We start from the raw sequence: 121,896 nt of genomic DNA on the forward strand, positions 1-121,896 counted from the left end.
TGCATTCAGGCTGTCTCCATTTCTTTTCACAGGACTTGGGCCTGCTCAGTTCAACTGTGCCGCAGCCTCTGAAAGTACGCATTCTGCCGATTTCGCTTTGATTTTTTTTTTTTTGTGTACTCCCCTCCACTTTCACCACCACCAAACCCCCAACCCTGTCTTTTTTTATTTGGTCTTTCAAACACCATTTGCTGCCCTGTGCTTGGTTTCTCTAATTCAAAACGGAAAAAGAAGAGTGGAGGGGGTGCTAGGAAAGGACCAGGTGTGGGTCAGAAAAAGGAGAGGACTGTTAGGGATATTTTCTCAAAAATAATCTAACATTACGGCTACTGTTTTCTTCAATATTATCCTTGCTTTGTGCACAGTCACACTAATTGCATTGGTTTTTCAGATTATCCTCAGGTGCAATACACCCCATATCAGAGTCCTCGTGATCTCGAAGGGTCCACATGAAAGCACGACTCGAAATGTGTAGATATAACAGCCTCCAGGATTAACTATAAAAGCTTTTTATCTTAAACTGATATTCCAAAAGCTATTGTTACAGGTTCAAAATTAGCTCCAGGCTACGAAAATAATTCCTCGGCCGGTGCCCGATTAAATAAAGTAATTAGCAGAGTCGCTTTAAAAGGACGGTGCTTTAGATTACAAAAGAAAATACAACCGTCAAAAACAGCCCGTAATGCTGACTGACAGCAGAGAGAGCGGTGAGATGTCGTAAAACACCAAACTGTGTTTTTCCTCCAGGCTTTTTGAAGTCCTTTAAAGCAGGCTCCACACACACACACACACACACACATATTAAGCTACACACACAGTGCTAATTATCACGGCTGCGTTTTTACCCATTTGATGCTGAAAATGAAAATGTTCCTGAGGATTGTTACCATAGAAATCACCTCACTAAATGCCTGTCGCATCAATTGCCGCCGTATAACTGACTTTTTTGTTTTCTTGGCCGGCGAGAGGCTCAGCGCGGCGCGGCAACAAAAGGACGGCGGAGCGCGACGTCAATTTGGGTATTAAAATGAGAAAAGCCTGGAATGCAGCCGTGAGCCGTCCATCTACCGACACAGGCGGATCGTTTGCATACTTAAAGATGACAGTGAAATCTATATTTGGGATGCCGGGCTATGAAGCAGTGATCTGCCGTGTGTTTACTTTGCTCACTAGGAGTGGGACCAACAAATGAGCCGGGCATCTAAGCCAAGAATACAGTCACTTATAAATCCCTTTTACCTGCATCCATGTATTTGTAGTATGCAGAACACCTTTAATCTGTTCACTGTCTTTAATTTGACCTTAAAGGAGTGATTTGACATTTTTGGGGAATGCTCTTAGCATTGTTGCTGAGAGTTAGATGAGAAGATCAATACCAGTCTCATACCTGTGTGTTAAATATGGAGCTGGAGCTAGCAGACGGTTAGCTTAGCATAGCATAAAGACTGGAAGCAGCTATCCTGGCTCTGTCCACATATAAAGAAGATGAAGAGAGGCTGTAGGATACTGAACTACAGTGGTGCTTTGAGCTGAATGCTAACATGCTCACAATGACAATGGGGGTTATGTGCGGGACTGTGCCCAGGCAAGTGTTAGTTACGCACATGAAGGTCTTTGCACACCAAGACCATATTTTTCGTCTGAAATTGTCACACATTAAAAAATAAATACGACCTCATGTTGTGTCAATCACGTTTACACACGGGCTCAAAAACTTTCGTCCATCATTAAAGTTTTCAGAAAAGGTTTGATTTTCTGTTTTTTTGCATCCCTCAAAGGGCAAAAGAGGGTTGTTTGACCACTCAGAGCCACCCTCCATGCAAACGTCAACATCCAAAATGGCATCTTATAAACATTCACTTTGTCTCCCAGAACGAAGCACTTTACGATAAATAAATAATCAAATATAGAGATGCGGAATTAAAAGACAAATTGTGGCAGGTGATTTCAGAACAGCTTGGAATCGTGGCGCAAAAACAATGGATGTAGGAAAGATTAGACAGTAGTGATTGTGCGCTAGTTAGCTTAACGATAGCCTCTTGCTAGTGCCATTAATCATTAGCTCTGTATGGGACTAGCGCTATATATAGCACCCACGTAATGAATTCAGTTTTGTCTCATTGCGAATTTTCACAATAAATACAATAATAAAACGCATCAGACTAAGTGTGCAAGGTTTCTGTGCATAACGTTTTTTATTGGATTACAGAGTTTTTTTAAAAACGCAAAAATACGGACTTGGTAACTCCGCGCAAAACCCCAGCTTATGGTTTCTACACATTGTTTTTTGTACAAATTAAACCACATACTATAATATGTTAATTCATGAGCTTTAGAGGTGGTGGCAGGTGAATTTCTTTTATCTTTGGACAGAGCCAGCTCGCTGTTCCCCCTCTTGTTTCCAGTATTTATGCTAAGCCAAGCTAACAGTCTCCTGGCTGCATGTTCATATTCAACAGACAGACATGAGAGTAGTATCAATCTCCCCATCTAACTCTTGGCAAAAAAAAGGAAATAAATTTCCCAAAATGTCAAACTATTCCTTTAACATGAAATCTACAATCCCACAATGGGGAAATATGGAAACATGTAAAGCTAGACGCTGCCACCCTACTGTGTGATGTGGTGTTTTGTTTAGCAGAGAAACACATATGGAGTCTCTTCCAAGGCGATGTTACTTTGACTCTAATTTGTCCTCTGAGGTTGTAACACTGACATCGATCGTGCCTTTAAAGCTGAAACTGCAAAACGCTGTTGTTTTAAAGACGTCTTTCAGCAGGAAAAATAGACGTAGCCTCTGTCGAGAGGTTTGTGCCTCTGGGAACGTGAGATGGTAAACAGACGTTTGACAGGGCTGTTCACACACACCGCAATAAAGCAGTTTGTGTTCGCGTATTCTCTTTGAGATGTCTAACCAGGGCCCGACGTGGGGAGCTTTTGCATACACACAGTTTTGCCGAAAATGTGTGTTTTAGTCATAAATATTCAGTTGACAAAATGAATAATAATAGGGGTGGATACACGAAACAAGATGGGATTCTGTTTGACCCTGTGGATGACCTCTTCAAAATAAGGATTGATACTATTTAATTATTGACTATCAGTTATTGTTTTGTTTTTTATTCAGGTTTTGTTTTATTTAGCTTTTCAATTATTTCACCTATGAGTCACCTGCTCACTGGAATTCTCAAGCGTTAGACGCTGATTGTGTTTTTTCTTGCTTCACCGAGTAAAAAAGAGGTGTGTGTCTGCATAATGAGTGGTAGATGTTAAGCTGAAACACAAGGCACTTCCTCTCTGACTCCGCAATTTACTCCCTAATCATTATTCCTCTCCAAATGGCCACGATTGAATTTTGATCAGCTCTCAAAAGAAAGACAAAGAGAGGCAGAGAGAATGTTGGGTGAACTTTGGGAGTCGAGGAGCAGCGAGGGTCCATAACAACCACCAAACTCCAGTAAATAAAAAAGGCACTTTTAGCCCGAATCCAACCCTTTCCACATTCTGGTCTGCAGGGTCAGCAGAGAGGGGAACAAGAGAGGCTGTCAAATCAAATCTGGTTGTCAGAATGTTGTACCACACACACACACACATACCATCACCTTCACATAATAATGAATGTACATCTTACAATAAAAACAAGGAAAGGTTGAGTGAGAGTTGGGTTTGGTGAAGTGGGATAGAGGAGCTGGTGGTGGGGGGGGTTGACACGGGTTGAGTGAGAGCAAGTTTTGAAATGTGCATTGGTGTGTATGGGGGGGGGAGGATGGAGGTGAGCACGAGCTCACTCATATTGAATGAGCGCCTCGCTAGCTGTTTGCTGCCCGAGCCAGGTCTCAGATTGAGGGGGACCAGCTCCACCACAATCTTTTCGCCCGCGGTCATATTGACTCCAGCCAGGCTGTTGGGTCTGATATGACTGCAGGCTATGTGTGGGCCTGGCTGCCTCGCTGCTTGGCTGGTTTCTCCGTGGACAGAAAGAAGGGGGGGTGGGGGTGGGGGTGGGGGGTTAGAGAAACCCTGCGAGTGTGTTTAGTTTTCCACAGGGCAAATACTCGCGCTCCCATCTAGCAAATTAAAGAGATGAAGTCCCGACGATAACGATTCTGACAGCTTGTCTGTCTGCTATCTGCCTTGCCGAAGTGAGAAGTCTGTACGGCAGGAATTCCAATGAGCCCGAGTCCGAGGACTGTTTGCATTGGTAATTGCATTCCCAGAAGCCATTTTAATGAATCTAAATTGCTAAAACCTCTATTCCTGTTCCACTAATCATGATAAGTTGATGTGCTAGCTGGGCACTGGTTCATTTTACTCGTACATCCGTGAAACCCCGAAAAAAAAAATAAGTTTACCCATAAATCTGTTATAGTAAAAAAAAAAAAAACTTTTCACATTCCTATCCACCCTTATATCATTGTGTAGGGGGCTTTGCCACAGGTGAAGTACTCCTGTGTTAGAGCTATACTTAGAGAATGACAGGTGTCCACCCTCAGTGTTGTAAAAATTCTGCAAGAACTCACTCCAACAGTTCTTTTGATTCATGGTTCTAGCTCCGAGAACGGTGCTTTACAGCTTCCCGTCAATTCAAATTCGGAGGTGAATTATGATGACAGTTTTTTAAACACAAAGATCCTGTGTCTTCTCTCACGTTTCCGTCTTTTCTCGACAAGACAGGTCTGTTTTAAAGGCCGAGTGTTCTTGATTTTTAACCGCAAGCTTTAGTTTGACTGATTTGACTCCACAGAAAACACACAAACACACGTCTGGGTTGCAATGAGTAAATGTAAACCGAGATGTTTACAATTGCAAATGGTGCGTTAGGTATTTCAAAGGGAGCTGGTGTTTACTTGCATCACGTTCCAAACCCAGCCAGTGGCCAATCAGATAGGGGAATACCCCCACTCATTTGCTTCTTGATCTCACACACCCATATACACACCGGATTCCCCTAAAGAGGGAACATTAGCTGGCTCAAATGAGCCGCTGCTGGTGTGTATTTCCCCGGGTACCACCTGACGCTATATTCTCATACAGAAGGCGGCTTTCATCTGCTTTTGTTCCTGCTATATATGGATCCGTGGAACCTCTCAGTGTGTCCTTATGATCTTAGTTGTTCCAGAGCGGATCATCAAAGTGAGGATATGTCAACAAATGGGAACGCTCCCCCATCTCTGCTGGGGTCAAAAGTGAAAGTAGTAATAGTAGTAGTAGTAATATAATTAATTCAGTATGTGCATGCAGCCATCCTTTAAAGGAACTGTGCCCATTTTCAAAATTCATACATGTTATTCCTATGTTTAAAAAACTATTAGTAAACATAAACAACTCTCTCCCGAATCCAAAAAGTAGAGTGCTAAAACTCAAACTTGTGATGTCATCGGGTATAAAGTGTGGAATGCTCCATAGACAATGTATTGGGAAAGATGTTCTAGATGACACTGAAAGCATCCAGGGGAATGATCTGAAAATAAGGGAACATTTTCTGTTTCACAATTGACAACACTACAATAGAATAAAGCTCATTCCGGTATAAAAAAAGGAAACAAACATCTCCCATTCACTGTCTATGGAGCAGCTCCAGACTACAAATATACCCTATGACATCACAAGTTTTTGACTTACTTCTCTGTTTTTTCTTGAGAGAGAGTAGCTCATGTTCACGACCATTGATTGAACTTTCCGAGGCTATGGAAATAACATATTGGAATTCTTAATTTGGGTGGTGTTCCCCTTTAATTTCTTGTTTTGTATGTGTTCTATTTTGGTATTTTTTCAGGAATTAAGCTTATTTGGTAGTGACAGTAGAGAGATGACAGGAAATGAAGGGAGAGTTAAGAAGCATGACATGTAACAAAGGTCATAGATTTTGCCCAGTTGTCATGGAATTTTATATAAATGTTCAAATTTCCAGGACTTATCGTCAGTGTTGGCTTAAAAATTAAGATAAAAAAAAGATTCTGAGAAAGATTGTGTAATTGAAAGCTCTAGAGCAGCTACTAAATGGACCTTGTGTTGAGATTATTTTGTCAACTTTTAAGATGAATGTAAAGTCCATAAAGTGCTCAGTAAAAGGGAAATTTGAACATCTATGTACAATTCTTTGACAACTGGGCAAGCACAATCTTCTAAGAAATATCATGTGATATGATCGAAACCTTCCAGCTGGCTAATAAATGCACTTTGTGGTGAAATTGTTTTGATAAATATTTAATAAAAAAAACATCTTGCTCCATACCTACAACGAAGTATATCTTTATTCAACAAAATATCATACTCCTTAAGATAAAACGTCAATGATCTGAATGAAACAGATGAGTGAATTACCTTTGAAAACTGCTTCAGGGGATAAAATGAGTACACATTACACTAGAATACACACTCTACCTGAACTGTGCAAGAGTCAAGATATGTCACTTTTCATATGTCCAAATTTCAGGTGATGCACGAAATTCTTAAGACTGCATGTACGTCCTGAGATATGCCTGTGAAATGCAGTTATCACTCTGCCAAGCTCTGGAAGAATGACAGTTTACTCATGTCTACAACTGAAAGCATTTCTCCAGAGTCTCCATGTTGGTTGATTTAGCCAATAATGCCGGTCTGCTGATGGCCACTGAAGCCACTCCAGCATGCTTAGCTTTGGCTAAATAGTATAAAGTCTTAAAGCTAAAGTAGGCGAGATTGGAGCAAATATGATTAAAAAAAGTTATTTTTATAATATCGTGACAGTAGTACATGAAACAGGTAACCTAACAAAAATGATCTGATCTGAGGTCCGCTGTCCAGCTGTCGTCTATGAGAGCCGGTTGTCAATCACTCGCGAACTCCGACCAAACGGTCAAACTAGGCAGCGCTGATCAAATATGAATCAACATTATGTTATGTTAATGCCTACTTCTCGCCTTAAATGTTTTCAGAATCATCTTGTAGTGCACGGTTTAGCTGTAAAATGATAAAGTTTGTGAAGGAACGCCAAGTTCTGGTCACATGACCGGAGCACAGCCAATAGGAACGCTCTCGCAATGAAATGACCTGTGATTGGTCAAAGTCTCCAGTCAAGGGCTAGATTTTCTAAAGCCTGAAAATAGAGCCATGATAAAGTCTAGTTATCTCTCAGAACACTTGAATTACAATATGCTGAAAGGTTATTATGGAATTTTTGTCCAATAATGCCAAAAATATACTGCCTACTGCCACTTTAAGAGATCATCCTTGCCTGATGATCAACCTTTTCTCAAGTATCTGTCAAAGATCTGTTGAAGTCTGTGAACAGTGAAACAGACAGATGGAAGTGGAGTTCTTTCCCCTTCCAACAGGCACAAAGGCTATAAAACTGTACAACGCACCGCTGTACAGTCCAACAGAAATAAATCACACGATGAAGATTAACGTCTTTGGCGTTTATTTAAACCATGTCAGAAGAGTTGATTTAACCGGGGTTTTCAGCTCATTTTACTTGAGTTTGAGAATGCCATTTTTTTAAAGCAGCACAGAGCTCCAAGAGCCGTATAACAGAAACACAATGTGTGTTTGTTCACCAGTCAAAACCAGATTTAACTCTTGGTATGGCTTAGATTATTCATTTGGGATTTTTCTTAATTTATACAATATCATAAGCAAGTTAACAAGCTGACACAGTTAACATGTGGGTCATTCAGAACAACAGTGTGTTGCTGCAGCATTGAACTGTTAGCAAGTGAGTTTTAAAGAGGACCTATTGTGCTTTTTATCTTTCCTTTAGAGTGATATTATAGTTTTTGTGTGCATGCAAAAAGTCTGCAAAGTTACAAAGCCCACAGTCCCCGCCAAAGGGAGTTACTCTACCCCACAGAAACACTGCACCTGAACTGCCTGAAAAGCCTCACTTGAAGTCCCGCCTTTTCTTCCATAACATGGTGATGTCACCAAGTAACACATTTGCATAACACCTGCCTAGCAGCTAGTTGGTCACGCCCTCAAACAAAGCTAGTTAGAGCGGAGCTGGAACGGAGTCCAAAGAGTTTGGTTCGGTTGACCAATCACAACAGAGTGGGCCTGCTGACCAATCAGAGCAAACTGAGCTTTTTGGGAGGGAGGACGGAGCTCAAACAGAGCGTTTCAGACAGAGGGTGAAAAGAAGTGCTGCATCAAAGCCGGGAAAAGTAAAGCGTTTTTTTTTTTTACACTAAAGCATGTAAAGATGTTCTAGTAGAAACCCCAAATAAAAGTATGCACCTAAAAATAAGCATAATAGATCCTCTTTAAAAGTTCAAAGTGGTTCACACACTCGCAAAAAAAGTGTGCAGAGTACATAAAACGCACTAATAGACGAGCGCACATCATTATATTGCAGTAGGGGAGGCAAACTAGAAGAATGTTTGTCCAATTTGCATGTGAAGAGTATTATGGGGTATATGTTGATTGTGAAATGAAGCAGTTTGTACAAAGTAATCTTCTCACATCATGATGGATTCACAGAGCAGCTCTTGAAGAGACTGAAGAAACAGAATGTCTGAAGCTCCACTTACATTATTTTTAAGACATGCGTTTAACACTTTCTATTATGTGAATGTCTTTCTTTTACAGGTCATGTTTCTAAAGTGTCGACCAAGAGGCCACCAGTGTCCATTGTGTGTGAGTGAGTGAAGGTTTGCAGGGGTGGTCTCGGCCCTGAGACAACAGCTCTATACCCGGGACATTGTCGCGGTCTTTGTGAGAAGGCCTCGCTGAATTAGCCCCTGCCACCTCTCACAGCCCCCTCTGCTCCGCCGCATCACCATGAATAGATTTCCATTGTTGCGGCGTATAATGTAACAATTTCATTACTACGCGATTGCAGAAGTTTGACTCGCGACCCAGACCTCGGCAAGGCGGCAGCGGTGTTCACGCAGGGAGGAAGGAGGCGTCCAGGGGTGTGAGGATGCAGCGGTGGCCGGAGTCGGCGCAGGTTACCTCTGAAGGCTGTTCTATCAGCCTCCAATTAGACCTAATTGGATTGCTAGTCGCCCCTTAAATTAGCTCGGCTAATAGGGTTTCCTGCTGTCAGACGACTGTGTGCAAAATAATGAATAAATACTGTATTTGAGGTGTGAGGCTCTGTTGTTTCACACTCGGAAAAGCTCAACAAAAATACCAATTAAGCGGAAGCCTGGGCATCAGAGTCAACAGGAGAGAAAGAGAACAAGAGAGAAAGGAAGAAAAGAGGGAAGCAATAAGGCAAAGACACAACTAAAGGTAAAGGAATGTAATATTTGCCTTCCTGAGATTGAATATTTAACGAAGCGCATGGTTAAAAGGTAACACAATGCTCAGGCATTGACATTCCTATTAATTTTTAACCAGCTGCGCAGGGTATTCAGCGGTGTGTTCCCTGGAATCGGTTTTGCATATAGAATTAGGATGCAACATGAAAGCAAGGAATTTAAAAATGAATCACACGTCCAAATGGACACCATTCAGCTAATGTGTGCTGCAGTTACATTACAGCGTTTATTAATGAGCACAGTCAGTTGTTGTTTTGTGGGATGTCAGCTCCTGGTGTGTAGGCTATGTGTGTGACCCCAGCGACCGGTGAACCGGAACACATCCCAGTGACCTCCAGTGTGACACCGTCCCTCCCTTGGATACATGTTTTGTTTTTGCACAGGTTTGTGTTCTGACGTGGCGAAGGGAAATGCCTCAAGCAGATGCAATGAGATACCTCAGTATGCTGTTACGGGAAGCTGCAACTGACAAGCAGGTAACCCAGAGATGGTTCAAAATAGAAAGCTCCACAATGTTAGAGTTATTCCTTTTTAAAAAAATTCAATACACATTTAATTTTATAGGATATTTTTCAGGACACATCTGCGGCAATTGTATGAAACTTTCTTTCCACTTCCTCTCCGAATTCTACGCAGCAGTGATTCAGAGAAAGAGGAAATAGTCATGCATTTATCAGCTATTGTATGTGGACATGGAGGCTTAATGCATGAGGTGCAGGAGCTCCGGAGCCCGTCAGGACGGAGCATGCAGCACAGCCTTTTCAATCAAATCAAATCTCCACGCACCGTGGCAGGAAACTTTGGCCTTCGCCACCGAGGGAGAATGTCTTATCCTGATAATTACATTGGGATATAGAGATTGCGTTGCCTGCAGGGTTGAAACACTCCCATCGCTAAAACTTCTCAGCGCCGCAGCAGGCTCAATGAGCCGGGCTACAGTCAGACTGTGTTTGATCCTCGTAAAATGGGAGAAAATCAAGCACATCCATGAAGTGCTGAAATCCAATTCAAGCTTTCATCGCTTGAGAACATGTGAGCTCAGCTGGATGGAACATGTGGACATACCAATGCATAAGAAGACGCTGCTTCAATTTAGCTAAAGGCGTATGTAAAACTAGTGAGAATGAAGGAGATTGTTAGCTTCTGGAAATGTGAAGAAACTGCTGATCAACTGTTTTTTTTAAAAAAACATTTTAAAAAACTGCGAGGCTATAATAGCTGCAAATGATGTTTGTACTCTGGAATCAGGAGGTGTTGTGCAAAATGTCTCTACGTAGCTGACTAGTAATACAAATTGTGTGCCCTGTGTTAATTGAGTGTTAGACAGTTCTCTGTGTGATCTGTTCATACTGGGCAGCAACATTAGCAAGACAATGTCTGCGGTGTCAAATGAAGCACTTCGTTAACACTCCAGCTAATCATTTGTTTGCACTGGCAGTCAAACAATCAGCGAGGAATGATAAGGCAAAGGTGCTCCTCTCAGAGTAAAGACAATTATTGAAATCTACTTATCCTGATCTTGTTATTTAAAACAAAGAGGAAATCCACCCATTTTATGCATCACAGTCTGTTACTACTGTATGCTATATGTGAAACGTTGCATAAAGCCTATATGTGTGAATGTACTTTATGAGTGTAATGCTAAATCAGTGGAGTATTCTTTTAAAAAAGCATGCTCACCATCTTAGTTTAGCTTGTTAGCATCATATAAATTGTGGATGTAGTCACCGTGACGTCACCCATTGGTTTGTGGACAGCCGTTTTGAAGCCAAGAGGTCGGCATTTTGGCCGTTGCCATCTTGGTTTTTGCAACCAGAAATGACACGAGAGGATGGAGCTACAGTGGAGGAAATAAGTATTTGATCCCTTGCCGATTTTGTAAGTTTGCCCACTTACAAAGAAAAGAATGGTCTATAATTTTAATGGTAGGTTTATTTTAACAGTGAGAGACAGAATATAAAAAAAAAATCCAGAAAATCAATTCATATAAAAGTTATAAATTGATTTGCATTTGATTGTGGGAAATAAGTATTTGATCCCCTAGCAAAACATGACTCAGTACTTGGTGGAGAAACGTTGTTGGCAAGCACAGAGGTCAGACGTTTCTTGTAGTTGGTCACCAGGTTTGTGAACATCTCAGGATGGCTTTTGCTCCACTCCTCTTTGCAGATCATCTCCAAATCCTTAAGGTTTCGAGGCTGTCGCTTGGCAACTCGAAGCTTCAGCTTCCTCAACAGATTTTCTATGGAATTAAGGTCCGGAGACTGGCTAGGCCACTCCATGACCTTAATGTGCTTCTTTTTGAGCCACTCCTTTGTTGCCTTGGCCGTATGTTTTGGGTCATTCTCGTGCTGGAAGACCCATCCACGTCCCATTTTCAGTGTCCTGGCTGAGGGAAGGAGGTTGTCGTCCAACATTTCACGGTACATGGCACCGTCCATCCTCCCTTCGATGCGGTGAAGTCGTCCTGTCCCCGTAGCAGAGAAACACCTCCAAAACATAATGTTTCCACCTCCATGCTTGACAGTGGGGATGGTGTTCCTGGGGTTATAGTCAGTATTTCTCTTCCTCCAAACACGGCGAGTCGAGTTGATGCCAAAGAGCTTGATTTTGGTCTCATCTGACCACATCACCTTCTCCCAAGCCTTCTCTGAATCATTCAGGTGTTCATTGGCAAACAGACGGGCCTGTACATGTTCCTTCTTGAGCAGGGGGACATTGCGGGCGCTGCAGGATTTTAATCCATTACGGCGTAGTGTGTTACCAATGGTTTTCTTGGTGATTGTGGTCCCAGCTGTCTTGAGATCATTAAGAAGTTCCTCCCGTGTATTTCTGGGCTGATCCCTCACCTTTCTCATGATCATCGATACCCCACGAGACGAGATCTTGCGTGGAGCCCCAGACCGAGGGCGATTGATGGTCATTTTGTGTTTCTTCCATTTCTGAATAATGGCACCAACAGTTGTCTCCTTCTCACCAAGCTGCTTGCTGATGGTCTTGTAGCCCATTCCAGTCTTGTGCAGGTCTACAATCTTGTCCCTGACGTCCTTAGACAGCCCTTTAGTCTTGTCCATGGTGGAGAGGTTGGAATCTGATTGTGGACAAGTGTCTTTTATACAGGTAATGAGTTGAGACAGTTGTCTTTTATACAGGTCACGAGTTGAGATTCAGAGTAGTTTCTTAAAGCGAGAGGACTAATCTAAGCTGGTTGCTAGGGGATCAAATACTTATTTCCCACAATAAAATACAAATCAATTTATAACTTTTATATGATGTGATTTTCTGGATTTTTTTTTTATATTCTGTCTCTCACTGTTAAAATAAACCTACCATTAAAATTATAGACCGTTCTTTTCTTTGTAAGTGGGCAAACTTACAAAATCGGCAAGGGATCAAATACTTATTTCCTCCACTGTAAGTACAAATAAGACATTTTTAGGGGCCCAAAATGTTAAAATCAACTTTGATGAACTGAAAACACACTGTGAAAGGGTAAAAGTTCTAAGACGATAACACGGAAAACTCCCAGACCGGACAACGCCGTGGTAGCAACCTGTCAATCACAAGGTAGCCACGCCCTAAAGCATCCCCTGCTTTATGGTCTATTTGACTCTAAATGGGACCATAATTTACTAAATAAACATCATGCTGTATTGAAGAAGACGTGAAACTAGCGATTGAGACCATAAACTCATGTTTACAATGTTTACTGAGGTAATAAATCAAGTGAGGAGTAGGCTCATTTTCTCATAGACTTCTTCACAATCAGATTTCTTTTTGCAACCAGAGGAGTCGCCCCCTGCTGGCAACTAGAAACTAGAAAGAATGCAATTAAAGGTCCCATATCGTACACATTTTCAGGTTCATACTTGTATTTTGTGTGTGTACTAGAACATGTTTACATGATGTAATGTTTAAAAAACATTACATTTTCCTCAAACTGTCTCCCTGAATATACCTGTATTTACCCTCTGTCTGAAACACTCCGTTTTAGTGCATTTCAACGGAATTGCAACGGAATTGCGTTGCTAGTTAACAGTTTGGGTCCATGTTTACTTCCTGTCAGCTGATGTTATTTACATACACTGCAACAAGAAATGAACTGGGATACATTTAGAATGTTTATGTTTAAAACCGTGTAATGATCTATATATTTTATATTTGTGACATCACAAATGGACAGAAATCCTAACGGCTTGTTTCAAACGCACAATTTCTGAACACGGCTGTGTGTATTTCTCCGTATATTGAGAGTTTTGATAGTTTAACAGTATTTATAAAGCACTTAAACCTGCTTTATAATATAAAAGACATGAAAATCTCACTTTTTACAATATGGGACCTTTAAGGTACTTCTGCGTTGGCTTCACTTTTCATACATGGAGGATGCCCACTGGTTAGCATACTAACATTTGCTAATTAGCACTAAACACAACTACACAAGTTCAGCTGAGGCTGACAGGAATGTCATTAGTTTTAAAGGTATTTGGTCATCAACCCAAGTAATGGACAGAATACAAATTTGACCTGATTATAGTGCTAGATGGAAAACAAACCGATCATCAATTCATAATGGAGACAAGAATGTCCGAACCAAATTTCATGGCAATCAATCCAGTATAGTTTTTGAGATATTTCAGTCAGGATCAAAGTGGTGGACCAACTGACCGACCAACGTTGCCATCTCTTCAAATTAAAGTGTTTAAAAATTGAAGCTTGTTTCCTCATACTGTCCATTTTCGAGCACGTAAACCTTTAAACGTTCAATTTTAGGTTTTCCTGGTTTAATATTATCCACTATTTGACATAAATGGGATACTGAAAGCAATATATTATGATGTCCAGTTTGGTGTTTCATTAGGCCGCAGTGTAAACGCAGCATCTGTTTGCCACCCAGGCCAGTGTTCACCTGTGACGCGGCTGCCTAATGAGGCGCGGTGGCCAGGTTGTAGGTTATGGGAACCTGCGCCGTGGTCAGACCCTGGAACTGTGGACAAACAGGAGGACATTTACACCAGGTGAGATCTGATACTGGCCCCATTCACTCTGAAAGAGAAGACACCACAGAGGCATGGAAACCTGACCATCTTTGACCCTGATGTCACTTCCTCCTTACTTAACAGTTCAAATTACCCTTACATCCTATGTAAACCCTGAGTATAGCTAAACTGCTGTGGAATGATCTAACCCAAACCATTACTTCCTACTGTGTATCTTTTGGTTTCCTGAGAGGGAGACTTGCTATTTCCCTTCCTGTCATGCCTCACTTTCCCCCGTATAAACACCCGAGAGGAGGGAAAGAAAATATTACAGATTAAAAGCAGTTAATATCTCCATTCACTTAAGCAAAAACTACATCTTCTGTCAGTTTATACTCTCGGCTGCAGCTCTGCGTGCTCCGGATCCCTGCCTCGGTGTCAGATTAGAAGCGAGCTGTTCATGAATATACAGCTGGTTACCCTCATTTCGTAACATTAGTCCCTGTTTGGCTCGGAGCCAGTACAGTAGGGGTAAATAGAGTAAATACAGACAGGCCTTGCAGATGCTAATGTACTTAGCGTTAGCGGTAAACAAAATGAGATTACTGGGGAGGGAAGGCAAACTCTGAATTTGATTTACTCAGGCTTAGCGTAAACAGCTTGTCAAACTCCTGCTCTACCGCTATGAAAAGGCTGCAGAATGTGTATTTGACTAACAAGCACAGTAAGTGTTTCTCGCTATTCATAAAATTACCGAGGCAATTGTCACTGTAATTGGAAGTGGCTGTGAAAAGAGAGAAATGTAGGCGCATCTCCCCGAGATATTGTTTACTTTTTTTGCTCCTTCAAGTTGTTGTTTTTGAGTGATGGAGGATTACGAGTTAGGGATCAATCTGTTTGGTTATTATAATAATGGAATATGAATCTGCATAATGCTAAATGAAAAGAGATAAACAAGTTCAGCACATAGGGAGGTGCAGCGGGGAGAGATCACCTCAATGTTAGTTAGTGCGTCCACGTGTCTCTGCAACATTAGCATAATCCACAGTATAATCCAGAGGCGGCCTCTCCATAACGAAGCAGATAACGAGCGCGAGACACCACTTCCTTATGGGAATAAAACTCCGCTAAATGAGATGGAACCGGGCTTAGTGCTCTTATTATGTGATAAATAGGATTTTCCAAGTTCGAATTTTCTGGCATGTTTTTTTCCACACTTTTTTTTTTTTTTTTAGTTCTGATGACTACAGCAGTCATATTATTTCTTTCCTCGCCGCAGGGAGAAAGTTTTCAGTGTCTCCCCACAAAAAAAAAAAAAAAAAAGCCAGGCTAATTGCATGTCAATAATTCAATGCTTAATTTTAATGACCAGGAGAGTTCATTTATTCTCCGTCTGGGCTGCCTGACGATGTAATTAATAGGGATGAAAGATAAAGCTCGCAGAGGGGAGAGAGGAGGAGAAGGAGGAGAAAAAAAAGGCAAGGGGATAGATAATGTTAGGATCTTCTATTCTCTTCCGTCCTCCAATCCTTCCCAGATGGCAGAAAGGTCTCGCAGACTCCTGAGTCGACAGTTTGGAGGGAGGCGTGCGGGCTGCTGGGGCACATACCGAGCAGGAGGAAGGAGGAGGAGGAGGAGGAAGTGGAGGTGGAGGAGTGATGGCGGGGGAGACGGTAGGTGCACTTGACGTGTCTGAGAGCAGCCAGTCAGGATATTCTCAGAAAAAGGTGCATTTTAGCACTTTATCTGGCTCCTAACTGGCTACTTCTGATTTCGACACACCCATAAAGAGTCCAGAAGGCCCAACAAGGTGTGGGGAAAAAAATCAGTTAAAGTTTTGTTCAGCTACGGTCAGGAAATCTGTTGATCTTGCATAATCCTGAGCAGGATGCTACCTTTGTTTGTGCTAAAAGCTGAAGGTATTCCAGGCTTTATTATGAATTGAGTAGTAGAGGTTTAGAAGTGGAAGAACCCCCCCTCAGGTTTCTTCCCTACCCAGATTGGAAGAAGATGAAGGCATCACAGACCACTCCTTACAATGGAAGCACTTCCTCCAGGCCTAATGGCCTCTGAGCTGCAGCTTTTGTCCCCTGATTAGCCGGCCCATTCAGGGCTCAGCCCCCTAATTGCGTAGCCTGTTTAGCTACCCGGCATTACAGTAAGAATTAATGAGACACAATTACTGCACCCAGGAAATCTCCCGTCCCAGCGACCACTCCGATCCGCAGAAGGACCTTGCTGAATAAAACCTCCTTGAGTCTAGAATTCAACCTACTGTCAAAAAAAAAAAAAGTGGAGCAAGGTTTTTTTCCCCCTCGCAGGAGAAAAAATACATGTATTTATTCGAAGCTATCTCATAATTAGGCCCTAGAGTGAATGAGTGAGTGAGGGAGAGCAGGGGGAGGAAGAGAGGAGAGGGATGGGGGGTGGGAGAGAAAGCGGCATTCAATAGCAAAAAGGCCCACAGATACAAAAGGCAGAAGAATGACAGGCACAAGAGTGAAACCTGCTCGGAGAAATGAGGAGGAGGAGGGAGGCGGAAAAGATGGATGAGGGGGGGAGGGGAGAGAGGGAGAGTCAGATTCAAACCTACAGTTTAGCTACAGATAACATTTCATCACTGTGGATTTGTGGGAAGGCTGAAGCAGCCCGGGGTGAGCAGCAGCCCGGGGTGAGCAGCAGCCCGGTCTATGCTAATGGTCCACGGTGACACTTTAAAGAACCTTTGAGACGGGACAGTGCGGGCTCTGGAGTCCCGTCCACGTGGGAGCCAAGTGGTATTGCTCGGAGCAGAAACGGGATGTGCGAGGAAGAGAACTTTCTAGAGTCCTCTCACATTTTATACACTTCTGACACACACATGCACACACTGCAGCAATTCTGAAGCAGTCAAAGTATTTGCTTTTGCTATTTTAGTTTAACTGGATGGGTTAGGGGGTGGAAATAATCTGAATGAGTGTCACCACTAAAAAGTGTTCTCAAAACTGAAGCTGACTACTAGGAGTTTTCAGTCCTAGTAGTTTACTAGTCATTGGAGAAACACCTTGGACATGCTGCCAGTCCATCACATGGCTAACACAAACAGACAGATGCACATTTACACTCACGTTCAGTGGCAATTTAAAGAGTTTCTGATGATCTACTTGAGTATGAGAGAAAATAGAAGAAATTGGTTTTCCCAGCATAAAAGAGGACAAGAGGCCAAACAGGTAACATTCTGACATCTAAAGTGAAGGAGTGGAAGTTGGAGTTGTTGGGGATTTACATTCAGTTTAGCTTAGCTTAAAGACTGGAAACCAGGGGAAACAGTTAGCCTGGCTCTGTCCAAAGGTAACAAAAATAACCTAATAGGCCCTATGTGTCCAGAGCAAGTAATCTGCATTTAGGAGTTTATGATGCCTCAGATAATGTTGAAGATATCGTACTGCCTTGTACAATCTTGCCAAAGGTTAAAAAAAGCTACACTTTTTGAACACAGGGAAATGTGTACACGGCATCTGACCCATCCTAACTACCAGCCCATTCTCATTCCCAGGGCGTCAAATACCGGCGCTTTGTCATGTCAGCGGTCGATACTGACGCAGTGTCAGTATGAGACTCACCGGGCTTTCCATTAACTACAATGTAAATCTAGTAAATGCTCAGGGAAAGTGCTGTGGTGACGTATTATAAAGAGTGAAAGAGACACACAGGGCGGGCAGGAGGGGAGGTGGATGGGTCCAACAAACACAACCGTCTTTCAACCAGGAGACTGCTATTTGCGTCCCATGCATTCAGTGTCACTTTCCCTTCACAATCAGCTGTTTGTTCGTGTCCCTTGTTCACAACGTTCAGTGTCATTTTTACTGTACAAAGTTAGGTTTAGGAAAGAACCACATGGTTGGGCTTAAAACTAACTAAACTAAACCAGCTATAGCGGTTTTGTTGCCGAATCCTAAACAAGTGTTTTTGTTTAATTCACAACATTAAGCACGTGTTTAGTGCGACCGAAAAGTGACACCAAGAGGTCTGACAAAGCATCAGTAGATGATGACGAGTTGGGATGGGAATGCACTGTAACTACTTAAGAGGAACGGACCAACTCAAGTTCTGAGGTCTTTAATCAAGAGCACTGGCCAGTAGGGCTATCCTCAACTAAAGACATTGTTAGTTGACTAACACTCACGATTTTGTCGACTAATCGATTAGTTGAATTAATCGACAGATCTGTAAATCTGAGTTTCTCCACAAAATATACAAAAGCACCACTTTAAATCTTGTGTTTACCAGAGATGTGCTCATCATTTCTTAGAAATAAGCATGAAAAGGTGTTCAAGGCACGAGCAGCTGGGAGGAGGCCACGGGGAAGACCCAGGACTAGGTGGAGAGATTAATCTCCACATTGGCCTGGGAACGCCTCGGGATCCCCCAGTCAGAGCTGGTTAATGTGGCCCGGGAAAGGGAAGTTTGGGGTCCCCTGCTGGAGCTGTTGCCCCCCGCGACCCGACACCGGATAAGCGGTTGAGGATGAGTGAGTGAGTGAGCATGAAAAAAGCATGAAAAATGACTAATTGACTAAAGAAATCTTTAGCTGCGACCAAAACGACAGATGAGTCGGCCAATTAACTAAGAGGGGGCAGCCCTACTGGCAGGAGTTTTCCCAATACCTGACATTCATGTCTTTTGGGATGGGAGGGAACCAGAAATACCAGTAAAAAGCACAGAAATACAGGGAGAATATGCTAACGGAAGACCAAAAGGCCTCAGTTGTGAGACAGCAGTGCTAACCATTGTCATCAGCTCTGTAAATATGACTCTATCTGCTGTAGCTCTTTAGTCCCTGAACAAGAGTGGACCAGTTAGGTAGATGAGATAAGGTTGAGAGGTTGAAATTTTCCTGCTGCAATTAACATGGACGTCTCAGTCACTCATCAACATTCCGGCGTCTGCAGCACTTTGCTGAAGAGGTGCTAATCAAACACAAAGCATATTGATTCCTCGCAGAGAGCCGTGTGGTCCGCAAATGCAGTTTGGAGTGAGCGAGTGTGCCGAGAGCTTTTCAAGTCCTCTTATGTGGTTTGTAAGTTCTGAATTTGCCCAAGATTAGCCTCCATAAAGAGGATTACCACTTTTCTATGGAATATTTTCAACACTGCCGTAGTCATTTCAGGAATGTTCAGCGGGGCTTTCAGAGCATTGTGTTTACTCACCTGTCAGTCTGTTTTCTCTTTTCTTTCACTGATTGAAACAACCCACACACCTCACCCACCCTGAGCACTCACTGCGGCTGAGTGTGGTGGCGTTGACTGTGCAAACGCGAGTACATTAGCCTCAGTGTTATCTGCACTGGGAGCCTGTCTGTCTCAGGCCTGCTCAGAGCGCTTTACCTGAATGGCCTTTGTTTCCCGGTGACCCCCCTTAGAGCAGGTCGCAGCCCGAAGCCATTCCACCCTGGATCTGGCCCTCCTCGGGTTTCCCCGCTCTCAGAGAAATAGAAAAAAAAGAAGAGAAGGAGGGAGGAGAAGAGTGACAGAGAGATGTAAAAAGAGAGGTCAGAGGCTCAGGTGAGCTTAGCGTGTAGCCTGTCAATCAGACATCATACGGCATAGCTCAGGGGAGAATCTCCCTTCCACTGCACTGCCCCCTCTCCTCAACTTCTGCTGCTCCGCTCACCTTTAGACGTCTTTCACGGCACATTAAAAAGTACTCAAGATTCATCCAGAGATCCACTTTCTTACATTTTCCTTTTTGCAATTTGCAGATCATTTTGACAGAGGGAATCTATTACAGTTTTCATGCAGCTGTCATTTTGACTCCAGGGTTACGCTACGTGGCCTCAAACTACCCTTAAAGCTGCACTGGGTAGAAATGGAGCAAATATAATTGAAAAAAGTTATACGTTTTATAAAACGGTCACTATATACTGACAGTAGTGCATGAGACCGGTAATCTGAAAAAAAATCATGCGCCTCTCTGTCCTCCAGTGCTCCTAACAACATCTGCAAGATTTCAAAGACCGGAGGAAAACAACCAATCAGAGCCGCGCTGTAGTCTGCCGTCCAGCTTCCGTCTATGAGAGCCGTCTGTCAATCACTCACAAACTCTGATCAAACGGTCAAACTAGGCAGCGCTGATCAAATATCAATCAGTATTCTGTGACTGTAATGACTATTTCTCGCCTCAAATGTTCTCAGAAACATCTTGTAGTTTACTGTTTAGCTGTAAAATGAGAAAGTTTGTGACCCGTCAGCCATGTTGAGAACTCTTGAGGAAATACCAGGCACTGCACACCAGTTGGAGCACAGCCAATAGGAATGCTTTCTCTCTGAAATGACCTGTGATTGGCTCCCATCACGGGTTAGATCTTTAAAGCCTGAAAACAGAGCCATGAGGAGGTGCAGAAGTCTAGTTATCTCAGAACGCTTAATATGCTGAAAGGTTATTATGGCATTTTTTTACCAATGATGCCAAAAAATTGTTGCCTACTGAAGCTTTAAAACACATCTGAAGTGTTATACCAGACTTTCTATATGTATTACTAGTCCTATGACAATATCAGAGCATGCAGTGTTGATTTTGACTCTGGTTGTATGTCAAATATAAGACTCTACAAAATGACAGATTAAACAAAACTCATTAGCAAAAACAGCAGGAAATGCTAACAAGCAGGTCACACAGACCAAGCTGTGAGGCAATGCTATTACAAGTGTAAAAGCTCAACAAGAATGCAGTCACAACCCTCATGTTTATCCTTACTGATTGCACAATTAGTTTAGCAGCCTACTAAGCACACTTGCATTGTCTGGAGATGCCAATCTTAATGGTGTCATTGGGTGATAAAGACGCCCTCCTCAGTCTACACGAGGGGAGATAACATCAGCAGCATTATTACGCCGTGCTCTACCTGCCTGATGCAATCAGGGAAAATAAAACAAAGTGCCCTCAAAGGAGCTCAGTCAAGCCCGCTAACCTCATTCCAGCAACAAGGTGATTTCAATTGATCCAATTACTGTTTGCTGGAGTGGAGGCCGCATGATGTTAGAGGTGGAAGAGAGTGTCACAAGTGTGCTTTTATCTTGCCGTGTTGTTGCACATTGCACACTTAGATTGGGAGCGCATGGAAAGGCACGGCTGTTAAATCAGGTAGAAACAACACAGCATTAATTGTGTGGATGCGTTTCCTGTGGTGAGAGGTAATCAAAATGCCATTTCTTCTTTCTGAGGTACAGAAGGAAATGGACACAGAGAACGAAGGTTAGCATACTGTGGGATCGATACAAGTTTACATCACAAATGACTCTATATTCAACGTATCGCGTATGATTTCTTACGAAAAGTTATTACTCATATTTTGTGCATTTTCCTATAAATATACAGCAACACGTGACGCAAGTGTCAATTTCCACTCCAGGCTTTTCAAAATAAAACTACTTAGGTTTAGGAAAATATTAACTTGGTTAGGTTTAGGCCACAAAACTACTTAGTTAGGTTTAGGAAAAGGTCACGGTTTGGGTTGAAATAATTCCGAAAGTGGCGTAACTTAAGTACGGAAGTTACGTGACAAATAAATCAACGTTGACTTCTGGTTTCACACGGGACACCAACACCGGATTCCTGGGCAGAGGTCTTGTGTTTTTTGACCCCACCCTGATCTCCTCCCTACGTGGCAATTGTCGCTCTTTATACTTCCTGGTTCAGAATTACATGGATTACATACAAATTGATTTTGAGGGATATACTGTATACGAATTACAGTGCATTACTCTTTGTAGGTAAAGCTACAAACGGCGTAAAAAAAACCCTGCTATATTGCACAATTGACCATCTGTGATGGTATACAGTAGAGCAGCCTTTTAGATGGAGTACCACGGGAGTCCGGTGGCTCCAATCTACAAATAACCTAACCATCAATGCAGACATGCAGGTGTCCACATTCATTATATTTTCCTAGCTACATTTCTTCACATGGAACATAAGAAAAAGCCCAGGCACCCCCACTATTTTCTTTCCTGCCTCTAATATTCAGTGTACAGATGACATAAGGCAATGTATGAGCACATCATATGTCGGTAACGATGATGTTCATTATCCATTCCTATTAATTATTTAGCTAGAAACGACATGGCTGTAGGTGTTTCCATGAAGGGGATGAGTAAAGCTTGACGAGATATGGAGGCGTTCCAGTCCGTGGAGAGATGTGGGGGGGGGCAGAAAGCATGTAGCAGATAAGGTCATCAGTGTTCCACTATCTGGCCTTGGGGAGCCTCAGTTTTCCCTGTTACACACAAATTCACACAAACATCCCCCCACCCACGAGTCTTCTTATGCACCCACCTCATCGCAGATGTTTGCCAAAGAGGTTCAAATAATAACCTGTAGTCCTGGAACTGCTCCCCAAGACAAGTCTGTCATTGTAAAGAAGAATTCGTTCTTAATGACTTGCCTGGTTAAATAAAGGTTGAATAAAATATAAATAAGAATGTAAACAGTGTGAAGGCTAGAATAATACTGCAAATAATGCCTGTGTTTACATGAATAAACACGTCTTAATGGGACCGCTAATGAGCAGTATAGGATGCCCAGGGTAGCTCACTAGGGGCGTCGCTCAGCCTCTGATGTGCACAGTGAGAGCGATCGGGGGTTTGATCGGAGTCCGCCAAGAAACGAGACGCAAACTCCACAAGGTCGTTCGTGTTTTACACATCTGCTACCTCTCCGCTTCTCTGTCTCTCGCCCTCTGGATATGGTTTCCCACTTCCCTTCCATGTCGTTTTCTGCCTCTCGCTCTCTCCCTCCTTCTGTCTGGCGGTCATCCTTGCCCTCGCCATCTGTTTCACAGTACGCCACACACAGAGACGGTGGGAGGTAAGGAGGGAGACGGCGCTAAAGAGAGGATAAGTGAGGAAGGAAAACATGAAGGATATACAGTAGCTACATGATTCCATTGACATTTCCGAAAATCTCCGGGGTCGTGTTCTAGGGCTGCTTACAGAAATATCTATCACTTCTGATAGACATCGAAGTTCGTCTGTAGCACAAAGATGTGTAACTCTTGACCATTTTAGACTATTTTTGGACTAATTCGCCATTCATTCTGGACAAATTAAAGGAATAGTGTGACATTTTGGAAAATGTACTTTTTCTCTGTCTTGCAGAGAGTTAGATGACGAGATCAATGCTGCTCTCATATCTGTTTCTGTTAAATATGAAGCTAAAGAAGGCAGGCTGTTAGCTTAGCTTAGCATCACGACTAGAAGCAAGGGGAGAAAGCTAGCCTAGCTCTGTTCAACAGTAAAACAACAGCTGGATTTACCATGGAAACAGGAAGGCTATGAAGCAAATTTTACATAGTGGCCAAACAGTGGATATTTTTTTGTGAGGTAAATCAACCTCTGACCTTATTTAAATCATTAGGTCCTAAAAGTTGTAAAATGCACTAACAGCCAAATCCAGAGTTATTTCCCTTTCTCCGTTAATGTGAATGAGACCCAGACCGAGGCTGGAGCAAGGGCTGGAAGGCGGAGTTAAAGGAAACGCTACTGCGCCTGCTCTATGGGCCCAATGACTGCGGAAGATCCCCGGCAGATCCGGGTAGTTTTATAATCGGAAGTCAAACTTTTTTTGCCTCATGTGCTGCTGCACAACTTTCATAGGAAAAAACGTGGCCCCGCCTCCAATGCTGTATCCAGTTCTCTTTATACATCCATTGGTTTTACGCGGTAGGTACATCTTATGTCTCATTTGTTTAATCCATAAAAAATTATGTAAAAATGACCATTTGTGGTTTTATTCATCTGTTATGTGCCCTATTTAACTGCTGGATTTTTTTTTACCTTTGGACATAGGTGCAGTTAGAACTTTAAGATTGGGGGTTCACCAAAAAGATCTAGAGGGAATGTAACGTTAACGCTATAGGCCAGTGATGGCAAAAATGGGAATAATTCATTTTCACTGTAATTCCATCCATAAGTAACACAATGACTATTTTGGTGGTGGGTTTAATACACTCTCTGTAAAAGAAAATCCTATCAGATGGGGAACCCTGGGACAAAATCTTATCAGATGGGGGTCCGTGGTTTAATTTGTGTCACTTTAGGGGTCCTTGGCATGAAAAAGTTTGAGAACCACTGCTATAGACTAGTCTTACACATACAGTCTTACCTCTTGACCGCATCTCAAGATTAGCTATTCCAGCTGACTGCAAAGGGATCTACCTCCAGGGTAACATTCTCGCTAACCATACTAGCTGTTTGTTCATCTGTACACGCCGGTTTTGGAGGGTTTGCTTCCTCTTCCCTCCCTGTAGTAATGACTGCAGAGACCTTGTGACCCCTCTGCAGGCTGGTCAGAACCAGCACCAAAGCAACCAGGCCGACCCCCTCCACAATATCCCACCGCTGTGTGCTGCTACAATAACGACAGGCGGCAGAGCAAGAAAATGAAAGTACCACCTTCAGGATCCAAAGACAAGTGTTCCACCCCATGTGTTGGAACCAGATGGCAAGTCTACCTGCTTAAGCGCCGTCCATGTGTCGTTCCAGGCACGCAGGCCTCATCTCCGGTTACACGGAGGGGTTAAAAAAATCAGCTCCCGCTATTATATGGGCCAGTGTGTGACTGTGTGTGTGTGTGTGTGTGTGTGTGTGTGTGTGTGTGTGTGTGTGTGTGTGTGTGTGTGTGTGTGTGTGTGTGTGTGTGTGTGTGTGTGTGTGTGTGACTGTGTGTGTGTGTGTGTGTGCGTGTGTGTGTGTGCGTGTGTGTGTTTCCTGAGTAGGAGAAATCTCTGTGGGCTCGCTTACCTTTCTGGACGGAGAGAACAAGTCGCATGCTGTTTTACAAGAGGGGAAATAAATCTGACGGGAGTGTCAAGTAGCAGGCGTCATAGCAGCCAAAAGCAGACCTCTGCTGGCTGGCCAGATTCTTGTGGCATCGGATGGCTGAAAACTCCAAACAATCACACGATAACACGCACGCACACTTTACTCGGCTCAGGGATGGCAGCCAACAACAGTCAGTTCTTTGGCTGCAGGAGAGCGGTACAGATTCTCCTCATGGAGGCAATGTTGTTTTTTAATTAGTTCTGTGAGCGAAAAGTGAGTGGATCTGCTTTTCTCAAGATTTTAGGTGTACTAACCCATCTTACAGATGTTGGTGTCATGTAACAGGTTTGCATTGCTGCTTAGTAACTTATATTCAGTTTCACTGTTTGTATGAAAATACATTTAAACTGAATATATTCTCACAGGATTAAAACTGCACTAAGCATGGCTCTTACATAAACAATGCAGTGTTTAATCAGCACTAAATTACAAAATGTCCTCACTCACGGTTACTTATCTAGGCATGCAGATAGTTTGGATTTGTAGTAACAATTAGTGGGATCTATTGGCAGAAATGGAATACTATATTAATAATTAAGTATGTTTTCTTTAGTGTACAATCACCTGATAATAAGAATCATGTTTTCTTGACCTTAGAATGAGCCGTTTATATCTACATAGGGAGCGGGTCCTCTTCAAGGAGTCTGCCATGTTGCACCACCATGTTTCTACAGTAGCCCAGAATGGACAAACCAAACGCTGTTAACTTTTCCTGCTTGGGCCGGTGTCAATTACACTCCTGTCGCCACCGCTCTCTCTCTGTTGCTTCTCCACTCACTTCCCACGTACGCACACAATACGCACTCTACTCTTACAACAAATGGCTCTAGAGAGGGCCGTTCGCATTTTCACGTCGGCCACCGTAGCTCTCCAACACGCTTTGCACACGGGAGAGGCTTCAGTTGGTTGCAATCTCCTCACCTCAGCGCTAGATACCACCAGATCCTACACACTGGACCTGTTTTAGATTAGCCTGCCTATTTACCTATATATACCTAATCAGAATAGACTGGTGTGAACGTGATTCATCCAGCTATTAATTGTCTTCTTCTTAAAGCCTTTATCACTGCCTTCTCACCAGCACCTTTAGTAGCTTGAGCTTAAAGATACTATGTGAAATTACTTCAGTTAACAACAGCTCCCTTCTATAATAGCAACAGTTGTTATAGTTTCTGTAAACTATTTAAGCTGCAAGTATAATTTTGCTGCTATGGAAATGTCACTTTTAGAGTCTGGACCAACAACATGTTCTCGTCACATACTAAAGCCTAAACTATGTCACAGAATACAGAGAAACTGGGGCAGCAGTAAATCAGTCCGTAGGGATTTGGCTTGGGAACCGGAGGGTCGCAGGTTCAAGTCCCCGCTTGGACCAAGTACTGAGTGTGAACTGGTTGCTGGTGAGATGCCAGTTTGCCTCTTGGGCACTGCCGAGGTGCCCTTGAGCAAGGCACCAAACCCCCAACTGCTCGGGGCGCCTGTCGGGCCCTCGCTCTGACATCTCTCCATTAATGCATGTTTATAGGACCTGTTTATTCATGTGTGTGTGTATTTCGGGCCTGTGTGTACTATGTACTGTGTAGAATAACAGAATGCAAATATACAATTTCCCCTCGGGGATCAATAAAAGTGCCTTTCTTCTTCTGTAAAGGACCAGTGTGTAGGATTTAGTAGCATCTAGTGGTGAGGTTTATCCCTATTTGATTTATGGTAATATTGTTTGGGCAAATACATACCCCTCCAATCTTCATAAACTTTATTTGTTGCAAAAACGATTTGTAAGATTGGCAACTTTGTCAAACTCTAAGGAGGCTTCTGCTCCACTGTTCAGGAAACTGAACATTCTTTCAGTTTATGACATAAATATTCATCAGATATGTGTGTTTATATATATAAATATATGTTCTTGCCTTCTTCTTTACCATCATCGTTTAGCAACTTCTTTAAATCTAATTCTCAAATTCATTCACATAATACTAGACAGGTTAATCATCTTCACCTGCCTTTTTACAAAACAAAACATGGCCAGTACTCACTCAGATATCGTGGTGTACAAATATGGAACACCAAAATACATGTCATCAAGAGCTTGTTATCCTTAGAACATTTTAAAAGGAAATTATCATCACATTTAATTAATGATGTCTAATTATCTTTTGATATGTTTAGATATATTTTATTTTATTTTGTACTGTTTTTTGTATTTATTTCATTGTTTTTATTGGATTGTTTTCCACTGTTTGGTTAGGTTTTCTGCACATTTTGTGTACTTCTTGTTGCTGTTTAACTTTTGTTGTATTTTTTAAATTATGTTAATTTAGATCTTTCTTCCTTTTTTGTTATTGTTTTTTTTTTTCTCCGGGAGGTTCTTTGTATAAGCCTGTTGGCTTCTTGACCTCTCCTGACACATTTCTTGTTTGTTTTTTTCATTGACTGGATTTTGTGCAGTTTTATATATGTGCAATGTGGGTTACTTTAGTTTAATTCTGGATAACCTTACAGCGATTAAACAGTAATATTATCAATCCAATGTTATAAATGCAATCAATACAGAATTTTTCAGACAATCTCAATTCTATCCCTGTCCTGTTTTCACTATTGATGTTCTGCTCACAACCACCCTGGGTTCTGAAAAATAAAGGCTGGAAGAAAGAATGCAAAGAGTCCAAAAATCTCCAAAAATAGGCAACAGCATCTCTCTCAGAGGATTGAGAGCCAACATTCGCTGAACCCCCATCTCATTCTGTGCCAGCTGTTTCAAGCCAGAGGAGAAGGGCTCCTCAAGGCAGCGAGGCTTCGGGGTCGAGAGAGTTGTGTTGTCTTCACATGGAAAAACTCAATCTTCAGTCGGAGCGACGCAGTGTCCCCAGGCGACTGCTTACTTCTCTAAAGTCTTGGGTTTTATATATTTTTGACTATTCTTGTATGGACATCATCCGTTAGATGGTGATTTAACGGATCATCATCTAACGGCTGCAGATGATCATGCCATCTGTAGCTCCTTCTGGTCGGCCTCATGCTTACTCACCAGTAGGCATGAGGCCTACCGGAAGGAGCTACAGATGGCATGATCATCTTTGCACAAACAATTGCTGCGTTGATAAAAAAGCCCATTCTTCTTAAGGTCTATGTTTTAGGTCATACCAGGTGAACCTCGTTGAACCCATGTTTTGCTGATTTGTTAATCAAACCGTCTTTTGTAATTCAGATCCTTCCCATTTCCTCGGCCATCCGCATCCGCTCGGCCTCCTCTGTACTTTCATTTCCCTATACATTCAATACGTACACTCTTTCATAAGGTCAGAGTGATTATTAGGCATTATAATTGTTCTTAGTTAGCCATTATAATCAGTTAATTCTTATCCTTGATTATTTCTTCATAAAAATCATTAATAGTTCAACTTTATCAAACTTGGTTCTACACATTCAATTTGTTATCGTGATACAATCACAGGATACAGAACAGGATACAGAACAGCCATGTTTTCAGCTTTGGGACAATGCATTTTTCAGATGATCCAATGGGTTTTTTAATGGTTTATCAATGCCTAGTTCATACTACAAGACTTTAGCCCTGGTTTCCCACTCGCCGACAGTTTTTGGAGCTCCCCGACAAAAGCCTTATTTCAGAGGCAAAGTGACACTGGCTCGGCGCTCCAAAATCAGCGCCAACTGTTCAAAGACGTGATCCGTGAGGCTCACAGATGTATCGCAGACATATTCCAGATATCTAGCATGCTAAATATCTGGACCTGTCGGGGAGTCTGTTGGGTAGCTACAGCCAATGAGAGTGTGAAACACGGGCTGAGGGGAAACCTGGCGGAGGGGTTGCTTGGCTGTAATAATGGGAACTCTACTGTATGTGTTGCATTTGTAACACGGACCAAAGTTGCACATACAATGTTGGATTGTTGCATTAATAAACACAACACATAACAAAGTGGCTGATCTATCAGGGGGAAATAGTAAAAGACGTGTGGAAACTATTCTGTGAAGATGTGTGCCAACGACAACGTCAACAAGCATGACTACGCCTGTGTCACTTCTTGCGTGTGATTTCGTGACAAAAGGTAGTTTGGACACTTGACGGACTCTTTGGGGATTCCTCCCAGAGAAAGATGTTGACCCCCTGTCACCGGTCAGTCATGTAGTGTGAAAACCACTTTAAGATAGCAAGTTGTGTCGTGTGAACAGTACAGCGATCTGACCACTTTGAAAGTTGTATAGTGTCAACTTTGCTTTAGCTAAAGAAGAAGGGGAATCGTCTGTACACTTAATCCTTCAGTTTTTTTGTTTCTTCAAAATCGCCAAAATTTGGAGTTGCCAAAATGTTGTCAATCTATTAGTAAACGCTCATGAGTTTCTCGCTTTCTAATAAGCGATCTAGTCTGCAGTTATGATAACATGTCATGCAGTTGTACATGTTAATACTGTACATGGAGTGGTCAAACAGTCCAATCACTCACAGGAATGAACAACCTGGCAACCCAAATGTTAATATTAATGGCTTAAAAACAGTAAAACCGTACTAAATTTAGTTTGGCTTTCACAACACTAAAGTTTTATATTTTTAAAAAGCAACAACAACATGTCTCATCTCTTTTGTCTCCTTGAGTATGAAGCATCACAGACTGGTAGGGTGTGTAAACATGAGTGCAATGTGTGCAGGTTGCTGATGCCGAGTCCAATGACCTCTGGGTAGTGAAGTGAATTTAACTCTTGCTGTCATTAAAGCTGCCTTGTGCTGCTGCTTCAAGACTTGATTGTCTCACTCGGGTTTATAGTTCTTTCTCTACATGCAAACACACACACACGAGTCCTCCCTGGCCTCACGGAGAGGGACGGTGGCTGTAAGGAAGGATTTACAGGGGCCGCCTGTCCTCCCAGCAGTAGGCTGATTGGAGGGGCTGGCTGTATTTGTTAAGGTAATGGGCCCTAGGTGAGCTAATTCACAGGGTACACGCTCCACGCTCTGTCACCTCAGGAGTACCACACGGTGGAGAAGGAGGTTGCTGGCGGGGGCTGGGGATATAGAGGGGGGGGAAGGTTTCCAGCTCTCCCCAAAATCCCCTCAGCCTTACTCCGTCTCCTCCAGCTCCACCTGAAAGTGATTACCAGGCCAGCCGTGAGCAAACAAGCCCCATATGGAGTGTCTATAGTGGGGCTGAGGCTGGAGCCCGGGGAGCCCTCCTCCACCTCTTTGGAGAGAAGAGGCCTGAGCAAACACAGCTAATGAAGTCTTAACAAGCAGCCCCGGGTTAGCGCGAGCCCGCTAAATGCCACCGAGGCTCTTGGAATTGTGTCCAGCAGATTGGCTAAATCTCCTTGAAGCTTTCCTTTACAAGATAAAGTTGCATTAGCATATCTCCGTCTCGCCATCTCTGAGGTAAGTCCAGGATCTGGCACGCAGTCACACTTGATGGGGCTTCCTTTTTCTTTAGCTGGGAGCACTCGATTCTGACGGACAGAATGGGGCTTTAAATTGAACACATTGACTTGGGGATCTGGATGTGATTCTGGATTTTATTCATTGGTCACAGAGTGTTTCTGTAAGGCTTTTGGTTCTGGGGAGATATTTTCTCACAGCTCTGCGTTGCAAACAGGAGATGAGTGGATTTCCTCAGAGTAAATCATTATCTCTGCACAGACTCGACGGCCTCTCTTGCCCTCGTCTTACCCTCCCTTCATCACTCTCCCACACCGTGACCACCACCTTACCCTCACTCCCTACTTATTACGCGTCCTCTTTCAGGGTTTATTATTAAGAAAATGTCACGCCATCCATCGTGTGCACAAACATACACTCCGTCAACTCTGTGGCAGTGGCTAGCCGAACTCTTGTTTCTCTAATCAAAAGCAAACAGCCATTAACAGAGCTCCTTCCTTGTTATCTCACGCCGGCGAGTCACTTAATCAATCTGGGTTTCTCCTGATGCTCTGCGGGGTTAGTTCATTCGTTCTCTGGGTCGAGGCTGTAAAAAAAAATAGGGCTGCCTCACATGATAAAGAACCTGGCTCCACTCCAAACACAATATCACTAAAGTTAAAACTCCAAACTCCAGCACACAATGTTGCATTATGCTTGGATGGGAAACTGGAAGGAAGATGCTTTTTATAACACTCTGCTCGCACTGTAAAGATCACACACTGGCCTCCTAGCACCCAAACTATGTGTGTGTGCGTGCAAAGGGTGAGCACGGCAGAGGACAGAATGCCTATTCAAAAAAACACATCTCTCTTGTTGCTGAAATGAATATCGAGTTTCGAGCAGATGTGCCGATCACATGGTCAGCGTCTCGTGCCTCGCTTTAGCAGAAGCTGCGTGATTTTGCGTCCTTGAACAGTCCGTGAGAATGACAATGCTGATTCTCACGACAATAAGATATCAATTATACATCCTTTGTGAGTTTATTGGGTGTTTTTAGGTCTGTAAAAACAACTGTAAGTTCACCCTCTAAATAATGAGCATTATTATTATTATTATTATTATGTGCAATATTTCAAGCAGTCCAATAGGTGTAAGTTCTGCTCATGTATGAAAGCACTTTAGTACTTGTGGAACATGTGTTAGAGGGACATTAGATACATATTCAGTGATGGAAGAAGTATTCAGATCATTATACCCCTGCGACAACGTAGTCAGGGGTATATAGCGCTCAGCATGTCCGTCCATCCGTCCACGTGTCACACTTTTGTTTCCAGCGTAGAACTCAAAAACTACTTCACTTAGGAACTTCAAATTTGGTATGATGGTTGACAGTGTGGTCTAGTTGTGCCTTTTGGGGGTTAGAAGTCCAGGGTGCCCACATTTTTGGCCCAAAACTGTTTTTTTTCGACTTCAATTTCGTTTCCGGAGCAGAACTCGGGAACGAAATTGAAACGAAAGAAACAAAAGTTCAACACACTTTTGTCTGAATAAACAGTAGTATGTGTCTTTTCGGACGCACTGAGCAGTAATTTACGTCGTCACTTTCTGAGAGCCTCCTTGCCGGTTGGAGACGTGTAACCATGGCAACCGTTGCCAACCTCAAACAACGGTTTGTGAGAATCAAAGTCTGAATTAATTTTAAAATATATATTACGCCTAGCAAAGTGAAATCTTACACTTACAGTTAAACTGAGCTGTCCGTTATTGCTGTTATGAACGTTGTCATCACTACGGCATTGCATTGTGGGACATTTATGCCGCTGTAGTGTCCAGTGTTCCATACTGTAATATTTCACCGGAAATCGTATGCAATTCACGTACTATTTGTTTCATACTTTTAGGACGTACTAAAATTTCTCAGTTTTGGCGTACTAAATAGCATGTTAGTGTGTAACACATTTAGAATGTTTACGTTTAGACCTACATATTCACAAAAGATCACAAAATTACAGAAATCCTGACAGCTTGCTTCAAAGGCACAGTTTCTGAACACGGACTTTGTGTATCTCTCCATGGACTTAGCGTTTTTATATAACACAAGACATGAAAACCTCACTTTTTACAATATGGGACCTTTAAAGTTTCAAAAGTAAAAGTGCTCGTTATGCATTATATTCTCATATATTATTACATTTTTTTACTGATTCATTGATATGGAAGAAGTATTTTAATTGTGTAGCTGGTGGAGGTAAATTTAAGTTTAACTACCTGGAACTTTGGGCACTTTAATGTGTAGCAATGCATCATTTTTTTGTGACATTTAATCTGTAGCTGTTGGATAAAGTTAGAGGAGAAAACAGCACAATATGTACTTCTGAAATATAGTGGAAGTATAAAGTACCAGAAATTTGAAAAGTAAAGTACCTCACAATTGCACTTAAGTAGTACTTGAGTAAATGTACTTATTTATTTTCTGCCACTGCAAAAGTATACACACATCCATAACTTATATACGATCATTTGATCATCACATAAGATCAGTACAAGAGATAAGAATGCCATCAAGTGGAAGACACCGTCTTTATCCGGAGACGTTATAGGACAATATGAGACATGAGAAACTACAATAAGATGACTGTCTGTAATAAGTGGTGAGATCCCCAGACACCCAGTGTAAGCATGTTAACAGTGATATGAGCCAGTGTGCCTCTGTCTCCCAGAGTGCTGCGCTGCGCTGCTCTTCGCCTCGCGCAATTACGCCTCCCGCGGAGCTCTATGCGAGCGTTAAACGAAACATTAGCACCTCATTTAAAAAATAAAACAGCTTTTCACAAGGACAGACAGCTCCCTGGGTAGTCTTATCATGCGCAAATTAGCCAATTTACCAAACCCTTCTCTCTCTCACACACACACACACACACACAGAGTAACAACAATGGAAACATGCAGGCAGAGCGAGGATGTGTGTCTATAGCTCCAGATGATTGAGTGTTAAAGGAAGTTACAAGAAAAGTTCAGTCACCGAGCACGATTATGAAAATAGTAGGTTATTATTCCCAAACAGCGCGTCTGGAGCACTTCTTTATAATTACTTTATATTAGTATGATTATAATGTTTAAAATGATAGTTCTGCTATTTGAAATTTAGGTTTGGGGGGGAATTCATTACAGGGCTATTATAGATGATTTTAGACCAGCTCATGGCTCTGGGCTTGACATATTTCCATAAACACATCGCCTATAATAATAATCTGGGCTTTTTACGCACAAAAATGCGTAAAAGTACTTATTCTGTCTGCAACATCCCGGTGCCACAGACACTGGCACACTGGCAGAACTAGTTATACTAATAATAATAATAATAATAATACATTTATTTATATAGCACTTCTCAAAACAGATGTTACAAAGTGCTTCACAAGACAATAAAAGCAGATAAATAACGTAAAAGATATGGTAACTGTTAAAACAGAACATCACAGAACATATCAATAATAATAGAAGTGGTTTAAAATGATAGGACAAGTTGATAAAACAAATATACAGTGTATATACTGTATATACATAAATGTGTATAAATGTAAACATGCGTCCAGAAACGGATGTATACATACATATATTTATACCCAGTCTTCTACTTATAGGAATGCTATCCTAAAAAAAAATTGTTTTCAAAAGTTTTTTTAAAAAGTGGATACAGAGATAGATGATCGTATCTCTATAGATTCAAGATTCAAGATGTTTATTGTCACGCAGGTTATACAGGTACAAACGTGTGAAATTGCTGGGAAGCTCCATTAAAATAATAAGTTATATTACATTTACATTACAATTATAAAAGGAAATACTTTGTACAAGGACATATTAAGAACATATACAAGCATATTAAGAACATATACATTAAGAACATTTACAGTATAAGATATATTTTTATGTGAGAAGGTGTATGAATTATGAATTTAAAAGCCGGATGGCCTGGGGGAAAAAAATATATAGGAAGTGCAGTCCAGAGTTTGGGAGCCCTGACAGCAAAAGCCTGATCGCCTCTTGTCAGAAAATTGCACCTGCGAACAACAAGAAGTATAGCTGATCAGATGATCTCAGACTAGTGTGATCATACACACTTTAACAAAATATCTGGAGGTGAAAACAAATTGATTGACAGCCTTGAAAGCCCCGCCTTTGTCGCTCTGTGATTGGAGGAGCCGCTCTAGTGGGCGTATCCAGCCAACCCTCTGGTATATAGTGGCACCGCTTCGTCTCGTAAGCCGTTGATTTGTATGGGAACCAGGACTAAGGTGGGACGAGCCGACTGAATGTAGCCTGCTGTGTGTGTTTTGAAGAAAGAAACCCACATTTTATCCGTTTTTTACAGCGATCGGACAGCAGCTACTTGGTGTTTTTTTTTTTTTTTTATTCTAAGGATACTGAGGAGCGCTCTCCAGGAGAAGGTGGATTCTCCTCTCAGCCATCTTGACTGCTGCTCGAAGGCTGCTTTCCTCTCCTCCTCCTCCTCCTCCTCTTCAGCTGAAAGTAAACACGGATTGCACATTTTGCTTGCAACTCCGTGCAAGATCCAGAGAGAGAAGCGAGATGGGCGCGCTGCTGATCGACATCTAACCGGACCGAGAGAGAGAGGATCTGTCGCCACAAGAGGTCTGATGGACATGGACCTGTTCGGGATCTACCTGCTCCTCTCACTCGCCCTCCTCCTGCCCAGATCCAGCTGCACCACCGCCAAGGAGATCACCTGCCAGGAGATCGCCGTGCCTCTGTGCAAAGGCATCGGCTACAACTACACCTACATGCCCAACCAGTTCAACCACGACACGCAGGACGAAGCCGGACTGGAGGTGCACCAGTTCTGGCCCTTAGTCGAGATCCAGTGTTCCCCGGACCTCAAGTTCTTCCTGTGCAGCATGTACACCCCGATCTGCCTGGAGGACTACAAGAAACCCTTACCTCCGTGCCGGAGCGTGTGTGAGAGAGCCCGGGCCGGTTGCGCGCCTCTCATGCGGCAGTACGGCTTCCCGTGGCCGGATCGGATGAAGTGCGACCTGCTGCCGGTGCAGGGCAACCCGGAGACCTTATGCATGGACTACAACAGAACAGACTCCACTACGGTGTCGCCAATCCTCTCCAAACCCACCAACCACCCCTCCTCTAAGGGTTACAACCCGCCGCCGAGAAAGAAGCCCGTCGCGCCGCCTGGGAGACACCATCCGCCCGCTGGAGGAGCAGCTCCTCCTCCGTGTGAGCCGGGCTGCCGGTGTCTGGAGCCGATGGTGCCGCTGAACACGGACCGACACCCGCTCTACAACCGGGTGAAAACAGGTCAGATCCTGAACTGCGCCATGCCGTGCCACAACCCGTACTTTACGCACGACGAGAGAGCGTTCACCGCGTTTTGGATCGGCCTCTGGTCCGTGTTGTGCTTCGTGTCCACTTTCGCCACCGTGGCCACTTTCCTCATCGACATGGAGAGATTCAAGTACCCGGAGAGACCCATCATCTTCCTCTCAGCCTGCTACATGTTTGTGTCAGTGGGATACATTGTTAGATTAATCGCTGGACACGAGAAAGTGGCGTGTAACCGGGAGTTTGACGTGGAGCACATCCACTACGAGACCACCGGTCCTGCGCTGTGCACCGTGGTGTTCCTCCTCGTCTACTTCTTCGGCATGGCCAGCTCCATCTGGTGGGTGATTCTGTCGCTCACCTGGTTCCTCGCAGCCGGGATGAAGTGGGGTAACGAGGCGATCGCCGGTTACTCGCAGTACTTCCACCTGGCCGCCTGGCTCGTCCCCAGCATCAAGTCCATCGCGGTGCTGGCTCTCAGCTCCGTGGATGGAGACTCCGTGGCTGGGATCTGCTATGTGGGCAACCAGAACCTGGACAACCTGCGAGGCTTCGTCCTGGCTCCTTTAGTAATCTATTTATTCATCGGGACTATGTTCCTCCTGGCCGGATTCGTGTCTTTATTCAGAATCCGGAGCGTCATCAAGCAAGGTGGCACCAAAACGGACAAACTGGAGAAGCTGATGATCCGGATCGGAGTCTTCACGGTGCTCTACACGGTACCGGCCACGGTTATAGTGGCATGTTACTTCTACGAGCAGCACAACAGGCAGAGCTGGGAGATCACGCACAACTGCTCCAGCTGTTTGCTGGAGAGAGACCGCAGGAGTCCGGACTATGCGGTGTTTATGTTGAAGTACTTTATGTGCCTTCTGGTGGGCATCACGTCGGGAGTTTGGATCTGGTCTGGGAAGACTTTGGACTCGTGGAGGACTTTTTGCACCAGGTGCTGCTGGGGGAGCAAAGGCACCAGTGGATCCATGTACAGTGATGTGAGCACCGGACTGACGTGGAGGTCTGGCACGGCCAGCTCCGTGTCTTGTCCCAAGCAGATGCCATTGTCCCAGGTTTGAATGAGACAAAAAAGAAAGAAAAAGCAGCTTAAATGAGGACTGCTAATTGTTTGGGAGATAACCCATCAACTCCCTTGTCTTAAGCAATTTGCATAGTAATGAACTGCTGCTGAGGTGTTCCTCCTCTTCCTCAAACATCCACACACCTCTGTGAGTGAAACAATGTATCTGGCATTCACACAGGTTAATTCCTCCCTGTTTATATGTATTAGAGGTACAGATTGAGGCTTTTTAAGCAGCCCTGGGCATTACTTGTTGTAGGCAGAGAGACAGGTTTTGTTCCTAACTAGCTTCATACAAAGAGGTTTTTTATTATTGCCATTTTATTATCTACACAGTGCCAGACAACATTGTACACAATTCAATCACATCAAAGATGGTTTAAATTAAGCCTTAATAGTGCCCATTTTTTTACGGGTTCATTTTTGTTATTTCAAATGTATTTATATAAAAAGTATGAAAAAAACAACTTGTACATTTGTGTATAAAAAGATTTCTTTATAAGCTTATATTGTAAATTTGTACAAAGTGTAGATGTCTCTTTTTGTGAGAAAAAAAGAAGCAAAACCTTTATTTTGACAATAAAACATTTGATAAATCTTCAAAACTTCCTGTGTTTAAACTTTTCCCAGCATGCAAAAGGAAGGAAGTGTTTTTTGTGAGAGCCAGCCTGTGCAGCAGGCATATTTTGTGGTTCCTCCAGTGGTCACCCTGTGTTCGAGAACGGCAGCGAGCAATAGCAGCTTTTTTGGAGAGAAGGAAGCCCTTTTAACCATCAGAGACCGGTAATTAGAGGCAGGGGTTGAGTTGGAGCATCTCCATAATTGTTGAAGTCCTCTTCACATGCCTGCCGAAGCCCGCTTTCTTAATTTAGCAAAAGAGGGAGTGGGTGAATGGGTGGTGGGGGTATAAATGCAGGGAACGGGGCCCTTTTCATCTGCAGAAACTTTGATCTTTCTTTTTTAACAGCCTTAGAATAAAGGTGGTGTGTATTAGGAGTGTCTGTCTGATGTGCCAAGGTTCCCCCTAAATGTCCCCATTTGGACTCTTTGATGGACGTCCTACAATTGAAAGAGCATTTTGGAACCCAACCCCCTCTTCTCCTTTCTGGGTTTGTCAGAGCTGAAACCTGCCAGAGCCCCTGCGTCTTGTGTTTGGATTTTTTTTCACGAGAGCCTGAATTGAAACATCTTCTTCCCTCGGCTCAAGCTGTGTCAGCGAGTGCAGGGGCCTTGACATGAATGATATTGAAATAGCAATGAAAGCCCCACAGGTGGTCTGTTCACATGATCTCACATCTTAGGGCCCCCTAATCGAGGCGTTTTTCTGCTACAAATGTATCTGGTTTGGTCCCAATTAACCCGATGTGCTGGCATAAGATGATACACTGTAACCCAGCGTAGAAATGCCTTTGATTTTGCTGGTCAATGGTGACAGTGGGCTTTGTAGTGACTGCTTTATTCCTTCACACTCATACTGGAGATGTGAACCCCCAAAAAAGCTTCTTTTCACTGTAGTGCAGACATGCATCTGTTGGGGAGTGTATATAAATCTTGCATCAGTGCTGTCAGCGGAGACAGCAGGCAGTAAAGATGGAAGTCATAACAAAGATTTCTGAAGATCAAAAGAGCGGCTTCTTTATTGCGTTTTGCTTTCACGTTAGTTAGTGAAGTTATAGCTCCCAAGTTAGTAAAGTTAACTCAAGTTTGGGAGTTTAAATCTTCATAAAACATATGTAAACATTGCAGCTCTCTCTGTTTGGTGAAGATCTAGCACACAAGTTCATGTCGCTGAATCATTTGCGGTTATATTTCCATCAAATAAGTCACGGTTGCTTTCACTGTCCAAGCTTGTTTTTTCTGGTGTTTACCTCAAAAACCTCAGTGAGTGTGCAGCTCCAGCTCTCACTGGCCAGCCTCTCTGCAGGGACGTTAATGTGCAGCCCCACCAAGTGGTAGAAGCAGAGCTGCACACCTCCAACACACCTCACTTTCTGGAGAATGATGTCATTTTGCTCTTAATCTCAGAGAGGTTAATGTTTGGAACTTATTCTTAATTGTTAGTGTTTAGTCTCGGTCTCAGCTCCCAAATTATGCAAGCAGAGGCAGCAGCTACACACTTTCTATAGATGGCTGGCTGCCATGTTGGATTTTAACCTCATAAAACACAGCAACTGCCGGCACGAATGAGGTCAGAGGTCAACAGTCTGCTCACAAACAAGACATTGAGTTCTGAAATCACCAATTATCCCCCCAAACAAAATTTTTCAGTTTTTTAAAGCCCCAAAACTACAAGAATTCTGCCTGTATCATGATAAATTGAAGTTCCAGTACTCATATAACATGGAAAAGTGCATGACATGATGGATTCCGCCTGAAAACAATCAAAAGTCACTTGTTGGTGCGATTCTTCCTAATAGTCAGAATATTTTAATGATTAATTGTTTCAGCTATTATGTCAAGCAAAAATGGTGAAAAAAATTACATATTCCCTGGTTTCAGCGTCTCAGATGTGAGCACTTGTTTGTTTTATTGTAGTAAACAGAATATTTTGGGGGGTTTTAGAATTTTGGTCGGACAAAACCAGACATTTGAAAACGCCGAAGTTTGGGAAGTTGTGACACACATTGTTTCACTATTTTTTATCAATTAGTCGTGAACTTTTAAATTAATCGCTAACTATTTTGATAATCGATTAATCGGGTTGAGTGATTTTTAAGAAAAAAAAGTCTAAATCCTCTGATTCCAGCTTCTTAAATGTGATTATTTTTTGGTTTCTTTACTCCTCTATGACAGTAAACTGAATATCTTTGAGTCGTGGACAAAACAAGACATCTGAGGACGTCATTGGGCTTTGGGAAACACTGATATGATCACTGATCTGATCACTGATTTCTGACATTTTTAAACCAAACAACTAATGGATTGATCAAGAAAATAATCAGCAGATTAATCAACAATGAAAATTATCATTAGTTGCAGCCCTGCTATTTTTGACATTTCATAGACAAAACAATTAATCTGATAAATAACCAGAAGATTAAAAACAGAATCAATTAAACTTGTATTTGATTCACATAAGATAAATAATTATAGGGCTTCCAGAGATGAGTAGAACTTCAAATCACAAATCTACGAATAATATCCCAAATTACAGTAAGGGGAATATATTATCTAAACTGCTGGCTGATTCAGTGCTTTTTGAGTAGACATACCTATAGTCATTATTTCCCACATAAACCTCACTAAAAGTTACTATTAGCTTCCTGACAAAGAGCTGCTCAAAGCGTCCTACATTTAATGACAATTTTATGACACATAATTCAAAGTTTAGGACCACTCCTAAAACAATTTATGAGACATTTTAAAATGGTCATTCCCTGCTAAACGCATCACCCTGACCCATCCCCAACTACCTGACTCCACAAACCACCTGTCCAGCCACTTAGAGCAGCATGTCCTGGCGGGTCGTTATGCACACATTGTAATTAACAGGTAACGGCCCGTTTCCTCCACAGAGGTCACCGACCCAACTCGGTGCACTTTGCAGGAGAAAATCTGAGAGTGCCATTAAGAGAGCCTTTACACAGACGGGGCCGGGCTCTCACAATGGCCGGGTATTAACTGGTAATAGTCTAGGTCAACTCGGACTTTATGGACTCGCCACTTATCAGATCTTGTCAGGGCTTGTTGTTGACTGCTGACTGATGCAGAGGTGTAACCGTGGTAAAGAAATCTGGTGACAAATAAATCCATCAACCGGGAGAAGATCTCCCACCCGGCTGATTGAATTGTCTTCTCTTGTCTGTATACAGATGTTAAAGCCTCATTTGTGGGGTCAGGAGGAACGCTCTGACATGGATGCCCATCAAATATTAATGGCGGCGTTTGATGGGAGGCAGACACAGAGGGGAGGATGATAGGCAGGTCATGCCTTTTAATATTGATCCTTATGATACATCTGGGAGAAGGTTTCTATCTCTTAATGCAGCTGTGGACAGCATCCTGCTATCTGCATTTTTCTATTAAAGATTACGACAGACATTTATTACTTACTATTTTTAATGTGGGTGACAACATAATTTACAAAAACATGATTTAATAATGATATTAAGAATAAAATGTGCTAAAAAAGTCAAATTATTTGCTGCTTTTACAGTTTTTTTTATAGATTTGGACTCCCACCAATACGTCAGAAGCACCTACACATTAGGTTTCCTATATATGCTATCATTTCTCTTTATTCCAGATTACATCAGTGGAAGATGATGGACAATAGCACTATAGTTTTCATGAGGGTATTCTTCCATGCATAAAGCATAGCAGCGACCTCGGGTTTCTGTGACTTGTTTCGATTCAAGTTGAAGCTCCTGACCTCCGGCTCGGCCACATTATTCCCAGCTGGCCATTTGAGACGGCAGATGTTGGAAAATAGAGGGGCTCGCCGCTCAGGCTCCACGGTTATAGTCTCTAAGGGACGTGGACGTCATCGAAGCTGTTGCAGTTTGGTTAAAAAATAAAATGTATGTCGTGTCAGTGATGCAGTTTTTTAACCAATAAATGGTTTACTTTAGCACTATGACTGCAGCCTCACAAAGATATCAGCACAAGTGGCTGGCGGCTCCCCGTTGGCACGGTAACAATGCCCCTGTGGTTTAGTAGTCCTTACAGTGCACCCCTGCTGCCTCTCCCAATCCAAGGACCCCCCACCTCCACACACACACACACACACACACACACACACACACACACACACACACACACACACACACACACACAGCGGCAGAACACAGTGTTCCTTCAGTCCTCCTCTGACTGACTGACATGAACACAAAAGGAAAACTTCTTTCATCTGAAGCGCTGAGTGTTTTGCCAGATTCACTCTGGGGTCTGAGTCGAACAAACAGGAGCCGCATTCATCATCGAAAATGGGTGTGATGTCACGGTTCTGATAAAGAAGCAGCAGTTGAACAATCAGACGTTGAGCAGTCAATGAGAGTGATGGTGCTGTTTATAATATAAAAAGGTGTGATCCTACTTCTACTACTACTCCATATGTTACTATTTATCAAGTGAAATGAAATTCACACAGAATTTAACCAAACCTTTTTGCATTTTAAATATTACTTATTGAAAACAAGCATATAAATGGTCAGGTAGTCCCTTGCAGTCTTAATAGGTCACATCTATTCTCAAAAATACTGCAGTTTTACATTATTCACAAAGATTATTTTTAAAAGTATGGTGAAAGTCACATGTAATATGGTTCTAAACCTTTTTTTGTGTCAAGGACCCTTAAATTGATACACATTAGGTCATTTGATATGATTTCTCTTCAGGAACCTCCATCTGAAAATATGTTTGGTTGTTAGATATGATTAATTCCAGAATTCTATTGTTCTACAGTTGAGGAAGTGAAACGTATGATCAGAGAATGACTCTCATTCACATTGGGCTCACTTATAGTGAATTAAATTGTAAAAATAAACTATTCACCATGTTTCTGGGGACCCCCTGGACCTCCCTCGAGGTCCCCTGGGGGTCCCTGGACCCCTGGTTGAGAACCACTGTTTTAGAGGACAAACCTTTTATTGTTATTATGCTGTAAAATGAGTGTCAAGCTCAACCACAGACTAAGTTCAGTTAGCTCCTTCCACCAAAGGCCAAAATAGAGCGTTAAACCATTTCAGAATGCTTTAAAGGTCCCATATTGTAAAAAGTGACATTTTCATGGCTTTTATATTATAAAGCAGGTTTAAGTTCTATATAAATACTGTGAAAGTATCAAAACGCTTAATCCACAGAGAAATACACACAGCATTCAGTATTACAGTATTCAGAAACTGAGCTTTTGAAACAAGCCTTCAGGATTTCTGTCCATTTGTGATGTCACAAATCTACAATATTTAGACCATTTCACAGTTTTAAACGTAAACATTCTAAATGTGTCCCAGTTTATTTCCTGTTGCAGTGTATGTGAATGACATCAGCTGACAGGAAGTAAACATGTACCCAAGCTGTTGCCTAGGAACGCAATTCTGTTACAATTCCATTGAAATGGGCTAAACGGAGCGTTTCAGACAGAGGGTAAATACAGGTATATTCAGGCAGACAGTATGAGGAAAATAAAGTGTTTTTTAAATATTAAAGCATTTAAACATGTTCTAGTAGAAACACAAAATACAAGTATGAACCTGAAAATGAGCATGATATGTCCCCTTTAATAATCAAAATTAGTTTAAGATTTACATTTCATCTACTGTATAATACTCCATATTGCATACGTCCATCCAATCAGTTTGATAAAACAAAGTGGCCGACTATACCAAACTTAACTAGGACAGTTATATTTTTTCCCATGAAGCAGCCTGTGCCATACTGCTCATGTTCAGAAATAAAACTTTATTAAACACAGTACCCAATTCTGTCCACTTGAGGGAGCCATTAACTAGATGTTGTCTTTTCTCTCACAGCTACACAGACACTATCATGTAATTTATTTCTGTACTCAGACTGGCTAAAACATTATTGCATTTTGTCTCTATAAAGGTGAATTGAAGAAAATGTACTTTTCTTTTTCTTTCACTGTTATTTGTTGTCTCGTTGGGAGTTACTGGCCACTTGAGTCCATTTGAATCAGTCTTCATCGTTTCTCCTGTGTGACTGGAGATGGTCTACTGCGTGGTCCTGAGCTGGACCTTCATGCGGTAAGGTTTAGGAGACAGAGTGACCCCGTAGACCGGGGTGTAGTCTGGCTCTCCTGCATCCTCGGGCCAGATGAACTTGAACTTCCTCAGCAGAGTCACCGTGATGAGGAAGAGCTCCATACGAGCCAGACCCTCTCCGAGACACATACGAGGACCTGAGACATCACACATTTTCAGTCAGTAAGTTATAAATTATAATATTATAATAAAGATGACAGACGGTCTCTCTTACCTGCAGAGAAAGGCATGAAGGCCTCTGGCTTAACAAACTCTCCCTGCTCATTCAGGAAGTTTTCCGGGTTGAATTCATGAGGGAATTTCCACTGGTCCTCCTCTTTTAGCACTGAGGTCAGGTTTTGAATGATCAATGTACCCTGAGGAGAAAAATAGCTTGAATACTGTTTTTATGTCATGTGTTTTTTTATTCTTTACCAAAGGAACAATACATTTTTGTCATGAAAGTGATCCATTACTATACTGAATTTCCAACTGAGTTATTTTCTTCACTTTCCTTTAATGTGATTTGTTTTCTACTTTTCTTTAATTATTTGTTTAAATTCTCTACTTTTCTTTCCTTTATATTCAATTATTTTACATTTTCTTGTCTTTCCAGTAAAAGCACAATTAACCGTCTAAAACAAACATCAAAAACAGCATAAGAATTTCCCAGAGCCAAAAAGTGGCATCTTGTGTTTCCTTATTCCGGCAAGCAGTCCAAAAATCAAACATAATCAGTTTATATGAAACAGAGAAAAAGCAGCAAATCCTCACATTGGACAATGGAACCAGAGGATGGTTGGTGTTTTTGCTTGAAAATGAATTTAAACCATCAATCAATCTGCTTTCAGTCCACTTTTGTTTGCAACATTGCATATCAGCAATCAAAGGATCCAAAGAAGCCATCAATAGTCTTACCCTGGGTAGGAAATATTCCATGAGCTTTGTGTCATTAGTTGTATAGTGGTAGACACTGAGCGGGAGGGTGTTGGCTACCCTTTGGACTTCATGGATCACAGCCTGGAGTAAAAGAAATATGACAACACATTGTTATGCTTTATCATGAAACATCAAAACAAAACTATGAAGATACATCAGACTGATAATGTACCTGCATGTAAGGCATGTTGTGTCTGTCGTCGTAACTGGCGTGATCCTTCTTTTCCAAGACTTGGTCTATCTCCTGCTGGCATCGCTCTGATGGACAGACAATAAATCAATTCAAATGAAAGAATAGATGTCAGAATCACATATTGAAAGTGTGTACCTTGTATGTGTGGGTAGGTCGTGAGGTAGAGGAAGCCAGTGAGCAGGGTGTTGGACGTGGTGTCAGTCCCAGCAAAGTGAAGATCCAGGACAAACATGGTGAGTCGATCCTCACAGAGAGAGGAGCCGTTATTGCCACTCTGGAAAGAGGAGAGAGATCGTTTGGATTTTATCTTTATTTAATCTCTCATTTAAAAACACTTTATTTTCATAAGACGCACACCTTATCCAGGTCATCCAGATAGCAGTCCAGGAAGTCTCGAGGTTGCCGGGGGACCCTGGTCTCTTTGTGCTCGGCGATATGACGAGTTGCAAATTTCTTACAAGTCTGAGAATGAGAGGGAAGACTTTGGTGACTCCCTAAAAAGACAGTGTAGCATGTTAATAAAAGGAAAATGAATAAAGGGAAGTTCTAGGCCTGATGAATATACCTAGGCCTACCTCAATGTTCTTAAATGCCTTCATGAAGGGCAGCGGCAGGTTTCGAATCATGGGAAAGGAGTCATAAAGCTGTAAAGAAAGATACATTTTTGTGTGAAGGTGCATTCAGTTTAACAGTGGAAAGGAAAGGTGGAGGTGAGACGTTTAAACGTTTGCTGCAGATAACTTCTGTGCACAACAAAAAGGTGATATCATCATCATCATCTTCAACCGCTTATCCAGGGTCGGGTTGCGGGGGCAACAGCTCCATCAGGGGACACCGAACTTCCCTTTCCCGGGCCACATTAACCAGCTCTGATTGGGGGATCCCGAGGCGTTCCCAGGCCAGAGTAGAGATATAATCTCTCCACCTAGTCCTGGGTCTTCCCCGTGGCCTCCTCCCAGCTGGTCGTGCCTGGAACACCTCCCTAGGGATGCGCCCAGGGGGCATCCTTACCAGATGCCCGAACCACCTCAGCTGGCTCCTTTCAACGGGAAGGAGCAGCGGCTCTACTCCGAGTCCCTCATGGATGACTGAGCTTCTCTCCCTATCTCTAAGGGAGACGCCAGCCACCCTCCTGAGAAAACCCATTTCTTTGCCTTCCAGCTCAGCTCTCTTTTCGTCACAACGGTGATATTGCGAGCTAAATCTATGGTTTTTGTAATTACCAGTTTTTCTTTTTAGAATTTTTTTTTTCCTGAGTTTAAATGCTATTGCTGCGAAAACAGTATTACGCAGGCTTGTACCGGTGGATGCTAAGTAACTGGCTAGTCTACATAGCATCAGGTTAGCCAACGTTAGCTAAAACTGAGCAGGACTCCTAGGCCTGTGTACATAAAGGTCGACTCCATCTGCATTCTTTTCCGGCGGTTTTCAAAATGGAAACGCCCACTCTGCTTTTAGCAAAAAGCAGTGACGTAGGTTGCCACAGTAAGCTAATCAATAAGGTTACGAATAATCCGAACGCTAGCACTAGCTGAGTCAACGTTAGCTGTGCTAAGTTTGGAAATAACTGAAAGGGTTAGTTTGGATTTTTGGAAGTGGGGTTATATGTTCACTCCCATGTTCTGCGAGGTAAAATGACTGTTTTTGTCAATGGAGTCTGGTGGCTTTGAAGAGAGCGATACAACAGCTTCAGTTTCCCATCGGAAAGGACTGTCTGACGGCGAGGTAAAGTGGCTGTGGACAGGAGCAGCAGAAAAACATATTTTAGCTACCTGAAAAAAAACCAGTTTGAATATACACTATATTTAGAATTTTTACTGCTTTACCACTGGGAAGCTACAGAATGATATAAAAAACCTAAAAAAGCATTTATACCCCACTATTTTAAACTAAAAATGTGGAATATGATTAAAAACTTAATTACCTCCAATTCCAAAGAACAAAGATTTGAGATTTGATGGATCACTATAATACAGGACAGAGCTGGTATATTTCACAGACGCTGTCAAGCTCTGTGTTTTTGCATAGTTTTTTCATTAACATCCATTTCTGTTTTTTAATTTCATTCCATCATCAGTATCAGAGCTTTATGCACGGTATCAGTTGCTTAATTTAGATCTCAACCTTACAAACATGTTGTGACTCACCATAGCCCAGGGTCCATTAGCTATCTTGGAGTTTTCTTTAAAGCACTGAACAACCACTTTGATAAAGTTGTTGTCGTAGTCGTAACGCGTACCAAACAGGACCTGGCAGATGATGTTGGAGGCCGCGTTATGAAACATAACTTGAGGACTCATCGTTGTACCTGTGACAGATGTTAACAATGACAACGAAGCAGTACATCAGTACATCTGGAACAGAACATTACATAATAGAGTGGTAACATGGTATAAAAGGTCACAGTGAGTGCACCCACAGACGGCATACCAATGCTCCCTTCCAGTGTTTCCATTGTGTACTGTATCTCTCCCAGAATCCTCTGCTCCATGGACTGCTTCCCCAGACCGAAATTCCTCAAGGTCATCAGAGCGAAGCGACGATGCTCCTTCCAACTAGGGCCGTAGTCTGCCAGAACCAGTCCTATAAAACAGGCATGGATATGGGCACATGGTGCTTCAACACAGTATCTTCATGTTTTTTTTCCCTCTTTTTATATTTTGCTGAATAGAAGCCAGCATAGAAGTCTATGAGAAAATGAGCCTACTTCTCACTTGATTTATTACCTCAGTAAACGTTGTAAACATGAGTTTATGGTCTCAATCGCTAGTTTCAAGTCTTCTTCAATACAGCATGATGTTCATTTAGTAAATTATGGTCCCATTTAGAGTCAAACACACCATAAAGCAGGGGATGCTTTAGGGCGTGGCTACCTCGTGATTGACAGGTCGCTACCACAGCGTTGTCCGGTCTGGGAGTTGTCTGTGTTTTCATCCTAGAACTTTAACCCTTTCACAATGTGTTTTCAGTTCATGAAAGTTAATTGTAATATTTTGGGCGCCTTAAAAATGTCTTCATTCAGCGTTCGGCTGGACTTAGCTCCATCCTCTCATGTCACTTCTGATTGCAAAAAAACAAGAAGGCGACGGCCAAATACCAAGATGGCGAAGGTCTAAATGCCAACGTCAAGGCTTCAAAAGTCCACAAACCAGCGGGGTGACGTCACGGTGACTACGTCCACTTCTCATAAACAGTATGCATTAGCTGTCATGAGCTACTGGTCATACCAGACAAAGTAAGGCTGTAGCAGCGAAACCGTTTACTGAGTTAAACAATGCTGTGTTTTATTGCTCATGAATTCAACTTTTCATTTGTAAGAGGAAGATGTCTCATTTCTACTTTCAAAAGTAACATATAATGTCATTGAAACAGGGTACATAGTCTCACTTTAAGTGATAGGCTGTTACAAAATCTGTTTTACCATTCTGGGTGAGGTCGGTGACAAAAATGTCTTGGGGTCGCCCAGCAAAATCCACAGCTTTGGTCATCATAGCCTCCTTCATGGCCTGCACCCCATTGATGACTACGGCCGGTTTGGGCCCAAGGAAGAGACTGTAGACGTTTCCATAGCGCTTCCTCAGCTGGGAAAAGCACAGTAAGAAGCTCTTAAAATGCAACACAATCTGCTTTTAATCTCCACCCATGAGGGATTTACATTTAAAAATCAGCTACTAAGAATCTTGACATGTCTAACCTATTTCAATCCTCAGAGTAAACGGCCAAATTTAGTTTACAGCCAGTCAGCTGTACAAACAGCAGTAAAGAGTCGCATGGAAACATTGAGCAAACTTAGAAAGAAAATATTTTCACAACATAGTTTTCGTGTTTTTGTCTAACCTCCTATACATTCAATAGCCTGCAAACATTCTTTGTTGAAATAATAATTAGCATTTATAGTCAGTCAGTGTCGCTTGTAGCCTTGAGGCAACAGACTGCCTCAGCAACTCATAATAGATGCAGTTTAATTACAGAACGCTACGCACTGCTTACACACACTTAATACTCCGTGTGCACAGCTCCTAGGTATGAATGTGTGAGACTGATGTGTGAGTAGCATAACAATCGAAGGCAATGTGTTGTTCTTACCCTCTCAAAGTCCTTGATAGGGTTGTCCAGGCTGAGGTTCAATAGGTTCCCCAGTATCGGTAACGGACGAGGCCCTGGAGGAAAGTTCTTTGGTCTCTGACTTTTGACACAGAGAATGAAGAAGAAAACGCAGATCCACAGTAGGATGAAAGAAACAAACATAGTGGAACGGATTAAGCTGATGTGAGGAGGTTAGCTGTATGACTGGCTTTAAAAGTGTTGCTCAAATCTCAGCCCTGCCTCTTCCTCCTGGCTGTTTGAAAGTAAATAAGCGTGCAGACTATTCTACACAGTTAAGACACGTTGAAAGACACGTCAGAGCAAGTTCTAACAGGCTTCGGCTTGTATATATTGTATATGAGTCTTGGGAGAGCCCCTATATGCTTTACTCAGCCTCCTTGCTGTTGCTTTGTTTTCTGCCAGGCAGCATTATCAGCATCATAGGACACACCTGTGACAGCAGGCATGCTATGTTTCTATGCATTCCATTTTACATGCAGCAACCTGCACACGGCCTGAAAAACGCCATGTGCATTTTCACTGTTATTATGATTGCTAAGGCTGACTTTGACCACTGCAAGAGTGCTGCAAACCAAATGAAGCATTAAAGGTGCAGTGTGTAGGATTTTGCAGCATTTAGCTGTGAGGTTGCAGATTGCAACCAACTGAAACTTCTCCCGTGTGCCAAGCGTGTAGGAGAACAGTGGTCAACGAGAAAATGTGAAAACGCGAATGGCCCTATCTAGAGCCAGTGTTTGGTTTGGCAGCAAGCTCTGTGAAGAGGACCCGCTCCATATGTAGATATAAATGACTCATTCTAATGAAACGAAAATGCAACGATTCGTATTTTCAGGCAATTATACACTAAAGAAAATGTACTTGTTAATATGACATTCCATTCCTGCCATTATATGCCCCTAAATGCTACACACTGTTCCTTTAAGGTTAACCAATAATCCACATTCTTGCCCGACTTGCCAGAAAAGAACAATAAGTCTTAAATGGAGCTTATTCTTAGAAAAATGTCTTAGAAATTAGCGTTTAAGGACTCAAGGACTTAGGTAAGATTATAGGCAAAGATTGGACTTTAATATTGAAAAGGTTAACAGGGACTCTAAACACAGGACAGGACACCGAGGGGGAGCTTAGTTGGGGCCTACAGCCACTTTTTGCCCAGGGCCTCTTAGCAGGTTAACCCGGCCCAGCCTGCCATTCTGCATTTTGAAAACCAGTTTTCAGCACCCCGGAACCTCTAATTGATATCCTGCATGCTGTGCCTTATCTGTCACTTTACTTCATCTGAGTGTCTTGGCTCTCAAAGCCTTACAATCTATGAACTGAAATGAACAAAAGGAAAGAACTGCTGCTTAATAGAACAAATTAAGTGACATTGTACTCCTTCTTGTCAGTAGGGGCCACTTCAATAATGTTTAGAAAAACTACAGCACAGGAAATTCAGGGGAACAAAAATGTTTAAAAATGTGTCTTTACAAGATTTGTTTTTCTCTATCTGATTTATTGAAGGAAAGTGTCACAGCCAAAATGTTTTATGACATAAAAATCTGCCATCCCAATGCCAGAGGGAATCAGATTTCAAGTGTTGGATTCAATATATATGGCAGCATTTCACATTTTGCGTCACTGGAGGGCAGCATGATATCAAACTACAGTACTGGTAAAAGCGACTCCGGCACAATGTTCTGACCAAACAAGAACAGTTACAGTAAAGTGCTTTGAAAAGTTACACCATCTTCAATGTCATAATCAAAAAGAAACATAAAAGATCAAACAAACTATCAAAGAAGCTTCACTTTATAAAGAAACATATTTTACATATAAAAGCATATGAAACTGTATATAAATTCATTTGATATCGTATTGGATGACAACTACAAAATGTTATTGGAATATGACTTGTATTAAGATTTAGGCACTGATGGTTTTTAATCAAATAAATGACAATATAAAAGGAATTCAATAGTAAGTGAGCACATAACATTGATTATTCAATATTTGTATGTATTACAACAAAAACAGCGTATCAAATATATCATTTAGGAAGTCACTTCCTTATAACAATGACAATAACAGTCTACCCACACACCTTACAGTACAGAATACCAGTAAACACATGTGTATCTGAGTCCACTGGGTGCATGAAGGAGGTGCAGCACCATTAGACCTGCGTGAAAACCCCCTGTGGTCACTCTCATGCCAGTCAGAGTGCAGCCTCCAGTAGATAGGTGAGATATGAGGTCGGGGAGCTTTTATTGTCACCTTCAAAGAGACCACAAGAGGAGGAAGATCAAGAGCTATCCGTTTACACAGAGACCGGCCCCTCAGCTATAGAGCGGCAGGTGCAACTGTGATGATTTACTGTGGGAGTCTCCTCAAAAATCAACTGTAGAAAGTAGTCCAGAGATGTCAAGAAAATAGATTGACAGGCTGCTAAATACCTGGAAGTATCTCAGAAAAGGAAATTAAATGTTACAGCAGCCCCGCTATATATACTGTCTATGATTGACATGTGTCACAGTGAGAGCTCTCAGTGTCTGACCCACATCAATCTGAGCTTTGATCAAGGTGAAACCAAGACCACGGTAAGCAGAGAGTAGATATCCTGAAGGGCAACAGGCAACGCTGCTTCTTTGCAGCACTCCGCCGTGCTCTATTTCTAGTGACAGTGTATGTTAAGGCTTGTGTTCCTCCTAAGCTCCGCAAGGCCCTGAAATAGAGTGACAAGCCGTCTCCATAAATACAGAGCCCCTATGGGGTGAGCGTAATTGCTTTGTAAGCCTATGTCGGCTTTAGGGGTCCTTCATAGTGTCCTTCACTTCTGACGGAGGAATCCTATTCCATTCTATGAGTTCGATAACACCTTAGCCAGATTATTGGGCCTCTTATTCCAAAAGGTCAGCCAAGCACAGGACCTGGAGGCTAAACCATGTCCTTTGACCCCAGTGACCCAAACACAAAAGAGATGGTGGTATCATGTAGAGTGGAGGGGGTGGGGTTGTATATGTGGGACAGGTCAAGGCCTGTCTTTGTTTATGGACGGTGTATCCGGGGAGGGTAAAAGCCAACAAGGGCAGAAACAGGTGGGCTGCTCTCTTTTTAGATTTTCTCAAGGTTGAGGTTTGTTCAAGGCTAGAGGCTCCTGTCATTCTTGACTTGTTTTGTTAAGAGAGTTCCTATTCAGGATTCGAATTCTTGTCGCTTTACATCACCCAGCCAGCGCTCCTCGAAGGCAACGTGATCGGACGGCGTGATGCAATCACAGCAAATGTGATTATGCCTCGTGAGTTTGAGGTGTCTGGTGAATGCATTGCCATGTTGGATTCTCCTCAAGCGGCAGTGCAGTCTGCATTTTAAAATGGAGGTAGAGAGCATGGCAGGATGTCAGCTCCAACAGTTGTTGTCACTTTCTAAGCCTTGGGTTGTCTCTCTCATATTGCCCCCACACCTATTTGTCCCATCCTTGTGTTCCAAAATAACCGGGAAGTAAAAGCAATCAACCCCTCACACCCACTCGGATCTTTTCTCTTGCCCGTCATCGTTGGTCTCTGCACCGCTACCCAGCTCGACCAGCGTATACTGACCCACCCTCCTGGTACAAACGTCCCCGAAGGGCCCTGCTGGCTCTCCGGGGGATGTCCCGAGGTCTCGTCTGGGCGGAGGTGGCGGTTTGAGTCGACCGCGTTTGCTAACGCGGATGGATCTAGGCGTCCCCATTGGCTCTGGGGGGCAGAGGGCCACCTCGCTGCCGTTCCTCTCCGGAGCTTCCTCTTGGGAAACAGAGTAGACGTTGTTGCCGTTGGTGTTGCCGCCTGGAGTGCGTGGAAGAGAGGAGCGCTCCAGGGAAGGTGGTTCCGGTACTAAAGCAAGCACTCCCCCTGCAGAAGAGCCCTTGCTGCCTCGCCTCTTCCGGAAACTCCCCGCGCGACCGCCCTCCGCCTCAAGATCCTGTTGAGTCGGGGAGGCGTTCGGTTCTATCCCTCTGGAGGCTCCTCTGCCTGAAAGGAAACACTGCTCTTCCGCATAAATCTTCTCCACCATCATCTTCCTCTTGCTCTTCTGCATCACCGACCGCTTGATGGCACAAAAGAAATCCAACACGTTCAGGAAAAGGGACAGAGCGGCCGCGCCGAGCATGAAGTTGAGCATCACGGTCTTCTCAGTGGGCCTGGAGATGTAGCAGTCCACTTGGGTAGTGCAAGGTGGCTGCTGGCACAGGAACCTCCTGGGGATGTAGAACCCAAACAGGTAGTAGTGAGCTGCCCCGAACCCGGCCTCCAGCAACGTCCTGAACAACAGATGGAGGATGTAGGCTCCCGTGAAGCACCGGGCCCACCCTCGCTGCTCAACCATCTTGTTTACAGATGCCTTACTGAGCGGCTCCTGGTGGATCTTGAACAACGGCGAGGCTTTGGTGATACCCGAGGTGTTCAGGTCCACCGTGAGACCATTCGAGACCTTGTGGACCACGTAGATGATAAAGATGATGTAGGGGAGACACACGGTGATGAGCTGCACCAGCCAGAAGCGGAAGAGAGAGACGGGAGAAAATAGATCATAGCACACGTTGGCGCAGCCGGGCTGGATGGTGTTGCACACGAATCGCTCCTGCTCATCCTGGTAGAGAGGATAACCAGCAAAGAGGAGGACCAGGACACGGAGGAAGATCATCACGATGAGCCACACCTTCCCTGAAAAATAAGCACATTGGGATTAAAAATGTGCCGATTTGACAATCATGAATTAAGGCAAATCTTACAAAGGCCGCAGAAATTAGCAAAAATTGCCTGGTTGAGATTTGAGGTTTATAGATCTGTAGAAAAGCCACAATATTTCACTGCTCAAACATAATACAGAAACCAGTTAATGTGTCAACTCACCCATCAAAGTGATGTTGTGATTGACAGAGATGAAGATGACCTCAGAGGCACTTGATACCGCCATGCTTGCCGTGCTCAAGGCCTTCCAAAATCTTCAAGTCTTCTAGTTCCAGGCCTCAAAGTAAACCCTTGAGCCAGCACCTCACTCCCTTATCCAGCCTCTTCTCCCCTACCCTTTCTACCAAGGGGCACAGTGGCTTCCCGTCGCACAATAACCTCAAGGTTGACGGACACAAACTTCCCTCAGCAGTCTGACTCTCTCTCTTTCTCCCAGAGGGAATATGTGCCAGGTTCCGGTAAGGAAAATCCAATATGATCCATTTGAGTCACCCAAGTCTCTGACAGACCCATGTAAATTACCTCTTCTCCTGTCCCCTGTAGACAACTGTCTGTCCTCAGACAACAGAAGACGGGAGCGAGCCCTATTGTGGGTCTATTCTTAAACCCACTTCCAAAGGCACGTCGCCGTCCTGGCATTGCAGAGATATTTTGGTGCCCACTGGTCGTCCTTACAGGAGAGTAACAAGCCTCCGGACTTACTCACTCTAAATTGCTGTATTAAGTTCTCAAGCACAATGGTAAGCATGTTCAAACTGGCTGCTCCATAAAAATACAAGCAGTTACTGCTGCATCTTCCAGTGATGAATCAAGGTAGCATGTGGCTCTGCAGATCATGAAATGTTAGTAGGTTGTAAACTGTGTGTTCCCACAGCTGATGCCAGTGTATGACTGATAAGAGCCTACTGTATGTAGTCATTTTAAAGGGGACATATCATGCTCATTTCCAGGTTCATACTTGTATTTTGAGTTTCTTCTAGAACATGTTTACATGCTTTAATGTTAAAAAAAACACTTTATTTTTCTCATCCTGTCCGTCTGAATATACCTGTATTCACACTCTGTCTGAAACGCTCTGTTTTAGCGCCTGTCTCTTTAAGCCCGCCCCCCTCCCAAAAAAGCCCAGTCTGCTCTGATTGGCTTGAGATTGAGATTGGCTTTGCACCTTTGCAAAGGTAGTTCTCAAGCTGTGGGCGGTATATTCTAATGAGCCTGCATGTGACACAGGAAGGGAAGCCATATCTGAATGATTTTGTTGTTGTTTTTGTTTTTTATATACTTTCTTTATTGTACACATGTTCATATATCGAGGTACAAACAGATACATAGACAATAAATAAAAAGACAAAACAAAAATAATTACATTTACATTTTATAATGCCAGAGTTTGTGTTATATGCTTCACATTATATTAATTTAATAACTTAAAAGGTCTTAATGGCTTTTTTTAACATTAGGTAAGATGGTGCTATGTCGTTTGAATTCATTAATAAAGTGCAGGAAAGTTGGCTCGGTTCTTGAGGATTTTTCTTATGAATATAGAATTTTACAAAAATAATAAATAATTCTTATGATATACAGCATGTTTTTATTTTATTTTATCTTGACTAAAAAGTAGCATTAGAGCAAACATATATACGGTATTTCACCATTCCTCTTAAGTTTCTTTTGTAGATATGACAACATCAACCAAGAACATTCTTGTATATACAGTATACAGTGAAAAAAATGAATAGTAAATACTAAACACAAGTTTTACCGGGTAAATTCTATGTAATATATTGAAACACACTTCCTTAAGTTTGTGAGTCACATGTTTTCTAGACAGCCCACAAAAAAACTGACTGTCTTATTTCACAGTTTGTGGGTTGGTACACACTCCATGTTATGTACACAAGCACTGAAAGTGAGTTTTTCATGATATGTCCCTTTTAATATGGGTATGAAGTAAAACTATCTTTAACTATCTGAAGTTCATATATGATCAAGGAACCAGATTAACAGTTATTTATTTATTTTTATACAATTAGATTAATTCTTATCTTAAAATATAAGCTTCAACAAATGATCATCATACTGCAGATCTCCCTCCTAAAATGGTTTTACACCGGACACCAGTTTCTTTCACACATCCACCCTCGCTCATGGACAAGGTCTCTGGTGGGACACATGGCTAAAGACAGTTGGCTTGGCTCATAATCACTACAGATCAATGGTCATTAGCACCTCCATACTGGCTCACAGCTTGAATCCCACACGACTCATTTTGAATGGATGGCAAAGCTAAGATTGGGGTATATGTAATGGATTCTGATGGAAACAAATAGTGTGTGAAATTGAACTTTTGGCTTGATAAGACATAAATAGAAAAATCATTTGCACCTGCAATTCATTTACACGGGCACTATAGTGCTGACATTGCATATAATGGATGGTGCTGTATAGCATTGGGGAAAGTTTGAAAAGGGGTGATGAGCAAGAGAGGGCCGAACTTTATTAACTAAAACTAATGATGGGCTAAAGGTTAATAAATGAAAAACAAGAAAATCTAGCAAAAGCAAAATAAATCCCCAGAGCAAACTGCCACCCTCACTCCCACTACAAAGGAGTGACTGGCATGCCTATCTGCTGAGCCTCTTTTAAACTGGAACATACCATCTGCTCTAGTGAGCGCAGGGTGAGCTAAACATGTGCAACCATTCCAAAAATACCCAATAACAAATAAATGACTGATTTATGATACTTAGCTACAGTAATGTCAACATGTAAAGTTGGCTATTAGCACACACAATATCACACATAAGCACATCAACTTTAAAACATAGTGTCATCAATATTTTTACCCCTTCCCTCAACTACTTGAAAGAGCCCAGTTACTGCTCACAGGAATGCAATAGCACTGATTGAGCAGATCACCTGCAGCAACATACAGAAACAGTTTATATTCCCCCAGTATTTTATGAACTCCATGTATATCAAACATATCACCTGCTTTTATACAATTAAAAAAAATATTGAAAGGGTGGGTTCATTATTTTATTCTTTTTTAATTATTCTTTTTTTATTTTATTTTATTTAGTTTTTATATCCTTCTGTAGCTTCCCATTGGTGTTCCTTATGTATTCAAATCTGAACATTCAAATTGTGTTCAAAGTACGTATGTTTTAGCATCAAATGCTATTTTCCTAAGCCCTTCTTGTCCCACATGACCTGACGTAGGTGGACGCCACAATAGTTCGGATACGAAAGTCACACAATAACACCAACTAACTAACTGATCGATGCAGCGGTAGACCAGCAACTCCCGTGTTATGTGGGGTAAAATTACTGTTTCTGTGAATGGAGTCTGGCCTGATGGCTTTGAAGACGGCAATATAACAGCTTCAGTTCCCGTCAGAAAAGGCTTTCCGATGGTGAGGTAAAGCGGTGAAAATATTCTAAATATAGTGCACACTTAAACTGATATTGATTTTTTTGGGTGGCTAAAATATGTTTTTCTGCTGCTCCCGTCCACAGCCGCTCTACTTTGCCGTCGGAGAAGTCCTTCCCAAAGCTGTTATATCGCCGTCTTCAAAGCCACCAGACTCCATTCACAAAAATACAACCCCGCCTCCAAAAAATCCGAACTAACCCTTTCAGTTATTTCCATACTTAACACACCTAACTTTGACTCAGCTAGCGTTCATATTATTCATAACCTTATTGATTAGCTTCATGATTAGCTTATTTTGGTAACCTAAATCATTGCTTTTTGCTAACGGCATGTGGGTGGGTGTGGGAGTGGGCGTTTCCATTTGAAAAAGAAAATGGAAAAAAATGCAGATAGACCCGCCCTTTAATATATTTGATGCTTGATATATTTTTTTGCTTACATTATTGGCTCCCCTTCAGTATAGTTGCTGACATTTTTGTGAAGCTATCATGTTTATGATGATGTAGATAGATATTCTTATATACTGAACTCAGTGTTTAGAAATCAGCTCTTTATCATCACGTTTGTATACGTTTGTTTCCTGATGTAATATTAGAAGCACTTGTTTGTCCTCAGCCAACAATAGAAGTGAACATGTGCCTGTTGTGATAAGCTTTAGGTATATTTGATTGCTACACTCTAAAAAAAAACTCCAGATTTTATTTGCGATAATAACCACAGGGACTGATCTGTACTCATTGGTACACAAAGCAAGAAGGCAAGAACTCTTTGTCCTTACTTTCTGTGTCATCTGCTTTGACGCTGTTTTTTTTTTATCACAGATGTAAGCTGCATGAAAGTCAAAAGAAATGCAATAATAGTTTCCTCAAAGCCTGTGAGCCTTAGTTTATTTTCAGGGAGAAATAGCTGCCTTTCAGCTCATGGATTACTGTGTCTTACTAGAGTGTGGATGCCCTTCATGGCTGTTTTTTTGAGGCCATATTGGCAATATTAGAACTCCAACAATTAGTGCCACTTCCATGCATACTAACTACCCTTTCATTTCAGTCCCTGCCATCCCCCACCTGCCCAGCAGCTGCTTCTTGGGAGCTTTCCCGCCTCAGTGATCATGATTATCCACCTGAGCCCGCAGCTGTTCCCCATGTCCCTATTAGCAGTGTGTTGGGCCTAAAAAGCCTCTATCCCTTATCAATGCACAGGTGTGGCACAAACATCCCAACAGAATTTCAGAAGGCTTTTATAAGCCACCATACTGCACCACAGCACATTGAGACAGTGATTTGGTTAAACATTATGATGCAGAATAAGAAACTGATGTTCCCTTTCACAATTGTCTTTGTTTTCTTTCTTTTGTTACACTGTTCATGATCTAATTCATCAACAAAGGACCGCAGAAAACTCTTTGAGACTTAACAAAAGAAATAAGATGTTGGTGATGGATTTCTTTTTTTCCTTCGGCACCCATGGAACATTGTAATGCTGCAGTCTTGAGGTATAAAACGTGGTTTCACCACTTTAAAGGTCCCATATTATAAAAAAGTGAGATTTTCATGTTTTTTTATTATAAAGCAGGCATAAGTCCTATATAAATACTGTGAAAGTATCGAACACTCAATCCATAGGGAAATACACACAGCCCGTATTCAGAAACTCTGCATTTGAAACAAGCTGTCAGGATTTCTGCCCATTCATGATGTCACAAATATACATTATTTAGACCCAACACAATTTTAAACGTAAACATTCTAAATGTGTCCCAGTTTATTCCTGGTTGCAGTGGATGTGAATATCATCAGCTGACAGGAAGTACACATGGACCCAAGCTGTTGCCTAGCAACGCAATTCCGTTGCAATTCTGTCAAAATGCGCTAAAATGGAGCGTTTCAGACAGAGGGTAAATACAGGCATATTCAGGCTGACAGTATGAGGAAAATAAAGTTTTTTTTAAACACTACAGCATGTAAACATGTTCTAGTAGAAACACAAAATACAAGCATGAACCTGAAAATAAGCACAATATGGGACCTGAAAGCTGGATTAAACAATATTTTTATATGAACAATGCATCAAATGAAAATAGAGAGAGTCCTTCACCTTCAGGTCGACCCCACGGGACCTTATTTTGGAAAAAAATATGTACGGTAGTTAACGTCGAGAGACAAATCATTTTTTTTATCCTGTTTGAATTAATGAATCACACATATGATGTTTGTCCATTTCATTTTGCAATTTAAGAAAGTCGCAGTTTGTTTTAAAACTAAAATGAAAGCTACGATGCCTATCGTCATATGTGTAATTCATGCCACTATTCAAAAATATTGGTCTCTCACCGTTGACTACCGTACATATTTTTTCCAAAATAAGGTCCCAGAAGGGGCGGGACTTCGCCTCTCTATGTGTATATGATAGGAGGCGTTCGGAATGATGAACCCACACTAAATACTGCAGTTCCCATCAACTCAGTGGAGCACTTTAGCGTCTTTAAGCTAATTGTTTTGGTTTCCTGGCTTGCAACTTTACCGTTTTGTTTGAGTCTCACCGCTCTCATTAACCTCACTACCTGCCAAACAGGAGACAAAGTTAGCAATTAGCTGGTAAACACTGTGGAGCATTTTTTGGTAGAGAGCTAAAGGGAGAGTGAATATTGGACCTTGCCAAGTGGTCAGAAACACCAAATGAATGCTAATGTTGCATTATGTCTGTTGGGTGTGTAAATTGGCAACAGTGCACTAAAATCAATGTGACTCGCTACAAAATATTTTCAATAATCCTAGCATGCTGCATATTTAGCATCTATAAAGAACTGAATTTGGCAACAATGTCGGAACCCATCGGCTATTGGTCTGACAACGGATAAGCCTGTGGGGGGCAAGGGTCTATATTTCTAGGGTTTTGGTGAAGCCAGCGGATATCCGGACCAAGACTTCCTTTTCTGTGCGCAGCTCATTGTTTACAGTCTGATTAACAACTTGTGATGGAAGACTGGAGTTCTTGTTGAGAGACGACGTCTTTGTTGTTGTGGATTGTTTCACAAATAGTCAGTTTACAAGCTAATTTTCGTCAGCCGCTGGGTTCCGAGATTGCATTTCGGCTAATGCTTTTGCTCTCCACATGTTGACTGTTTACCTGCATTCAACTAAAGCCTGCTCGAGCGTGATTGGTCAATACTACTCAGACTACAAACGGAAATCAGATCGCTTCCGATGCCAAAATCTTGTCCCGTTGAAGATATTATGAATCCTACTATAGCGAAGGCATTACTCTGCCTCTGATTGGCTTACCATGATATTCTTACCCTAACAAATCTAACTCCTCATGCCTAAACCTAACCAATCCAACCAACCAGCAGAGAGTACTCAACCTTGCACAGCAGCTGGATTCTCATGATGTCATAAGATCAATCAGCAACCTGTGAGGCGTGTGTTCATTCTACACAACAATGGTGGCTCCTGAAGAGGTTAGCGTAGATGCTGCAATAGCATCAGTTCTATCCGAACTGGAGAGTATTTCTTCATTGAAAGAAGAGCAAAGAACGGCACTGAAGGCTAAGAGACAAAGATGTTTTCGCTCTTCTCCTGACTGACTTCGACAGGAGTTTGATTGACAGATGGTTCATCCAATCACCTGCCAAGTATTTTTTCTAAAAGTTCCTGCCCTTTACCAAACAATTTCCGATAACGGCTTCTCAGATGGTTCTGTGTAACAAACCCTATGGCAGGTAAGGTTAGCAAGCACTAGCCAATCAGAGTCAGATTAGGGTGGGTCATACCTTCGCTATGGCAGGATTTGTCATTTAGCACATATGTATGCAGAATCTTGTTATAGTGATTAGCTTAACAACAAAACATCACTTTAATTATTTAGTATATTGAGGTATAGCAGTCTACAGATGCCTACCAAAGCTCTTTAGTCAGTGCTTTCTGGACCATATTGCATAGAGAATGAAGCTGGACTTCCTTCAGCCAAATAAAATAAGAGATTGTAAGCTGTGTGTTCATTAACCTGAGAGATGGGGTTTCAAAGGTGACTTTGTGTGTACAGTATTTCAAATGTTCATGTTTGATGTGTTTTATAAGAGATGGTTGGCAACTGCTCTCTCTAAAAGCTCACAGCACCTCTCCGTCTCATTGAATTGACTTGTATAGCAATTACCAGAGCAGCGATTGAAATGCAAATCGAGGCTAACACGGAGGATTAAATGTGTCCCTCAGTGACAATATGGCAGAGTGTAATCTCTGTATTACCACTCGCTCTAAACCATTTAAATGGTTCTTTCTGACAGAAGAAACCCTGCTGTGTCACATCAGTTGTACAATACAGTACATCTCGAAATATTGTGATAGCGGCGTGGAAGCAACCGTGAGTTTGAGCTCTCAGAGTAAAAGTGTGTGTGTATTGGGTGATCCTTTAAACAAAGAGACATACACAGGGTTTATTGCAAGGTCTGAAAGTTTAATTCTTGCACAGGTTTTTCTAAACATTGCTTCAGAAGAGAAGAATCGGGAGCAGTTCTTTAAATCATAGTTGAAAACGTACAGAGAAAAAGGGAGAACAGAGAGTTTGGCAAACTGAGAACGGGAACAGAATGACTCACTGAAAAGAAAATAATACGCTGACAATAACAAGAATAACAACAGAATACAGCACGTCATGTTGAAAATATCAATCGATGAAAAAAACAAGAAAAAAATGTCACGGCTACAGCAGTTGACTGATGTTAGCACGGGAAATCGTCATGATCGAAGCTGAATGTGTGAAAATTGTCGTCGAAGAGAGGAAGAAAAATGAAGAGAAAAGGTAAAACTCTATGCAGAGGTAGAGTTCAGTGCACAAGGCTATGACACACACACCTAGTAACCAGCCGACAGGACGCCACGGCCCGTGGTCTTTGCTGTCGGGAGTACATTTTCCACCTCAGGACTCATAGTTGCTTATACTTCTGGGTCTAGGAAAACACCAGACTGGGCTGTATGCACACACATACAATAAATAGGATATACAATCTTTGAAGACCTCTAACAGTTTGAACTCACAACAGCAACTCCAGTAACGTTACTTTCCTAAAGACACATTTTCCACTCATTCAAAGCACCATGCAAAGACAACAGTTCTCTTTCTCAAGACCCAACACCTAGTTTTTTATATATACTTCATGTGCAAGTGTGGGCTGGGTCAGAGCAACACATCCAACAGGATCGTCCTTCATTTTCTCCACCACTTTGGTTCGGTTCTGTCCCGTCTCACACCTGCTGCTCAGGGTTGGAAATCTCACGGACCGGACTGACTGACTGATTCTCTAGTAGCTCGACAAACAACTGAACTTAAATCACAGACGTGGAGTGCACAAAATAAGGAAGAGGCTTGAAGGAGGGCACGCTGATGTCACGTGTAAAAATTGGACCTTCAACTGACCTTTTGTGTTATGATGAAAAATGCTTTTTTGTGCCCTTTTCAGACATTTTTCAGGTTATGTCATGATATTTATAAGCAAACCGTTTACTGTCTATTCAATGATGTAGTGGAGGAAAATGTGAGTCCAGTTGATCATAAGGCAAACAACCACTATTATAAAGTTTATATATATATTAGAAAAGCATTATTTCACACTTATCAGCCCACTCAAGTGTCAATAATTAAACCAATGATTTTATAGGTTCACCCTCTACTACATCTCTGTACATTTTCCTATTTCTGATTTAAGAAATGTCAAGAAAGGAGCAAATCAGGAAGTGATTTGTTCATGAGAAAACCGTTTGACAGTTTCACTTATTTCCAGTAAATACAAGAAACCGTGGAGCCCCGAAACTGACAAAACATCGGAAAAGGTTATCGGAAAAGTCAAAGATATATCACAAAACATCAATAAATAATATGGTTTGTTAAATAAAAAATAAATATAAAGCTTTAGATTGTCCTCGATCCTCCAATCAGTTGATAAAATAACCCCAAACTTTATTTATTTTCTTTCACCGACTAATTTTTACTTTTCAACTCCTTAATTTTCCAATTGTTTGGTCTTGGCACACATTTAATCATTTATCTCCTCCCTATTTTCCCCACACAGCAGTTCACATTTACCTCGCCGTATTTCCATTTTCATAATGCAGAAAATGAGATGGGTGTATCCATGTATGTCCAGGGCCTGTTCTATACTAGTGTTCCAGTGACAGTGAGCCAGCATGCACAATATCAGGAAACCTGAAATCAAAGCAGCTAAATGGAATTCAGACATCATTAATTTCCTTATTTACACCAGTGCTTTTCCTGCTGTGACAAGTCAAAATGTCTTCTGTGAAAAAGACCTATCGAAACAACTCGCAGTGTCTCTTTGTCTGCAACAGAAACAGAAACCTCCCCCCTGTGACCCAAAAAGCATTTTTTTGTCCAATAGTCCTCCATCATAAAAGAGACGTCTATAAAACTGGCAAATTAAAAATGTGGTGAGGACAAGGAAATGTTGCTTAGGGGAAATAGGAAATGATTTAATGTGTGCCAAGACCAAAACAAATGTAATGAACTAGTGAAAGATAAAGAGAAAAATAAATTAAGTTCCACTGATTGAGGAAAAAAAACATTAAGTTTTTTTGTTTTTTTAACCAATGGATTGGAGGATGAAGGAAAAACTAGAAAGCTCTTTTTACTCTATTCAAATTATTTAATTAACAATAATATTTAATGGTGTATTCACTTATACTGCACATGCCTGTTAACCTTTTACGAAATTGTGTCATTTATGGAAAGAAATAAGAACATGAATCTAGCAATGCTTCAACAGAGTGGGGTTAAAAACAAAATCTGAAAAATGACAACAAATATCAAAATAAGCCTGAATTGCCTCGTATTATCTATATACCATATACAGTATGTAACACAAAAAAAAAACTTGGCATTTTCTGCAGTGTGAAAACAGCGTAACAAGAAAACAGACAAAACATATTAAGTGGCGTCTCCCATTTAAATCGTAACACTTTGTTTTAACTTGATTTGTCATAGGAATCCAACATATTTACCATCCCGCATCGTGTACAGTAAAAACTGATCCAATATAAATATTCTAACATTATTCTGTTGTTTTTTTGTTTTTTTTACAGTACAACCTCAGTCTACAGATTTTGCACACCGGCGCTGTATTTACACTGTACAGAGACAATTTAGCAAAACGTATACAATCTATCTTTTTAGTAGCAGTGTTTGAGTCGTCACTAATGATGCTTTTTTTTCTCCACTCATTTGGGTCCTCTCCAGAACTACACAAAACAACCCTGAAAAAAATCATGCGTTTAGTGGCTCTTAAATGTCAATAATCCGTTATTTGTGCTGTTTCTTTGTAAGCTGGAAGAACCATACAAAATGTTAAAGAAAAAAAAAAATACTTCAGTTATTTGTTCTATTTCCTCCGGTAGAAAGGGGAGAGTTAAAGTAGCTTATTACAGGCACCACAGGTCAGGACAATGGCAGTGAATTAACATAAGCTCTACAGTATGTCTCACGTCTGACTGAGAGTAGTGGACCACTGTCTTCCAGTCGGTCTCCTCCCGAGTATGCATGCGTCATCGTATTTAACCACAACAACAAAGCAATGCATGAGTATTGCTTTAAGTGAACAGCTGTATCTGGATGTTACTGTAAGAGCAACTGGAACTGTATAATGGTACACGTTGAATCCCCCGGTCCTGTCAGAGAGCCCCCTGCACTTGCTTTTTCAATAGTTAGCTCTCCGAATGAGAACCTCGATTAAATGGCTATAGTGTGAATGAATACGATGATATGTAGTCCAGTCAACTGGATGAACTGTACACTCAAGGTAACGGTGGAATGTCTCTCCTTTGTGTGATCTGCTCGCAGATGTTTCTGCTGGATGGGAATGCAAAAGAACAGATCAACACCAGCAAAACAATGAAACAAATTGAGGAATTGAGGAATTGAGCATTTCAATTTTTTAAAATGTGCCCGTCAAAAAAAAAAAAAATCATGCTTCAGCTCAGAAAGTGAGTGAAACAGAAGATTCAAATGAAAGGAATGTACACGGCCTCCCTCCATCAGCCGAAAAAGCGAGTGGAGCCTCAGAGGGAATCATGGAACGCTGTTGTCGCCTGTTGTCTTTCGCATTAATCGCTTTTTCCTATTTTCTTTTTCTTCACACAGTCTCTCATATATATAGATATATATATATATATATATATATCTATATATATATATATATTGCCAGCTGTATTTCTGTTTGGCCTCTTCTTCTGCGGTCGAGGTCTTCATTCCAACAACGTTCACTCACACACTTGAGTTTGGTTCAGCTCAGCTGTTTGGTTCAGTGCAGGCAGCCAGTGGAACTTCTCTTATGTACAACAACCAGAGAGGGTGCACACTCACACTTGTAAAAGTGCCAGATTGTGTGTGTGTGAGTTTGTGTGTGTGTGTGTGTGTGTGTGTTGATCCACAGGACTGCTGCCCCCCCACCCCCTCTGGTTTGCCTGCTTACCAGGCAGATATACAGTACAGTATGTCTGACAGGTCTGTCTCCGTGCTGCAGGCGGTGTTAGGAAATGATGGCTGGACACCACCGCACCACCGTCAGGTTGTCTGCACTCACTGACCGCTTCTTCGCGTGTTTCCTCAAGTCCTTGTATATGTCATCGCACAACCGCGAGATGGCCTGAAAGATGAAGCATAACAGAAATGAGACGGAGATGGCGAGGCGTATACTTGTCATCTGGAAGTAAGATAATCAAGATTTAAAATCCTCATTTATTTTGGTTTTGTGCTGTCTTGTGTGATTAATGGCTTAAAGTATTCAGTATTTAGTTTTCATGGGTATTTAAAAAGAGATTCAACCAGATTTGTTGGCAGTCTGTTATTCTGAGACAACAAAGGGGTTTTTCATACAGCCATCAACAGGCATTAATGTGGGGGCACGCTCACAGCCTCAAATGTTCTACTCCTAGACTGAAAATCATTACATTCTGTAGATGTTTCAAAGGGTTAAACAAATGTTATGGAGATTTTGGGACCTATTTTGAGAAATCTGCGTCAATCTATTTATCTTCGATCATCCATTTATTTAATCTATTTCAGATAAGGCAGTTCACTCCCTCCCTTTTTAATATGTTTATATATTTAGTTTTGTCTTTAATTGTGTATATGTTCTTTTTCTTTTACTGTTACTCTATTGTGACTTTCCTGTCAAAACTGAAAACTAAATATTGAAAAAATAGCAAAATCTCAGTGTTAACATGACCTGAGTTTGAAGTGATAATCAGCTACTGAGCAGTAGGAATCTAAACAAACTGAATTCACATATTTTTTTTTTTTTTAAAGTATCAAAACTAAACAAACTGTGATTGCACCCAAAAATGTTTTAATTAAAAAAAAAAATGTTAAAGGTTCTCTAAATTCAGATCATTAATATAGCATCAAACAACTATTTGCTATGTAAAGATATAGTGGAGTAATGTCTACCTGAGCAGAGAATGAAGTCTCTCTCCCTTTGTTGTAATCAGTGCTTCTCCTTGCTTTGTTGATATAGCCGGGCCGGCCGCACCTGCCTTTTAGTACATGTTTGTGCATGTGAGCGCGTGTACAAACTGGGCCTGTGTGCATCTCCCTCACTCTCTAGTGAGTTTTGTTGCACCTGTAACTGTGTGGGACATCTTAGCCTGTTATCATTTTCATTGGTCCATAGAGTTTCGTGACATTACATACTATATATCCAGGCACATACAATATATCACCTAGCTTTCACCTGACTAAAGGCCTTTAAACCCTGGGGGCGTGACGAATAACCAACACAAATATTATATCTCTAGGGCTTTTATTGTGAAAAGTAAGAACAGAAGGAGTGGATCTGGTCTGCACTGCCTTTGTGAAAGTTGAAAGGAGTAATAAAGTTTGCCACGTTGGTTAGGACTACGGAGCCTCAGTGTTGTTGTTTCATAAATATAGGCACAACTCCACCCGTTCCGCAAAACGTGATTGGTTGATGCATTAAGTATGTTGCATTTTCGCTACGTAATATTTGTATACTGCGTGAAAGTTCTCATTACAAAAACAACTTTTAATCGCACGAAAAAAACGCTGCCTGTGTTTAAAGGCCTTAAGGGTCTAATCGGCCAGAACAACTGAAAACAGCTGTAAAGGAGTGCAGGGCCTTTAAATCAGGCACTGTGGTACTTCTTTAGTATATTACTCCAATAACAGAAGCATAAAGCAAATACATACACCTTTATTCACAGCAGACATTTTGACTTGGCATAGCAGGAAAAGCAGCAGTGAACTAATGACATCAACAAATAGCTCTGATCCACTAAGTAGCAGCGCAGCACCAGGGCCCTGCAACAGGCCAGACTAAATGGAATGCAGTCATTATTAATGTTGCTAATTACACCGGTGCTTTTCCTGCTAAGATGTCAAAATGTCTGCTGTGAAAAGTCAATTTATCTTTATTTTTATAAGATCTACTTTGGTCGAACAGAGAAAAAAAGCAGCCGACGGTGCATCCGCCAGCATCAACATCATCACTGCTGTTTGAAACGCTTCCTGCAGTCAGGCAGAGGGAGCGGGAGGGAGGGACATATGTTTGAGGCAGTGAAGCTAATTACACAGCAACACGGGCCTACATCCCGTCCTTCACCCAGCAGACGATCTGCCGTTTGTGTTTTTTGCGTGCACGTGTGTTGAGCTGAAGCACTTCTAAATACTAATTAGCCGGATGGCCTCCGTTCATTGTATCCACATCCTCAGGCCACAATAAATTGGGTTCAGAAGACCTGAACTCCAAAAATCAAAATGTGTTTCCAGTTTTTTTCTCTGTCTACTACCCACCTCTAGTTTCTGAGCCTTCTCCCTGCTGAGGGGCTCCAGTGGGAAGCTGAGGTTGTTGGCCTCGGCCATGGAGCGCAGGTCGAAGTAATACTTGGCGTAGACGCTGGACGGCACATTGATGTTGAACTGCAGCAGCTCCAGAAACTGACGCTCCAGCTCATTCCTTTTGGCAGAGAGAGAGAGAAAGAGAGAGAGAGAGAGAAAGAGAGAGAGAGAGGATGTGTGAGTTGACAAGCTTAAAATAATAATAAAGTTAGTAAGATCTTTGAAATTGAATTGTCTGTCTACAAATACATTCTGTATAGAGAGACTGAAGAGGAGACAAAGAGAGTAGAGAGGGGGTGTTAGTGCTGGCAGATCCATCACCTCACACAGACGGTGGGTGTTATTTTCACATGTGCGGTACCAATACACATTCACCGAGTAAATCCCCAAACATAAGCCTTTTCCTCATACTGAAAAGCAGTGATATCGAAGCAAAAGGCTCTGAGCGTTATGTGTAAGAAAGAATATTAATCCCACATCCCTGAAAATGCTATTGTCATGCATCGCCTCACGCCGCACAGCTCTGTGATCCCTTGTGCGGCGCGCTGACAGCCGCTTTCATCCGTTCGTCTTCAGTCGTGGCCCGTTCCTTTTGCATTGTAACCTGCATAAGAAGCACTATGCATCTCTTCTCCCTAGCCTTTTGTTCCCCGCCCACGCACATTCGCAGGCATGCAGCAACAGACGGGCTAAATTTAGACGCCACTGTAGCCAAACTCTGCCTAATAACGCTGCTTCTTTTTTATCTCTTGCCGTGGCACTCATTCAGCTATTCTCATCCCCATTTCTTTTTGTGGTTCTCCGCTCCTCACAGTCCTTTCCCAGACTCCCCTGCAGTTATTTCACAGTCAAGCTTGTGCCGGTTAGGGGGCGGAAAGGGGGAATTCAGCAGGCTATGTTCCTGAGCATGGATTCAAAAAGACTTAAATTGATCTTCCGAGGAAATCTCCGGTCAAGCACTGAGTCACCGTCCGGAAAATTGCCATATGGGAGCACGGCAGAACTACATGCTGGGCTCCTCTCACTGCTCTGTAAAATCTGAGCCCAAGGACGAGAATATACAGCCACTGATGAATGCAGCAGAGGTTAGAGGTCGCAGCAGTGGCAACACGTCTACAGCATTGTGTTTCCCCTCAGAATAATCCAGATTCCTGTGACGGATGTGCTGTACAGGACAGAGTGGCGGGTCCTCATGCCCCAGATGCTTCTTCCCTGTCGCACACACAGCAATGTCATTTGTAATAGATGATGATATCTGGTAAGAGCCATGTATCTCTTGTTGTCAGCTTGTTAGGAACTAATAAACCAGGCGTATTTCAAGCTTGTTGACATGATAACGTGTGGATTTATAATCGGTGCATGGTTTTTAGAGGCCAACATGCATAAATCTTGCTCTAACAAAAGGGTAGACAACATCTTACAGGCCGTGACACTAAACAGAATGGGACCATGATTTATTTGATCAATTACACCCTGCAATGACATGCTGTGCCTATTATGTGATAATACTTTATCATAAGGCTGAGTTGTATTTAACTGAGCCAATCTACAGTATCGCTACTTTTCTGGGACCAATCCAAGAGCCACAACAAGATAAGATAAACTGGGCAGGGTGTCAGATAAAGTCGCCCTAGGCATGTCCAGCATACATGTGACTCTGAGCACCTCTTGAGTCCAGGCTGACCCCACAAACAGACTATTCTCAGCATAGAATGAGCCTGAAGACAGGTACAGTAGTTAAGAACGATGGTAAATAACAATACAAACAGCACGTTTTAAGGAAATCAATTAGCCGATCAACAGTAAATGTATTGTTTACAGCATTTTCAAGCGAAAATTCCAATAATTCACTGGTTGCATTTTTTCAAATGTTTTTTTTTTCTAGTTTTCAATGATAGTGAACTACTTATCTTTGAGTTTGGGGCCTAACCTGAAAGCTATAAATTAAATGTATCAGCTGCAGCCAATTTCAAGCCATTGGCTTGCTCTTAATAGATCATAAAATGAAAAGTTGGCTATAAAGGCTACAGTATGTGTTATTAATTGTGAGTAACATTACATTTTGAATGCAGAAATAATAAAACACATCTCCTGCCACCTTCATAACAAAGAAAGAGAGTTATCTTTAATACATTTCATGCCTAAAAATTATTGTTATGCAAGAAGAAATGGAACTGGTTAAAAATAAGACACTTCAGAAACAAAATATTGTCACCGGCAGCAGCTGATAATATTTAGAGTAACTGACCTCAGTCTATAGGCCTTTCAGTTGTGTGTGTGTGCATTGCATTTCTGTGCACTTTTGACTACCTTCATATCGATAAAATGCAACATTTTAGGTAGGGATGTCACAAGAAGCGATACTTCGGTACCAAGTCGATGTCAAAATCCTGAAATCGTGGAATTTCACTGGTATTGGTATCGACTGCTACATTTCTGATATCGGGACATCCCTAGCTTTGGGTGTGTCTGCAGCAACTCACATGTCCTCCACAGTGATATCCTTGAGAATTTGGCAGTAGTCCACGTTCCAGACCGCCTGGTCGTCCCACACCTTCGATGCCAGGAGGATCGCTCCTAGCACGATCCGCTTCCAGTTGAGCGGGCAAATGTCGATCTCAGCGTAGGTCAAGAGCCTCTCCAAATACACCTTGAATAAAGAGATGTGTCACACGTAAATATCTCAGAAAATACTGATCTTTTCCACTTCTTTGAACATACTAAATTATACACATAATTTATTTTCTTCAACACTGTAACAGATGCTTTTAATGTATTATCCATTACCTATGTAATTAGCACATTCTCACATTTCTCTGTTTAATTATCCCCTGCTCTCCTTGAGAGTCTACATAGTTAGTTTGCTGCTGTACTGTTTTGCAGTCTCCTGCCGCCTCCTCCTCCTCCTCCTGGTAAAAACCACAACAACAACATGTCAGACACTGATGAAATCCAGCTCCCCTGGAGCCTGCTCATTAAAATATCCTTGTGGATCGAAACACTCCATCTCTCTGCCTCTCTCCCCGTTTCCATTTCTCTCTCTTTTTTTGGGTAGCCAGAATTCCCACAGTCTACAGATCACAAAGCACAACGAGCCCGCAGGCACCTGTTTCTTACAAGTTGGAGTACTTGTACAGAAGCTGATTCTTCTGATTCCACTGATCATCATTTTGTTAGAAAGTCGTTGTCGAGCATGAAAGCTTCAGTGATCCACTGCACGGTAACGACTAAATGTCTAGCTTGGTAATGGAAGCTACAGCATACCTCGTCAGTTACCATTCCCTCACTTTCTCATTCACTCCAAAATAACAACCTCTCTATGAAATGTGTCTTAACATACACGTGTCATCTTTTTTGTACCGTTTTTCTTTTTTTCATTTACATTTGTATTACTAGTACTTTTAGTTTTCAGTATGGATTTGGTACATTTATTTAGTATTCTTAAAGAGGACCTAGTATGCTCATGTTCAGGTGTATACTTGTATTTGGGGTTTCTACTAGAACATGTTTACAGAACAGTCTGCTCTGATTGGTCAGCTGGCCCACTCTGTTGTGATTGGTCAACCCAACCAAACTCTTTGGACTCCGCTCTAACTAAGTTTGTTTGAGGGCGTGCCAAACTATCAGCTAGGCAGGTATTATGCAAATGTATTACTTGGTGACATTACCACGTTACAGAAGAAAAGGTGGGACTTCAAGCGAGGCATTTCAGACAGTTCAGGAGCAGTGTGTCTGTGGGGGAGAGTAACTCCCTTTGGCGTGGACTTCGGGCTTTGTAACTTCAGAGACCTTTTATATGCACCAAAAACTATACACCGATCAGCCATAACATCCCCACACCCTGACCGGTCTGCAGCTACGCAGCCCCATACGCAACAAACTGCGATGCACTGTGTGTTCTGACACTTTTCTATCGGAACCAGCATTAACTTTTTCAGCAATTTGAGCAACAGTAGCTCTTCTATTGGATCGGACAACACAGGCCAGCCTTCGCTGACCCAGTCGTCTAGCCATCACAATTTGGCCTTTGTCAAAGTCGCTCACATTCAAAAATGGCTGGCCCATTTTTCTGCTTCCAACACAAAGTTCAAAGTTCAAAATGTTCACTTGCTGCCTAATATATCCCCCCCACTGCCAGGTGCCATTGTAACGAGATAGTCAATGTTATTCACTTCACCTGTCAGCGGCCTTAATGTTATGGCTGATCGGTGTATAAAGCATAATAGGTCTTTTTTAATAAATATTTAACTTCAGTATACTACAGTCTATTTCATTTTTGGTATTTGTATTGCTTATGGCCGACTTTCTGAACATGTCATTTGCTAAAGTTTGCAACAGATATGATCCAATACAAACATTCATGTAACAGCAACTTTTTCCCCAGCTGACTGGGAACTACATTTTTTATTTTCCATAAATAAAATGTGCTGCAGGCTCAACTGAATTCAGACCAGTTACAGCTTTGAAATCTGTCATCTCAGATGACAAGTCTGACTTAAAAAAAAAAAATCGGGTCTGCAGAGATGCTGTATTTTTTATGGTGGAGTGGAATATACTGTGGAACAACTTATTATAATTCTGTGTGAATGTGCACTGTGGCAGAACTGTCAGTATTATGTGACTTAAAAACCTAAACAGACTCCGAGAAGACTGTCGGAGAGTCGTTAGATGAAGATTATTCCCGTCTAATTACTGGGCATAAAATAGTACCTTGTGGCATGGACAAATAGAGAGGCAAAGAGAAGGGAGATGTTGTATACTTTCATTCTGTTTTGCAGTCTGGTTTGACTTGCCCACTAGCATGGCTCAGGTGGCTAATTGGACAAGTCAAGCTGGGCTGGGCTTCGTGCCTGCAGGCAGTGCTAACCTATCTCTGTTGTGGCCCAGAGCCTGCCAACAGACACCACATATACACTCATCTGGCAGCGGGCTGCACACATTGAAGAAAGCCCCAATGAAATGAGAGCCAGGCCACATGCTGAGCGATATGAATGCAACAGCACAGAGAGGAAGCTATACAAACAAGCACAACAAAGAATCCAGAGGCAGTGTGGTTGGCAAACAGCAGCCACATGCCGCCTCATTAAACAAAAATGATTTAACTTTGTGATTCCTGGACCCGATGTCACAGATGAGGTTTGGCACAAAACAGAGAAGCTGGTCTCCAAGGAGCTCAAAGGTTAAACTAAGCTCAGGAACAGGCTAATTTCTGAAACAGAGGGATGTTAACTGGTCTGAATGTAGTAAAAACATACTATTTTCATATTTACTTCTAGGGTTTTCTGTCCACTCGTGTTTGAAAAGTAATCCTGCAGTGTCACACTACATCTATTATCCATAAAATTTGCAAGCCAAAGCATGAAGCACTTGATTTAAAGTTTATGATTCATTATGTAAAATAGAGGAATTCATTTGAACACATTCCTGACTGGTGGTTGCTTTAACTACTATATATATATATCATTAAGTTTATACTCCAAACCATCAACATGTTGTGTTCTGCATTTAAAGGAACAGTGTGTAGCATTTTGGGGGATATTGGCAGAAATGGAATAAAATATTCATAACTATGTTTTCATTAATGTGTAATCACTCGAAACTAAAAAATCATTGTGTTTTCGTTAGCTTAGAATGAGCCCTTCAGCGGCTCATGTTACCGCAGTATTGAAAAGGGAGGAGTGAGGTGTACTCAGTTGGTTGCAATCTGCAACCACACCACTAGATGCCGCCAAATCCTACAAACTATACCTTTAAAACAACTAAACATTAAAAGACATTCTGTGGGGATAATAAACAGAGCCAGTGTTAATGGTATAAAGGTCTCTTCCTACTCTTCATGTATTATCTATTGCTACTACCAGTGCAGGCTATACAGTACAGTAGGTAAGGTAGGTAGATTAAAATGCAGCAGTAGTTAAATACATCAGTCTAATATATTCTAAATGTTTCTAAACTAATATAAACTAATAGTTTCTATATGACACCAATGCATGACCTTTGCCCCCTGGAAATTGCTATGGATGGTAATGGTAGCGTTTGAGCTTTGATCAACAATGATTTGCCAAAGAAGACTGATTATCTGGGTGTCTGCCGTCTCCATCCCAGAGTCAAGTCTTCCCTTTCCTATCTGTCCTATGATGGGACAAATGGGAAGGAAAGGAAGACTCCCCTGTCTAAAGTTAGCTGCGTCAGCTAAGCTAACCTCATAACCACCAGCCAACAGCCTGATACAATTACTGATGGGCATGCCAGACTTTACTCTGGGGGACTGAAAGAGACAGGTTATGTGCCAGACTGTGCTGTGTGTGTGTGTGCGTACGTGACTTAGTTAAGTCTGACACATCTTTGTTGGAGTACACCTGTACATGGATTAAAGACACAGACACAGAAACACTAGATACTGTGCGTCAGTGTCTTTGCTTTCCCATCACTGTCTGGAGTAGTGGACATAGGTGCTCACCCATGCATGCAGTTCACACATTGGTGCATCTGTCAGTGAAGCAGAGCAACTCAATACAAGGCCACACGGCCAGACATATTAACCCCTGCACTCCACATTCTCTGGGGACACACGTGTCGGCCAGAGCGACAAAGTGTGGACAAAGATGTTTCTGGGCAAATGAGTGGGGAGAGAGAGAGAGAACATGTTCAACTGAATGTGGCTGGTAAAAGTTGGGTAAGAAACATTTTCAAAGTACGGCCATTCCTATCCCATAAAGATTCTGAAAAACTTATTCATTGCTTTTATATCAAATAGATTATTGAAATGCTCTTTTTTACTGCTCTTCAACTGAAACATTTCAACTTATTCAGAACTGTGCTGCCACACTTTTAACCAAAACAAGTGAAGAGAGAGCATATTGCCCTGGTTTAGCTACACTCCATTGGCTCCTATTATCATTTAGAATAGATTTTAAGGTTCTTTTTACTTGTTTTTAAAGCTCTTAATGGTTTGGGAACGGCCTACATTGCAGACTCTCTGTCATTTTATAATCCTTCACAAGCTCTCACATCTTCTACTGCTGGGTTTTTAAATGCACACAATAATCCAAATGATGGAATATCCTACCAAGAGCTATGAGAGACGCAGGCTCTGTGAACATTTATTAAATGACAGTTGAAAACCTATTTAATTTGGCTTATAATTAATGTCATTCTTCTCATTATTATTTTTTACTAATTCTCAAATTTTTATTAATTTCACTTATATATTTTTTTATCATCTGCTGTCTTTTTTATTGTCTAATTTTAGTGTGTATTTTCCCTTGTTTGAATTTGATATATTTATTTTTTATGGTAAAGTACTTTGAGCTACATCTCTCGAATTGAAAGGGCTCCTTAAATAAAGTTGATTATTATTAATTTAGTTATTATTACTATACATAAGTTGTATAGGAAAAACAGCACAAGTGAATTAGCCTTATTCTGTATTAATTTAAGAGCGGATATGCATTCTTTCTTTAAATACTTGTATAATAAAATAACACATAAATAACCTGGTTAAAGAACATGAAGACTTCTTATCACTATACTACTGTAAAACTATTGTAATGTGTGATGATGGTAAGAGAAAGCACACAAAACAAATGCTAAAGACTCACAGGGGTCAGGGGAGGAGAGAAAGAGAAAGAAATGAGATACAAGGGGGAGTAAAGCTGTCCTTGATATCACGTTTTTAATAGAGGTGAGCAGCGCCGGATGTCATAAGTCTTTAGGAGATAACCTGCTGTACAGTAAAGCACCAATTATATCCTTGCTTCAGGCGCAGACATACTAGTTCACACCAAAGTCATTCTGAAAGGAAATTGCACAGATCAAACTGATCTTGTCACATTTCTTGTGTCACCTTCCAATTTTCTGGTCTCTCCTGTGAGAATTAGTTAACTTTTCAACATTTTTGGGGAAACAGTCTCTGGGAGGAGGGGGGCGTATTTAGCATTTGATAGGATTCAGGAGGAAGAAATGAGGTACAAAAATAAATGAGAGAACAGAGTGTAAAGAAGGCAATAGAAAGAAGACGGCACATGAGACTAGGGAAGGCAAAAAAGAGAGAATCAGGAAGCAACACTCCCTCCTGGTGTCAGCACTGAAATACACACACATACACACACTTACCAAGGTGACAATGGCACACTCAGCAGTGAGCTGTGCGGCGCTGAACAGCGTCCTGACAAAGCGGTAGATCTGCTTCTGCTCAGGGTCGTGTTTCTCATAATCAGGAGGAAGTTCAGACTTCTAGAACAGAAGATAACAAACAAAATGAGAATGAAAGATTTGATGTGACTGTTTACCAAAATGGAAACACAAGCTGCAAGTTGAGACTTTTACTCACAAACGAGTATTCATTTTGAATAGTGTTGTAGATTTTGGATAAGGAGCATCAGTTATGTAGTCATTACGTACATTTTTGGACTGAGAAGGTATGATTTAAATTTTGTTTCATATTCATTCTCATTATTATCTACCAAAGATCATCCTCGCCATCAGTGTTAAAATAAAAAAAATAAAAAGTTCAATGGCATTTTAATTAAAAGAGGTCATAATGAAACACCAAAGAAAGGTTTACATTTTGTACTACATTGTCATTTGCAAGTGCCTTCATTTCAAGTGTTAATTGTGAAAAGAACTGTAAAAAAAAAGGAACTGAAAATACATTTGAATGATCCAGATGGTCCCCGAGATTACAGATTTGATCAATGTGGGTATTTGCTGTTCATCAGCTTGTGTGGTTTGTCTCGCTGATGAGCCCTGACAGCTCTACAGCGCTCACATAATGGAAACGTATCTACAGATACGGCCTTACCGTGAGCGGGTGCAGTTTCTCATCGAAAATGTCTATCAACATTCTTCCGTCGACATCCCTGGAATGACAAACAGGTAGGAGGGACATCAGGGTATGATAGAAATGTAAAACAGATGGCATGAGACTCATTTAATTTAAAACATGATGACTTCATCCTCTGGGATGTCAGGTTGCCTGTTCAATAAGCCATTTATGGGCATTTATCTGCACCTCAAGCAACTGCACTACATGGGATTCCTACCAGTTACTGAGAATAGAGACAAAGAAAAGGACGTCTCTAAACCCTTCTACGAGACCACATTTTATTGCAGAAGGATGCCCAGTTTGTCAGGCTTCATGTGGAGGAAGCCATCGGACAGAATGTCACAATACCTAAAGAGTTTGACATTTCAATATAGGCTTTAGGGGGCATTTTTTTCTGCCAAGCAGTGGGCAACCTCCAGTTCTGAGTGAAGCAATGAGAAGTGCTTTAAAATCTTTCTAATGGCCAGCAGGGCCTCTGGTCGCAAAAATAAGTCCTTTTGTATAGAAGTCTATGAGAAAATGAGCCTACTTCTCACTTGATTTATTACCTCAGTAAACATTGTAAACATGAGTTTATGGTCTCAATCGCTAGTTTCAAGTCTTCTTCACGTCCACATCTTATATACAGTCTGTGATGACAAGTTTTATCTGTGTCTGCTAACGCCTGATGCTGATATTTGAGGCAGGATTGTGAAATGGACAACAGACGGAGAGAAACGAATGCAAGAACTCATAAATGAATGAAAGCCCTTATCATACCTGTTCTTTATGTGGTAGTATATTGCGAGGGCTACGCTGTTAAGAGAAAAAAAAAACACATGACAATTAATTTCAAACAATGAATCCAAAACATTTCTCCTCATTGCGGAGATTGAACATTACATTAAGAGTTCATAAACAGTTATGTAGTTACCATTTGATGGTGTATTTGAGGTTGGGCTGACTGACGGTGCTGTCATCGAGGAATATGGTGGAACATGAGCTGTACTTCCGTCTCACCGGGCCTTGATGATGCTGGAGTTCACACACACACACACATACATACAGACAGGCAGACAGGCAGACAGACAGACAGAGACACATGCACGTCAATCTCTATTTCAGTCATACTCTGACCAGCCAAGAGGCCTGCTAACAGCCATGGAAAGTGGGGCACCTGCAAGCCCACAAACTAAATCTATCTGTCCTCTGTCAACTTCTGACATGGTTGCATGCGGGTATGGCATTGACTGTATGGTGGAGTGCAACTTCAGCTCCAAACTTCCATTTAGTAATGAATAGGGATGTCACGATACCAGAAATTTAGTAGTCGATACTAATACCAGTGAAATTCCACGATTCCAATTCGATGGCACCTGCTGTGTCGACATCAGCAGGACGAGAGCTAGTTAATGTTAGCTGTTAGCAGCTGGTAAGCAGCACAGTCCTGCATGGAGCTAACAGCTAACGTTAACTAGCTCTCATCCTGCCGATTTCAACATGGATTTGTTGTTCACAATGTAGCATTATCGGGGAAAAAATAGGATGCATCCCCAGGATACGTCAATAGTTTTTTAGAGTTTACTGCATCACAAACAGATTTTCTATTGTGCCCAGGACGATGGGACGATGTTAATCTCAAGCCTTGATGGTACTTATGGTACCTGCGGTACTGTAGAAAACTGAGTACCGTCACGTTTTCAGAATTTTGGCATCAACTTGGTACCAAAGTATCAGTTCTCGTGACATCCCTTGTGATGACTTTTCTTTTAACTGGCTCATTTTCTCCTGGCACATAAACCAGAGCTTTATCATGTCAATCGGGTTATTCCTTTTTTTATTTGCTCACAATCAAAAGAATGTTTATTCTTTTCAAGATAAAAACTTCACTGATTCATCTGTAAAAATAACATATTCTACCAATTGCTGCTCTTGCGGCTGAAGGAGTGATGGACAAAGATGATCTACATCATAACGGGATGAAATTGTTGCTACATCTAAATAATGACATTTAACTACATCTTCTGCACACATGACTATGACTATAAGAAGACAATGATAAAGGGGTTGGAGTATTTTGAGGGTCATTTTGAGGACTTTACCTTGTTCTCCGAAATGTGTGTGAACTTGCAAAAAAGATACAACACAATACAATCACCATTTGCACCATTATAATATTCACAATTGTATCAAACTACCAAATAACTAAATGACAGTTGAATGATAAAATCCACTTCATGCTCTTAAGTAGGGTTGCAACTAACAATTATTTTCATTTTCGATTAATTTGACAGTTATTTTCTCGATTAATTGATTAGTTGTTTGGTCTATAAAATGTCAGAAAATGGTGAAAAATGTCGATCAGTGTTTCCCAAAGCTCAAGATGATGTCCTGAAATGCCTTTTTTTTGTCCACAACTCAAATATATTCAGTTTACTGTAATAGAGGAGTAAAGAAACCCAAAAATATTCAGATTTAAGAAGCTGGAATCAGGATTTGACTTTTTTTTCTTAAACAATTACTCAAACTAATCATCAAAATAATAGGTGTTTAATTGAATAGGTGACAACTAATGGATCAATCGATTAATCGTTACAGCTCTAGTCAAACATCTTCAAAATTAACAGGAATTACAATTCAAATGTAAACCTTTTTAATGCAGCAACTGGTCAAAATGTAAACAGGAAATAAAATTCCAGTATATAATGTGTATAGTATACAAACATAAAAATGTAATTTAATAGATCGGCCCCCATTGTCACCGAAATCCAATCCAGCAATCTGAGTCAGTATTGGCCTGATAATCCGATCCAGTATCTGTATCGGTGCATCCCAAACACTACTGTCCTCTTTAACGTATCACACACAATGTCCTTTAGCGTACTTACATGGTTGATGTAAAGGCTCTTTCGTTTTTCTCGAACTGCAAAGGAAGATGAGAGAACAGGTGTCAGCGGTCAAGCTCAGTAGGAGTGCAGTACACTACCCTCACAGACAGGGAGCAGCATTTATCCAGGGTTTATACGTTTTTTCTCTAATTATTCTACACTGCATTAAACAACACATGGCAGTTTTAGCAAAAAGCATTTTTAATATGAAAAAAGAACATTTCAAAGCCTGTAAAAATGGCTTTTCTCTCCCGCTACATTAGAAATTGTGTTTTAATGTGGGGGAATGAGTGTGAGCTAATTATCTAATCCATTCATCATTTTGGCCCACATGAGTCCAAATTAAATGACGCATGTTTCATTCAAGAGGAGATTTGTCATTTGAGCTTTCTTTCTGTTCATACAAATGCTAATTCTGCTTAATGGCCGAGGTGAGTTGTTAGTTTTATAGAGCTCACTTCATGAGTGCATGGCGTAACACACACACACACACACACACACACACACACACACACACACACACACACACACACACACACACACACACACACACACACACACACACACACACACACACACACACACACACACACACACACACACACACACACACACGGCTGTGTGTAATGCGGTTGTGTCTGTTTGTGCATCCGTGTGTGTCTGTATGTGTGTGTGTGTGTGTGTGTGTGTTCACTCTGATGTAGGAGAGCACACGAGGGGGAAAAAAGATCGCCGGCAAAGCAAACTGGAGCAGATGCAGAGCGCAGCATCACACATCAAGTGACGTAGTGAGCTGTCTGGCGTCTCTCACCCTGCCGCCCTGTCTGTCTCTCACCTCTCCGACACACACGCACATGCACGCACACGCACACACACTCTAATGCACATGTTTTTTTCTTTCCCTAGGGGCAGTCGTGACTGTATGCTCTGCTTTCTAGCAAAAAGCAGCAGGCTCTTCTTACGTCATAATCAGTGAAAAAAAAAAAACCCTGACGGCGGTGATTTCTGAATTGATTTCTGAAATAATAAGGAAGAAAAATCACAATTTTTTTCTACAAATCAACACTGACACATTTAATATTCTTCTGAACAGTAGTGTTGAATCTTAACATTTGTTACATTCACACCTCCTCTGTTGAAAAGATTTCATAAGCGCTGCCGCTGGTGTGGAAAATAAACGGTTGATATGTGTCATTTCAGTAATAAAAACAATTTTTTTTTGCAGCTCAGTCTGCATCCTTATAGACCGACATGCACATGGGCACAAACACACACACACATATATATATAGAATGATATCAGCAGCTCAGCAGTGAAGGCACGTCACCCGCTAACAAAGAACGATACGGATCAAGTACAAGAATACAATAAAGCTTGAGACCACATGAAAAGTCCAGCGCAGAAACACACAGTAAGCATAGTGCTGCTACCCGTCCACAGAGACCAGACACATATACATGCTTACCTCTCTTGTTGGGCACAGCAACTGAAAAAACACAAAGCCCAAGTTGTTCTCTGTGTGTCCTGTATTGGTATTTATTTGTGTGCAATATGTTGAGAAAACAGGCCAGCAGACATTCACACAAGAGCTTGATAAAAAAGGCTAATAAAAGATCAGATCAATATATCAGCCTTCAGGCTACAAACCCTTCAGATGAACCAGCAAATGGAACAATATCAAGCCTCTTATCATCAAAGTCAAAAAGACTGTGGCTAAACTGAATCCCAGAAACCAACTTCATCACATTTCAGTTGATTAAAATGCATTAGTGTCACTGTGAAGGGTCCAGACGGCTACCGGATCAGTCTCACTGCTTGATAAGAGACGATCAAAACACCCCAGTGTGCCTCAAATAATCTGACGCAAAGGCAGCTGCTGTAACATTTCCACAGGAGCCTGCCTGGAGCTTCTATGGTGGATAAAAGGATGTTGATCAACTGGACTTTTACATAGCTCCCCATCTGAAATCCCTATATCAATCAAACAGCTTGCATTCCCACAAAGGGGGCGGCACATGCCATCGTTTGAAACTTAAAGATACTATTTTTTGCAGGCTGCCTCTCTCAACAGGGTTTTTTTTGAGGATCAATGTCGATTGATAAAAACCTACAGTCAACATGAATGAGGCCCTGAGGGAGTAGGGGGAGGTGAGGCGATGTAAAGTGGTGAGAAAACGTAATAAAAAAACACACTAGAGATCTGTGATGAGACTACCTGAAATGTGAGTGTCTAATGCATTCTAGAGATGTTTACATTACTGTAGGTTTCATGACTTACACTTGAAAGCTGTGTGGAATTGTGTACAGGGGTGTATGATGTGCTTACTTATTTTGCACGACAAATTCTTCAAACTACAGTCTTCAGACGGAATGCATATAGTCACCCGATTTGACTGTTATCAGGCCATTAAAAGTGTGTTTTTGCTCACTATAACCATCATAGATGTGGGTCAGTAGGGGCCTGCTATGCCTACTACGTTGTAAAACTGAAAGTGAAACTTAAAACAAACACGTTCCAACACGTTGTAAAACTGCATGAAACATTATGTTTTGAACACAAACAAAACAACTTGTTTAGGTTTAGGCAATAAAACCACTTAGTTAAAGGAACAGTGTGTAGCATTTAGGGGGATCTATTGGCATAAATGGAATATAATATTAATAAGTATGTTTTCTTTAGTGTATAATCACCTGAAAATGAGAATCATTGTGTTATTGTTACCTTAGAATGAGCCGTTTATATATACATAGGGAGCGGGTCCTCTTCACGGAGCTGGCCACTCTGTTTCTACAGTAGCCCAGAACGGACAAACCAAACGCAAGCTCTAGATAGGGTCATTTGCGGTTTCATGTCGGCCACCGTAGTACTCGTACATGCTTGGCACACAGGAGAAGTGTCAGTTGATTGCAATCTGCAACCTCACAGCTAGATGCCGCCAAATCCTACACACTGCACCTTTAAGTTTAGGGAAAAACATTGTGTTTTGGCTTAAAATAACTATGTTTCAAAAAAGAAAGTAAAACTTATGACCACAAAGACAACTACATCTTGTTGGTTTCACATGGGATGCAAAGCCCGGTCACCTGGGTGAAGGTACTGTGTTCTGTGTACCATCCATTGCCCCCTAACTCCACCCCATATGGAGTTTCATATTCTGTATACTACAACGCCTCACTTCCGCCACTGCTTCCATCATAATTACTACGGTCGCTAGGTCACTGTCGTCTTCTTTTATACCTTCTTTCAGTGATCGACCATGTGTATAGATGACAAAACATACTAGCTGGTGTAGCAGGGCCCTACTGACCCACATCTATGAGGCTTATAACCACTGATAATGCACATTTAGGCTAAAAAAGCCATCAGAAACTCTTTCCAAACAGCTGTGGATGACACTACTAGAAATAATTACCCATTACGTCAGTGCTTAGTACACACTCGCAGTAATACTCGCAGCGTAAGAAAAGCCATCCCAATAGTGTATAACACAACTTCACCTTGCCTCACACTCCGTCACCTTCATCTATGCGGGTCCAGACATATTTAACATGGCTCTTGCAGACACCTTGCAAGTTTTCTACGCACTCACCAACAATCCTTACACGGTTTTTCAGCGCTACTTTACTGTCAAAGTTTCAAAAGTAGGTTTGGGAGAAAAGCGAGATGCTCACAATGCTCACCGTCAGTCTGGGACTTGCTGAGGAAGATGGTGCTGGCCCGGGGATGATCTGATGGATTGTACTCCATGGGCAGATCTGGAAAACAATGAGGAAACAAAACATTAGTCTTACAGGCAGCATTTAATGTAAAGAGTTTAATTCCATACGGATTTGTGTACCATTTGAAAAACTTCCAACAACTAAGATACACATCCGGTAAAAAAAGCAACTTCCCTTTGAGTCTGCATACTGTACATTTTCTTTTGACAAAATGATATTCAACAGAATATAAAGTAATCATCAGTATGTTAGGAATAGCAGGCAAGGCTATGATCGTTTTACCAGAATAACTCAAACATAGTGTGGAGTGAAACCTTTCATTCTGAGGTTAAATGTGTGGGTTTGGCTTTAGGGGTTAACCACCTCTCCTGCAATGGACTGAACCGAATGGAAAAACAATCTGTCGGCTGTGTAAACGACGGTTTGTAAATCGATGTGCTAAGCAAACACACCAAAAAGGTATAGATTTGTTTTAGATCATCATCTGTACACACAAACCACCTAGAATCAACCACCAAATTAGACAGTAGCTGGCAATAGAAGCCGCAATAAATCACAAGAAAGAGATCTTTCAGCATTCGATGAGCTGTTGAACTCTGACAGCAGGTTTGTACAACATCTATCCTCTGAGTCAGACACTGACTGCTGCAGGTACAACTATATGCCACTAGGTGATCTATGTCACAAGGTGTCTGCAAGGTTTTTCACACATATGACAGCAAGTACAAATGAATAGAAGACTAATATGCAAATAACAGAGTTAAACATGAAAATGTGTACGTAAAATAGGACCTTTACAACCACATTTAAGACTGAAGTTCTGTATTAGCTTGCATTTGATACTAATTTAAACACAAATTATAAATTGAAGACACAACTTCCTTTATTATGGAGATGTAATAAATAAGTAGGGCTGTCAAAGTTAATGCACTAATAACACGTTGAGGCAAATTTGTTTTAACTCCATTCATTTCTTTAACACATTAACGCAACTAGGTTGTAGCGGGCTCAGTCTTAACGCTAGAGTAAAGACACTGGTATCGTATGAAACTACAAAACCTAAGGAATTGGTACCAACTATGTCAGCTTGTCGGGAAAGACGCTAAATAACGCTCCAAACATATGCAAAATTTTGGCTAGCAAAATCTGGCATGGCCATTTTCAAAGGGGTCCCTTGACCTCTGACCTCAAGATATGGGAATGTAAATGGGTTCTATGGGTACCCACGAGTCTCCCCTTTACAGACATGCCCACTTTATGATAATCACATGCAGTTTGGGGCAAATCATAGTCAAGTCAGCACACTGACACACTGACAGCTGTTGTTGCCTGTTGGGCATGTTATGATTTGAGCATATGTTTTATGCTGAATGCAGTACCTGTGAGGGTTTCTGGACAATATGTGTCATTGTTTTGTGTTGTTAATTGATATTCCAATAATAAATATATACATACATTTGCATAATGCAAGCATATTTGCCCACTCCCATGTTGATAAGAGTATTAAATACTTGACAAATTATCCTTTAAGGTACATTTTGAACAGATCAGATTAAAAGTGACTAAACACCATAGAATAATTCATGATTTTCAAGTCCTGTAAAAGCTTTCCATTATTTTTATCAGATTGTTCAGATGTTAGATACCTGGGTGACTAATCATCCCCATTACCTTATCTATTTCATTCTGGTTTACTTCATGAAATGTCATTTTTTTTTATATTCACTTTTAATTGTCCCGAGTTAAACCTCTGATGGCAGCGTGACTCAGCCTCTGGCTGAGTGGTGTTTAACAAAGTCAAAGTAAAAGTCTGTTTTAGCTCTGCACAAATTTGTTATTTTCATTATTAATTAATTCCATTGGTTATTTTTTTTTGATTAGTTGATTAATTGTTTAGCCTATAAAATGTCAGAAAATAGTGAAAAATGCCCATCCCCGGTCCATAAAGCCAAAAAATATATCTTTTATCTTTTTGCTGTTAGACATGTGTGTGCCAAATCAGAAGCTACAGCCACTGTTGCCTGGTGGATGACTGCTATGTAAAACCACTGAATATATCAGCATCAATTTAGTGTCCTAGTTCCTTGCCCCCATTAAATCCCACAGGCCAAAACATGAGTTTTTATTCTTAAAGTATAAACAAAAAATGTACAAAGAAGTGTTGCACTGTGTTCTAAGCCTGCAGCCCTTGAGTTCATAGCTGTGGCTACTAGTGAAACAGAGAACCACTGTTGTTTGAACAGCAGATTGGTAGTTTATCCCTACCGCTGCTTGAATTTTATGGTGGCCCGGTGAAGGGATTTAATATCCTGAACAACCTAAGCTCAAACATTTGTTGACATTTGGTTAAGATCATTATCATATTCCCGTATAGTTTAATTATTAACTACAACTGTATTACTAACTCTTAAAAACTCAACAGAGGCAAGAAAACTAAACTAAAACTTTACACACATAAAAACAGTGTGAGGTGGTGACCCCATCAGCAGCTTCCTGGTTTCTTGGATGATGTCAGTGAAACAGGAAGGGGTCAGAAGGAACCAACACCCACAAAGACTAGTAGAGAGAAAAAGAAACAGATGCCAAGAAACAGGAACAGGTATAGAAGAACAGTGACAAGCTGATAATAAGAGACAAAAGGGCAAAAAGTATGGAGGACGGAACCAAAATTTAAAAAAGAATAATAAATAAATGACTTGATAAATAAATAAATATTTCATCAAATGAAACAAAAACAAAATTAAAAACAAATGTAAGCATTAATGAATTGATAAAATGTGACACAAATTTATATTTCTGTTTTAATTTGCTTCTTTGTTTATTTACATTTGTATTAATTCCCTTATTTATTTACTCTTCTGTTTAATTTCCCCTTTTATTTATTTATGTATTTATTTGTATTATTCATTTGTATTTATTTATTTATTTTGCATTAACAGAAGAGTAAATAAATAAGGAAATGAATACAAAGATAGATAAATAAAGAAGCAGAAACATCAATTTACGTCATATTTTATCAATTAGTTAATGGCTACATTTATTTTTAATATTATTGTTGCTACATTTAATGACATATTTATTTATTGAGTCATTTATTTATTTATTCATTAATTTTTCATTTTGGCAGAAAAGACAAGAGAGCTGAACATAAAGTGGTGAGAGTGACATATGTGAAACATGATTGACAGGGAGAGAGAAGACGCAAAGAGAAAAGAGAGCAAATGAAAGAAAATATAGATGGGAGGGGAATAGTCGAGATGGATATGAAAAAGGAAAATAGGAAATTGAGAGAGAGGAGAGCAAAGTTGAGGAGACATTTGGGAGAAGGAGAAGAAGTGAAGAAGAGAAGGTCAGTTTGCAACAAAACCTTGTGGAAATGAGCATGGTTGATGTAAAACTTTACTTTAGATCCACCATTAAAACACACTATGTAATGATGACTACAGAGCATACCTCAGATCACACAGCCTCTCTCAGTCAGTACCCTGCAGGTTACACATGCGAGCCACTGCTATTGTGTCCAAACTCTTTTGAACTACTGCCTTTTTGTGTTTGAGGGCCACTTGAAGAGCCTCAAAGGACACTAAAACACACACACAGCCATGATGTAGGAGGAAGTGACACACGGTGCTGAATAAAAGATGGGTGTGTGGGAAGAAGCAAAGAGCGCTGAAGGAGAACTGAAGGTGGATTAATGATGCCGCTCGAATGTTAGTGAGTACACGAAAGCTGTCATTTTGTTTAGTGTGATAATACGTTTCTACTTTAAAATGACACGTGAATCATTTAGAAAGTAACGCTTTTTTTCTGGTGATGTCACTGTCATTTTTAACACAGGAAGCTGACTGGTCTCAGACCCAGGGAGTGTCCCTCTGGCTGGTGTCAGTGACCTCTGGTGTGGTTCCACCCTCCCCAGTTTTCTCCAACCTGGGGGTAGACGAAAGCACCCAACTTCCTGCGTTTCAGGAAGCAGAGAGGAAATGAAGTAGGGGGTGACGGTTACACATTGTTAGGGAGGTAGGCTGAACAAAGAGTGGAGGGAATAGGTCAGTGTGTGGATTTAGGCCTGATGTGTTTTAAGCTCCATTATTTATTCTCCTACAGAAAACACACATGAACACACCTTAAGAAAGATGGAAGACAAAGCCAAAAGAAGATGGACACTAAAGCAGCACTTCTCCCCATAGTTCTCCTCTGATAAATGAATGCACTTCTGCGTGTTTCCCCCCATTCCAGTGTTCTATTCAAAGCAAAGGAGATCCATCACCTGGCCATTGTCTTGTCATGTAAGACTGCACAATCATACAATAATAAATAGAGGGTAAGGTTGGGCGATATACTGTATGATGATATATATACCATGAGACAAATTTAGATTTGTGGACCATATCTCTGGTCGTATTAGGCTATTTTAGACATTGTTGCAAATCAATGAGCAGGATAATATTTCTATGACTTCGGCATCAATGTGATGAAGTACTTTAATTTGTTGGGTATGTAATTTGCTGGATTAACAAAAAAAAAACGACATTCCCGTCTAGTGATTTTATATATAAACAGTGTCTTGGTTAATTTACCAAAACATTTACATCACAATATATCAATATACATAAAGTGGCATGTAGCACGAGGCTTTTATCCATATTGCCCATTCCTCATAGAGGAGAACCTTCATTTTCCATACCCATTTATTAAGGTGGGAATCTTTATGAATTTTACAAGTTGATTGATTTTGCAACGTTTTTAAAATAATAATAAGATTTTTTTTAAATATTCGTATGAAAAAAAAAGGTAACATTCTTCTCAGGGCAGTATTACACAGATTACTGCACAAGATTGTAATTAATAAAAAAAAATTGATTCACTTTTAAAAAGAAAATTTCAGATAAAAAAAATGTAAATTGATTTAAATGTTTTGCTCAACTTTGGTCAAGATCAGATGTCACCTCAACTGTCAACTACATTTCATATTGCATATGAATAAAACCAGTAAATGGATGTTTGAATTTTCTTCTTATTCAAAAAACAATCCAGGTTCAGTGGATCATAGTTGCCACCTGTGCCTTATTTTGAAAAAGATACAAGCTCCTCAACCCGCAGCAACCACCTGCAGGACGAGAGGAAACTGATGCCCTCATACTGCCGTTAGTTACACTATGAACAGGAACATATCTGTATTGTGGTTAGCTATTGGCACTCCGCCTGCCTGCTCCGGGAGCCTGCCATGAGGGTAGCTTCGGGTTGCAACATCAGCCCAGACAGGAAGGCCCTCTGCTGGTTTTGCGCTGCTCTGCTGAGGTGCCAGCCGGAGGGGATCCAGATGGCACAGCACGGCACCGCCCGGCTGTCAACAGCAGGCTATCAAACAATACTCCCACGTGGTTGAGATAAGAGAAGCACACAGCACATCTTGTAATGGAGTGTTTGAGAAAAGAGCACAAGATGTAGCTGCTGTTTTGGAAACGTGTTAACAGGAACACCGTGCTGCACGGCTGTAGTTAGTGTGACACTCAATACTATTTTTGTAACATCAACTCAAACTGTTCTGTTGCTGATTGAAATGATGCCGTCTGGTTCGACTACTGATGAGTGATGATTTGGCATCTTAAAAACCTTAACTTGGCTCAACCCTTCTTGGGGTTCAGTATCTTACTGAATGTTTGTTAAGTAAATGGGGCAAAGTCAAGCTGTCCTTCAAAAAGCAGCATAGAAAATAGGATATATTGAAGTAGATTCAAACACAACAACATGTTGCTTCTAAAGTTTGACTGTGAAAATAATAGGGTTGTAAGAAAATATCGATACACGTGAGTATCGTGATATCATGTGTTGTGATACTGTATCGATTCTCCAAAACACTGTATCGATTTTCAATTAACCACTTAAAAATCCGATGCTATTTGATCTTTCGGAGGTTGTAGCAGGCTCAGTTTTTAAACTAGAAACTATCTTATACTTGCATGTCGCAAAGGAGGCTAAATGTTGCTCCAAAGTTACGTTAAATCTTGGCGAGCAAAAACTGACATGGCCATCTTCAAAGGAGTCCCTTGACCTCTGACCTCAAGATATGTGAATGAAAATGGCTCATTATGGGTACCCACGAGTCTCCTCTTTACAGAAATGCCACCTTTATGCTAATTCCATGCAATTTTGGGCAGAAACCTTGCCATTTTTTTTAAATGCAGTATAAATGTGTTATTTTCACCTATTCTAAAATGGTGTATTTGAATATTTCTGCATACTGGGGTCCCTAAACAGTCTTGGAATTACATAAATTGGATATCACTGTAAAGCTGAAACTCGTGTGGATCCAATGAGTCAAATTGTATGCATGTGTAATGATGTTAGTCCCGATAGTGGCCATTTCACATAATCACTCTGATTTTACATATGTTGGTGTGTCTTACTATGACCGTTTTACTCAAATTTGATGAGAAAAAAAATTGCAATCGCCTTACTTACAGTATCGCAATATATCGTTATATATTGAATCGTAACCGCTGTATCATGATACGTATCGTATCACCAGATTTTTGCCAATATACCGCCCTAGAAAACAATTGTTGAACAGATTTAACTCTCTCAAATTTAAGCTCTTTCCCGCCTGCGCCCCAATGTCAGTTGGGATCGTCTCCAGCCCCTCTGCGACCCTGAATATGATAAGCGGTCACAGAAAATGGATGGATGGTTGGAATTTAAGCTCTTGCTCCATTGACTTCTGTGTCATTCTCTCTGTCTCTTTCTCCCGTCTCACCTTGAATCTCATCCCTCTGCTTTCTGGTATAAAACGGCCTCTAGAGTGCAGTTTGGAGCAGCATATCCCACAGTTTTCATCTACTACTTATCACAGCGCAAACTTTATGACTGCTGCAGTTGGCCCTGATAACACTACTGTGAAAGTGTGTGTCTTGTAATGTGAGAAAGAAGCAAAGTGAGACATGAAAAAGAGAGGACACAGAGGTTAACTAAACATGCTCAGTGGGCATTGTTAGTGAATAAGGTATACAGGCTGTGAATGTGCGACAGAGGGCAGATGTCGACAGATAAGTGGCTCTCACCTTGGATAACAAAACACTTTGCAGAGAGCACAGAGGAGGTGTGGACTCCCTGCACCTCTGTGAAAGTATGTTATCTGTGTTATGGCATTAATGACACAGCCGCTGTGTTTTCATTTGAGTAGTGTGTGCGATAAGAAGGAGCAGGCCAGGGTTAAAGCTGCACCAACACGATTTATATGTAGAGAAACACCTTAATAGCGTTAATACCCCATCTGCTCACATTCCAGTCAGGGAAATCTTTTCTGTAAGGAGGAAACCAATTAAACTACCTTTTCTACCACCTCAATCCTCGCGACACACGTTTAATTTGCTGGATTCATTTCTGGACTCTCAATTGGCAAAATTTAAGTATCTAAAATTCAAAAGAGAGGCAGGGTTAAAGGTTGCTAGAGAGACCAAATGAATGGGAAACCAAGTGAATGAAAGACTAATGCTTAATGACTCACCCTTCTTTTAGCTCACTGTCCACACACAGACACATAACAATGGAACAAACCCCCGGCAGCAGTAGCAGCAGCATCACAGCGCTTCCTAACAGCTTAAACCGCCCCTGAGCTCGTATCATTGATCGACAACATCTGCCAAACTCAGCGCAGTGTTGCGGACTCATCAGAGGAAAAGAGCTGAGCTTTTATCAAAGAAACGCCAACAGGGACAAGAGAGGACGGAGGGGAATGAGTTGGGGAAATTTCACCTGAACTACACAGAAAACATATTCACTTTCTGATGAGTTCAGCCGGACTCAATCACAGAAGTGTGCTTCATATGTAAGTGTTCATAAGTAGGCATGGGACGATATGAAAATGTCACGATTATCCTGGCAAATAAGATTGCGATTCACGATATTATCCTAATAATCATCAAAATATGCTTTGACCCAATAATGGAAATTCATCACGATCAACTTATTGTGAGTGGTTTTTTTTTTATCGTGATCCGTGATAAAATCCTATATTGGTCTCACAAGCCTCTGATTTTGAGCATCACACCAAAAGAACGTTGTCATAACATCTCAGTTTCAGTCAATTCACTTGGTACAACATAGATGTCGTAACATTTTGTTTCCATCACCTCAATATGTCTTAAGATGAGGCATATGTGTACGAGATTACAAGCAGCAGTCGATAGTAAGTCAAAGCCACGGCGGTCTGTCAACAAGTGTAGGAAGTGTTGCTGTGCCACTCGAGTGAAACGCTTGGTGGAAAATAAATTCTGAAAGGCTTTTTATTTCACCGTGTTTCCGCTTTTCTTTGATCATGTGAAGAATAGGCAGTCAAAAGGCAGTGGAAATCACTGGTGAGCAGACATTTCATGGCAATCCATCCAAAAACAAAAATGTCCATGCTACCGGAAAAGTAAGAAGAATTATTATTTATCCGTATATTATAGTTAATATAAAAACAAAAGTAAGAGTAAGTAACCATTTCTGACATCCATACCCTCTCCCTCTGCTCCATACATACATGCACACAAACACGTCCATCAAAGGTCAAAGTTCTATAGCAAACACACACACCACACCTCCTGTCTGTCTACAGCCATGTCCTGTTCTGAGAGGGGAAGACATCCTGGACTCACATGACGAATGACCTTTTGAGGACTACAATAAAGCATCCAGCCAGCCAAAAATTCCTACAATCCATCATGGTTATTTGTTACAGCGATATTCCCTGGCAGTGTACCTGCCTATGTATACTGATGTGTCGGATGTGGAGCAGCACTGCTGTTAATTACTTTTACACCTGACGGATGTCTGTAATTAGGTGAAGCTGAAATGAAACAGAAAAGAGGAGTACAGAGTTTTCCCAAAGAGAGACAAAAGCACCATAAATGATGTAGAGCATATACAACAAAGTGCAAAAAAAAAATATATGTTTTCAGTAGAAACCTACATGCTAGAGAGTCAGTGCACCAAGGGTACAAAGGAGGCGGCAGTAGGGATGTTAATAATTAACCGTTTAAGCGTTAACCGATGTTAAGAACTTTAATCGATTAACGCTATCGGTTAAACGGTTTAAAAAACCCATTAATAATTCATTAAAAAGCTGACCAAACTCAAGAGGAGCGGCGTGTCACTTAAAGGGGAGAAGCTGGTCCACCTTAAGAGAGTCTGAGCGGAGCGGAGCGGAGCTGAGGAGTTGTAGCCTTGTAGCATGTATCCTCGACAATTAAACTGTACACACACTGCTACGCCTACGTTCACAGCTATAACTCCACCAAGAACCCCACACTCACACTCACACACACACACACACACACACACACACACACACACACACACACACGAGTGTCTGTCGGACACTTGCTAAAGTTACGCCGCGCTAACAGACCTTATGTGTGTGACAATGGCGAGCACGAAGCCACAGCTAGAGCTTCTAATGTAGCACAAACACACACGGGTTGTCGGACACTCGCTATCGTTACAGAGTATCGTTACAGAGTATCGTTACAGAGTATCGTTACAGAGTATCGTTATGCCGGGCAGACACACAGCTGACAACCTGCTAAACTAAACTAAATGTACGGTGAAGAGTTACTGGGAAAGTGGCTGCATGTCCGCGTCACTACACGTAGCACCGTGGCTGCTACAGTAACTCTCCCGGACGATGAACTGGGGACTCAGCAGACAAACACTGCAGCTGGCGCATCGCTGCATGCAGGCACTAATCTTGTCGGTTAACGGTTCAATTTTTTTTCCAAAATTAGCATCCCTGGGCGGCAGTGAGTGATGCTGCAAGGACAGAAAGATGGAGATGTTGCGAAGGCAATGAGAGAGAAGCTTCACTCACATATTGTTATCGACATTTCATTTAGCGAGGCCGGTTTCCAGGCACTAAAGTCTACCAGTCTAGTTTAATGTAAAGGCATTGCAACATCAGCTATTATACTTCCATCTGCTTGTTGAGGCTATGTATAAACCTTGATGACAGTGAGTGATAAAGTTGCCCAACTTTAATGTTGATTCTGCTGTTTTCTCCTCTGAATCTATATTGAGTCAGTCTACGCTCAGGTCGTGTAAGCCTTTAAATTCGCTGTTCGGAACATCCAGAGTGTGGTGTTTTCTAGGAAAAATAATCTTGTTAGTTTTCTTCAACAGAAACAACAGTTTGTTTGGGATACAGAACAAGAAATGGCCGAGTTAGCGTGAGCAGAGACGAGCACAACGGGTGAAGAAGAGACAAATGAAATGAGAGCCACAGATAGAAACTTCATCATCAGAACTGCCGAGGGAAAAGACACCACAGTGGTGGAAACGCTGTTTAATTAACAAGTCATTTCTGTGAAGTGCAGAGCAGTAACATTACCCCACTTTCACTTTTTTCAAGATGCATAGTCATGAAGGTGCAAATCACATGTCGCTCTGATCAAATCTGATTTATTTTCAATGTTGTATGTCAGCTGATGAGAGCTGGGATTAGGGCTACAACTAAAGACTATTTTCATTATTGATTCATCTTCTGATTATAAAATGTATAATTCCCAGAGTCCAAAATGACATCTTCAGATGTCTTGTTCTGTCAGACCAACAGTCCAATATGACAAATAAAAGCCCTCATGTTTGAGAAGCTATTCACAGCAAATGTTCAACATTTTTGCTTAAAAAATGACTAAACCAAGTCCCAACCAATTATTCAATTATCTAAATATTTGCCACTTAATGTTCTGACAATCTACTAATCCATTAATTGACTAATTGTTGGAGCTCTAGCTGTAATTGTTGCAAAATTGCCACATTGTTATATCACATATAAAATATAGATTTACCAACCATAGTTCCATCGAAACATCAGGTTCATATCTGTGAAGACGGCTTGTCATTTAACCATCCTAGAAGATATTGTGACAGATATTAAGATACTACGTGTGTGTGTGTGTGTGTGTGTGTGTGTGTGTGTGTGTGTGTGTGTGTGTGTGTGTGTGTGTGCGTGTGTGTGTGTGTGCGTGTGCGAGAGAGAGAGAGAGAGAGAGAGAGAGAGAGAGAGAGAGTGAGAGTGAGAATGAAAGAGAGAGAGCAAGAGTGAGACATAGAAGCGAGTGAAGGATGTTCAGGGTTGAAGAGTCCATGGGCAGGGAGAGGACTCATTTACTCTGCACCCTGCTGAGAGCCATAAACCCACCGTACCTCTCCCTCTCCCTCTCCCCTCCCATCCCTGCATCCTCTGCTCGCTGTAACTAGGCAACGCCGGCTTGAAACGATTCAGATGGTAGAGGCAGGCCCATCAAAGGCAAAGACAGACAGACAGCCGGGTTCGCTGTCTTCTTCTTCCTCTCTTTTGCTCTCTCTCTCTGTCTGTCTGCCTCTCCCACCTGCTCGTTCACTACACTGGACTAATTGCTGCTAGTAGTAGTACTAGTAGGCTATTGTACTGTCTAGGCTAGGCTACTTGTCCAACTAGCAGAGACAGGAAGTCATCCTTTCCAATGGAGGGTTAATGACAATGGTGACAAACAGAGCTGGGCGATTAATCAAATTTTATTTTCAATTACGATTTTCTTCCAACGATTACGAACACAAGATATATTCGAGATAAACGATTATTGTGCCGCATTCCGTTTTTCAGTGATGCTCTCGTTTTGTCTTGTGTTATAAATCCAGCGCACCCCTTTCCTTTGCAGCGGTGTGCTTCTGCCAAGCTCGGTGGGTTAGGGACGGATGCTCCCCGGCACTGGCTGGTCCTCACCGGGCACATTTCCTCCGTGGTGGTGCTCCGCGCGGCTCCGGCCCGGAGCTTTACATCACTCCACGCCCAGACCTCGCCGCTTCCCGGGGCTGTGCCCTCTCTCCCTGCGGGGAGGGACGAGGCCCCCTGCTCCCGGCACGACTGTCATTCGGGGCGGACTGACCGTAGTCTGTGGCCAAGTTCAGCAACCCACACAATCCGTCTCGAAACACGAACCCTAGTGGCTGCTTTGTGGGTGTGACTTCTTTGCCATGTCATCACCATTAATATCAATACAACCAATGTCTTTATGATTACATTGTTTACTGGAGCACTAAGTTCTTCATAGATCAAGCCTCTTAATTTTGCTCTCGAAGTGCACCAGATTGATGCATTTAACTTTGAAATGTACAAAATGTTCTTTCTAAATGCACAATGTTTCCAAAGTCAATGTGTAATTGTGTTAAATAATTGTGATTATGATTTTTGCCATAATCGAGCAGCCCTAGTGACAAACCAGACAACTGAAAGGTGTTTGCAGAAGGGAAATACAGTACATTGCTTTTCTCATATTTTGCACAGACCATCGAAAAAGCCAAAGAAGAGCTGAAAGAGCTCCACTGCACTGCTCTGGGGTCAGGGACTGTGTTGACAATAACTATTTGGTGAAGCAGCATAAAAGGAATGTGTGCACACAGAGCTGGCAGTAAAGAAAATGACCCAGGGGTGGGGAGATGAAGAAAAAACAAGCAAGCCTTGCTGTCCAATATGTTGAGGAATGTCACAACTATAAAACATTTAATGTGTCTTTATGAACAGACACCTGTAGCCTGATAAACATGCCCACTCTCACAGCCATGAACCCACAAACACAGCAGAAGAGGTGTGACTGTGGTGAAGCACTGCCATGACATCCATCAGTATACACACTGGCTGACAGCAATTATGGTACAAAGGGGCAGCTGGGTGGGTGGGTCAGGCACCAGGGTCCTACGGGTGATGACACATGGGAAAGAGATGGCCAATTAGGGGCGACAACAACATTCCAATAATCATTAGCAGGAAAGAACACTGACGTTCATTTAACTTTGGTCCTTAAAATAACATGTGCATGTTACACATTTACATGGCTGCTTCACACAATTTCCTGGAGGTTATTAGCATATATTAATGCTCCCTTTCTGGGGTCAGAGGAAATGTGAAGGTAAAGAGGATGCATGTTTCAATTAGGGCTGTCAAAGTTAACACGATAATAACGCGGTAAAGCAAATTTGTTTTAATGCCACTAATTTCTTTAACGCATTAATGCAACTTGCGATTTTTAGGTTGTGGCGGGTTCAGGGCACAAAGCTAGAGTGAAGATACTGGCATGAAACTAGCAAACCTAAGGAATCCATTGGTATCGACCATGTCATACTAGCCTGTTGGGAAGGAGGCTGAATAACGCTCCAAACTTGCGCTAAGTTTTGGCGGGGAAAAACTGGCATTGTTCCTTGACCTCTGACCTCAAGATATATGTGAAAAAATGGTTCTATGGGTACCCACGAGTCTCCCCTTTACAGACATGCCCACTTTATGATAATCACATGCAGTTTGGGGAAAGTCATCGTCAAGTCAGCACACTGACAGCTGTTGTTGCCCGTTGGGCTGCAGTTTGCCATGTTATGATTTGAGCATATTTTTTATTCTAAATGCAGTAATGAATCGTGGTTTAATATTTTAATTGATTGACAGCCCTAGTTTCAATATAACGTTGTTATATATAATGTTTCAAAAAGCGATATGACCTCCCCAAGTTCTTCTCCTGCCATTAACCATCTGTCCCTGCAGAACATGATCTATGCACCACTAGCAGGGATCTGCATCAGTTACGTACACCTGGGAGAAAAGTCTGCAGATCTCGCTGTGTCTGCAAGCAGCAAAATGAACACGCATATGCTGTATGGGTTCAATGATACTCCAGGGTAATGTACATACTTAGCTGGGTTTCCATGCAAGTAGGCCATTTCAATGCAAATTGCAATGCAAAGGAATTGAAGCAGGAAAAATTGCCACTACCCAGCAGCTAGTACACAACAGCCAATCACACTACACATCTTACTGTGTATGCTCTCACTCCCTTGCATCCGAACACTGTAGCTATTCTGAATCTTAAAAGTGTGGTTTTGGCCCTAAAGGTTAAAACTGTGTTTGCTGCTGGGCCAATGAAAGCTGTTCAGCTGTGATGCATTAGCCTGCCGCCACCCTGTGCTCCTCTCACAGCTCCTTGTTTAATCCAAACCACTGGCTCTCCCTCCCTCTCTGTGAGGTTCATCCGGTGTCAAGCTGTGGAGAGAGCCGAGGATGACAGGAAGGCCATCTGTGCCAAGCTCTGTCATACTCTTGTCTGTGTTGACATTTCCACACAACACATGCGTGCGCGCAAATGCCCCCATACAAGCATGAGCACACATGCATAAATCAACACAAACACAAGCAAAAACATACCAGAATCACAATGGATTTATCAGTGTTGCACTGCACACACACACATACTGTAGATATTTGGGTAGCTGACAGATTGGTAATATTCGCATAATATGTGCTGGAATAGGCTCTTACCAAGGGCTCTGAATTTGACAAGAATCTGAACTAGTATTTGATTGAAACTGGGATTGATTAGCAGGATTGAAATCAGCCTTTCAGTTCAGTCAGTTTTGTGACAAAGAAAGTCACTGCATCATAATCACACTGAAGCTATCTCCGCTTGTCAGATGTCGTTGTGGCATGCTGGTAGACCAGGTCAACTTCCAACAGCCAATCGGCAGCAGGTAATTACCTCCACACCTGCTCACCAGCAACTCTAGTGGTCCCATCGGATGGCTGTATGCCTCAATTGTCTGTCTAAATTAGCCCTGACTGACTCCACTAGTATCTGCACAAACACTCACTCACTACGTCCCCCCACTATATCAGATTAAAAGAGTTTTTTCTATAGGAGAGAGCATCATGTGATTGTACATTCCCTCACAGGAAAGTCACATGAAAGCTCACATGTGAATTCAAAGGACATGTTGGTATAAATATGTCAATGTGTGCAATTTTAAGCAAAACACTAACATAAATAAATTGTTGCCAGTATGGATTAGAGACATCAGACAGATGAAAACTGCACTCTGATAGTAGGAATTTTATGCCGTTTCTAAATTTGAGTTTTGTCTGTGTAATGATAGAATATTCCAATAAATTCATGTTCAGTTACTATATCTACAGTTTCTTTGAAGCTGAAGTAGGCGAGATTGGAGCAAATATGATTAAAAAGGGATATTTTTATAAAGCGGTCGCTATATCGTGACAGTAGTACATGAAACAGGTAACCTGAAAAAAATCACGTGCCTCTGTGTCCTCCGGTGTCCTACGGTGCTCCTAACGGCATCTGCAAGATTTCACAGACCGGAGGAAAACAAGCAGTAAGACCTGATCTGAGGTCTGCTGTCCATCTGCTGTCTATGACAGCCGGCTGTCAATCACTCGCGAACTCCGACCAAACGGTCAAACTAGGCAGCGCTGATCAAATATGAATCAATATTATGTTACGTTAAAGGGACTGTTTGTAACTTCTTACACGTTACAGAAACGTTATCGTCTCCGACCTGGTGCCGGTGTCTCCCTCCGACCGCGGTCGGGAGGCTGAAGCAGGAAAAGCCAACACTAGGATCTGCAGTGATTCATGAAGAGACCTTCGTCTGGTCAGCTAACATTACTGCCAAGCAGGTGAAATATAGAGTGATATGGTGGTTTTAGTTAACGTGTGTCGCCTCACTGTTTTGAGCGATGCTCGTTCATGTCTATTTAGAGCGAGCAAGCGCTAGCCCGACGCTGACTTTCATTGACTTAACGGCCACAGGTTCCGATCACATGACCGGAGCACCCCCAATGGGAACACTCTCTCAATGAAAAGACCTGTGATTGGTCAAAGTCTCTTTTTTAAAGCCTGAAAACAGAGCCATGAGGAGGTGCGGAAGTCTAGTTACCTCTCAGAACACTTGAATTACAATATGCTGAAAGGTTATTATGGAATTTTTGCCTAATGCTGCCAAAAATATACTGCCTACTGCCACTTGAAGTTCTCACTTGGTTCAAAAATATTAGGATTTAATGTGAGATTAAAATAAAATAGGTTGTACAGTGTTGCCCTGCAGAGGGACTCCACTGCTAATCAATTTACCCAGTGAATTACAATTTCCTGGTAAAGCAAGGCGGTAATATTTCTAGGGAATAATGTATGCGGCTTCGTCTACACATTGCAGCTGTAGGGCTGATGTAATGTCATGAGAATGCATGTAAAGATTTGTGCAGCACGGCACTGTAGATCTGGAGTAAGTACAGCAAAGAAGTTTCTTTTTCTTGAGTGAGGTTTCAATACCTCATTTCATTTGGAATTTCTTTAGACACATGCAAGTTATTTTGATATATTAATCGCAAATTAGTCACATATTTTGTATCTGTTCAAAATGTATCTTAAAAGGGAGATTTGTCAAGTATTTAATACTCTTATCAACATGGGAGTGGGCAAATACTGTATGCTTGCTTTATGCAAATGTATGTATATATTAATTATTATTCAAGCAAGTGTGTCAGTGTTGACTTGACTATGACTTGCCCCAAACTGCATGTGGTTATCATAAAGTGGGCATGTCTGTAAAGGGGAGATTCGTGGGTACCCATAGAACCCATTTTCATTCACATATCTTGAGGTCAGAGGTCAAGGGACCCCTTTGAAAATGGCCATGTCAGTTTTTCCTCGCCAACATTCAGCGCATGTTTGAAGCGTTATTTAGACTCCTTCACGACGAGCTAGTGTGACATGGTTGGTAGATTCATTAGGGTTCTAGTTTTATATGATGTCAGGGTCTTCACTCTAGCTTCAAAACTGAGCCTGGTACAACCTCCTGAAGATCGATTGCGTTAATGCGTTAAAAAAAATGAGTGGCATTAAAACAAATTTGCGTTAATGCATTATTATCACGTTAACTTTGACAGCCCTGGTTTTTACTAATTAAAGAGTAGAGGAAGTCATAGGATTGGTTGTGCTGTGCTCATTGTCCTCAGACTTGTACTTCTGTATACCACTGGTCTCATAATACTAAGCCCAATACAACCACTGTCTTATCTTTGCACCGCGGTTTGGTTCCACTGGAGCACTTACAGGGTTAGTTGCCTTGCTCAAGGTGTTTTCCATATTAGGTAATGAGGCAGGTAAAAACACTAATTATTCATCTGTCTGGTTCAGGCACAAAAGGGTCAGCTTTGACTCTTTGACTCATTCAGAACAGAGTGTGAGGTAATGCATGTAAATCTCTACTTTCAATCCTTTTGTGAAGAGCTCAGCAAGGTCAAACACGGTGACCCTGTATACTTGATCGGTCTGCAGTGAATGTAGCTGTCTCTGTCCTCTCTGCTCAAAGCAAGACAAGCAGCCTCTCCCATTCTGCGGCACAAATTTGCCAGTAATGCAAGTAGCCTGCTGACAGCTGTGCCCAAATGATCTCTGGAGCTCCCAAACACCACATCTAATTGCCATCAAGTTCCCAAACGTGCATGTAGTTGAAAGCGCCACTTCGGCAAGCAAACACACAGATTGCATTACGCAGGCTGATTTCCATTCAAGAGCACTGATGGGAATCTACTTAGACACTCAACCATTCACAGATTTGTGTTTTTCCAGCTTACAAGAGGCACACGCCCTTGACAAGTTGGATTTGGGGAACACACAATCAAAACAATTAGACTTGGATCACAAAGGCTATTGGCATTCCCATGAATCACTCGACAGCTGTCTTTCAAAACCTGAACTTAACACTTTGACTGCACAAAACTAAAACAAACAGAGGTTAAGCAATTTAATTGAACAGATCCTTTAGCTTTTTTTTCTATCTCTCAAGCAGTATCAACCTGCTCTGACCATCAGAGGGGGAACTAAAAATTCAGAGCAGGCATGAGGGGAAACCCTTTTCAAGCTCCCTTTAGTCTCAGGGGAACATCAGGGTTGCCTTCAAACACACCTATTAATAGCTCTGTGTGGACTGGTCTTCTGCCCATAAGCCCTTAGAAATGTTGACATTCCACATCTAGCATATGCTTCGATCATATTTGATCTTTGTATTAGCTAAGGACGCCTTTTTTAGCCCCTTGAGGTTTCTTTTATTGACCTTCACAACTCATATACCACATATAAACCACATATAATCTACGATACACTGTCAAAATGTCAGCTTTATCAATTTGAGGAAAAAAAAATCTTGTTTCATGTTGATAAAAGTGCATTTGTGGAATTTTGCAAAGACTTTTTGCTATTCTTTTTCCTATTCCTAGTATAACCATAGGGTTGGGTGAAAATATTGGCTATCGGCGATTGGCTAAGTACATCGCCGGATGTTTTTTTAGATGATTTTTTGGTGAGATGTTTGTCTTTTTTTGTTGCTAATTTAATAGTCTGCCTCCAAAGAACGAGAGCCACTCAAACAGCGTGTAAAGCCAGCATATTTTCACATCTAACACTGTGAAATAAGGGTTTATTTCGACAAAATCAGAGTTGGTGATTGTTGGAAAGACTACCAAACATGGGTTTGATGAGTTTTATTTAGTTTCTGTCGAGTTTGATTGAAGTGCATTTCACAATGCACCGCCATTAGAACCGCTCGATCTGATCTCCCAGCTGAAACTCTGGCAGCGGGGTGGGGGGGGGTGCGCCGGGCCGGGCACACACACCTACACGAATATATTGTTAATCGACAGTTGTTGGGCTGACGATGGCTGCTTGGAAAATTTTAAGATATTGCCCAACCCTGATAAGCACAATGCAAAACCAAGTGGTAACCAAATGGTAGCATTATTCTGCAAATATACACTGTCCACTTTTGAACTTAACTGTGAATAATGAACTCCAGTGCCAACTAAACCCCACTTTACCCGCTACACGTACACTACCAACCCCATGATCTCAGGATCTCAGAGGATTCCATACCACAGATAGTGTGATAGGTGTAACAACTCTGAATTTGAAAATGAATGAATTTCTGTCACACAGAGACACTTTCTCTCATTTTAATGAGTGTTCCTGATCAGTGACCCAGAGGCTGTCTCCTTTCTCTTTATCAGAACAGGCAGAAGACCATTACATTGTCTATTTCTTATGAGACAGCAGCACTATGAGTGAACACGCGAGCAGGTAATTTACGGAGAACAGATGCATCTTCCCACGCGAAGGCCGAGTCAAGCCAAACGAGACGCCAGAATGAGATTGTCACAGGCAATTGCTTTTTCATTAACACTCTGCGAATCAGTTAATTTGTTTTTGAAGTGGAAACCATTCCCTGTGAAATGATTTGTTATTTCTTTCGGGGAATTGCTGACTTTTGTGAGCAAAAATAAAAAGGTAGTCAAGTAGATGAATTGTTTTTACGAGGAAATGATTGTGATTCAGAATCTCACAACCACTCTTGCTACTTGCTATTTAATGCAGCTACAATGCTTTGAGTACAAGTCAGGCCTGGTTGAGAAGCAAGGCTGGCCATTTGGGTTCTACCCACTGTCCCAGGATAAACAAAGTTTCATACACCTGCGTTGATAAGATAGCTCAATGAATGTGGTGTAGCTACACTGACTGTAATGCTTAATTTCTTACCATTCCACCCCCCTTTTTTAGAGGGGTAATGGTGGGGGACAGGAAATGTTGAGGGGGAGATAAAAAGTCAACAGTAGATGTCACATAGAAGTGGTGTACATCATCTGAAAGATGGGATCCATTAATCATGTTTTACCACTTGAGAATTCATAACAATGGTAAATAATCCCTCTTAAATACCACATTCAGATACCGAGACTTTGAGGAACACCGTAGAAAAAGCCATGCTGTGATTTGGTTTCAAAAACTTTTGTCATTTTGAGATTTCTGCAAGAACTGCATTTTTCGGCAATTGGATGCCGAGCACTTCTGTTCTGGAAACTGCTCGGAAACCCCCTTATTGTCAATCTAGCTAGGAAAGACACCCATCCTCTGAATGCCATAGATCTCTAGTTTGTGGTTGTAAAGTTGCATGAGGCTGTGATTATCCTAGAGGTCATCACAGGTAACTTTTTACAGTGAGGTCAAATTTAAAAAAATGATCTCACTATATGAAATGGCTACTATGGGGAATAACATCATCACACATGAATACAATTGGGCTCATTGGATCCCCAAGAGTCTCAGCTTTACAGTGATACACAATTTATGCAATTCCAAGACTGTTTATGGACCCCATTATAAATACACCTTTTTTGAATGGACAAAAATAACACATTTGTACTGCATGCACAAAAAATGCATGTGATTAACATAGAGTGTCTTTACATGTCTGTAAAGGGGAGACTCCTGGGTACCCATAAAACCCATTTTCATTCACATATCTTAAGGTCAGAGGTCAAGGGACCATGCCAGTTATTCCTCGCCAAAATTTAGCCTTATTTAGACTCCTTCTCGAGCTAGCGTGGCCAATGGATTCCTTAGGTTTTCTAGTTTCATATGATACCAGTACCTTCAATCTAGCTTTAAAACTGAGCCCACTATAACCTCTGAAAGACCAAATATAGGCCGAAATATAAGAGGTTAATGCTTTCTATTAATTATAATCCACGATTAGACTAAATACAAGATTACTTCACCCTAAAACTATTACATCTTGTCAGTTAATTGAGAAAATAATCAAGAGATTAATTGATAAAGAAAACAATCATCAGTTGCCCTAGCTTACATTGTTGCTGAAAGGTCCAATAAACAGGAAAGAGAGCCAAAATAGTTTAGACAAGAACCCATTTTTTCGTTGATGATCCCATTTTTTAACACAAGTTATGTATTTATCACTTATTTGGTAAAAAATGTGTTGTTAGCTTATGGTTCTCACATGCAGTTTTTACAAATAGTACAAATACAAATAGTTGTTTGTGATTATGTCAATCTTAGAAATTGATGGTATGCATTTACTGCACTGGCTATGAGTCATATGGGAAACGGGAACATTGTCAGTTAAATGTAAATCTGTGTGCATATATTTACATGGGACAGAGGAAACACAGACACAAAAAGGGCCATTTTTCACCTCAGCAACAATCAAAACCAAATCGGATCATACACCGTACATCTAGGTCAACTCGTCTGGAATTCATGGATAGGAGACTCCCTAGGCTCATCAACCAGGCATGAATAATCCATGTCCAGATTTCAATTAGCCTGCAAGCAAGACTCATCAATATGTGTGTGTATGTGTGTGTGTGCTCCAGAAATAACTAACTTTAACACTGATGAGACCGAGACAAATGTTGGGCCTGGAGCCATTGCTCATTTACAGATGTCTATGGTAAGTAAAACCCAAACAGGGTGAGAGATCCATCTGTTTCATTTTTTTCCATCTAGCTTTACTTTTTCCTATTAATTCTCAGACATCATAAGTGGCCTCGGTTTACCTTCACTTCGAGCTGCTGTGCAGAAATACAGCATTACAACACTCTCTGATCAAATTAGGCTAAAAATAGCTCAGCTGTTGGTTTGAAGGGTCTGGAAATCGCAAAGAAGGTCCCTCTCTCATTTTAGCGCTGCAATTAGGGCTGGGCAATATGACGATATATATTATCAAAAAGATATAAAAATGGTATAATATGTATTTTTCTTTATAGTTTCAATTGTCATTTAGGCTAGGCCTGTATATATTTATTTTTTTCTCTTGTAACTTCACTTAAAACGGTTATGTTCATTTTGCAATCAAGTTCTTAAAACTAGAAAATACTCTTCTACTTTAGTATTTAATTCACATGAGAGTATACAAAAATAGGCTTTACCATGTGGTTATTTCATATACACTATTTATTTATTGAATTACCAGACAGCATGCTATATTGTGATAGCAGATTTTGGCCATATTGCCCAGCCCTAGCTGCATGGTGAACCTAGTTATGTTGAGCATTTACATGTGCTACATGTAGATGGCAATCTGTAATCTTAATCTCTGATCATCCTGTCCTCCATATTCCTCTCCTATTCTTCTTCAAGGGGAAATCTTCCTCTTCTGCATACTGAAAAAAATATAAATCTTAGTAAGTTGTTTGATTTTCAGTTCTTATTTTCTCTCATAAGGAGCTAAGAAAAAGCTGTCTCTGATACACTTTCACTTGTTTCAAATATTTGATTAAAAAAGGCTACATATAGCAAACCACTCCAGTGAAATGATCAAGAAATTGAGAAAGTATTATTCCCATTTCTTTCTATTTACATTCCAAATGAATTCAATAACAGTATCACTCCCTATTGCTAGATTGTTATTGTTTTAAAAAAGGTTCAGATAAAAGTGTTAAAAGATATTTCATGCTGTGTGAAGCCTAGGACTGTCCCGAATACCATTTTTTGGGCTTCGAAGATTCAGAAATATTCGGAGATATTCGAAGCTTCGCGCAACTGCACGCCACGGCACAGCGCAGCACAGCGCGCCGCAGCAGGCTGACATGTTCTTCTGTATATGTCTCCATCTCCCTTGTTTCAGTGCCTGGACAGCGCCGCTGCCGCACTATTGTACACACACGCACCTCTACACACAACATACAGCAATATCCATCTTAGAAAAACTAATAATAATTAATGTTTAATATGAATAATGAAAAATGTTGTGGGATTATTCCTTGTTTCATGGCCTATTTTGAGATGTACACATTATTATTACATAAAACTAAGCATTCAAATACTGATTCAGAGGTCGATTACCATGGCAACGGTCAAAGCTTCGAAGCTTCAACGCATTCGGGTCAGCCTTAGTTAAGCAATGCTTATAACACCTTTATACCCACATCACTGCTGCCAGTCAACAACACTCAATTTCCAGAAAGCCATTTAGAGACTTTAGAAAACACATCTTTACATTTTTCATATGAAATGCATTTATACTGGAAAGTGTAGTAAAAGAGTGAAATATTGACTGTGGAGTCGGCTTGTGACCACACAAGCCACCAGTCAAGCAACAGTAGCTGGAGAACTGAGGTATTTCACAAGTGATTTCCTCCGCTTGGGAATCAATTACTTAACCTTTGTGTTGATGGCAACCATAAAACTTAACCACCCTTTAGGTCTGTATATCTGGTAGTCAACATGTCTTTATCACAGTCATAGACGAGTGATGGGCTTGACCCTGAGAGACCTGTGCCGTGGTACAGCATCTATGTCCTATAGGAGCAGATATACTGTACGTGCTGTATATCACGACAGACTGAACACAAAAGGACATAAATAGAGATAACTAAGTTGTCAGGTGAAGCATGAATCTCCAGCCTCTTTATCTCTGACTGGTGTATAAGCTACCATGAGAACACACAGGGTCATTATAGAGAGCGAGCAATTGCTCAGGCAAATCAGATTACACTGCGTAATTGTGAAAGGCGGCCACCTGAAAGACCCTCTCATACTTGTTAGGAGGCCTTTTCAATGAGCACTGTGTGTGTTTTGTTCGCGCACATGCAAGCGTGTGAGCGTGTGTCGTCACCGCTGTCAGCAGTTCTCATGGCTGATTTTTTTTGTAATCACATGCTCGACACAGACGGGGTCACACACACAAACAGAAGCAGATGAAGGCGTGCTCTCCGTGCAAACAAAATAAGTACAACCAAATCTAATACATCAATGATTACCATCAAACTGATCTCCTTTATGAGAGATGATCAACCAAGAGAAACACTTGAGGAACTATTTCCTCACTGATATCAAATCTCCCTGCAGCACATGGTCTCCTTGCATATTTCCTAAATTTCACTGTTCACAAAGTCCTCAAGATTATACCAGCTCTTTAGCCAGGCTTGGGCATGTATTCATTTGCTAGAATCAAGCAGTGTTCCTCCACAGGACAGGCACAGGAGTCTCCTGGCTGTGGAATGCCATTAGAGGTCCAGTGACACGGTCAAAAGGTCAAGACTTGTGTAAACAGCTAAACAGGACAAACACTAAAACCAGCCTGAAGCCAGTTCTTGCTCTCCCCTTCCTTCCATCATCACACTCTAAGAGGCACAATTCCAAGCATTGTGTTTTGTTTTGTTGGTCATTTCGTCCTCATGTCCAACTGTTTAAAACGCAACAGAAATGATTTGGATGAGACCTGCCTCGTGGTATACGTAGCTTCTAACCAATCTATGGTTGCAACTAACAATTATTTTCATTCATCATCGATTCGTTCATTCGGATTATTAGTCTATGAAATGTAAAACAAATAGAGAAAAGCATCTATCACAACTCACCAGAGCCCAAAGTATAGTCACATTAGAGCTGCAATAATTAGTCGATTAAGTCTATTGACAGCAAATTAACTATTCTATCAACTGTTCTTCTTCTTGGACTGGTCGTTTTTGTCATTTTTCAAGCACAAATAAAAAAAACATTCTGGTTCCAACTTTTCAAATGTAAGTATTTACTGCTTTTCTCTGTTTTATATGATCGTAAGCTGAATATCTAGTGTTTTGGACTGTTGTTTGGAACAGGACATCACAAGACATTTGTACTTGTACTATTCAAACGGGAATTTGTCATAATTTTCTGAATGTATAGAGCAAATGATTAAATCGAGAAAATAACTGGCAAAGTATTTCACTTACAATATGGCAAAGGAGATGCAGCAAATCATCACGGTTGAGAAGCTGAAACCAGCAAATGTTCAGCATCTTTGCTTGAGAAAATGCCTGAAACGATTCGCTGATTATCAAAACAGTTGTTGATTAATTTTCTTTTGAGAAAATCATCAATTAATCAACTAGTGATTGCAGCTCTAAACCATTCTAGAAATTCCTTTATCAAGAGGTCAAGGTGAGATATTCATTGTAGTGTCTCGTGGTGGTCTAAATATTGGCTTTACCATACTAATTCTGTGATTTTTCTGGCATAAAAGGGGTCAAAATTGTACATAAATACTACTGGCCCTGTTCCAACTTTGGATGATGTTTGAAAGAATGAGATAGCTGATACAAGCGCAAACAATCTTGATTTTCCTTGGTAAGGTGTCTGGGCTCATCCAAACAAGCTCAGACCAGAGCTGCAGCTTTTTCACATGGAAAGATGTTGGTTAAGGTGGTTCAGACATCTGATTAAGATGCCCTCTGGATGCCTCCCTGTGAAGGTATTCCAGGCACGTCCAACTAAGAGGACACCCCTGGGTTGACCTGGAACATGCTGGGAGGGATTACGGAGTGGGAATGCCTTGGATCCCCAAGAGGAAGTAGGGCGTCTGAGCGGCCTTGCCCACAATACCGCAACGAGGACCCAGAAAAGCAGCAGAGAATGAATGGATGGATGGATGGAATTTTGGTGTAAAATATCTATTTATCTGCAGCTGTAGTCCAAAAACATGCTATAAATATCTCTATTTGGCTTAAAAAAAAAATACTGATCAAATCCCATTTGACCCGTTCCATGCCTGCTCCATCATTTACAAAGATGCTGAGGAGGGCACAGATCAGAGCTTGAGGCTGATTACTCATTCCAGGGATGCGTACAGTGAGGATCGGCCTTTTTACAGCACACCATTCAGACTGAGCAATATAGCTTTGGGAAGAAACCTGCCATGCCAGAGAAACTGAGATATACACATAATGCCAAGTGGCATTTTGACCTGTTTTGTGTGTGTCAATGATACACAATTGGACACACTTTAGACCTCATTAGAAATAAAATTGTGCTTCGAGAAAACCGTCTCCGAGCTAAAGTTTATCGATTTGTCTTGGTAAATAACAGATCAAGACATATTTTGCCTCGAACAACTTTTCCGACAAACCAAACCAAACCAAAAGCAGTTTCACTACACTATTCCTCATTTTGCATGGGGAAACCCCTCAAACCTCCTGATGGGCCCTGCAGGCATTACATCTAAAAATGTACAGCAGAGTGTGACTGTGCTGCTCTTAATGAGTGTTGAAATGCGGGGCTGCGTCTGCGTCATTTCCCATTCAGCTCCCCGTAGGAAGTGAATAGACACCCCGCCATAAACACTGTCCATCATAATCACATCACCTCCCACTGGAGCCCAATTCACACTCGCCCTTCAAACACACTGTCCCAACCTTGCACACCCTTTCAAACACAGACACATGGTGGAGATGAAGCAAGCTCAGGGTCAGCAGACCACCAAATAACCAGGCAGCACCAGTCTGGAAGCGTTTGAAATCTGTGTATAATAAGTAGGGATGTATCGGTGCATCCCTAATAATAAGGATGGAAGATAATAGTGACTGTGAAACTAATAAGTACACTAATTCCCCAGCAAAAGTAGGGATGCACCGATACCGATACCAGATCGGATATTGGGCCGATACTGACTCAAATAGCCGGATTGGGTATCGTCGACAATTGGGCCGATATATTAAATTCAGTTCTATGTATCTATACTATACACATTACATACTGGGATTTTAATTTCTGTTTAAGTTTTGACCACGTTTTTTCAACTTTTTCAACCATTATTTGGTGTACGATTTTTTATTCTAACATTAAATAACCATTCAATACATTTGTATCTATACTTATTTGTTACATTTTGTTTTACAAAGTTAGGAAAGCAATATTGAAGTCGAGCCTGATGTTTCTGTACACATTAAAGAATGATCCCAGCGACTTCCGCACAGTGAGGTATACAGATTGTTAATTAAACACTGGTATCAGATCGGTGCACGGTATCGGCCGATACCCAAAGCCCAGATATCAGTATCAGTATTGTGACTGAAAAAGCTGGATCGGTGCATCCCTAATTTAAGTACTTTGGTACATTTGCATACCAAAACCACTGCCATATGGCTGATTTCCAATCTGCTGAAGTCCAATGAAAAGGAAGCCTACACAGTATTGTTGTTATTGGTGTCAGGGGTGGGTGGGTCCTTTGCACAGATGTTGCAAGCTCTCATTATCTGTCCAAATCTTTAGCAATAAATCACTGTCCCCAGCTACAACACTAAATAATAATAATAATAATAATAATAATAATAATAATAATAATAATAATAATAATAATAATAATAAGTGGTGTGTGTCGTTTCTTATATTATTTAAATGTTATTTAGACCCGACAGTGAAAAGATGGTAACTGCCTCTGCATCTCACCGTCTAGATTCTCTCTGTCGCTGATGTGCTGGAGGTTGCATCCCTAATTTAAGTACCCTGGTACTCTTGCATACCAGTTTGGATTGGAAAACCACTGCCATATGGCTGATTTCCAATCTGCTGAAGTCCAATGAAAAGGAAGCCTACAGTATTGTTGTTATTGGTGTCAGGGGTGGGTGGGTCCTTTGCACAGATGTTGCAAGCTCTCATTATCTGTCCAAATCTTCAATAATACACTAAACAATAAATCACTGTCCCCAGCTAAAACATTAAATAATAACAATAATAATAATAATGGTAATTATAACAATAATGATAATGATAATGATAATAATAATAAGTATTATTATTATTATTATAATAATTGGTGTGTGTTGTTTCTTATATTATTTAAATGTTATTTAGACAGTGTAAACGGGGTAATATAAGTGCCTCTGCCTCTCACCGTCCAGGTTCTCTCTGTCGCTGATGTGCTGCAGGTTGCAGCCCGTGTCCTCTCGGCTCAGCTCCGGTTCCGGCCGGTAGGGCTCCAGCCTGGAGTGGTTGTTCCTCCGGTGTTTGGGGCTGGAGGACACGCAGCAGGAGGTCGTATTCCCCATGGTTGTGGTGGTGGTGTGAGCAGGTTCTGCTTATATAGTCCAAACTGTGTCTTCTTCAGCCTTCTTCTCCTGGCTGAGCTGTTAACGTTGCTGCGCGAGAGAGAAAAAACGGGGCGGTAACGCGGAGAGCCAGACAACTACAAGCCCCGGTATCCGTTAACGTTACACGCCCTTCCCCCGAGTCGACAGCAGGCTAACCGGACAAGTGCAGTCATTTAAACCGCTGATAACACGCCAAAGTCGGCTAATAAATGTGACTAGTCGCCCTCCGTCTCCTTCCACCCGTCCAGGCAGATGTAGAGCCTCTCTCTGCTCTGCAGGCTGCGGCTTCACACTCGACTCCTCCGCCTCGTAATGTCCGTCCGAGCGTCCGGTTATCTGCACAAACACATTTTGATACACTGTAACTTTATGACGACATGAATACATATGCGGACATGCTTCTTTAGCTCGTCGGGAGGAGATATTGTCGCTCTCGGAGCTACATGGTTGCCGATGTAGTTAGTATGTTACTGTAGACTGCTGCTGCTGCTACATCCGCTGCCTGGAGGCTTTCAGGGGCTCCTTGTAAAGTCGGATTTTAGACAACAAGGTTAAGAAAATGGCTTCGCACTTTTAAATGCACTATGGTGTTTTTAACCCACGAAAGCCATAATAATAAAACAATAATAATGATAACAATGTAAAGCTAGGAAACTAACCACAACGTTTGAGGTTGAATCGTGTGGCATTGTTTGTTCTTTGCATGTTAACTTTGAAAACAATTTGCGAAGAACAACGTAGGTCTGCAGTAGCTTTGTTAATATATATTTTTTTTACCTTCAGTTACTCACTGTATTCCTGCTGTTCCGTTTTTGTATTTCCCGACCAAATTGTGGGAGATGGGTCGTGGGCTACATGTGTGTATATAGAAATTCCAATATTTCTTGCAGCACGTAAACATACCTTAAAAACCCCATAGCACTGTGGCTGTGATGGAAAAGGTTCCGGTTCAAGTGGGTGGTTACCATGTAATAAATGGATGCCAGTCTCTTGGAGATACAATAAAGTAAGAAAAATGTGTAAAAAATAAAACTATATAGAAAATAAAGAATAAAATAGAAAAATACAGAATAAATAAATATAGACTAGAATGGAAAATAACAAGTGGGTTCCTGAAGTCTGTCAACGATTGTTTCCGTTCTACCAATATTTATCTACAGACAGAAGCCTATAAAAAGAATTAACTAAGAATACATTGCAATGTGTTCTTACTTTAGCAGGTTGGGAATGCTAATTGTTGTATATCCCTGGGTTATGTCTTTGTGACATGTTATGGACCCAAACATGGACATGTGTCATTTCCTTCTCACCCTTATTAGTGAGTGCTAGTTAATTATTTGATCTTGACTCATGACTGACAAATCCATGAGGGCTTTGCTTTGTCTGTGACAGAGTGAGATGGTTGCTCATACTAAACCTCTCTGCAGGATTAAGTGAGATTAGTGGAGGTTAACGTAAACAAAGTGAGGTCGTCGGGTGTAGCCTGATCCTTTGAGATGTTTTCCATGGCATGGCAAGACAAATATGTGCACGCTGATGCCTCAGACTATCACTGGTGATGCTGGAGACTGAAGAATGTATGAATTGATGAGGCTTTTTTGCAAGATTACATTGGTTGACACGATCAGGCATGGTGCTGTAGTGCAGCCTGCTGGCACTGCAGCTGCATTGCATTTAATGAGAGAATAATACTCCCACATTACAGCCTGATCTGAAAGATGTTTTTGCACCTAACATGTGAGAGCTCTTTTCTATAATCCTCGAGTTTAATCTTGAAACATTTAAGAAGATACACGGGCAACTGTTTCAAATTCTACAAACCAAGATCACAGATTAAAGCTGAGGTAGGCGAGATTGGAGCAAATATGATTTTTAAAAAAAAGTTATTTTTATAAAACAGTCGCTATATCGTGACAGTATTACATGAAACAGGTAACCTGAAAAAAATCATGTGCCTCTGTTTCCTCCGGTGTCCTCCGGTGTTCCTAACGGCATCTGCGAAATTTCACAGACCGGAGGAAAACAAGCAGTAAGAGCTGATCTGAGGTCTGCTGTCCAGCTGCCGTCTATGAGAGCCGGCTGTCAATCACTCGCAAACTCCGACCAAACGGTCAAACTAGGCAGCGCTGATCAAATATGAATCAATATTATGTCATGTTAATGCCTATTTCTCTCCTCAAATGTTTTCAGAATCAACTTGTAGTGTACTGTTTAGCTGTAAAATGAGAAAGTTTGTAATGCAGCCGCCATTGTAAAATCTGTTGAAGGAACGCCAAGTTCCGGTGACATGACCGGAGCACAGCGAATAGGAACGCTCTCTCAATGAAATGACCTGTGATTGGTCAAAGTCTCCCGTCACGGAGATTTTTTAAAGTCTGAAAACAGAGCCATGAGGAGGTGCAGAAGTCTAGTTATCTCTCAGAACACTAGAATTACAATATGCTGAAAGGTTATTATGGAATTTTTGCCCAATGATGCCAAAAACATACTGTCTACTGCCACTTTAAAGAGTGTGCTGCAGCTGAATGAGTGCCCAGCATTTGGAAGCATTTTACATATTCCAGGCAAGCCGATCTCTGTAATGATTAGTGACTTCACCAGATACAATGACATGTTTTAATTGCTGTTACATCTGCTCTCATTGATGCAGTAATGTTTAAAAGGTGGGTGTAGTCTAAGGCTACACTCGGACAGTATTTCCTTTTCCCCACCGGTGCATTCCACAGTGCGGTTTTGTGACTGTGTTTTGTTATATACTGGACAGGAATAAGGTTTCACAATAGGCCCAGGTGCAGTGCAAGTCTCAGCGGTATTGGACTCTTCCCTCAGTTGTTTTGTTTCCATGATGCCTCACCCAAAGCAGTGACGATGTAGCACAAAAAAATAATAAAAAATAATAAGCCAGACATTTTGCATATCTTTAATTGAATTGTTCCACTTAAAGAAAACCCAAATTCCATTCCCATTACAACTATTAATCAGTTTGTCGATATTTGCTTGGAGAAGCTATACATTTTTTCTTTTCCTGCAACAAATTCTGGAGTATTTGAGAAGTTGATTGTATCCACTAAGTCAGAGAAGAATGCCGTCACTGAAAACAGGGCCTGTCATTCCTCTGGATGTGATTTATGGAAAAATGTGTTTAAATACCCATCCTACTTCCTCTTCTTCCAGCATATACTGTGCAAAAACAGTGTGGCTTTTTCACAGCATGTGTATCATCTACGAAAGATGCAAAAGAGGAGAAATTGTTTTGCTCTGTCAGCGGAGTCATCATTGAAAGGACAGCACAGCACGTTCTGAGCAGAAACCCAAGGTTGAGACTCACATGGCGTTAAAAGCTTAACTAAAAGCTCATAATAGTACTATGATAGGTGTCCTATGTATTTTTCATATTTACTGTGTTGAAAAAAACAGCGAGACACTAAACAAGAACTTTATTAAAGCAAATACATTAAACATGTCTGGTGTGATCAACAGCTAAGGTGATAAAGAGGAGAAATAAAGCACCAACAAAGAAGACTGTAACAAGAAGTTGGATTTCTGCATCAAATTAATTAACCACATTCAAATTGATGGTTACATAAATAACTTCTAAATTCTGCCATGTATACTGAGATGAAGCAAAAAAGAGTAAAGTTAAAACACGAAGTTAACAATTCCACAAATGTGTGTATTTGTTAACTAAATATACACTCATTCATATTACCATAAATACGTTTTTTCCTTCTTTTTTTTTTACAAACTATGCACCAAAATTATATTAAAAAAAAGAAATACAGGGTAAATCTGCCCAAATAAATATTAATGCAACAGCATATAGATGCAGAACTGATCCTGGTAGGTCTTTACATTAAATACAAAGGAAGATGGGTGATAAATGCAGTGGGTATTAATTCTATAAGGATTTTCTGAAGTGGAATAACATAGAACACAAACATTTCCACGAGAAGCCCTGATGACCTGATGACCTGATTCCCTTTGAACATTGAGCATTTCCTGAACAAACCTCCATAGCAAAACAGACCATCACAAAGACTATCAATTGATAGTATTTTAATAGAGCCAAATATAAAAAAAAATCAAATAAAAAAATCTGTCCATAAAGGAATGTAAAATCCAGTGCAGTTAAGGTGGTAACTGCAGAGGCCTTGGTGCCAGACATTGGCAGCGTGTTTGGATGTTCAGTTCCTTCCAGCGCTGCAGCTCGGCCTTCAGCATCTTATTCTCTAAGGTGTTGTGATTCTCCAATTTCTTCATATATTCCTTCTTTCTCCTGTGGAATTTTCTGTTCAAAGGGATATAAGCTCCTTGTAAAACTCACTGATAATAACCCTGAAACAAGTTCTTGTTTTTGCTGGTGGAGGCGCATCGGATAATTCAGAGCCAGAAACATTGACATCATCGTGTAAACAAGTTTTACAGCAAGAACAAGGAGTGATCTGTGTGAGTGTGTGTGAGTGTGTGTGCACGTGTATCTGTCCAAGCAAAGCCAGAGTCCTCGAGACACCCCACAGAAGCATCGCAGTCCACACAAAGGAATCACTCGTTTTTATGCCGGTAGATGTCTTTTAAGGCTCTAAGCTCCTCAATCAGAGTCTTGTTTTGATTCTCGAGCACGGCCACGCGATTTTCAAGGCATTTGACATATTCCTTCTTCTTTCGTCGACACTCCCGGGCGGCTTCCCTGGAAGCAACAACAACAGTTACGGTGAAAAAGAAGCCTCGGCATCTTGGCTTCTCTCCCAGATACAACAGAGAACGAGCCATGAATCAGGTTGCACCAAGGGGAACAAGAAAGCTCACATTACAAAAGATTTCCTCATGTGGGCACAGAATGCTTAGATGACGATGATGATATTTGTGATACATGCGGGATAGCAGGACGAGAGTCAACCAAAGGTGGAGAATGTCATCAACCCCCCCATCCAAGAAGATTTACTGATCACTGATGGTAGTAAAATCATCATGTGGGAGGACAGGGAACATGCAAACAAGACAAGTGTGAGTCAGTGCCGGTGGTGACACCAGGCTGTTTACAGCAAACACACAGTACACGCTCTACACACAGCATGTTAAAAACAGGAGCTAATCGATTTTGCTCAGCAGCAAACCAGACTTATCCACATACGACTGACCTCCTGACAGACACGAGTTCTAAGAGTTGGTCAGACAACTCACTCTTGTGTTACAGAGCAGATAATGAGGAGTCAGACAACCTAAGAATTAGCAGCTTAACCCCGTGGATGCAGGTGAATCATGCGGTGGAATGATGATAGGCTGGTGGATCTTATCATTACATGCAGTTATTGTCATACACTGTTATTTGGTATTGTGCGTATTACACAGTAAGCTCAGCAGAAAAGGCATTGGATTGGAGGAGAACCTCCAAGGTTCCATACAGTGAATGGGTCCAATACCGATATTATCATTTGAGGTTCCAGTAACAATATATATTGGGTAATATTTGTTTTTTAACATAAACATAGAACATTTTTGGTGAGGATATGACATTTTACAGTAGAAAATTTAACTTGTCAGAGTTCTCTGTTGGAAAAACTTTGTAGCAGTAACATTGTTTTTAAAGGTGCAGTGTGCGGCATCTAGCGGCAAGGTTGCAGATTGCAACCAATTGAAACTTCACCCGTGTGCCAAGCGTGTAGGGGAACTATGGTGGCCGACGCAAAAATGTGAAATCGCAAATGGCCCTATCTAGAGCCAGTGTTTGGTTTGTCCATTCTGTTGGACATGGTGGCCGGCTCCGTGAAGAGGACCCGCTCCGTGTGTAGATATGAAGGGCTCATTCTAAGGTAACACAATTATTCTTATTTTCAGGTGATTATACACTGAAGAAAACATACTTATTAATATCATATTCCATTTCTGCCAATAGATCCCCCTAATGTTACACACTGTTCCTTTAAACAAGTGCTGGTAGCCTGGTACGGTAGGTGCATCCTCCCTGTTTCCAGTGTTTATGCTAAGCTAAGCTAATGGGCTGCTGGCTGTAGCTTCACATTTAGCGTACAATATGAGAGTGGTATCAATCTTCTCATCTAACTTTAGTAAATAAGAGTATTTCCCAAAATGTTGAACTATTGCTTTAAAATACCTCTATGTCTTTGACATTATATACTGCAATTGCATGTTATTCATGAGCCACCATAGTTATTTTTTAGTTATTTTTATAATATATCTAATTTAGCTAATATCGGTATGTCTGATTTCATGGCCAAGCTGCTGTGTGTGAATGGTCCTCTCTACCTGTTCTTCATCAAGCGGAGCTCCCTCTTTTGTACCGTGTCTTTGGTTTTCATGAAGCTATGAGCGCTGGCCCCTGCCATCTCCTGAGGGAGGCTGGAGTTGGTGTTACGCAGCTGGCAGGCCGTCAAGTCACTTGAGTTGCCTGGGGAGACACAAAACAACATGTCAGTCAATGGGGTGGGGTTGCCCGAGCTATTTGTAAATCCACTACGAAGCTTGTGTGGAAAAGTCGCATCACAAGCTGTAACATAACTCCAAAAACAAACAGTGTAACAATGTATTAAATGTATTGCTTTGTTTTGTTTATGCATAGGCTATATGCAGAAATATGAGTTAATAGTATTCATGTAGTTTAGAAATATCTGATAAAAGTAGCTAACCCGCGCTATTTGGTCATTTAGTCTAAGTTACAAACACTTACATTATAACTAGTTTAAAGGTCACATATTGTAAAAAGTGAGATTTTCATGTCTTTTATATTATAAAGCAGGTTTAAGTGCTTTATAAATACTGTTAAACTATCAAAACGCTCAATATACGGAGAAATACACACAGTCCGTATTCAGAAATTGTGCATTTGAAACAAGCTGTTTGGATTTCTGTCCATTTGTGATGTCACAAATCTACAATATTTAAACCATTACACGGTTTTAAACGTAAACATTCTAAATGTGTCCCAGTTTATTTCCTGTTACAGTGTATGTGAATAACATCAGCTGACAGGAAGTAAACATGGACACACACCGTTGCCTAGCAATGCAATTCCATTGCAATTCCGTTGAAATGCACTAAAACGCAGCGTTTCAGACAGAGGGTGAATACAGGCATATTCAGGCTGACAGTATGAGGAAAATAGAGTGTTTTTTGAACATTACAGCATGTAAACATGTTCTAGTAGAAACATAAAATACAAGTATGAACCTGAAAATGAGCAGGATATGGGTCCTTTAAGACCTGGTCCAACATATCAGTCAACGTGTTTAGTATTTTCAATTTAGTGACAGATAAAACTATGACACACAGCCTACATAATCCTGTAACTCTTAAAGACGACCTACCGGTATTATGTTTATTTTGAGGTGCATATTTGTATTTTGGATTTCTACTAGAACATGTTTACATGCTTTAATGTTCAAAGAACGCTTTATTTTTCTCATACCGGCTGTGCTGCAGCACCTATGTTCACCCTCTGTCTGAAACGCCCTGTTTGAGCTCCTGCACCTCCGAAAAGCTCAGTCTGCTCCGATTGGTCAACCGAACCAAACTCTTTGGACTCCACTCCCACTCTGCTCTAACTAGCTTTGTTTGAGGCCGTGCCAAACTAGCCACTAGGCAGGTGTTATGCAAATGTGTTACTTGGCGACATCACCACGTTACGGGAGAGTAACTCCCTTTTGCGTGGACTTTGTAACTTTGCAGACCTTTTACATGCACAAAAAAACTATATAACTCACTAAAAGAAAGGGAAAAAGCATCAAAGGTCCTCTTTAACATTTTCACATGACTTTTGTTCTTGTAAACCAGAAGCTCTTATTCTCAGAGGTAGACTGTTTCAGAGAGTGAAACCAAAAATACTGTAAATTCACTTTAGTTGAAATAGATTTTCAAGATTGCAAAGGTTCTATTTGTCACGGGATCATTAAATGTGTGCTGTGAAATGCAGGATCGCATACAAGGTTGTGCTACATAAATAATAAATAGACGGATTTAGAGAGCATAAGTGACTCAATTCCACATTTCATTCTCTCCTCTTTGTGACACTGAGAAAGAAAAGAAATATGCACATTGAGAAACACTGCCATTCTTATCTACTTCTTCTGTTCATTGTTTGCTCGGTGCCAGTAGAACTCACTGGCCCTCATATCATATAATACGCTGATGATTAATTCTGTGATATGTTGGAATCATAAAAGGAACTGCATCTAATCACAGCGTTGCTGTCGGCTGACGTCAATGCGCATCTCATTCGCTGGTTCGCATTTACATGTCGCGGCTGGGGGCCTGTTCCAGGAAAAGCAGTGACGTCAGCTACTGCTGCTATGTGCGCTGAGTGGGCAGAGGACTGAAGCATTTCACAGAGAGAGAGAGAGAGAGAGTAGCAGTGGAGAGAGAGAGAAAAACAGACTGAGGAGACATGCAAACCCTGTGAAAATGTTTCTTATCGACTGAAAATTAAACTAATATTTCCACGGTTCCTTTTTAAGAGATGTTATTTGAGGGAATTATTACGTTTTCTAATAATGGTTTGGGAAAAAGTCACTGAAAAACATCAACAAATGTGTAATATCTGAAAAGCCAATCACAATAATCCAGGTTTCTTTCAATTCCAATACTGACAAATGAACTCTGAATTTTGCCACACTGACATTAATAATCACTGACTGTATTTTGAGAGATTCCTAAATATTTATAAATATTATATGAATATTTCAACTGAACAACAAGGTAGAAAAGCTTTTTGTTTTTTGTTTTCAGATCAGTCAGTAAAAGAGATGAACCTACCTGTGTCTGTGTCTGTCTCGTCCCCAGTAACAGCCATACTGTATCAATTCCCAGCTTTTCCAAAAGAGACTGTCCCCTTCTGAGTCTTCTCTCTGACTGAAATGTTACCACAGCCAACAGCGAGGCTGTGTGTGCAATTTACAATTAGAGGCATTGACATCACCATGACATCACTGGCCTCCTGATGTCAACAGTATGGTTTGCTCTCTGCCCGACACAGAGCTATGAGTCAGGGGCTCTGCTGTTTGTCTTTGGGAAGGAATTTGCTTCAGCTAGACCGGAGCTCACTGAACGCTGAAGAGGGCAGCTGGGTTGAAGGTGGACAGTCAGTAGAGGCATGACAGATTTGGACTTCAATCACTCAAAAACAAATGTTATGGTTAGAAGTTCATTGTGTAAACCAGAAATAACATTTTGTGTATTTGCATTGCTAGAATGTAGATGAAAGTCATTACAAAAAAGGTTTTTACTATAAAGCCAGGTTGCTGATATATATAGCCACATTATTAGGTGCTTGTACACTTATATGTAGCCACTGTCACAGCAAAACATTATCTCTTAACTGATTCAATTCAAAGCTAAAGGAGCTGGCTCCCTCTGCAGGCATTAGAGGTAAATAGAGGACCTCAGTTCAGTTAAGGAAATGTGACAACGTCCTTTGTTTTGTTTGGACATTCCAAGATCATTTGTCAACCACCTGAGCAGAAAGTGAAACAGTGATGGAGGAAGTATTCAGATACTTTACTTCCTTTAGTAAAAGCAGCAATATCACACTGTAAAATACTCTGTTACAAGAAAAAGTCCCGCATTGACAAGTAAAAGTATGTAAGTGTTGATAGCAAAATGCATTTAAAGTATTAAAAGTAAAAGCGCTCAAATGGCCCCTTTGAGTGTTATACTATTATATTCTGCTGTATATCATTATATTATTACTGATGCATCAATAAGTGGTGTACATAAGCAGCCTTTTACTACTGTAATTGGTTGAAGGGGAGCTAATTTTAACTGCATTACAGTATATACTGTTAGTAGTTTAAATTATAAAAATGCTTTATAAACTCATCATTTGTTCCATATGTCAAACAATATGTTACTATGGCTGTCAAATAGCTGAACTTGTAGAGGAATAAACAGTACAATAGTTACCCCTAAATTGTAGTGGAGTACAAGTATAGAGTTGCATGTAGTGGAAATACTCAAGTAAAGTACAAATACCTCACATTTGTACTTACATACATTCCACCACTGCAGTGAGATCAAATGAAATCCTACTGAATAAAGAGGTATTTGTCCTTGTTAATCCAAACGCATATAGGTTTTGACCAACTGAACCTGTTGGTTTAACATTTAGGCCCAGTGCACTTACAAAATATTTAACTTGGTTCTCTCTTTTATGTGATTTGTTTTATCTTGTTCCTTCTCTTTTGTAAGATACGCTATGTATGTACAGTAGGTTGCTGGCCTGCAACAAAAAGCATTAAGATATTTCCATCCATAACTGACAAACCTAGTTAATAAATGTCACCCTGCCTAATATTTCATATAGATATAATACATTTTATTGGTCATAAAATATATTATGAGCATCCCTATCAGGGGTTCCGCTGGAAATTTGTTAGAGGAAGTTGTAAACCGCAAAGCGAACATACGATGTGATCACTAAATCAATTCTGATGTGTCTAATAGATGGCCTTGCTCATCAAATATGTGGCCCTTTCTGTGTGATTTACTGCCATGTTTGTTTTTTATCTGAAGGCTAATTTAGTTTCATTAATGTACAATAATTTCCTTATTAACAGAGAGGTGATGCAGGAAACCCTGAGCAACTGTCACTGTTTTCTTGTTTTCTACAGTTATTTACTACCCATCCTAATTATTTAGTAATTATTTTAGTATTTAGTGGTCTGGAAATCATACCTGGCAATCTTGGCTTGCCATTCTTCTGTGGGCCATCCAACGTCCTTTGGTTGAGCTCAAGGGTCCTTGGAGGAGGCTGTGGTGTTTGTGTGCTGGTCACGGCAATAAAGGGCAGGTTCTGTGTCCCATTACGTGGGAACCTGACGGGACCTCCTTGGAAATCCCACTGGGTAGGTAAAAAGGTAAGGTTACCAGCCAAGTACATAATAATGGATCAGGCTTTTATTTACACAACCTGGCTGTGATTATGACAACAATAACCTTTCTTCTGTCTTATGCATAATGCTAGAATTGGGTTAAGGGAAGTCACCCCAGGCAAAAACATAGTTTTTATGCACTGATTTTGGGCTATTTTGCTTCCAAAACATGTTTTCTATCAGTCTAGTGGAATGAAAACATCCACAATACACATTTAGCTGTTTATTTTAATACTTTGTCTATTTGGGTCTGTAGATGTCTCTTAAATTCAACAAAGGTTAG

General features: G+C 41.2%; 5 protein-coding genes across 16 annotated transcripts; 1 reads left to right on the top strand and 4 right to left on the bottom strand.

The window, feature by feature from the left end:
• The first annotated feature begins 34,724 nt into the window (after nt 1–34,724).
• fzd8a (frizzled class receptor 8a) lies at nt 34,725–37,502 on the top strand. Its single transcript, XM_074621852.1, has one exon. It carries the CDS (start codon nt 35,110–35,112, stop codon nt 36,877–36,879), a length of 1,770 nt encoding a protein of 589 aa, XP_074477953.1. The 5' UTR covers nt 34,725–35,109; the 3' UTR covers nt 36,880–37,502.
• A 5,918-nt stretch (nt 37,503–43,420) lies between these two features.
• On the bottom strand, nt 43,421–49,142 carry LOC141759413 (cytochrome P450 2F2-like). Its single transcript, XM_074621464.1, has 11 exons — nt 48,801–49,142; nt 48,136–48,295; nt 47,145–47,297; nt 46,862–47,022; nt 45,290–45,358; nt 45,072–45,176; nt 44,850–44,988; nt 44,694–44,779; nt 44,501–44,602; nt 43,818–43,959; nt 43,421–43,740 (listed from the first exon to the last, which is right to left on the bottom strand). Exons 1-11 carry the CDS (start codon nt 48,960–48,962, stop codon nt 43,553–43,555), a joined length of 1,467 nt encoding a protein of 488 aa, XP_074477565.1. The 5' UTR covers nt 48,963–49,142; the 3' UTR covers nt 43,421–43,552.
• Nucleotides 49,143–50,291: 1,149 nt separating this feature from the next.
• On the bottom strand, nt 50,292–54,112 carry gjd4 (gap junction protein delta 4). Its single transcript, XM_074621695.1, has 2 exons — nt 53,696–54,112; nt 50,292–53,506 (listed from the first exon to the last, which is right to left on the bottom strand). The coding sequence occupies exons 1-2, from the start codon at nt 53,757–53,759 to the stop codon at nt 52,320–52,322; spliced, it is 1,251 nt and encodes a 416-aa protein (XP_074477796.1). The 5' UTR covers nt 53,760–54,112; the 3' UTR covers nt 50,292–52,319.
• Nucleotides 54,113–61,397: 7,285 nt separating this feature from the next.
• Nucleotides 61,398–111,252, bottom strand: ccny (cyclin Y). 12 transcript variants are annotated; one of them, XM_074621254.1, is made up of 12 exons: nt 110,538–111,252; nt 83,202–83,276; nt 80,986–81,006; nt 79,521–79,555; nt 78,735–78,758; nt 77,567–77,667; nt 77,413–77,448; nt 76,630–76,687; nt 75,942–76,061; nt 70,310–70,476; nt 67,782–67,944; nt 61,398–65,616 (listed from the first exon to the last, which is right to left on the bottom strand). In XM_074621254.1, the coding sequence occupies exons 1-12, from the start codon at nt 110,689–110,691 to the stop codon at nt 65,500–65,502; spliced, it is 1,071 nt and encodes a 356-aa protein (XP_074477355.1). In that variant the 5' UTR covers nt 110,692–111,252; the 3' UTR covers nt 61,398–65,499. The 12 variants fall into 12 exon arrangements, with proteins under 12 accessions (XP_074477355.1, XP_074477354.1, XP_074477362.1 ...); XM_074621253.1 differs by having other exon boundaries at nt 83,193–83,276; XM_074621261.1 differs by lacking the exon at nt 110,538–111,252 and adding an exon at nt 85,695–85,820.
• A 2,903-nt stretch (nt 111,253–114,155) lies between these two features.
• LOC141759692 (cyclic AMP-dependent transcription factor ATF-1-like) lies at nt 114,156–119,722 on the bottom strand. The gene is made up of 3 exons (XM_074621977.1): nt 119,500–119,722; nt 116,998–117,139; nt 114,156–115,420 (listed from the first exon to the last, which is right to left on the bottom strand). Exons 1-3 carry the CDS (start codon nt 119,534–119,536, stop codon nt 115,276–115,278), a joined length of 324 nt encoding a protein of 107 aa, XP_074478078.1. The 5' UTR covers nt 119,537–119,722; the 3' UTR covers nt 114,156–115,275.
• Between the last annotated feature and the right edge of the window lie 2,174 nt (nt 119,723–121,896).

Source organism: Sebastes fasciatus, chromosome 21 (assembly GCF_043250625.1).
Source record: "Sebastes fasciatus isolate fSebFas1 chromosome 21, fSebFas1.pri, whole genome shotgun sequence".
NCBI lineage: Eukaryota > Metazoa > Chordata > Actinopteri > Perciformes > Sebastidae > Sebastes > Sebastes fasciatus.

Bases quoted from the DNA above. Each gene is read 5' to 3' on its own strand.
- ccny (XM_074621253.1), bottom strand. From the start codon at position 110,691: ATGGGGAATACGACCTCCTGCTGCGTGTCCTCCAGCCCCAAACACCGG. The intron at 81,007-83,192 runs GTGAGCATCTCG...GTGTTTTTTCAG, and splicing joins CCAGACTGACGGTGAGCATT to TTGCTGTGCCCAACAAGAGA. The intron at 77,449-77,566 runs GTAACTACATAA...TTCTCTTAACAG, and splicing joins CTCAAATACACCATCAAATG to CGTAGCCCTCGCAATATACT.
- fzd8a (XM_074621852.1), top strand. From the start codon at position 35,110: ATGGACATGGACCTGTTCGGGATCTACCTGCTCCTCTCACTCGCCCTC.
- LOC141759413 (XM_074621464.1), bottom strand. From the start codon at position 48,962: ATGTTTGTTTCTTTCATCCTACTGTGGATCTGCGTTTTCTTCTTCATT. The intron at 47,023-47,144 runs GTATGCCGTCTG...CATCTGTCACAG, and splicing joins AACACTGGAAGGGAGCATTG to GTACAACGATGAGTCCTCAA. The intron at 44,989-45,071 runs GTGTGCGTCTTA...TCCTCTTTCCAG, and splicing joins ATCTGGATGACCTGGATAAG to AGTGGCAATAACGGCTCCTC.
- LOC141759692 (XM_074621977.1), bottom strand. From the start codon at position 119,536: ATGGCTGTTACTGGGGACGAGACAGACACAGACACAG. The intron at 117,140-119,499 runs GTAGGTTCATCT...GTGTCTCCCCAG, and splicing joins CGAGACAGACACAGACACAG to GCAACTCAAGTGACTTGACG. The intron at 115,421-116,997 runs GTAGAGAGGACC...TGTTGCTTCCAG, and splicing joins CTCCGCTTGATGAAGAACAG to GGAAGCCGCCCGGGAGTGTC.
- gjd4 (XM_074621695.1), bottom strand. From the start codon at position 53,759: ATGGCGGTATCAAGTGCCTCTGAGGTCATCTTCATCTCTGTCAATCAC. The intron at 53,507-53,695 runs GTGAGTTGACAC...CTTATTTTTCAG, and splicing joins TCACAACATCACTTTGATGG to GGAAGGTGTGGCTCATCGTG.